This window comes from Saccoglossus kowalevskii, chromosome 17, assembly GCF_978046115.1.
Source record: "Saccoglossus kowalevskii chromosome 17, keSacKowa6.1, whole genome shotgun sequence".
Taxonomy (NCBI): domain Eukaryota; kingdom Metazoa; phylum Hemichordata; class Enteropneusta; family Harrimaniidae; genus Saccoglossus; species Saccoglossus kowalevskii.
This window is the reverse complement of record NC_140657.1, coordinates 17418782-17562960: the sequence shown is the minus strand read 5'-3', so window position 1 is coordinate 17562960 and position 144179 is coordinate 17418782. Positions and strand designations below refer to the sequence as shown.

Sequence of the window (144179 nt, the reverse complement as noted above, 5' to 3'; positions counted from 1 at the left end):
GTTTCAGTGTATTTTGTTTTATTCGTCATCATCTAGGGGTTAACATACACTGTGATGTGTGTGTACCATGCATGGAAAACGTTTATTTTCTTGAGTTTGAATTTCTTAATCTCGATTTTTTGTTGAGTATATTGTAAACTTTGCATTCACTGCATGTAAACGAACTGCATGACGATTAGTGTCACAGTCCATTTACTGTGCCTAAATGTTTAATGTAAATGAATTCTAAATCGTGGTTACAGCTTTGAAAATTAAATTTGTGCGAACATTTAGGGCACAAGTTGGGAAACGAGACAGGCAATAGAACTTGTCTCGCAGCACAAAATGGCGAACTTGCCACTAAAACCTATAATATTGTGAATTTACTGATCCGTAACTAGAAGTGTCTACTCATGTTTCCGTTAACTAAAACAATATGGCCGCCTCCAGCAGGGGGAAAACATCATAACCACTCAACGCATGCGTAGTCCCAAACAATGAGGTCATGCATATTATTAACAAACTCCCCTTTTCTCTAAATAAAAGTTTGTGTGGAAGAGTCCAGTAAAATATTAATACAGGAATAATGTTCAAATAAAATGTTCAACCAAAAACTTTAACACGAAAGTCAACAACACCAAATAACTGTAAGAGTCTATTAATCAACAGCAACAACAATTAAAGTTATAGATGCAAGGCTCCCCTTTCTAGAGTTTCCAATAGCATTTGTGGCGAAGCACCTTTCTTCGTTAGGCAGTCAGCTAGTTGTTTCTGTCCATCTTGCCATATGACTTCTTGAATCTTGTTTGTTTTCGATCAATTCTTTGATACTGCTTATTTCCATTCTCAGTCGTTTTTCCTTGACCAGTTTTACTGATTTTAAAGCATCAAACAATGATTTGCAATCAGTTATACATATGATGGGTAATTTGGTACTCTCCATCTCTTCATACAATGTTGCAATATATATAGCATTATCTATGCCAGCTGCCATAGAGAGTGTTTCTCCTGCTAATGTGTTTCTCACTACCCTTCTGATTTTCTTTGAACTCCAACTTATTGGCGAACACATACCATCTTCCCCTACCAGGAAAATGATATGGCCACCCTGACTTCCTCCATCAGGTAAATTTCCCAAGGAGGCATCGCTGAATACCGCTAACTTAAGTTGTTCTCCTATTGGCTGAAATTTCAATGTGATGTTGTCACTTTTTGCTCGCAGTATCAGTTTATTTATCTCTGTAAGATTTCTCACCGTACTCCTCTTCATGTTGCTGGCCAATCTACAGGCATCAAATAATAAATCTGGCCGACTCTGATGTGCCACCCATTGTATTTGACCAAGCTTTGTTCTAAGACTATCTCTTTCATTGTCAGTTAATTCTGATTCTTTCTGACTTGATCGCATTTTGGAGATCTCTATTGACATCAAGCTATTAACATTCTGCTTGTTGCAGGTAAATATGATTTTCATCTGTTCTAAGTTCTATTCCCAGGTATTGGAAAGCATCAGAATTTTCTGTTCCAATGTTAAATTTGGCCCTAATTATGTCAATAACATCAGTTTCCAACTTGTCTGTACCACTCCATATAAAGTCATCTACGTGGCAAGCTAGAACTCCAATTAATGTGCCTTCATTGTCATTCCAGAAAAATACTGCAGGATCAACCTTGGACAACATAGCACCAGTTTCCATCATCACCTCCTTAACTTTGTAGTACCAGTGAAGTGATGCGTCACTGAGACCATATACACACTTCTGTAAGTGCCACACTGTCCCTTCACAGCTTCTTTGGGAGGTTTTATAAAAACATCCCTTTCTATCTTCTGGTCTTGCAAAAAGGCAGTTTTGATGTCCATGGATCTTGGCTTCCATCCCTTTTGTGCAGAAATAGCTAGTATTAATCTCAGAGATTCCTTCGCACAAGTAGGAGAATCTTTTTGTATCTCATTGACTTGTGCTTCTTCAAATCCTCGTGCAATCAATCTTGCTTTGGTCTTTAAACCATTTTCTGTCTCCTTGACAGTACACACCCATCTAGTTGACACACACTTCTGACCCATGTTAGGTACTTCCTTATATACTCCATTATCTCTCCAGTTATCCAATTCTACAATTTTGGCTGATTCAAATGAAATATTATCCATCACCAGTACTTCGTCCCCATTGTCAATACCCTGTTGTGGAATAATACCATCTTCAAGCAGCTGCAAGTTTTCTGTTTTACTCAAATCTACTGACTGTTGTATCCCTTGCAACTGTGTAGGCTCTGTATATTCTAAATTATACCAATTCTTATTACCGCCTGTAGCTTTACCAGCTCTACTTATTATTTTTGCATAAATCTGTTCACTGGTGTCCTTATGCTTGTAACTTATTCTGTTTCCAGGTCTTAGATTAATCATACCATGACTGTTAGCTGATTCACGGTAGTTTATTTCTCGTTTCTTTTCAGCCTGTATGTCACTAGCATGTTCACTGGTATCTTCATGAGTGCTATTTTCTATCTGATTTGTATTTTCTTCATGTTTCTTCTGTTCTTCATGTATGTCAGAAAACTTCTGTTTAGATTTGTCTGATTGTGCAACACATTGTGATATCATGTGTTTTCCTTTCTTCAGTCTACATTGGTGTACTCTTATTACAATTCCTCCATGTCGTACAAATATAACCTTACCGTCTTGGCCAATTACTGTGGCGGGTCCCTTCCATTCTTTACTGTCGGGTCTCTTGTAGTACACTTTGTCCCCTATTGTGCAGTCTTCTGTTGTAGGCCTGATATTTTTCCTCAAGGCTCTTCGTAATCTTTCCGAACATTCTGACTCGGTAAAAGCCCTCCTAGCTGCATACATTGACAGTATATGTTTAGCAACTGTTTTACTGGATGTTGTGCCTTCTAGTGCTGGTGGTTCATCCACTAATATTGAGGGCAGATTTGGGTTTTTCCCGTAAACTAATTGATACGCACTGTACCCATGTATATTACATAGCTGGGCACTGATGGCGAAAAACAGCCTAAGTGTTGTGTTCCAGTCTTGGTTTCTGTCACCCTTCAGTTTTGTTAGGATGTCTGTAAAGGACTGGTTGTGTCTTTCTAACAACCCGTTACTCCAAGGACTATATGCCGGTGTGGTTTTAAACTCAATGTTAAAAGTTTTCGCACATGTCTCTCACTTCTCCATTATTGAACTCCCCACCAATATCGCTAAAGAGTCTCTTAGGTGCTCCATATAATCCAATCCATACCTGAATAAATTTCTGAACAAACACTTCTGGCTTCTTACTGGTGATGATTACTCCAGCACTAAATCTGGTAAACTCGTCAATTATGTGTAAGTACCATAGGGATTTCTCTATTTCATGTAAATCAACAGCAACAGTTTCATTGAAATCTGACGCTAGTGGAAACCCCACAACTGGTCTTGGTGTCTGCTTGGAATACTTGAAGCAAGTCTCACAACTATCAATTATACGTTCCAATGATTTCTTAATATCAGGGTCTTGTGTTCCAGCACTTTCAATTAATTTGTATAAACGACTAGCCGAAGCATGGCCAAATTGTCTGTGTAATTTTATCAATATCTTCTCTCTGTCTTCTTTACTTGTATTCACATCTATTATTAATGCTTCATCTTCCTCTACTGTGTTATCAGTATGTCTGTTATTACACCTCTCTTCTTCTGTAATCAGTGTATGACTCTCTTGATTATTACTGGTACATGTATTATTGGGTTGTAAACTGATGCAGTAATGTCCGCTGGTTGTTAACTGTAATTCCACTGGTTTACCTAACATCTCTGCTTTATCATTCATCATATCTAACTTTGTTTCTGCTTTTTTAATGACGACTTACTTAGTAATAATGGAATGTCTACTCCTACCACTTCGGTATTAATATTACATGCTGTGTTGCCAATTTTTGCTGGTATCTTTGCATTCATTATGGCACTTATGCAAACCCCATCTCCAAATTTGAAAGATTTTTCACTCATTTGTTGCTCAACTGAATTTATTTGCGTTTCATCCAATTTTTCTAAGTAATTTTCAAACCACTTCCTACCACAAACTGTACGAGTGCATGCAGTATCGATAACTGCGCACCCATAAGCTTCAGTCATCAGTATATTACTCGTTGTCACATTTTCTTTGGTTAAATAGGTCAGATCACATGTCTCTGTATTCTCCGGTTCTCTTGTGTATTTGTCACTTCCCTCAGCTTGAGTGTAATTAACTTTAGCTACATGATCTTTGTGTTGACAGTCCCTTGCCCAGTGGTATGTTGATTGACATATAACACATCTGCTACGTCTTCCAAATTTATCTAGAGGATTAGTGCCTCTCTGGGGATTATTTTTAAATTTCTGACCTTGAAAATCTTGTACATGTCCTTTTCTTGTTGTGGATCTCTGATAGTTTTGGGTCATAAATGCTGATTCTTGTTTGATTTTGATGCCTTCCTCCATCTTGCCAAGTTGACTCCCTACATCGTCACCACATATACGTTTCAGTGCCTTTTTCATGTTTGCATAAGTCAGCTCACCGGCTGCTGTCATCACCATCTGTCTTTCTCTTCGTTCCAAGTCTGCTGCTCCCATTAATTTGAGTGATAATACGGTATCTGGATAAGTCATATTGTATTTCTTGCAAACTTGATATCTCCGTTCAAATTCTGCGACAAAGTCCGAGATGGACATGTCTGGCGATTTAATAAATCCTTCAAAGTTAAGATGTGCTTCATATGTTAGATCCATATTGCTCTTCGAAAATACCTCATCCAATGCATTAATCAATATAGTCATGCCGTTTTTGTCATGTAGTGTGCTGGAAATCTCTAGGGCTTTCGCCTTTGCTTGCCCGTTCAAAGTTAGCGCCACTGCAAGTGCCTGTTTTTCTTTCTTTATGTCCGTCACCAAACGCCACATCTCAAGTTCCGCTTTCCAGTCTTCATAGACCGTATCCTTCCCCAACACCGGGGGATTTTTATAATTAGTATTTGAAACCATTGCTCTGCTACCATGTGAATTTACTGATCCGTAACTAGAAGTGTCTACTCACGTTTCCGTTAACTAAAACAATATGGCCGCCTCCAGCAGGGGGAAAACATCATAACCACTCAACGCATGCGTAGTCCCAAACAATGAGGTCATGCATATTATTAACAATATCAGTAGACTCTCTTTAATTTATTTTCTAAAAAATCACGGGAATGTCGTGATATATTGACATGTGTCTAAAGATGGGTCACTGATACAACTTGATAGTTGGTCTGTCTAGGCGAGCTCACCATAAGACAGTCAGTCTTGAGGAGAGTCTGTGCAGAGTTGTTGATGTGGCGAATGTAAGATCCGTGGTACTCAAGATGAAGGTTTAAGAACACGAGAATTGAGCCATCATACATGGTGGAGAAACTGGGCATTGTGTTTAACACACATCACAACATTCTGTGCGGAGAACTGTGAAATGGCGAAGGAACGCCTGCATGTGTATTTTTCATATAGACGGCATCTCGATGGCAGAGGCAACTGCTTTACCTGGATGACACTGATACACAACGTTGACAAGATGAAGATTTTGGAACCCCTCAAAAAACTTGAATATCGAATAGGACTTTATGATCAGTGTGTAGAGAGCGAAGAAAGGGAAGATTCTATACAGAGACTTTAGCTGTTTGTGTGTTGTGTAGAGAAATAACTGACACTGTAACTGAAGGATGTTGACCTTTTTTTCAGAATCTCAGCTCTATTGTTTAGTATGTAACGTATTGCTTGCTTTTTATTGTCGATTGAACGTTTTTTTTTTGTGATATTGATTGTGTTTATGTAAGCGCCCATATCTTTGTTTTGAACTGATATTTAGTGACGTTGTGACGTCCTTTATAACAATTTAAGCATTTTTTAGTAAACAAAGTATTTGTAACACATTGTGAGTTTTTATTGTGTTTTAATGAGAATCGAATATGATGGGAAGAGTTATACCCTGCATGGTTCCAAACATTTTTAAGAGTTGTAGATGTATAGAGTTGTCAATGTTCAGAATTGTCTATGTTTACGTGTTGTTTTCGGAATACTTCTTACACATTGCGAGTTTGATTTATTGATTTGAGTTGCGAGCACCTTCGTAATGTTTTTGATATCATTTTGAAATAGAAGTAGTGCGCCCACATACATATTACTAGACGATCGCAAGCACTTGTTCATGATTAACAGGATTATTTGTAACTCGATAATGTTTTGTGCTCTCAGCTTTTTCACCTCATTTGTCAGAGGCAAAACGTGTTCTGATAGAGACTTCTTTTTCACGTTACAATTTCCATGCGGTTATTGTTTAGAATCAACAACTTGTGTTTAGGGTGGAGATTATAAACATATGTGACAGGATTTGATGAATCGTTTGTTTACTTATTGTTTTAGTAGCTGCGAGCTTTGCAAGGCTTTAACCGTGATATGCATCCCTGGTAATCACGTGATCGTGCCAACAACTGCAGCGACCGGCTGATTGCATGGTTGAATTGTTACACAAGGGGTGCAAAATGTACAATTTGTTTTTTCACATTTCAAGGTATCTACAATTGCGCTTTAATTTTTTTGTGTGTGCATGTTTTTACTTTAATTCCAAACTTTCCAATGGTTTATAAACAGCACTGAACTAGTTTATCCTTTTGTATATAACAAAATAGAAACTATCATCAACCCAGAGTGGTGTTATTGAATTTCACTGTATTCATCAATTTTAAGTCTTCAAACCAATCCCATCTATTACAGAATGGATCCCGAAACTCTTAGAGGGTTGTCAATAAAGATATCAGCATTGTCACCTCAGATGTGGCTGGCAGCAACCCTAAAACAAAAGTCAACGTAACAGTGAAAAACCACATTGGTGTAGATGCGGCAACTGCCTCGAAATGGAAAACCCAAATGAAAATGTTTGCTGCAAACAAACCTGTATGCCTGACTAAGGAAGAGTTGTTTGCACTCCATTGTCTCAACCAGAACAGTTTGGACATGGCAATTTTGAATACAGCTGAATGGCGATCCAGTCCTGCAAGATACGAAAACGCGAGCTACAGAAAGACAGCATATCGCAATTACATTCTTTGGCAATACGTTCATTTGGGAAGAGAATCTGAGTCATTCCATCTTGTTTAGTTTTACGAATAAGAACACTTTACCCATCACCAGATGAGCGTTATATGTGATACAAGGAATATTGGAAGTGAATCTTTGATATACAACAGTGCTCCAGGTGTGTAATTTTAATGAAAACTCATGACATGGATGGTAATTAAATACTGCAATAGAGCTGATATTTTTTTTTACTGTAAAATCTGTATTAGAAGCCACAGCTTCTAGTTAAATGATACAATGAAACGGAAGGGATGAGTCTTCTAATAGAGCATCTACACATACGAGAAATGGTGATTTTTTGGTTCTCCGTTGTTTAAAAAGAAAGGATGCGACTTTTAATACAGATTTTACGGTAATTCCTGCACAACTTTTGGCGGGAGTTACTAATACAGCAAATTTGATTATGACTTGTAGTGTCCTCCCAGACCAACATTTCTTTGGTAAAAGCACTTTTATAACAAGCTGCAGCAATTGTCATTGAAAATATACAGATTTATTACAGTGGGTACCGACATAATTGATCACAAAAACTGTATATCCATAAGAACATGAACACTCGTTTGCCAAACATTACGTGGTTTAGAGAGATGTTACATAGAAAAAAACGCTGTGGCCCAGAGTATTCATAGTGTCTTGGTAACAAAAATAAGCAACCTTGGAAATGACAGATCAGGTGATTTTCCGACCATGAAATTATATTTTTAAACGAATGAAAAACAAAGGCAGTAAATGAAGTTTGTCACATTTAAAAAATCCTGTGTGACATAAATATAGAACAAATCATTAAAATTAGCAATCCTGCAACCATTTTGTTTTTAACGACTATGGCACTAAAAAAAGGTTAATCAAGAATTCAAACTTTACAAACAAATATATTTACATTATAATAAAAGATGTAGCGGTAGAAAAACATTGTTGACTTGAAAAACAAAAACGAAAGAAAACGCAGCTTCTTTTAATTAAAGTTTGTATTCGGAGAAAAAACTGTTTGGACGGATACTCCTAATACAAAATAGATTCAGGTCCACTTAGTTTTCGTGAATGAGGGCCAAACTGGTCTTTGCTTACTGGCCTTTTCAAATGTTGGCCGAAGTCTAAATAAGCAAGTTGTAGCCGTGTTGCATAGACGTCATATTGAAATCCTATTCATTTTGGAGCATATCGCAGTAGGACGTTATGAACATTTTCAAGATTGCTGGTTACTCGGCCCTGGGCATAATACTTGAAATTTCCCAGCAGCATTCTATCAGTCATAAAATCCCTGAATAAAAATGGAAACATATTGGCATGTATTGCAATGTACATCTGAAAAACAAACAAAGACAATACATATGATGCAACTGCATCTCAGTAAGTTGTCCGACAATGGTAGGTTGAATATGAATGTAAACTTTAAATTTAAAATCTAATCTGTAAAATTCAATCGTTTATATTTCAGATCGAAATACATAAACAGGTGTCAACGAAACACAAATATTTTTTAAAAAATGAATGCATTTTTGTAAATGAATGCTAAAAATACCATGTTTTTTTAGCATGAAATTTAATCCGTATAAAACCTCACCTGACTCAAATTGCGTGACAAATTCTCGACTTGGTGCCAAACACAGTGAATGCTGTATATGCTGAAATTCTGGATCTTTTTGTGAAAGTAAATCAGCAATACAGACAAGTATTAACTCTTCCGTTATATGGATATAGAAAACTCAGATGTTGGCAAAAAGTTTTTTACATTTTTTTTTACTTTGCCTGGTAATTTTGTTTCAATGCGAGTATTGAATCAATGTTACAGTACTACCATACTAGTAATTAACATAGGATTCTGTTACCCATGTTAAGTCTGCATTCTCAAAAGTTATGATTGGCATAGAAAGCTCGAAGTCATACTCGTCTCGTTGAGGGCTTGTGCAAAGTTGGGTTAATGGCATAATAAAATTAAGTTAAAAAAACTTCTTGGAAAAGGGGGTAGTCAACAAATATTTGTTTGGGAAAATATCTCTTGTTGACAGAGGTTCGATTTGCCAATAAACTTCCATTGGTGTGTCTAGTCATCCACGCTCAATGGTCAATGATGTGTCGGTTACGCGTGTAGTAATTCTTCTAGCACACTTATTTAAAAGTGACGATAGATTCATTGATATTGAATTACGGTACTTCTCAATTTCATCAGTGCTTTCAAGCAGTCACGATTGGTCAAACTTGACTTGTGTTCGATAATTCTACTCTAGTACATCGTCATGTTTTCTACTTTTGAACGCAACTGTTTCATACTTCCTAGCAAGTGTCAATGAACACCGGAAATAGCAATCGTGCATAACAGATTCACAATAAAATTATTAGATTTGATTAGCCGAGGTGGGATTTCTTAAGCATTGTGGGCAAGCTCTCAAAGTAGCAACATATTTGACTTCGAATATGGCGTGATCAGTGAATTGCGTAAATAAATCAACACTTTCATGCTTGCTTGTTGTGCATCTCATAGAACAATAGCTGTGGAAATCGGAGACAAATGTAAATGTGCGGAAATAAAGCACCGGCGTTGCTATTTTGATCACGTGATCTGTGACGTAGGCCAGTCTTAAAGATATTTTACAAAAACGTGTCAAAAGGAATTGTTGGTAAATCTAAATGAAGCAATTCTTTGAATTTACTATGCGAGTTTAACGTGTGGTATTCTGATGTGACCAGCGCGAAATGATTTAGCGAGAATACAAATTGTCAGCTGCCCGTGTTTGGATACAATTCAATTTTTATTGATTCTGATTGCTCTCTGTATTTCCCAGGGAAAGTTACAGAATAATATCTCTGCTGTGCAAGAGAACGGACATTATAATCAAGGCGGTTATACAAAGTGCAGTAACGAGGACACTCATTACCGTTGATGGAGTAATCAAACTGTCTGGAACATCCAAACCTGCATGGAATACTGTGGGAGAAATTGGTGCAGAAAGTTACGCCTTTTTGTTTGTATATTAGCTGAAATGGCGTCTTCAAATGTGACGGTGTATGATGCTGATGTGAATAATGATATAGATGGTGTGAGACGTTCACTGGTAGAAGGACGACCAGTAGATGCTGCACGTGGTGGATATACAGCTATAGCAGAAGTGTTGATTTCAGCAAATGCCAATGTGAATGCTACCGATGATGCAAGCAGGCTTTGGATGTCACTTTCTGAGAGACCGCCGATTTTTGTTCCTTTTGAGAAGATCTACAGTTATTTGTATGCTCTTGGACATTTATGAGTATCTACAGAAGCATTAACCCTACAGAAGCATTAACTCTGGACTACTTCTAAAAGGATCTACGGACTATTACTAAAAGGGTGTTGATGTCTGGAGACATTCAAGTGAACCCGGAGCCTACCGCCAGTGAATCAAGTGTGAACATTTTTTTTTTGATCGAAACTTTTCATCCACGTCATAGGTCAATATATTTGTGAGACAGCATCATTAAAATGAGTTACTCAACATATCACTTCTTAAAATTCAGTACGACAGCTAAATATTTTGTTTTTCAAAATTGGTTTGAGAAAGCGATAACAGCAGAGAATGGTTGAATCCAATACGTTTCATTAATATACTTTCACAATCCTATTTATTAGACTTCGAAGCTTTTAAAATAAGTGATATCTACACAATGAGTGAAACCCAAAATAGATGCACAATTTTTGTAGTAGTTTTTTGCGTCTGTAAGGGTTTTTTCAAGAAATTTATCTCTACCATTCACCTGATTTCTCTGTGTGGAGTGTTTTTACAAACTCCAAATGGAGCAGTACGTACCGAGCATCAAATTAGTTTGTTGTCATGCTGGAAGGTTGAACTTACTAGAGCGCGTTATAACACTCTCCATCGTGTACTAGAAAACAGAATCCAGAATAGCAGCCGTAAGAGTTGTGCAAGTGAATCTTCTTGTTTGTATTTTGTAACCACTTTGGGCATTTTCTAGCCAGTGCTTACCGCTGTTTCCTCCAGGACGTGAACGTAATTTAGTCTAGCCGATATGCAAACGTACGAGATTAGCTTAAATTTCAGCCCGTGTTTGGTTTAGCCAGATGACATGGTTAGTGATACACATGCAAACTATAGTTTACATTAAAGACATCAGACTCTTCGTACTAGCAGTCTTAGATTAAACTGTTTTGTATTATAAGGTGTACAATTCTAAACTTTGCTGTTGTGAGAATTGTAAACTACACGAGGTCGATGTAAATTTATCATTACCAACAACTATACACATTGATCAGACCATTTAATTACGTTTCCCATGGTGTAAAACTGGGATTGTGGAGCCGTGAACCTTTGGTTGCATATTTGCCTCTTTAATATATTCACAAGATCGTATAGACAAATACAACTTCCACTTCCTGAGCTAAGGGTATGTGTATCAGTATGTCACGCTATACGGTGTACGTATATGTATTGAAAGATGGCAGAAAGTGTTATACTACCTGGTCATTAGAACAACCATGGACTCTTAGAACAGTTCGAAGACTACCTTATAAAGGTCTCTTTAAAAGAAAAGTGAGTATCACAAGTTTGCAAAATCTACTACAAAAATCCCTTTGTTAACCGGGTGTAACTCTCATGTTCGTGTAACAATGACTGTTGAATTCAAACAGGCATCCGGTATATTATTGAGCAGAATCTCATTTTACTACAAATAATGGATATGCGGACGTATACGCCAATACAATTCATACACTTATCATATTATCGATGTACAATAAATGTATATCCCGTCTGGGATTTTTGAAAACCTTCGGAATCAGCAAACAACGTATTGCAACTCTTATGGGGAAATAAAGACCACTTATCTAACAATTCAATCCGACCGCCGGGAAAAACATGGAATGCATGGCATATCTGTCGACAGTGAATGTGTCATGGACATCGACTATCACATGGCGAGTTATGCATTCGAATGTCCCTGTTATTGTAACATTGGAAACACTATTTGCTATTGTGATTATCTGAAAAACAACGAAATAATAACAGACGACATATTTCCTTTTCAACGTTCCGGACACATCTTTTAAATAACATTGATATTCATTTTAAATCGCAATGCGATGTGATTGCCAAAAGAATTAAATATGAACGACCAAGGATAAACGGAGTGTTCAGAAGGTTCTTCATAATTATTTGTCAATTGCTGAAACACATTATGGTAATATTAATTACAACTTTACAGTTTTGGCAAGGAAAACTCCTGAAACTCAGAACTGGGAAATTCTTGAAGCATTTTCGCGGCGAGGAAGAATTCAATATTAATCATGTGATCAACCGCCGGGGTGGGCACTGTAATAGAAGACAACGCTTGGTGAAAATCATCTTAATTGTCAGAACTGAATGTTCAACAATTGACGTCACTGTATTTCACCTTCCATGTCCAAAGGCAAAGGGGCAAAGGCATATCAGTTGCATACTTGTGTCAATGTTAAATTACGTTCTCTTAAATGCCGTACACTTCCATGTTATTTGGATTACTTCACATTAGAGTAGCAATTCTACTAGCATAGAGGACGTATATTGCTTTTTTCATTATCTGATAATTTGACAATTATATAACTATAAGATGGTCGATGTATCGTATCTAGTTTCTTATCTGGCCTATTTATTTATTTCAACTCCAAGGGTCTCCAATCAAGAATGGTAGCAACTTAAATCTGAGATGTAGACAAGAACTTTTTATTGTTTTCTTTGGAATGAGATGAAGTAATCTCTGCATTGCCAAGTCTTCTTGTGCAACAGAATATAACCTTATGGCATGCTATTTTAAATTTTTATTATGTTTTTTTATGCCAGATAATATTCTGGACATTTAATGTGTCACTGTTGTCTTTCCTGGCTTCCTTTTGCAGGTTAATGTTTAAACAATAAATTCAAATTGATAGATATCCTTCGAGTTTAATTGACCAGGGAACTTAACAGCGAATAAATTACAAAAGGTTGGTTGACATTCCTACAGCTTCGTAGATCGTTACTTGATTAAAAAGATTTCACGGAAACATTCATAAAGCTTTACACAGATTGGCTTCATAGTGCCCCACAAACGATGACTGTTGAATCACGTTTAACCAAACTGTTGACAATTGAGAATATATTATATTTTTAATATATTTAATTAATATTTTTGTTTTGACGAGACTCGCTAATTTAATTATATGGAATTGGTGAATGAATAATTGAGAAAAGGCTTTGATAGAACCATCATTCAAAAACAGCCTGCGTAAGATGCTTGACCCAAAGGAAACTCCGATTGTTGTGTTAAGAAAAATTAAGCAAGTAACAAGAATAACATTGTAAATTACATACTCATAATTGAATTGAAACCATTCCATTAAAAGGTGTTTGAAGACGTAAACGAAATGATAAAATATGTATCTCTACAGGCGCAAGAACGGTATCGGGGTTTACCAAGTCACAGAATCGTGAATATTAGTAAACATGGAGTTGTTTTGTAAAGGCAATAGACCCCTTTCATAAGTCGAGCGCCCTCAAACACTTCCTGTTTGAGAGAGAGGCCAGTAGGTATAGAAACTCCACTGTCTCTATAGACAGACACAGCAGCTGTCCAGAAAGTATTTTTTTTAAAGGTAAGAAACGCTGTAAATTTTGACTCAGTGTTAAGCTGAAAATTGACGTCTGCACCATGTGGTATAAGGTTTTCATGATTGGCTTGTGTGTGTTTTTTTGCCAAAAGTCGTATGGAAAAAAAAAACATTGACCACTGTCTGCCATCAAGTTAATCTGCAGAACAAATTTGGGGCAATATCAATGTTCTTTTTATACTGAAAAATACGTGCCTAAAACTGATATTTTGTATTTAATTTCTGTAAAATACTAGTAGTGGCTCAACAGCGGGACCACATCCTTTCAGCTAGCTGTTTTTACTACATTGTGCGGCTAGTTTATTATAAAGTCTCTGTTTCATCACCATTTGTTTTTGTAAAATAACAACTTATAACCCCTATGAAAATAATACAACATGTTTGTAAAATCAAACAGAATGACCGAAGTTAGATACTGGAGTTGTACAATTGCTTTAATACCCACGCCACTATTTAAAACAATGTGTATCCTGATAATATTCCTGTTTGTATAATAGTAGCACATCCCACAGTTAAATACATAATTTTATATTTCAGATGGTTCAGCACTGTTGTGTTCCATTGTATACATCTGGCTCCAGACGAAAACAAATGGACAGCAAATTACAAATTTTGTATTTCCATCTTACAAGGAATTAGGAGAGATGAGGGGAAAACCTTTGAAATAACACCACACCAGGGTTTGCTCGAGACATTTTAAAGATGTTCATGGACTACGGGTATCGATACATCTATCATGAAGCATTCAAGAAAACCACCTATACAAAGGAAACCATGGATCATGTGTCGACACGAAATGATGTACAAGACAGCCCTGAAATTTACAGTCAAGGTTCATGATCTGAAAACACAAATTGCAGATATGAAAATTAAAGATGAAAAAACTGTTAAACTACTGCGGGAGGATTTGAAATGTCAGTCATTGAATTATTTTGAAAAATCCCAGTTCAGTATTGACAATATCAAAACTGATGATGACTTTGTTTTTGTATACAGACAAGTAACATCTTTGAAGTTCAGAAAAAATACATACAATAGACATTTATCACGATGCAATTATTTATTTAAATCTCTTGAACATTCATAATTGTTACATAAACAACATTTTTCATGTTACTTTCTATTTAAAAGCAGGATGAAATGTTGTAAACATGCCGTAGTTGATTTATATCCTGAGTTGGCAAGTAATATTATCAATAATATTTCAATTCATCACAAGATTATGATAGTGCAATAAACTAATTCAGTGACCCGACAAGCTTCACTAAGTAGAATCCCCTAGGAGTCATGTTACAAAAGAAGAAACTTGAAACTGACCTAATCAAGTTTCAACACTTGAAAGTGTTTTATAATTATGTGTCGCCGGGAAATTATATTTGTATTCCCCAAATATACATGTTTGAAAGTCCAATTTATAATCAGATGTACACCTCATACTGCTCAATTCAATAAGAACTATCACTCTCAAATGCATTGCATCAAACCTTTTATTGTAATCAAGCTCACAAAAGTCCTAATATCAATTTGGACAAAAAAATACATTGTATTTCAAAGCTCAAATTTTATTCAGGTCTAATCTCATGTGGCTTTATAAGATTTATCACTCTCAAATACATTTCATCAAAACCATTCATATAATCAAAGCTCACATAAAATACGTGTTTCAAAGTCCAAATTTGAAAAAAAAATATCAAAACTTTGTGTAATTGAGCCTATGTAGGAGCACTTAACACTTTGGTAAACACCTATTCAAAATATAATCTGCAAATGGACACAAAATGTAAATAACTGGTTATTGGATGGACAGTATATAGCACAATAGAAACACAATGTTTCTGTTTCTACAGCTGTATTTAAGATAATTTTTCTTTGGTAGATTACTAAATAATTACTCAATTGACATACAAGTAATATGAATGAATTTAACCCTATTTAGTATTCTCAATCCATGAAGAGAGCTGGCAGTCTGACTTGCCTGCCATATTGTGTGGTTGGAAGAGCAGGTGCTACATCACCGTCATCAGAATCAGTAATGAAAGCAGTAGTGTGATTCATGACAGTGAGGCACTGACTAAATTTCATCATCAAGCATATTGGACTATTCAAAGCAAGAATTGTGTCTTGTAATCCAGCAGGGAAGTTGTAGTGAATGCCAATCACTCAGAGAATTCACAGCCTCCATATATTTGATATAAGGCTTGACTGGTGTAATCACTTTGATAGAACCCACTCATGTGTCACACGCATACAAAGTTTCTCCTTCAGCAGTTATGCCTGTTGTCTGAACAAACACAGCAGTTGCCCCAAAGCCATCTTTTGACACCAACTCCTCAGTTTGCCTTCCACAGACATCAACAATATTTTCTCCTAGATATTGTCATTGAAGTAAACTGAACCAGAATCTGCAACACGAACATAGCCACTAGTACATTCTTGTGTTCCAGTAGAGACTTTTCAACAGTCATAGTGTTGAAGACAACCATCAGCAGAGTTATCTGCAATATGAAGATTACCCTTACCAAACATGTCTACTTTTTATCTACTTTTCATCTATTTGTTCATCTTCTTGTGACAAGATTTCATCTATAATTTTGTGTTTTTCATCTACACGAGCACAAGAATGAAGATTAAAACATAATTCCACAACTGACCCCCCCATGCATGCATGGTAATTTAGTTATTCTAACACTTCTTATTGTAAGTATATTTTTTACATTACCAATATTCACAAGAGACCCCTTATACATATTGCTTCATTCATTAAGTAAAAAAAATTACTTCTAAGAGAAGGCAAAATATTTTTTTGCCCAAAAGTTTAGACGTTTATACTCGATTGTCTTTTTAAACATGCATGGGGTTAAGACGAGCAGACGGAAAAGTTTGAGAAAACATGCACGAGAAATACTAATAAAAAACGTATTCCTAGTATCTGGAACCAAAAAACACATAATTTCCTTATTGAAAAAAAACGTACATCTCAAACTTGTACGTGCTATATAGAACTTTTCTATTTATTTTATGCATGTGGCAAAATCACGGAATCAAACCATAGCGCGTAGAATGAAATATTTTTTTACCGAAACATCATACCAGTAGTTATGTCTTCTATCGTCTCAGCAACAGTTTTTACTAATCGTTGTAACATGTTACGACTTTATGTGGAGGAATGAAATTCGCACAAACACGACGTCAAAGTGCATGGGCTGTCTGTCCGACTTCGCGCGCGAAGTTGTATAGTCTCCGCGCGCACCGGGCCTCGATCGTCAGACGCACGTCGAAAGAGCTGTCACTTTTCACAGGTAAGATTACAATATATAAATATTAATTTTACCGAGCTAAATATGTTTCGCTTGTGCGAGTGTATGCTGGCCGTAGTCGCAAAGTCGATTTTGCGTATTTTATGACACAAACTTTGTAATCCAAGGTCACCTGCTGCTTGCATGTCATGGTGCGTTATCGATTCGATCAATTCTTCAAAAAATAATACTAAAATCTTGTTGAATATTGACCAATGATCAGTTTAATTTGCTCGATTTTGGTGAACAATTCAGTTGAATACAGTAAGAATAATGTTCTCAAACGATGTCTGAATTCACGTCGTCATAACGAAATTTACAAATTCAAGAACACAAAACAAATGACTGATAAACAGGAAGGTCAAATCCGGGAAATTATATTTGCTCCATAGTAATAAGTATGCATGAAAATGTTTTAAACAGAGTGAGTGCACATCCTTTTTAACATGTGCAGTAAGTCATAATCAACTTGTTTCTGTTTGAAACCCGAGGTCTGATGAAGTAAAATATGTATTGACTTGCAGTTTTGTTGGCTTTCAAGAGTTACCCATTTGATAAGCGGTGAGGCTGGGGAAATTTGTTTTTTTTCTTTTAAATACTTTATTCACATGCTTCTGACAACATTTCCCCTCGATTATGCAGATACCATGGACATTTTAGCACACCAATGCTTTTCATGGGAAAACATGAACATCACTGATTTATATTGATATGATATATAAACCTGTGAATAATTAATTCGCTGTTTTAATTAATATCATAATTTTAAAAATGTATACATGCATGTTCCATTCCTATAAAATTTCTGGGCAGCTAAGGAAGGGGGATACCTAATTTACATTGCAATTTGAATATTTCCTGTATGAATTTGAAAAATTTAATGTAGAGTTTTTTATGGTAGCGTTTCTTTCTTCTTTTTTTCAGGAAATGTAAAGAATGTCTACTCCAAAGCAAAGGCCACATTTGATATGCATCTGACAGTAAGGGAGAAAGTGCCCGTGAAAATTATGATATTTAACTGTCGTCGTGTCAACTTCTACATCATTGTTGCTAGAAGTATTGCTAAATGTATATACTAGGCCGGTAACTAGGGGTGCTGTCACTCAGATTTGTTCAATTTGTGACTATAGTGTTAAATCTCAAATTTTCTATTACAATGCAACTTGTTCAGATTGCGTACTTCTATCTCGTCACTCTGGGGGGGGGGGGTCACGCCAACTACTCCCGAGTCGCCAGATACTTTCATTTTAGGCGTTTTGGAAATTTCACAGCCGAGTCTACCGCCAGTTGAAATGGATGTGACGAATCTCGCGACGCCAAGCAAAAGTCACGTCGCAGCCAATCAATATCACGTCACCATTGTCACCATCGGAGGAGGATGGGTAAATGACATCACTAATCAGATGCAGCATACCACATCACCAATGCAGTTAACAGATGACGCATTTACACCACCGTCACCCATCATCACCCAAATGAATCGATACAGAAACCACCCATCCCCCACCGCAACAATCGACAGAGATCGGCGATTCCGAATAGCATTGAAATTACAATTGACAGACTGGGCAGTACTAAACGTTTTGTAGAAGAATCACTTTGTGATAGTTACATCGGTTTGGTCGATTATACCCCGATTGAGGTCATTGTGAAAAGTAAGAATAGAAATAAATTATATACATTTTCAGGTGTCAAACGTACTCTCACTTTGTCCGTGATAGACAACTACGTGGATTTTGTCAGAAGACACTGGGTAGATGTTGCCTGGAGCATAAATAAATCTTTACAGAAGATGAACTGTTAACATTCTGGTAAGCAACCCCTATTATCTACTCATCAAAGTTTAGTTACATTCATGAGTGGTGGAGAATTGGACGAAACATGACATTGAAACTTTGACACCTGGAACAAAGCTGACGAAATACAAAGAACAAAGTATTTCACTTGACACAAGATGGGGTTTACCAGTCTAAACGGCACAACCACATTGATGAATTGTATGCTCCTTTTCCGTTCGTGATATAAAACGTCAACGATTTGATATGTGCAGATAGGCACATTGTATATATACTATCTGGTCTAAAGTCGTGTACGATGTGCATCAACTTCGATCGCTGAAAACTGGGATGGGAGAGAATTATTTAGAATGCGATCCACATCAAGCGACTCACAAGTTCATATTAATGACCGACACCCAGCCGGGACATCGTAGAGCCGCCAACCTTGTTTTGCGTCAACCCCCGTTTCTAAGAAAATTGTTCGACGCGATGGAAGATTTGATCAAGGAAAATAAAACAGACTTGAAAAAAATGGAATATATGAACAGGTTGCAAAAGTAACAGCTTCCGTTATTCGAAACTGAGTATTCAACGTTCACAAAATTACATGACCAATCCAAAGTTGGGGAGTCTACCAATGGCAGGGTTTACATTTACGATATTAAATCGATCGGTATGAAGTATCGTTAGAAATAAAAGCTGGATATCAACTACACTCGCCCATTGATGTCAAGTCTCATTTAGATTGAGCTGGGAAGATTGGCATCAGCAGCAACGAACAGTACAATGGCTTCACATTCCCAATGTATGTTTGGTCTCAACCCCGGCGAGAGAGATTACATAAGCGACAATATTGGAGACAGTTTGTCACTGCGAGAAACTCGCATGGGCTAATTTCACACTTACAGATCATTTCTTCAATACGGAAACAATTCAATAAATTTTGGTAACCAAGACAACACGATTGCGACAGCTCATCATAATCTAGTATTCGCCATACCTATTCGAATCGGGTATAACTATCACGCATTCACAAGGGATAAGAACAGCAGGGAAATGCTCGCGTTCATGAATAGAAAGGAAAAACAACCTGGGCATGTCATACGAAAGAGCCTGGTAAGTTTCTCATCGACTTCATCAATAGAGGCAAAAAAGGAAAACAAAATATAATCCGACAGCTGTTATTTTCTGTTTATCCTAAAAAACGCCTCTTCGTGGAAAAATTGCGACATATACGATTTGATCGAAATGATCAAGTTTGAAGGTAACCGGAGAAAGCACGTGACTAAGGTGATAAATGGTGCCGGATGTTTGGTTATGACTTGCGGTTATCACGTGACAGGCGTGGCGGATACAGCAACAGCAGAAGTTCCATCGGTCACGTATTGCGGTTTTAACAACGTAGATAGTGCAGAATACCTGGGTAAAGTGCACTTAGAGGATATCCGAGAACTCCCATCGAGACGTCTCCAAGATATTAAATACGCTGTTACGAGGGGGGGGTTAGTAAACATTCTATGATTACTGCAAACTAAAGGGATAATTTCAATTCGCTTTCGCACCGTCTCTTAGAATATTCGCTGTACCAAATTAAAGGTCTGGACGATTGTAATAAACTGGATTTGATACAAATGCTTAATTTAATAATCTAACAAATCACAACCTGAAAACATGCCTGGAATAACGAAGGGTATCAATGCCTTGGAAACCCCCGGGTCATCACTTGAACCTTTCTGGAGAGCGATTGCCGACGCAATTCGTACGAGAAACACAGATGTGACGCCAGTCTACGAGATTGTCTGTAAATTGCCCATGACCTCGCTTACCGTAAATCGGTCGAAATGTTCTCATCCACGCTGATCTCCGTCCTCAGCAAAGCGTTAACTGTAGAAAGTGAAGATTTGGAAATCATCCGCAAGCTTGAATATAGAGCTAAACAATTTAACGCTGATCTAAGCAAGCTGCCCGCATCGATGACCTCTAAAGAAGCCCTCTAACTGTTTAACGTAACGAATACGGCTGTAAAAGTCAAAGATTTCGTGCACTTTATATCACATCTTAGATTACCAAAGAAATACGTAGACAAGATAAAAGAAAATCAAAATGTAATATATCAATGCGAAAGACTGGGGAGAAGTGCGATGAGGAGCGTCGATTGAAACTGGATGAACTCATTGAATTATGTAGTAAACACACGTTTGAATTAAAGAAGTTGCTGAGCAATATAATGATAATGTTAAAGTATTTGTGATAGTAAGTTTTTTTAGTGACTCACTCACAAAATGTTTTTTTTTAATTTATTTATCAGCTACCCACTAATTTTTTTTCTCTAGGTGGCAGGATATGATCGATGAGTTTGGTATCAATCAAATAATTTAATGGAGCGTACCGATGAAGTACAATGATTGAATCACGAATTATAATGATTTATTGTCGAACAATCGTTTTTTTGTTTTTTAAATTAAATACATAATGCTCGTAGGAGTAGTTAATCGTACCTCAGTGACAGCACCCTCACGGGCAAACATTAATTGTTGTTATACAATTAGTATGTTTTTATTGATCACACTTATTTAATCGTTACGTTACTAATGTTTGTTTTATTAAAGATAACAGATGATTCTATTTGTATCGCATGTTGTATTTTGAACGAGTGAAATCACAGATGTAGCACATGACGACTGTCCCCTTTTTTTCCATGAAATATATATAGAGATTGCGTCACAACTTCTGACGTTCCATCCTCTCTCAAGTTCGACTTTGTACATCAAAATCTGGTTTTCAAAAAATGTATGGAATCTGTTGCCCGTTTATCACTTGGGTGCCACAATATTACGCCGCATTCGTTACATCGTCAATCTAAGGACCTAAAACCAATCCTTTAGCAACCGTCGGTCGTACACTTGAAATATTTACGGGCATGTTGTTTCTCGTTGATTTTCAACATTTGACGATAACAATATGAAGAAAACCCTTCAGTTTCAACAATGGTGTACATGTCGCTTCTTGCATTTCAGTCCCTTTCGTGTTTGAAGCGCGCAACTGCATCTTGGTGACTATAAAATGAGCGAGTCCATTAATATAGCAATGCACGAATCGATGATTTTTCAAACTAATCTGAAATATCCATGGTCATATAAAGGGAGCCACCTCCTAATATTCTATTTAAGCTACATCACCCCCCCCCCCCCCATCCAATCTCAACTTCCTCCTTCACCCAAAATTCATGGGCGGTTATGCAATGTAACAGACCATCTATGTACCAAAAAATTATGAATTATGCTAATTAGGGAATTAATATGCACAGATTTTTTACCAAAAACTAATCAAAACCTGGCATTAGTTCAGAGCATCTATGTACCAAGTTTTATCAAAATCATATCCAATAAGTGGTTCTCTTGATATCAGTGGAACACACACTGCAAAGACTCCCAATTGTGTGCCTTGAACATGGGAGTCAACTAGTTGGCGGAAAGGTGAGCAAAGGATGCTGGGAACAAACAAAAAAATTGAACATTTCCCCCAATTTCCAAGAAAGTGAAACAGAAACTATTATTTTGATACTCTGTATTACTAGTTTGAAACTGTTGGCAATTAACATTTGTGCTGAACTAATTGGTTTACTGAATGTGAAAAGTTGGGGAGAATAAGAAGTCATTGCATTGCCTAACAATACAAATACATCGACAAACCCAGCCCAACTCCAGTCGCCTTCGGCCTCGTCAATAGGAGCGCCCCCTCTCTTACTGAAATTCTGGATCCGCCGGTGCACATGAACCAGATGGAAAAACAGTCAACTATTTCAAGTCAACAATCCCAACTCGCCGAGTGAGGGATTCAAACCCACAAAATTCAGTATTCAAGACAAACATGCTCACCCCCTACCACACAGTCTACCAGCATAATGAAGCAAGTGTGGGCCAAGTGCATAAGATTGGGGCCAATCATTGAGGAATTCTCAATGTAAAACTTAGACCCATGTCACAGCTTTAATATAATTAATCATTTACTGTGAAAAGTTATTACTGTACAAGTAAAAGTGTTTGTGTATTGTAGTAATTGTGTACTGATTACTTACGTACACCTTTGTTATTAATTACCACAAGGTAGTCTACAATACATTGGTATGACCAACGTTCAACTTTCAAACTTATGTCCATCTAGAACAATCTGTACAATTGTTGCATGCCAATAGATGTCTGTCAAATAACTATTCCCACCAATTGTTCATAATAAACTTACAGTGTCTGATGTTGCAGAAAACTTACTGTCGAGAGTCATCGGGCCTAATGTAATTGTGTTTCCTAGACGTTAGAACGCCGAAGAAGTTTGATGAGAAATGCAAACCATTTCACGCGGGGGACTTTATCCGAGAAACTTCCCCGTCTGCAGGTTTCTAGTTGATGTGAATAGTTCATAAATTATATTAGCATAAAGTATGCAAATTTATTCTAAATGACCCCTGAATGAGTTGGTTGTTCAAGTTATGAACAAAATGAACAGTCACTCCAACCAAAATAGCAAAGAAAACTATTAAATCGCCTAGAACCAAGGAAACAACGTGCATTGCCAAAACAAACTTCGCGTAAGTCGTGGGCGATCCTAGTAGCCAGTGACTCCTGACCCGTTTAACGATTGGCTACGATAAAATGATAGACATCTGCGAGACTATTCATTTGCATATAAAAGTACTCTGATCTGTTTAAAAATATTACCAATGAATCGCAGCACCGGACAGTCGGTCGTGCCTAACAAATATTAAACTTGTGTTCCCCTTTTAGTTTCTGGAAGTAAACCTGGAAAATAGATTTTTTTTTTACTTGTCACGAGTTCTACAAATTTCTCGCTGCCGATTACTAGCCTTCAATCTATTCAACTTGCACTACATTATAATTACCAAACCGCTGTAAATCGGTTCCCAGTCAGTGTGAAGTTATAAACCATTGTTTGAAGCACCTAATTGAGGGGCTATGATCATTCACACTGTTCAAACAAATGAGACATTAGTTGCCAAACATTAATGGTGCTACAACCCATTGCAAATATGAATTCCCATTGATACAGTTGATAGTATAGTTTTGTGATGATGCGGTGCGCTTTATATAAACCGTATTTGTTGTACGTTTGCCAAGCTCATTTACAGCAATTCCAGGCACTGATTTGACGCTGAAGTAGTGCTAGATATTGATAACTTACTACAATAGGTTACACACTTTGTTTTCACATTTACAGAAGTTGTTACAAATAATGCAGACAGCATGTCTGCAATTTGAAGCGCACCGGAAGAAAGCTCCGCCCATGAAAGTAGTTTTGAATTTCTCCTCCAATAAACGATCGAGACTTTAATTTGCCTCGTATGTTATTTCAGTGAGAGGTGCACATAAAGTGGTGGCCATGTAAAGAACGTTATTTTACAGAACCAGCTGACCGACTGATCATGACAGAATTATTGATCAAAGTGCATTATTCCTATTATGCCATGGAAATACCCGTTATTCAATTATTAATTCTCGACGATGAGAACCAAAAGGTTGATGTGCCACCAAATAATCGCTTTAAAAATCTTATCACTGGCATCACACGTCCGGGAGGGTTGCCGCCGTACACAAGTAGTTTTTGTCGAATTTCCTGTCCGTAAATGCGTGGTCGCAATGTTTTATAATATTTGACATAGTCTATAACGTTGTCAGTTTCCTGGCAGTATACTCTCGGTGGTAATAAACCGTTTGACGATATTATAAGCAGTTTGCTTTGAAACACCATTTCGATCTCCATTCTCAGCAAATGACAGTCCACGAAAATACAAATCGACAACTCTTGTTCTCACTTCAACTGTTTTTTTTTTGCTTCTCCATCGTGGTGCTTAAACAACTTGGACAAATGCCGATTTGTAGACACGCAATCGACACGATGACTGACCAAAAGTGAATGAAAGACAGACGCGCCTCAAAGTCTAGATGTACCTGACTTTGTAGCAAAAATAGAAAACATCGTGGGCAATATCTGTCAATCATTCCTCTGATTTGTAGCCGATGTTTATATTTCTAGTTACAACTTCTGTGAATTTAAAAACAAAGTGTGTAACCTATTGTAGTAAGTTATCAACATCTAGCACTACTTCAGCGTCAAATCAGTGCCTGGAATTGCTGTAAATTTGCAACGTGATGCAAATACTGGCTTTGTACAATACTCATAAAAAACATTTCTAAGGTCGATTTTTTGGATTACAATTCTGTCACATCCTGTGCATCGCAATTACATTATGCACTGGAGGATTGCTTGCTATACATCCTCCCATTTAGTCAGTTCAACTAAATGGGCACTATGAGACGTATTTCAAAAGTTTAATCTTCAGAGAAAAATGCAGATATGTTTGTATTTATGGTGCACGAGAATATTACTCTTATATGTAAACCAAACTACATAAAATGATACCATGTTTCTCTCTACGAGTCAGGGTGCAATATCCCAACTTTAGATTATCCAGCAAGATGGTATTAATGTTACAATCAGGGGTCAGGATGTATTTTTTATGTTTCAAACAATACAACTACCAAGCTATAAAGCTGTAACCTTTGACCGTTTTGCTCTTTGACTTCTCCAGCCTAACTCAAAGTGCACAACATGCAATAACCTCTTACTGCATTATTTTAATAGCAATTTGTCAGGTGAACTATATCAAAATGTCTGCAACCTCCTAATTGTGCCTCTAAAAGTGTCAACTCTGAAATTGGGTGTACTAAGTGTAGACAATAAGTCAACCAAGTAAATCATTGTGTTTTATTGAAGTGCTCAAATTTACGAAAAGATCTAGCACTACACCAACATCTGTACACTCAGATCGCCTTTACATTGAAATAGAAAATAACTGACATTTGTGTCCATAAAAATGTAGTTTAGTCAAGTTACTGTGATGAGACTAAACTCGGTGATACTATTGGACACTGCTAAACAAGACTTTCCAATTCAACATACTATATACAACTTTAGTAATTGTATGTTAGACGTATTGGAAGCCGTTGTAGCTACAATGAAGGTAACCGAGTCACGCAATTTTCATTTTTTTTTACTAGCATCTCATTTAAATGTGTTCTAAATTTCCGATCAGGTACGCAACCGATTGTTATTACAAAACCTTTTCCTGTGATCATGCACGAGTTAAAAAGAAATGTTGAATATATTAATCAGAATATTCATCTCTCCAAGTAACACTGCTCCTTGCACAATGTCGAATAGTTTAAAATGTCCACCCCGATCATCATACCTATCACAGAGTTAGTAATCACAGTGCACAGAAGTAAATATATCTGCGTATTTTATAGTGGGAGAGGGCGACTCCCAACCCAGCAGATACAAGTATGTATACACTACCAAGTCGTAAACTGGAGACCATCTCAGCAGCCCAATTAATGAAACTGAAAGCCCTCATAATCTCATTGTCCTGTTCTAACAATGTACAAAAGGAATACAGTGTCACACATTACTCCACACAAAAGTGTTTACGTGTGAAATTTACACGTACTCGAAGCAAATAAGTACGACTATAAGCATAAACTGAGTCTAGAAGTAGGGATATATGCAATGATAGTTAACAACCATGTTGTTCGTAGTATGCAATTCGTGTACTTTCTTCCACACTTTCAAAAAGTGTGCAGAAGAAAACTGGCACCAGTCAACTTTGCGTTGTTCGCAATCTAAGGCAAGCACAAACAAATCATAAGTTGTAATGCTAAATTGAATAAAAGGTTTTCATGCTGACAGTTTGTCTGAGCTACAAGTTAGTACGTGACGCTGATACAACCTCAAATGAAATGGTCAATACTTAACTGAAGCATCAGACAAAGACTAGAGGCATATTTCCCATCTCATTGTACAAGAAAAGCTAAACTATCCAAGAAAATCAAACTGATTTTTGCTACATTTGACAGTGCTCTTCAAAAAACTACCAACTCCACAGGTAGGACAAATTACGCGCATAAGGCGATTAGTTGTTCAAAAAACAGATACACAAAACCCTGAACTTGCTACAAGGCACTCTCGTACGCATGTTATTACGAGCCAAATACTAAAGTGAAAAATGTCAAAGCGTACATCTTATGTTTTCGTAGAACGTCTTTTTAAAACTGTTGTGCCTTCTTATCACATTGTGTGCTTGCCAATCGAATTCTGAAGATGGAATAAATTATATAAGGTATACACTCCGTGTTTCTTATGCATAAAAGCTTACAAACGGGTCGACCTTTTTTCTCAGTCCTGCACACTGGACCTCAAATCTATGAGCAGATATTATATTTCATGTATATACGACTTTAAACTAACATGAAATAAACTTTTTCCAATGAAAGCATGTTTGATAAAAACCAGCAGATTAACAACATTTGACCTCTAAGTGTCGTGCTTTAGAAAATGCATTCCAGTGGGACCAGTTTAATAGTTATGTTGCTGAAAACCAGATGTGTTAATACACTTTGCCAAATGAAGCCAAAAAAATAGTTCAAGACAATGACCTTTGTTGACAAATATTACGCGGTTTAGGAAACTCGTGCTTCAGATACATTTGTTTTAAATGTTCATGTACTCATAAAATGATACATATCATTAAAAACCACACTGGTGCACACGACAAATCTTAAATGAAGTTCGTGAAACTATATTGCTTAGCATACCAGCTGCACAGAGGTGTAACAGATAGCAATGCGAGCAAATGGCGAGTTGAGTCAAGCAACAAGGACGCAGAAGACAATGGCGAGCGAGTCACAATTTACTGTCATTTTCAGAAAGCAGCTACAACTGTACTCCAACACGCAGACGACAATAGTGAACTAGTTTCAAATTACTGTAACGTTTTTTCAGACAGAAAAGCTACAGCTGTAGCAGATAAACTAGCAAACACATCAGAAAATATGTGACATTAAAATACGGAGTTGAGTCTTTAGGTTGCCAGCATTTAGACGACAATAGTAAGCTGTCTAATTACTACATCGTCATTGCCAGACAGAAAGCAAATGTACCTTAGCAGTGTGGGAAAACAATATTTTACAAAAAATTGAGATGAGACGTTCGGCTGCCAGGACGCAGACGAAAATTGGTGATCTGCTATTTTCAGACTGAAAACAGCTGTACCGTAACAATGCGAAAAAAAACATTGAACTGAAAATGTTTAACAAAATACCGAGTTGAGTCAAGCGGACAGGGCGCAGACGACATCAACTTGCTACATAATTTTCAGAAAGCAGCTACAACCGTACCCGAGGCACGCAGACGATAATAGTTAGCTTTTTGAATTACTACAACGTAATTTTCAAACAAAGCAGCAGCTACAGATGTACCCAATAACAAAGCGAGAATAAAATGAACTGGAAATGTAACAAAATACTGCCAGGGCGACAATGGTAGTATTCACGGACAGAAGACCGAGCAATGTTTGAGAACACACACAGTGATTGTAATCCAACCCAAACTGACACGACACTCAGTCGAAGCAATGATTCACAAGTACAGAGCAACGCACTGTTAAACCTTCGCACGTCACACTAAACGATTGAAATCACGTTGCAGCTTCAAGTACCGGTTTTTCTAAACCAATCCGCCAGGTGAAGGTTACCGGATACAGTCATGTTTATATCGGTCTTACCATTTATCGTTCATACGTCAGCGTGCATAACTATAAATAAATAATACCTCCAACATGTAAACATTTATCAAAGCGTATAGGTATGTTAAATAGAAAAAAATACTGCTACATCTGAGAACTATTTTCTTTATATACAGCCTCGTTTTTGGTTAAACATTTGTTATTCAGACCCTGGTCGACTAATAATATCAAACACAAATAACGCGGAAAACAAGATTGAGAAATTCGAAAAAGCATCTGTGTGTGTTGTATACAATTTCTTTCAAATTGAATGTTAATTGTTCGCTGATATTTGTTTTTATTTGTTTACAAATTAGACTTTATGATGCCTTTGAATTATTCCGAGTACTCGAAGAGGTGTTCAGCAAGCCGATTGCAACTATACTCCGTGAGGTCGAACATTTCTGCTGTATATAATTTGCCTTTTTTAACTGATGGGTTAATTGATTTGAAAGGGTATATCAAACTAAAACGAATGCTTATCTACCATGTTGATGTTGTAATAAAATAATGTGTATTACATGTATTGGGACAGGGCAATTTAGCTGATTCGGCATATATATATATATATAGTCGTCAATCAGGAATAATTATTTGACCTGTTTTTAACATTTGGATATTGTTCGTGTCCGAAATATCTCACTGCCATATGTTTCGAGAGATTTGTGAACCTCCGCCTCTCTGCCTGGAGGTTGTAATTCATTTGTTAAATTTAGATATCATTCACTTGTTCTGCGATGTGATGTTCAGCCAACGTTCCAAATATAAACAGTATACAAGTAACCTGTAGAATGCTGTGTGGGTCATATTTTTATATTGATTTTTGTTGCATTTGCAGCAAATAGTTACCAAACAATGAGAAATCTATAGGATTGAATATTAGACCTCTCAGGTGGCTTCACATGCATAGTTCAAGACTGCCTAACCGGTGCTTACACCAGGTTTTAGTTACAGCACCTAGACGGTTTGTGGTTACAGCTTCATGTTCCGAGTAATCGCAAGAAATTGACATGACAATAGAAATTCATGAAATTCCTGGGATTGAAACATATATTTTGAAGTCACTGATGTAGGCAATGAAAAACTTCAAGTTGACATAAAGACGAGGTAGTTTATTTAATCAGTGCTCAACTAGATTATAATTAATTTGTTTATTTCAATTTCTCCTGAAGTCAAATAGAATACACTGGTGAAACACGGTAGTAACCGTGGGTGAAAGGATGTTTTGGGGTGTAGTTTACATTGTGTATGGAGTGGTAGGGTCGGGTGTAGTTTGTTCATTTCCAACTCTTATGAAGTCACGTAGAATTACACTTAATTTATTTTTGCTGACATGTTTTCAAGCATTACATGTGAATCCAATTTTCACTGTGCTGTGTCTCAATAGAGTATGAGGGAAATGGAATTTTCACTGAAATTTATTTCAGGGGAAAAATGTTTTTAGTGATAATGAAGTATTATGACAGAACCCCATACCCTCGCCGTGGCTTTCAATGCGTATGGAAGTTATTTTCACGAGTGATGCGGTGTATCCTGCTGCCGTACTTTCACGAGCGAAGCCACGGGGAGGGCGTGGGGTTCTGTTATTATTACATATGTCCCATATTTTATTATTTGATGTTAAAGAAAGAACGTGCAACAAACCGGGATAGAAATTTAGGTCGGGGAACCCAATTGCCCATTAATATGCTCCAAGACAGTACTGCGACCTAGCAACGCGTGTCAGTGTGGAACGCGTGTCACTGTACGTGTGAAAATAAAATACTCGTGGATTTTTAAGCGCGGTGGTCGTCGCGCAGCGCGTGTTCGAATTTCTTGTAAATAAACAATGTATTTTACACGCGTTGTATACGTCGCTATGAGTCCCATATCGAACAGGACGCGACACAACGACTGTCGCCCTTTAGTTGGGACCACGATAGAACCAGAACTTAAACTGGGCTACTACGATACACGGTTTATGTTGAAGTTAAAAGTTCCTCCACAGATGCCGTGCAACTGCGGTACTTCACTGACGGAATGACCTTCGTTGACATCGGTCGTCGCTGACTCGTGAGCTGCACATTACAACTTCGTTTGTGATGTTGCTTGCTGGTCGTGGATAGACTGAGTCTTGGTTACCGGTAAATGTTGCTCATTTGGCGTTGGTAATCTTTATTTGGAACTGAGTAACGCCGCAACGTCGCCAGCAGCAACCTCCTGGTATCTCGAAGTTGACAGTTGCGGCTCCATAGTAGTAATCGCTGATTTTACTGCGGGTGAATCTTCCGAGAGCCCTTTAAGATTTATAAAACTCAGTTTCCAGGTGGTCAACATACATTAAGTTCTCCCAATCCTAGTTTTCTATGTGATGTACATGTAACATGCCAAAAATGCTGGTGAATGATTTGAACCTGACAAAAATAGCAGACGGCAATGTGTTTACAAAATAAAAATAGTTCGGTAGCCAATGGAAATACCATGTTCATTTGCATATCGACCGTGAAAATATCGAAAACATTATTGCGTGGATGACATGCAAATTAGTTTTAATCAAAATAAGTAACTGCCTAAAATTACCATTACTGTTGTTCAAATTTAATTTCACTCGGCAAGTATATGTATGTACCCCAAGGGAAAAATATCGTACTTCTAAATATTGTTTATTTCGGCTATATTTCGAAAAATAGTACTCCTGAAGGGACTACTTTATTTGCGCTCTGACCTCATTTGCATTGCATTTGCATATTAATGCGAGATGTAGACACACCCTATTATAGTAAAAATATCTCTATATGCACAGTCCCTCTAGAGGGACTGTGTTATATCCTATAATAGGGTGTGTCTACATCGCGCATTAAAATCTGCATATAACATTAGCGAGTAACAAAGATTGTGATGAAAGAAAGAGTGGTATAAACAAATATCAGTGATTACTTGAAATAGATACCAGGAAGGGGGGGGGTAAAAGAAAAGTTATATAACATTTTATTATTCAATAATTTATTAAAATACATAAGTTTGCCCAACTCCCTGTGATACAACACCTCAGACATAGCTCATTGTACTCGGCTTGAGTGTAGGCACAAAGTTACTATTTGAATTTTTGATATCTTTTTTTCATTAATGAGAAAGTTGACCCCAAAGTTAGAGTAACTGTTCACCAGGAATGGCTTTTTAACTCTTCTGTGATTTTTTTTGGCTTGGCTGATTTTGTTCATACTTGACAAGCAGGTCGTACAATCACTAATTGGAAAAACAATCCTGACCCACCGCTACCATGCCAACAGCCAAAATCTGTTTTTTGAATACTCTCGCCTCAAATGTATTACCTCCTACCAGTTTTGTAACAGCAGTGGCCAAATGATCATGCCTTTTATTCTGGCTACGTTGCGCACTGGTAAGAGATCACCGGCGCCGACATTGTTACACTGTATCAACGTAATCCCAACGCAACTTTGAATAAACTGTAAATGCTGCCTCCAATCTAGAAAATACTATCGCAAAACGGTTAGAAATAATACATTTAACGGCTGAATACGTCCTAGCAATAAAATAAAGTGACTTTTAAAGACTGAATGTTATTTTGCGAACCTCGTATAAGGTGCCCGGTTTTAGTTATAAACCGACGTTAGCTTCACGACGTTCATGTCCTACCATGGTAACAGCCGAAAACATATTGCTTGTTTTTTACCGGCTTGTTTTCATTGGCAACCTAAGTATTTTTATTTTGTAAACAAATTTTCATCTGCTATTTTTATTCAGTTCAAATCGTTCAGCAACATCTTTGGCATATTAGGTGTACATCACATGGAATACTACGATTGAGCATCGTCCGACTGCACGGTGTTGTTCCGTTCGGACATTCCTCTCTCTACAACACCGTGCGGTAATACCATTCATAATCGTGTATGTCACGTGGTTGCGCCATAGAAAGTTTACCGACCAATAGAAAACTTTGTTACAAAGACTGCCAGAAAGCGCTCGGAGCTCTGCATTTCTGATATTTTCGGCTTCATTACTGCCGATATGTGTTGCAGTGATATCACGAGCTTTGGGGTATAACACCTACTCTTCTATAATAGTCAACAGTGGTGACAACACTATTACCACTATTATTATAAGTAAAGCTTGAATAGCTTTGGTCTGAATATCAGTGAGTTATGGATATTGTCACTGTATCGCCTCAACATCCAAGCCAACACAGCTTTAGCTGTGCTCAGCGACATTTATTCTCGGGTCAGGCATTTTCACCGCCTGGCAACCATCATGATGAAACAAAGACCAATAAATTCTCAGAAAACAGTATTTTGGGATGGTTGTTGTCACCCCCTACATATGCAAACTATTTAAATTTGAATCGATTGCGATTGAGAGAACTTGATGTATGGTGACTGAGTTTTATCATAGTACGAAGTACCAGGAGGCTTCTGCTGGCAACGGCGTTGCGGCGTTACCCAGTTCCAAATAAAGATTACCAACGCCAAATGAGCAACATTTTAACTGGTAATCAAGATTCGTTTAATCCATGACTAACAAGCAACATCGCAAGCGAAGTTGTAGCATGCAGAACTAGTAAGTCATCCCGTCAGTGGAGTATCGCAGTAGCACGGCATGTTTGCCTTCAGCATTGTATGCAAACGAATCACGTGGTGTGCTGTTCTCGTTCAAACCCGGGATTCGATCAATAGGGGAGTTTCAGTAAAAAAAAACATTACAAATCATGCAAGTTCAACATTTTCAAACCAATATACTAAAACAGAAATGCTCAGCGATGCAAAAAGGATAGATATTACTTTTCAGTATACACATCTCTGATTATACAATCCCTCACATATTCTACTCCCAATTATTCCTGCGTAAAATGGAATAGCTTCTTTCCATGTTGACATTCTCAGTAAAATCATGTGATAGGCTGTTACAATTGGCTGTTACATACTCTTTCGCCGGTCTGGAAAATGTATTTAATTGGCTCTCATTCAAGCGACAATGTATATTTCCCAGTGGGAGTGAACCTAGTTCGAATTTGCCATTAAAAAATAGGGGTCTTTTCAGCAAAAAACGAATAACCCTTGAGTGCCCACAATACACTGAATTTCAGAACAAATCTTGCATTAGTTACAGCAGCAGAATACCACAGAAATATCAGACGAAACATTAAAACACTATATATTGTATTTCGGCCTGAACCCTCTCTATTGCAATTCCAGGGATTACCCCCATATGTGCAACCATTTTCCACCTTCGTATCACCCAACCCTGAAAACAAATTCTTAATACCACGCTGAAGCAATTGGTAACAACATGGAAGCCAATATACAGTGTATACAAGAGAACTGGTGATGGTTGTAGAACCATAACTGCCTCAGCTCATAGAATGTTATGTAATACAGGGGAATGTGAAGGGAAATGTATTGTAGTGTTACTTCTGTGTAATTTACAATATATCTGCATTAACCTTCACTTTGAAGGACAATATGGGAGTTGACTTAAATGACTGGTAGAATCAAGGCTGGTCAAATTTTGCGAAAAAGTAGTTAGAATTTCCAGATACGCAATCGACACATTGTGGGATATCAAAATATGGATGATAAACAGCAAGTGATATTTCCAGAGATGTAGTTGGAATTGAAGCAAAGGAGTGACCTATTAATCCATGAAACATACTCACACATATCCGTACATATCCTGTCTTAGTGTGTGGACAAAGCTGTCATGCACACAATCGGAAAAATATGTTATTACTGTAAATTATTATTAACAATAAAAACTGAAATTAATAAGGAAAATATGTGATTTGCTGTACAGTTTCCAGAAAATTATTACAAGTCCCAGAAGTGCATACAGTCGTCAAAACGTACAGTTTGGTGACAGTTGGGAATGATACCAAGATTTAACAATTCCATGAGAACATCGCAATGTTCTTTTAACACATGAAACGGGTGTGCATTGGTCAAATTTTGTATAGTTTCAATAGGCATACAAGCACCTGTATATATTTTGACACTAAAACCCTCATTCACATTGTGCAAATACAAACAAGACATTAAACCTTCTTGATAGTAAAAAGTAAGTGTTGTATAAACCTGAATGAAAAGCCCGGAGTCATGGCGAATACTTCTAGCGAGCCACCCCTCTAAAAACGTCATTACTGTGCCAATGACATTGAACTTTGCTGTTCCATAAAGCAGCAGTTTCCATCTTCAAATAATCAAAATAACCTTGATACCCTGACGAGCATGTCTATTGTTTCACAACGACTGTCCCAAGGGATTTTCGTATTCTCAATTTCTCAAGATAAACGTCCCAGGATTGTGTTTTTTACTAGCATTTGGCAGCATTTCTTGGATTAATTTCCATTGCACAAAAAAGTAGCAAATACTGTTACTGAAGCACAGAATTTGCATGATTTTTTTCTCTCCAGCCATTCACGCAAACTGCAAACGAAGTCTTTTACCTCATCCATAGTTGCTGGCACTTTGCAACCGCCTTGATGGATGTATTGTGACGTATTTTGACCCTCGATTCTGACCTTGCATTCTGGTTACATTTACCGCCCTTTCATACCACTTCAGTTTCCTTTCATCATTTCATCCAGATTCCATGATATTTAATATTTAAAACCAACCTTCATTTCACAGTCACTCTAGTTTTTACTTTTCTAAAATTATTTTACTGATCAAAATACTCCCATCATGCAATCCCCCATAGTACTTCCGGAAACACAGAGGCGATGGCCAGCATATCTACAAATAAAATCGCTCTCAGGAGCTGAGGAATAAGCTGATGCCGGATACACATCATGAATCGAGTCTATGGTGAAATTACACGGGGCTAGTGAGCGTGGTTAAAAACAGAGGTGGGCTTGTCAAATAAACAGGGTTGCGTCATAATTAAAATAAATCTGAACATTCCGTTCATTCATTGGCACAATTATTAAATGTCGACGTGTATATTCTGTTTGCTACAGTGCCACCTGGCGGCGGTAATGGGTGTGCTTTACATTAGCTGAAAGGAAAGCAAGCACCCAGTTCAAACACGACTGCCGTCATACAATAGAGAATAAGTAAAGTTGTTAATCACTATTACAATTCTATGGCATCAATACATGACTATTCGGTACTACATCATGAATTCATCGTAGCTCAGCGGTTTCCTTTTAATGTTTCGTAGCATGGGAGACATACGCAACATCGCTAAGTAATGAGAATTAAACTCATTAAAAGTGTGAGCCTGTCAAAGACCTCACATATTTTTACATTTATCGCAGTGTCAATATATTTATCTAAACCTAAGACAATTTTCCCCTATTCACACTTTATTTTGGGCATAATTTTGTCCTTACAGGTGACCCCACCCTGTATAAGGTGTAACATTATTTGAACTTTTGAGTAGCGCACTATATGTATTTTGTCTTTTAAGGGTATTACGGCTATCTCACATTTGACACAGGACTAGGAATTTACTGATTTTTACCAACGTATTGGAAGTAGCCAATTTTTTGGTTAATTATTAAACTCAGTTGTAAGTGTGATCGTTAAAGTAGGGCGTATGGTTATGAGAGAAATCAACGTTCCCATGAAAACAAGTTTGTATACCCCTCCTCTTTATTTGATGAAGCCTTACAATTGCCAAAATGTGAACAAATTGTCGTGCTATTGAATTTTTCGTTTGTATTACTAGTTCGTCAAACACATCCTTAAATTGAAATATTGTTGAAACTATTTGTTGAATTGATCGACGTGAAATAACGGTGATATAAGAGTGAATTAGTCGAACCTGTGGGCATATATTATGGAAATGTTTAGAAATCTAGAAATAGGTAACACTCAATAAATCGCGTGTGAACCAATGACTGGTACGAACAATAGTTGGTTATTATGACACATTACTTGATTGATATTAACGAAAAGTAATACAATTAGTAACATAATTACAGTGCCAATATTTGAGTTCGTGTAAAAGCATGTTGTCGGTACGTATCGATGTCAAATACGTTCAAACTTGATGAACATAATATTGTAATATACAATCTGTTGTCAATATTTATTTCCCACTCCGTCACTCCAACAACGAACAGCTTTTATGAAAACTAGAAAGATCGTGAGGACGAAGAATGAAAAGTAACTGTAACGGCGAGATTGAACAATAAATACAATGTAATTGGAGCTAATACTAATGTTGTATAAATATATTGCTTGTTTACACGAAATTTGCTCAACCAAATCGAACAGAGGAACGTTTCAGAAATTTAAGTCCTTCAATATACTAAAAACAAAACATGAAACCCAAGTAACTGTGCGCTAGCGGAGCCATAGTCGTTACATAATGATATTAAAATCAGCCATTTACATGGTGGTCAAATTGTGTGTAAATAATCAATATATTTTACCCTCGTAGTATACGTCGCTATGTAACCAATACTGAACACGTCGTGGCGCGTCGATCACTGACATTTAAAACCTGCGGTTGAACATACTCTATAATAAAGATTAAGATCTATGTATGGAATTACATTGAACGCGATCAAAATAATATGAGGTTACTACGAGGACGCCTCAAAGTATGCACAAAGACAGTACAGCGCAAGTATCGACCGACTGTCTGAGTGCATACTTTGAGGTATCCTCGTAATAACCTTATTTTTATACATTTTTTTCTTCCAAGGATATATCCTGGGAATGCTGAAATCCAAAAAGATTATAACAGAATCAGCGAACTTCTTTGTGTGGAGTCCGGCCAAATCCTGGTGGCAGCCATGTTTGATTTTATTTTTAGAGGACGCTTACGCGCGTAATCATTCCATTTCCTTATATAGTAGGATGAAATACCCCGTAAAATACCGCAAAATTACGGCACGCTGTAACTTATGGCGTTACGGGGACAGATGCATAATAATATTAAATATTTTATGTATTATTGACGGAAGATTGTCAAACATATACATGTGTAAATATATTCTAAAATTCGAGACTGGCGAGATTAACAGTTAAGTATCAAACTGGGCTGCAAGGCATGTCAGTTATGTAACACGCCACTCATGTAGATAAACTTTTGTAAACAGCTTAGCCAAGAATTTGTGTTCTCATGAGAGTTCGCAGATTTTTACCTATTTCTAGCAGAGGAATTTTGTGTTTTTCATTTATCCAGTCGTTATTGCATTATTGCTGTACAATATCGGGCAATACAGGTTAATCAAATTTATGCCGGATTTATAAGTTTCAAAAAAGGGTGATTTCTTATGATAACTTTAGCCAATCATCGTTTGAGCTGTTCAAAGGATATGATATCTTGCCTATTAACTACAGAATTTCCTATTTTCTAGGTATCTATATGTACATGGCAACCAACGGCCTGATGCCTTTGTATTTGAGTAAGATGTTCAGTCATATCTTCTAAACTCATGAGTATATATTACACGTTTCTCTCTTCAAAAATAATTTATACATTTATAAATAAAAAAAATCTAGGGTTCAGGAGACGTTTCAGTACAGAGGGTAACGCTATAGCGTAATCTGCAAAATCATATTGAATATTCAGCCTCATTGTGCATATTTAAGAAAACATACACAAAATATATTGGTGACAAATTTGTAGATGTGGATAAATCGGAGATGTGTATGGAAATGTCCCCCTCATAATATATATCAACAAATGGTTTAGACGGTAGTTTTTGAGTGAGATAAGCCCACGTACCCGAACGCGTACAGTTATAAAATCCTTCTCATTTACTATGGGTTGGAATTTAAATATCAAAATATGTCTTGTACCTGGCTTTTGGAAAAAACACGCCTTCTGATGGATTTGACTCGGAACATATTGAAACGTCCTTGGCCTGACAACACCGCTCCATTTACCAAGTATCCGACATCGAACAATTAGTAACCTCTCTGACAAGGTCATTCAAAATGTCACGATGTCATATAACACGTTCGATTGGCTAATAGAATAATTCAGCATGCATTCACCCGCATGACGTCACTCCGTATAGAGAACAGTCAAGCAACCCCTGTACGGAATGGAACAGTATTAACAATGCCGCTTTAAAAGCAACGTGTTATTAGTTGTTACAGGGAATGGCAGCGATGGCAAGCGCTTCGGACTCTCGCAAAGAGGTATGTCAACCTGTTTTCGCATAACCACATATCATGATTGCTCAATTGGCGGTACCTTTACAAACATTGGCGTTGTTTTATGGTAATGTTATTTACCAATTATCATCATTTGAAAAGTGGAAAACAAACCATTCTAGCGTCTGTGTTATTTTAAGTATAAAGAAATTATACATCTGATACGGCCCATTGTGGCGCATCCGTATTGTGTGCTCTGTGGTAGCGCTCTAAGGCGTGCCTTCAGGATCACAAAACGTCAATACACGGTATTGTCAAACATCAATCTATCCGAGCTTTCGGTTCTTTTCTAATTCGCCAACTAACAATTGCCGAAGGGTTTCACGCGAATACAATGTCTAAATTAATAGGAATGGCCAACCGAGCGACGACCCTATCTTGGCGTTCACATGCCGGGTTTCAATCGACACGTTTTACTATATATACCGTTTTACTACTTATCAGTCAAGTTACGTAGTTCGAATATCGCTGCCAACTACGTGAGTGGAAAATTAGCAAAAAAAAAAGATAGTTTTGTTAAGCCGGACTAAAGAATTAACCAATTCACCACACTAATCTTTGAGCTCTATGTGGCCATTCTGAATAGCCCTGCTAACATCATGGTGGCTTCACTTAACAGCCCAGCACAGCATATTAGACGTACTTCAAGTTAGTAGTGTAGTGTAGCTATCGTGAGATTACACGAGCGGTACGAGAAAATAGTTTTAATTATCTCAACTATATTTTCATTTTCTATTTCATTATTGGCGTGTCAGTGACAAACGAACGGATTGTGGATTTGTTGCTTGACGAGCAAACCTTCACTAGCATTTTGAAAATTTGAGAATCTAATTAATTCCACTTTCCAGCATTTTTAGTTTTTAGTAGATATTGTGTTTTGGCGCTGAACAGACATTTGTTACGTTTAATAGACCTCACAATAGTAACACAATTGTTTCGTTTGCCCATTCAACAAAATAAACGCATGTGCACGCGTCATCGAAAGATTTGAACGCTTCATAGCACTAATTTGCAAACTTGGTTGGTCACGTGCTACCATATTTACTCAGTGTGTATACGAGATTTTCTGGAAATAAGGTGAAATTAAAAAAAATCAATTCAATTTGCGAAATTTTAAAACAAGTTGTGACGTGATCAGCTTTCATAAATATGTTGCAATATGTGTATTAAATTGATTTCAAATACGATGTTTCAAATGTAAACATTAAACGGTTCTCCAATAACAATGAAGTAGTCACTATAGAAATATCAAAATTGTATTAATGGAAACGATAATACTAGTACATATATTAATATTGCAGGCAATTACAAATAAACATTCAATTTCTGTGACAGGTTGTGCCTACGGTTGGATCGATTATATTAATTATGTTGTAAATATGGTTGTGTCAAGTGGACGTGCATTGTACAATTACATATGTACTTGCTAGGGAATCTTTAGTTTGTCAAGCTGTGGAGATTGGTGGTTCCGTTTTCTCCTCTTTCACCTCTAGTTTACTTAATATGTTAAAGGTGTTTATGCATGCATGTACGCACACGCACGCGATCACACACGTACACCAATCTTTGTGTCCGACAATTATGTAGGGGTTTCACCAAGCCGAACTGTTTGAAATCATCATGTGTATGATAATGTATCCAGAGTGTTACTGTAAAAGGTGTGAGTTGGAATTTTGCAGCTTTCACATACCGCTGTTATCGTATGTTGCATCGCATGTTTGTGTTAAATAGAAGGTGGAGCCTCCAACGTATGCCAAGTGACACCCTTTTGTATTTAGGTAAATTTAAATACACTCAGCCCTGTATACTGTCAATGCAACTGATTGTCGGTTTTTTTCAATTTTACCGTATACACCCGAAACACTCACTCGAAAGTGTAGGTTTGAGGTGAAGTCAGATCAAGTCTTGTAAAATGCACTCAGGATGGCGCCCTTGTGCACTAATTACAAAGACTGAGTTTTCATGTAGCGTTTCGTGGTGTGTGGTGCTTCATTGAAAAAATAATGTACGTTTTCTCTACAGAATGACGATGGTGTTCTGGGACATGCTGCGTTCCGGTCGTCATGGTTATATTCAAATAAAGGGTAAATATAAGCAAAAAATTTAAGCGTTGTGCAAGTCAGATGACTTGTGTTTCTACAATCTGGAGATGAGCATGAATAACATTTGTGCTGAGTGTGTATACATATATTTAATTAAATAACATTAATTTCATTTTTTGAATCATTTTTTTGGTACAGACTCTCGCCCACCGAGACTTCGGAGTATACTACTGCAAATACAAATGGTATCAAAACTCCTGAGAACGTTAACGTTGGCGGCGTAGCAAATTTAGACAAACAGTTAAAAAGCATTTCCGAATTGAGTCGTGAATTTGCACTGAGGACAACATCTCACGGTGTAGCTCGCATAGCAGAATCAACAAACAGATGTTCGAAATTATTATGGATTTCCGTAGTGTTTATTGCGTTTGGAGCATTCACCGGACAGTTGATAGCGCTAATCATTACGTTTTTAGAGTATCCAGTCATCATCAACATTGATGTTGTTTCCAGAAACACACTTCCGTTTCCTGCGGTGACCATATGCAATACTAACAAAGTACGCAAGTCAGCTGTGCTAGAGAGTCGGTACAATGCGTTATTGGATATCGACGACTTTAGAGAAAGGCGGGCATATTTGACGTATATGGGTAACTACCTGAATTAATTCGGTTTTGATCACAAATAAATAATTATGTACAGGGTTGAATTGAATTTATATTTTACACGTTTCGTTTTAGTACAGCGTGGTTCTAGCTTATTCATCTGCTTCCCGGCACTGCAATGAGAGGATATACCAGTTTCCACTCACTGCGAGATCTCGCGTTATGCGTGCAGTCAAACAGCATTGTAACACAAGCTGAGGCCCTCTATTGTCAATAAACTATTATTATAATTAAATGTATCTGAGGTGATGAACGTATTAGAATGTATCACTCCTTACACACATTTGTATTCGATATCTACAATAATTTTATGATGCACTTCTTTGTTCCAACTTTTATTCAAACAATTTTCTAGCTGTTACCTATCTCTGTGTTTGCTTATAACCGTGATAAAAAGATATAAGTTTTGTTTGGGCAACTCATGTCTGGTGCATTCATAATTTCGGCCATGCGTATTTTAAACCAATTATATGCCACGGTTGTTCCTCGATACAACTGCACGTCAATTTAAATGAATGGAATTATTTATTAGTTCACGTCTGGCTTTCCACAGGTCCTTGTATACCCGGCGATGTACCGTGTGACGTAGATGAAAACCAATGTGTTAAATCCTATATGAAATGTAATGGTATAAATGATTGCCCAAACGGAGGAGATGAAGCTGTTTGTAACTATGGTAACTGCATAAATTAGTACATGGGATCACCCCACTAACAATTCTAAATCATATTTCGTAAAGTAAGATATAGGAATAGTAAATTGTTGCTAAAGTGTTATTAAATACGTGTGTACGGTAATTATTAATGCTATAACCATGTTATTGAAATCTCTAAAATCTGTCAGCGTATTTATAAGATTTATTGTGAATGATTCCAAATAATGAAACTGAGCGTTGAACATAATCTCATTTAACATATATACTCTTCATTTCATTATTGCGTAATGCATGCACTAATGTCTGTCTATTATATAGGTGAATGCTTCGAAGGTGAATTTCAGTGTCCAAACGGTAAATGTATTCCTGCCAGTTCACAATGTGATTACAGAAATGACTGCGAAGACAACACTGATGAGGAAGACTGCTCATTCCGTATGTTTTACTCTATCTCGATAATAAGCGCATTATTGCTGCAATATATACATACCCCAGCTAGCGATGATGACAATAGCGATGGTGCGATTAACAGTTAATGTGTTCAACGTCACATTTGATTATTCATACACAACCCATACAAAAAGTAATTTAAATGGCAGTTGTTTGTTGTTCCCATAGCGTCGTGTGCTGATAATGAATTCACATGTACAAATCACCAGTGTATGTCTGTATCATTGGTATGCGATGGTAATGCAGACTGCTATGACGGAAGTGACGAGCTTATTGGTGAACATTGTCTTTATCCGGGTAGTAAGTATCAACGATTGTACGTGGTATGCATGTACAACCATCACACACTTAAATTTAAATATATTCTACTCATAAATCATGCAAATGCTCATCAATATTGACAGTGTAGAATATTTTTATACAACTCAGTCATCGAGATCTTTTGCGAGTTGTTGAAAAAATGAGCCATATGTTAAGTACAAATTGCTGTTGAATGTAGTTGCAATGAACACAGTTATGAAGCTTGTCCCATTCGTTGTCATTCCAACGTTATGGTATTAGTTAACATTAGGACATGAACTAGATCCTCTTCATCAAATCGTAAAATCCGTGTGCCATATGACTCGATAATAACTAGGAGGCATTCAGGAAGCACAAACCTCTGCCATGAATACAGATTACTACTATCTCTACCCTATTGTAGTATTACCTTTCCTTATAACAAAACAATATTATCATATTGACATAAAAGTCTAATTCTTTTTTGAAAATAACAAAACAAATTGTGTCTTGAATGATTTATCCACTCCCTATCTGGCTATAGTGAACAATTACTATAAGAAACTGGGTCCAGATTTCTTCTAAAATCAATCACTTTGTTTATGTCTGAATGATAACACTTTCTAAACAAATAATTCTTCATTAACCTTTTTCACTTGTCTGATATTTAAGAGCCATGGCAAAAACATCAATATCTCAGCCAACCTCTGCCCGGTTGGTAATTCTATTGCAATCCATAACCTTCTGAACTATAAATGAAGAATCATTCCCGTAATTATTGGCCCCATAGCAACAGGATCTGCATTTTTACCAATATCTAGTTGATTGGCTCAAATTGCTGAAAGTTTCGCGAGTAATTAGTAGGACGTTTTTCAGTTATGAATGAAATTCAATATCGAAATTTATGTTTCGATGGCAACAAGACATGCATATCCACCAAAGTTAATTGCTTTATTAGTTACTGTGTCAAAGGCCACTTTGAGACTTTCATAAGATTCAATTCATAACTTGAGCTATCAATATAAAAAATCATACCCGACATTGCTATTTTCATGAGAAATGACACAACATCTTTGTCAACTTGTAATCTTTTTTGGTTCTTGAAATCAAGTTGGGTGATCTAACTGTAATCTGCTAAGACATTTTAAATATGTTTATGTGATAGTATTGACGTGAATTGAAAATTATAAAACATATATTTTAATATGAACATGAATCGCGCTTACACTGTGTGCAGCACATTAGTACGATATCTGATTTATGTGACCCCCCCCCCCCAAGATCAACATTATTCTAGCATTATTTTTCATAATTTAGGTGTATGCAGCCCGGACTTCTTTCGCTGTACAAATGGGGAATGTATACATTACACGTTGAGGTGCGATCAGTACGCGGACTGCTCTGATTCTTCTGACGAATCGGAATGTCAACACAGTGAGTATGGGATTATTGTCTGTTTATTTACCCGTGATGACACACTATTTACTAGATTATCGACAGTCCTCGAGCCTAATGTAATTGTGTTTCCTAGACATTCGAACGCCGAAGGCGTTTGATGGGAAATGCAAACCATTTCACGCGAGGGACATTAGTCCCGAGAGACTTCCCCCGTCTGCAGGTTTCTAGTTGATATGAATGATTCATAGTTGATGATGACGTCACGAAATAAATTATATTAACATAAGTATGCAAATTTATTCTGAATGATCCTCTGAATGCATTGGTTGTTCACGTTGGTATGAACACAGTGAATACAGTCACTCCAACCAAAATAGCAAAGAAAACTATTAAATCGCCTAGAACCAAGGAAATAACGTGAATTGTTTGTGGCAGTCAAATAGAAAATATAGAAAACCGGAATAGACGGTTTCGCGGGATCAACAGAACTACGACATGCGAAGAAATCGAATTTGTTGTAGCAGAGACGATCGTTCTACAGCTTGTCAGTTCGTATGCGTGCAGAAAATACGGACTGAGAGCGTCGACTGCAAGAAATTTAAACAAACTAAGCGAGAGTTATTGGAAAGGTCGCAGGCATTTTCCTCTAAGAGAATGGCAACTGAAAATAGGGGATCCCTGGTTTCGTCGAAACGAGTTCGTTTTGACATGGCTTTACCTCCATGTTTTTAACAAGTCGAATGTCAACACGAGACGCTGAAGAACACATCTCTCCCCTCCCGGTAGTTTGCGATAGCGTCTCGCTGGTATTCTTTGCAAGAAATATCATGGTAGTTCTAACGTTCCAGCACTTTTACAATGCTTTCGTCAAAAACTCCTGTGGAAAGTGTCGCGATCGCGCGTAGTAAAGTCAAAACAAACTTCGCGTAAGTCGTAGGCAATCTTAGTAGCCAGCCATCCCTGAACCTTTCCACTATTGGCCACGATAAAATGACAGACATCTGCGCGACTATTCATTTTCATATGAAAGTACCCGGATCTGGTAAGAAATCTTACCAGTGAATTGCAGAACAGAACAGCCGGTCGTGCCTAACAGCACTCCATACTTCCTGTCCCGGCGCTCGCAATTTATTCACTCTTATTACTTTTATACACAATATTTATTAATAATAATAGATTAACATTAGGTACGACCGACTGTCGACAGTCTAACTATATAATTGTCTGCCTATATAGTATATTTGCTGAATAATGGTGAAATAGAATGTAAAACGATAATCTTTAAGACAAATCACCAACTCTGGCTCACTGCCAACCACTCATATTGTGCACCCCCATAAAAGCAATATCCATTATCGTTGAGTTTAACTTTCTTTCATATTTCAAAATATTACACTAAATAAACTGTTTGTTTTTAAGGTGTGTGTCCCGTAGGTTTTTTTCAATGTAGACTGTTTAGCCAATGCATTCCACAAGCTGCGGAATGTGACGGAAAAGATCACTGCTTAGACCATACAGATGAATACCCGTGCCCAGATAAGCCATTGCTGCGTAAGTTGTTTTTGCTATGTATGCAATTGTTATTCGATGAAAAAATAAAGCATTTCTCGGCCCGCTGATACGAGGCCCCGCGTAATGCGTGTAATTGAACATAAAGACAGAGCAGAAAAAGGTTTGGTCGATGTAGCGTCAAATTAAACAAGGGCGAATGGATTCGGGGATATTTCCATGCTGTACATATTGTATACACATTTCATGTAACGGCAATTCGATGACATATTTCCGTCTGAAAAATCAACGTTTATACACTAGACAATAAAGCAAAATTCAAGTTTAAGTACAAGTACACAACACTCGATTGTTATGGCAGACATTTGGTCTGGAAAATTCCCTATTGTACATGTTTGTTTCGTTTTGTACCTAATATTGTAACGTAATGAATTATTCATTTCTACATATGTCGTATACGTGTATACAGTCACACTTATCCTATGCCTTCCATCATTTGTTTTAATTGTTGATCTTATATTTCTTGTTTGCTTAGCCAATGGTTGCAATGCTGAGAATATGTTTGCATGTGATAGTGGAAGTTGCATTAATAATGACCAACGTTGTGATGGACACCCTCATTGTCTGGACAGTAGTGATGAGTTGGGATGTAACTCATGTACGTATGTGTATCTTAACCCTTTTTTTGCCACGTTTCCTTTTTTTAAATCCATTGACACTATGTTTATGACATGAATGCATACAACCACGACTGGTTACTGCCCTATTTGTATTTACCTTAATGATTACTGTTATTTTCATGACTGATTGTCTCGTTATTCTTCTAATAGCGAGCACATGTCCGAACGGCTATATGACATGTGATAGTGGATTATGCGTTGCTACGGAAAAATGGTGTGATGGATTTGACGACTGTATGTATGGGCTTTTAAGCGATCATTCAGATGAAGAAAACTGCCAAGATTGTAAGTAATGGAAAGAAATAGAAATTTGGATTCAATATTGACAGCTTATTGGTATGTTAAATCCGAAACAACAGTGTCGGATAGTTAAAACAACAACCACTTTGCATTATGGTCTCCACTACCTCGCGGTATATGACAAAAACGAACATGTTACTACTATATATACGTATAATTACAAAGTGATATTACTGCTATATATGCGTATGTGTTATTCTCTATCTCATATCTGTCAGTGATAGGACATTTAACAAAGTAGAACGCGCTTCATATAACTGTATTGCTGCGTTCCAGATTCTTGTCTGGAAGGATACTTCAAGTGTGCTGAGAACGGCCATTGTATTTCTATGCGTGATAGATGCGACTACAACCCGGATTGCTACGATGCAAGTGACGAGGAAGGTTGCGATTCCAGTGAGTTATATTTAGTCTACAAATAAGTGCATATAATGAATGAAATCAACCACTATAGTGAATGTACGTTTAAGATACATCACTGTCCAGTGTTAAGCGGAAGATAACTACAATTATAACATTTGTGAATATTTTAAGCGGAGTGTCGTCACTGCGCATGCTTCAGATGGCCACAGCGTGGCATTGTTTACAAACAATCGTTTACCCATGAGCCTTTGCGTTTTAAGCACGCGTTGTTATCGTCGGTTGGGACTCAATTCTCGCGCTTGCGCACGTGACGACCCCTCCGCTTTAATATACTATTGATGTCCATCATTTTAAGAGTGCTCGGACTGTTCAACTATCTATGGTTATTCCCGCATTTAGATGAATGTGGCACACATTATTTCCGGTGTGCAGATGGGCGTTGCCTTGAAATTGAGTACCGGTGTAATGGAGTGGAAGATTGTATAGACGACGAAGACAGCTGTGATACATGTGAGATTCTAAGTATTATAACTATTTATGTTAGTAATATATTTCATATGAAAAGTACATAAAATTGTTCGTTTTATGAAGAAAATTTCAATTTCGAATTATTCCGAAATTTACAAATGGTACTTTGTGTAGAGATGGTAAGTTCAAATCTACGTTACTTATATTACAAAGAGGTGTTTACATACCGAATTTAAAGTCCATAAATCAGTTGACATTGTGATAAATGAATGAATGAATTAGGCTGATGTTTATGGATCTACAGAAATACATGTGAATTCTATTTTGCATTGTTTTCATTTTTTATTGTACGTTAGCAAAACTCTTTCCAAAAATATGCATTTGAATAATATTTTTTTTCATTTCAGACAAATGTCCAGATGCTTATTTCACCTGCCTCAGTGGTCAATGTATTCCACTCACTGACCGATGTGATTACAATTTAGAGTGTAACGATGGTAGCGATGAAATTAACTGCACGAAAGGTCAGCTAGCATATCTTCCTGTGGAGGGTATTTAACAAGTGAACCTACAGCATAAGATTTATTAAACAAGCTTAGAAACTCTCATCTTTTTTTCTAAGGGAAATTACAACAATTATTTGCGTACGATTATGTTTAGGACCACCAATATATGTACGGGTTTGGAGATAAATAAAATAATTTTAAAATTACCCCTGGACTTTGGTGAACTCACGTATTCGTATAATTTGAATATAGGACACACATTGACGCGGCTTCATTACACCATCATACACAAGTATAACTCAAAGTTAATTGAATAGTTCTGGTTAAATGGAGTGTTATATAAAAATTATACCTGATATTTTAAAATATTATAATATACTTCCAAATAATTCTTTAAGAATTCACCAACATACTATAATGCTAGCGTAAATTGAGATGTCATATATGGCGACATAATTTCAATCTGCGTAGCCAATCAAATTACATATACGTAAAGGTATCGAAATTCATAACACTAAACAGACATGTAGGATAAATTGTATTGAATAATTTGTGTGTATATATAGTGTTAATTGTAGAGTTTTTTTGTAAAATTCGTCACCAATTGCCGGGATCGTACTGCCCCTGTGTTGTGAAATAAGTATATGATGTAGACTAGTTTATTGATTACAGTTCTACTCACTAGGTTTACAACCACATCCGATAATCCGCGATCACCAATGTTTACATTGACTCACACAATACGAAAATTAAAATCATGTTATTCACATATTTTTGATTTATGAAATATACATATACAATGTATACGGTTTTCCCCAACAGCTGAATGTCCTAATGGTTACTTCCAATGCCGGAGTGGTCAATGTGTGGACCTATCCAAGCGTTGTGACAGCGTGGCGGACTGTACTGATGCGATGGATGAATTCAATTGTACCGGTAAGGTGTCAAATGCACGGGAAAAAGGCAATGATTAAATAGTGAAATATGTTAAAATGAAATTGTCGGGATCGTACATCCCCTGTGTTGTAAAATAAGTACATGATGTAGACTAGTTTATTGATTTGAGTTCTACTCACTAGGCTTAGAACCACCTCCGATTATCTGCGAAGATAATCAGTTTAAGTGCATATCAGTTGAGAAGTGCATTAATTCGTCGCAAGTATGTAACAGAGTTGACAACTGTGGAGATAAAAGTGATGAGGTAGCATGTATGTATACTGTTGGTAAGTATTTTTTTAAATAAATCACAATTACATTTTTTCAGAATTTAAATTACTTTAATTCTGTTTTGTTTTGAAGAAAGTAATATAATCCTATACCTAGTGCCCTCTAGTGGTGGAACGCTACTTTACCGTCAAAATGACGTATATGGAGGCAGTGTCGTTCAATACGAAATGTGTTTGATTGTGTAGTCGTTTTCACTTAGAATAAAGTAAACATTCCTAAAACATGCGGACGACAAAAAATCAAAGTCACAGCTGATATATAATTGTATTAACAGATTTTGAATGCATAATTTCAGAGTGCAACATGAACGAGTTTAAATGTGACAATGACATCGATGATTTCTGCATTCCTAGAACATGGTTATGTGATCGTATCAACCAATGTGGCGATGGTAGTGACGAAAATGAATGTACATATGGTAAGTACAGTCCATGACTTGCAAACAAATCATAAAACGATTTACAATTTAAATATGTATAACCCTGTCCACATGGTATAGTGTATTTATGAATGCCTAATTCCAAATCATATTGTCGACACTTTGCAGACGTGGCGAACGTGTTTTCCGATTCTGATTGGAAGGCAAAATATAGTGATATCACAAATAGAGAAGATATATATCGCGAATTTACCCAGAATGTGTATTCCGCTAGAAACTTCGATTTTATTCCCAGCGAAGATCCTCCGTCTTGGGACCATTTTCTGCTAGCTAGTTCAACGCCAGATTTTACAGATCTCCAAGACGTCTTGAAACTTTCTTCTCCAGAGTTGAGTATCATGGGTCATCAAATTGATGATTTTATACTGCAATGCACTTACGACAAAAAGAAATGCAATTTGAGGTAAAATTAGTTTGTTCAATGTTGTAATCGTCCTGAATGTGTTGACAGTAACAAGGACAGTAGCAGCACATTTTCTTTGCATAAAAAATTCATAACTGATATCGAAATAGTGTTTTTCATTGAAACTGACCACTGACACTAACCATATCAGGGTACTATACATGAAATTATATTACGATCGACTCGTCTTCCGATGGTAAATTTAAGCGACGAAAACTCTCACGTTAGCATATACTTGTTTTAATTGCACATATATTATACAAACCTAAATAGACTTGCGAACACGATTATTTTAGAATGGGACAGGACATTAAAAACAGCATAACACCCTTACTATCGCATGTTGTAAACATGTGGCCCACATATAGTTAACTTAGCCTTTTAATGATATTGTCGATTTCGTGTATGTTTAAAGTATACATATATTTTGCTGGAATTCACATGCATATTTTTAGCGTGTTTCATGTCTATATAGTGTATACAGGCAGACAAATCATTTTGTTGAGCGCCTCACCATGGCATCAGCATCTGTGTGGCGAGCATACATTGAACGTCCCTAAAACTTGGGATTAATTGTTCGTTATAAGAATAGGCGAATAAGTGGAACCATGCATGACACAGGTATTATTGCGCAATACATTCGGGATATATAAATGCCACGATCACTTATAACGTGAATTGCCGCCTCAGCAGATATGAAATGACAAATAATTGTAATAATAACGATCATATTAGGGTTTCTTCATTTCTGTTTTTATAGTGAATTCTACGAGTTCCAACATGACAAGTATGGTAACTGCTTCACATTCAATCATGGCTTTGATACTAAAATAAGACAGGCTACCAAGTCAGGGGCTGATTATGGTAATTTGTTTTTCTCGTTATTGTTGTCGAAAACGTCCAACATCTGTATTATAAAATCGGTTAAAGCAGGAGGGTTGTCACCTGCGCACGCGTGGGAATTGAGTTCCAACACACGCTAAAAACGCAAATGGCCATCTGACGCATGCGCAGGTGACGACTCCCCGCTTTAAATGACTCAAAACATAATTGTTATTCGCTTATTTGAGGCGTATATTTTCTAATGAAATATCACTCGCATACTGCTTTACTACATGTTTCCTGTAATCGCAAACAGGTTTGAAGTTAACACTGTTCACAGAGCAGAATGAATACATTAGTTTGTTTGGGCAGCAATCCGGTGTACGAGTCGTGATACATAATCCAAGTACAAAACCATTCCCAGAAGACGAGGGCGTATATGTGAAACCCGGAGCAGTAACTGCTGTTTCTATCAAGCAGGTGAGTAAACTATAAAAGTCTTAACACTATACTAATTCGATAACCAGTTTCGTCATTTGCCATTTAATTTCGAAGTCTAAAAATACAGAATAACTTACAAACATTATAACATTAATGAGAGAAATATATTTGACCCTAGGCTTACAGTAGTGACCTCGCCGTGTTGTGAGCGGATTTTTTTATTTTTATGTGGTGCTCTAAATGAAAGAAAGGTGTCAAACAAATAATAGTAATTACTTACTTTCACTTTAAATAGTGATTAGTGTATTTATTTATTTTTTTATTATATTTCAATACATCATATACATATGCAAATTATTCGACGATGTAATATTATAAAATACCTTGGGCACTACAAAAACGCGTCTATTCAACGACGTGCATGCCTGATCTTATTAAGTCGCTTGTTACATGGAGTGTTTTATATTTTCGAGAATTTAGCAATTGTTTTTTTAAATAAATAAACGAATGTAGCCATAATATTATATAAGATATAAGCGTTTTCAAGATTTATTAAAAACATAATTACTAATAACTTGGGTACAACAAGATGCGAGACACCATATAGGTGTATGTTCGGTTCGATTTGTGGAATATATATTATTCTTTTTCAGAATGAATGGACACGCAAGGGACCTCCCTTTGGAAACTGTTCGACACATTTTCCCGAAAGTGATGTCAAATATAATTATTCATCATTGGTATGTTCCCATGTTGTATATATATTATTTATAACACTTATACATTGGTTGTGAGTTCCTTATCAACTAATCGACGATACATAAACGACGATAAACGCTAGTAATATTTCTGCTATACTAAGTTATGTGTTGGTGTTATATGATTCCCCTGTTATATCTGTCATTTGGCCATGGCGGATACTACTCACGATTTCAATCTTTTTAGCACTTGTTAATCAAAATGTTAATTTAAATTTTCAACCTCCATTATAATTGGAAGCTGCTTAGAACAGTGGTATACATTAACAACCGCATTGTTGTGATGATTAAATTTGCACATTCCTATGTATTTCAAATAATTAGTAAATGACACACTCAAGTATGAAATAGTTTTAGAACATATTTACCTATCATCCACAATTTACTGGACGTCAAGCATTGGTCACATACAATTACATGACCATATCAATAATAATTCAGCAACGTCACTATTGATATGCAAGTTGTATATCACTGTTTAAATTCGGACTTTAAAATGATCAATCAAACTCAGCTGGCACTCATCAGATCTTTTCACTTATTTCAGAAATTGTAGATGTCATATATATGAACATAAAAGTCATAGCAATTTAAAATATTCCACTATTTGAATTTTAAAACGAAGTTGTTGTGACTTTTATGATTTAATCTATCTACCCTTTTCAATAAAAAAATTGTGGTATCCTTTTACATTTATTCAAAGTACTAATTAGAATTTTTAATAAAAGATGTATTTAGCATTCACGTGACCACATTGTATCTAACGTAACATCGATTGCTAATTAGTGTAACCGTTTTCATAAAATATATAATATGATTTAAAACAATTTAAAATTAAAATTAAAACATTAATAAGTGCGAATTTTACTTTCTGGAATCCTTTTATACATCCTTAATATAATTCATGAATTTCAGGCATGTCAGAAACAGTGTCTACAAGATTATTTGTTTAGTAAATGCGGTTGTGTGGATACCTTGTCAGATGACAAACCACGATGTAGTGTACTCAATAAAACACAAGGTAAGTATGTCGATATACTACACCTATATGCTACATCTATATACCACGTTCTGTGAGTTTCCAGTAAATAAGTTTAAACTGATAATTGTTTGTTTCAGATGCCTGTAAACAGTTGATGAATTATTTCTATCGAGAAGCTATGTTGTCTTGTGACTGCCAATTGCCATGCCGGTAAGTCGCTATTTGTAACGTTATACTTAGTTTGCTTCTCATAAAAAGTTTTGTAGGAGACAGTGAAAAACGTGTCGATTTAAAAAAATAAAAATGTAAAGGTAAAAATGTGACTGTGTGAACGTATTACAATGAGATTAACAACATGAACTGCTTTTTGAACTTTCAGAGAATTCTCGTTTTCGAAGACGATTTCCCAAGCTCTGTGGCCATCCACCACCTATTTGGTAAGTATTGTAATATAGCACATCATTTAATACATTAATTAACTAGGCCGCTATCACTTAAAGTCATCTTGCCCCTTTCGTCTATGATTACTCAGTAAACAGGAAATTGATATGTTCATTACAGCAGCAATATTATTATACCTTCATGTTTATGCAATGTCGACTTCACTTTTAGTAACTGTTTTTTTTTTTTGCGTCCACAAAGACTTCTTTAGTCAATTGTGTGTTAATGAAATAGTCTTGATTTTTCAGCCCCATTTATTGAATAGTATCCACGCAACAAATCGTAAAACGTGGGTCATAAGAGATAAAGAATCAGCCAGGTAGGTAGCCTTGTAATCTAACAAATAAAACAGCAAAAGCAAATGAGTTATGAAATAGATGTGACTGTTTATTCACTTGGTGGAATATATATATATGGATATATATATAGTATGAATCGCCATTCTAAAGAAAAATGTCATTCAATCATCGGAAATGTGCTATATATACTATGAATTATAGATTAAATATCATTTAATTTTATTAGAAATTTGGATTTGATATTGGATTTTATTGCTGTAGACGTTCATTTAAAATAATGTGAACATGTGCATTTCTTTCTACAACTATATATATTTAATATGTAGGGAAGATTTGGTTCGTCTCGAAGTGTATTTTGAAGATCTGAATATACAATTGGTCAGTGAAGAGGAGGCTTACCCGGTAAGCATGTTTTGACCGCCCGACATTCGTTATGACAACAAATTACACTAACTCAAAATCACTTTGCTAAAAAGTGTTAAACAGAATAGACGTAATATATCTAGGCCACACTAGAGATACTTTCAATACATCATTTGTTTACGTGTTAAACACAAGTCATTCATCGTGATAATTTTGTTTTCAGTTGATAATTAAGAGACAGCGCTAAGAGATCGATGTCCAATTTATTTCATAATATCAGCAGAAATTTTACCTAATTTTCAGGAGTGCGGCAAAACCATGTTTTCTCACGTAAACGGATTTCATGATGAAATCAGTGTATGTGTGATATTTGTGATAAATAATATTTTAGAATATAAATATCTTCATAGTTTTAAACTTTGGACTCATTGAACAAAACTATTTTCTCCGATGAAAACTGTTCAACGCCACCCCTCTAAATTATAAGAATTATGTTTATCCGAAATCGATCTTTTGACGTTGTTCCAAATGATGCATGATACAATACACACAATATATGATTACATTTGAGTTTATTCTTTTTTATATTGCTATTGTTGCTACTATTTTATCTGATATTTAATAATTCAACGTTGCAGGTATCTCAGCTTCTCTCGGATACCGGTGGTTCACTGGGACTTTGGGTTGGTTTGTCATTCATCACGGTGATTGAATTTACAGAGTTTCTCTTCGCAATGTGTTCTACAACACGCGCACGCCATTCGCATAATCGAATCATGAGAAAATCAGTCCGTAGGAGTGGAGCAAATCCAGTGACGTCACCATAACTTACGTTGTCTAAATATTTTACGTGAATTACCAAGGGTTGAGCAAACATTCTAGTCACGTAAATGGAAACTCGTATAATTTTGAGTCAATCAGTGTTGCGTTTTATGTTGTGTGTTCAACTATATTAATGACTGCGTATGCCATAGATAACACTGTATTACATGTGTTATGTCACTAACATTTACATTACTTATACTTAAATATATATTATCGAAAGTTGGTGTAGGGATATAATAGAGTAGAGGGATTTGTATTGCATATTTGAGGACTATGTTCAACATATTACTATGCTTTCCATTTGGGTGATAATATTTTTATTGTACAACTATTCACTGTTTTCAGTATTGTTAGTCAAAAATATATAAATTTGAGTTTTCAGTCGTTGGCGTGTTTTTTTTCCTTCTATACAGTTTGAATAAAAGATTATTAAAACACGCCTAGAGCTTCTCGACCAATCTGAATGTTTTATTGCGGGACTTTATATACACTAAATGTCCTGTCTGACTGACTCTTTAACAAATGTCAATTTTCTTCTTTAAGTTGTAAATTGTCTGAGGTCATATATACGATGTATCACTTTAAAAGTTTTACTGTGTTAAGAAAAAAAATAAAAACTTGGGGTTCACACATCAGTCATTCTCTCAAACACCCTATTCATCGAGCTATACAGAACTCAACGTCAGTCATTGCTTTTTGAGCTATTTTTCGTGCTGGTCATTATAGGTTTATTATTATACTGAGACCTTGTGTTAATGACCGCATATTCCGGCAGGTCAACGCTCACGAACACCAGAACTGTATTAAAGTATTGCGTAACCAATGTTACAGGATATACTAGTTTACCATATTCCTTTTGAAAATAGAGGCATGTTTTCTTTCTAATTACGAATTTCGACCCTATACTGCTTATTTGTCACAAATACGTATCAAATGACAGTGTACTAATGTTTGTACAACTGTTAAACTGATAAAACACACGAAAAGTGAAATAACATACACAAAGTTATCAAACCATGTTAAATGATCACACAAGCTTAACAATGTGAGTATGCATTTTCTATGACTAGCTCAATTCTATCAACATATCATGCCACTTCAAATAGTTCATTATTAATAAATTCTCTGGACGTTAGTAACTCCTTAATTGAAAATAATTTGCAAAATGAAGGTTTTGTCAAGATTATGATTATACTGCCACACGATGATTGGCACAGTGATACAATTTATATATCGACAATGTTTCAGTGGTTTACTACTTTTTAGCTTGTTGCTATTGTTCCAGTACCGGAACTTTTTTTTGATCATTCACTAGGAAAGTACTCTCATTTAGTTACAAACAGTACCCGTTTACTAGTTTTTGTTTTCAACAATATCCATTTAGAAGGAGATGACAGTTTTTCACAACTATGTTGCTCACAAATTACGTAAGTGGAGGGCAACAAAGTTCCCTCACTATTTTAAAAACTGTTTTCAGCAGCAACACTTTGGATGTGAACCAAAGACTTTCAGATCGACGAGCTATGTGAATGTACGATCACTCTGTTAGAGGACCTGAGAAAGTGGTTTGAGGTGTTTATTTACATGAATCAGGTGCGGTTTATACGGATCGTTGGCTCATTGTCCTTCTATACAAACACATACACAGGTACATAACTTACGCACACAGCAGCTGCGGTGGGGTTTATGGGAAATTCACCCAAAATTGTTGAAAAAGACAGTACAAACTATAAAACTCGAAGTGTAGCATAGTAACATATTTGTATTCTGAGATTAACGTCAATAAATCATATTGTTCTGAGTGAAATATTTTTCAAAAACATTACGAATTATTTCTGTAAATCTCCTCATACTCGTTCGTTTTCTACCAGAAAACCGACATGCAATTACCGACGCTAAGCTTCACTGTTTACAAGAATATATCCACAACAGTGAGCTTTATAATTAAAAATCACCGTAAAATAGATCTATTCTACTAACAGTTTGGTTTATAAATTGAAAACCCACTCTAAAGCGAACGATTACCTGGTAGTTAGAGTACGACTAAGATTGTTGTAAAGCCGAGGTCTGGAAAGAAACTGGGCGCGCATGTTGCATTTTTTTCTTGTGAGTCTACCCGAGATTCGAACCAAACACGAACAGTAGCTCTAATGACTGAGATAAGAAGGTGATTGATCATGAAGGAATCAACGAGTGGCCCTTGATTACACATGTATATATCAGGTGCGCTGTGAAGATTCGGGTATTTTTTTTCTTATGTTTTCGATCATCGGTTCATATGCATAAAAAGACTGACATAACATACGCAAAATAATACGTAATGACAATCTTCAGTTCGGGTTTAAAAGATTCCGTGGCTTTCAGTACATGAAACGAAATTCTTGGGAAAAAATAGGAATGGTTTGATACTTAATATAACGGAAAGTCTAATCCATAATTTGCTAGAAAGACAAAATGTCGATAATCTTAGAATTTAACATTTTCCCGCCATTTTCAATCCAAAAATGGCTTCAAAGGTGTAATTTTGATTCTTTATGTATGTTTATATGAACAAAATTATACCCAGCAAATATGTGTCGAGTTATGGGTTTTTGCCACTGGTGTGCTTCAAGTATATATATAATGCTTTAATTTCTTAGGAATTTTAGTAATCTCGGTGCTTGTATCACAAAGTGAAAGATTCTAGTGATATTTTGGCTTAACCTGCTGCGCTATTTGTGGAAAAACTGGTAAAATCGAAGATAACAACTAGTAAGGATCGTATTCAGAGCTTTACGGGATAACTCACTTCGTTTTAAGTAAATTTCCAAGGCGCGACTCATTTAAAATTTCTTTATAGTCTTACGTTTACTATCAGAAAACCAACCCCTAAGCGTGCAGTTACCTCTGTACACCACAATGTAGATATTAGTTTAGCTTTGTTGGATCATTTATTTGATAAGAAAAGGAAATTACGTTGAAGCCCACAATGGAACGGGACGCTCAAACGTTATGTACCAACTTCGTGTGAATATATAATATTTTGAAACAAATAGTACGATTTAATATCCAGTTTTCACAAAAAATAGAAAGCTATTTCAATAGCTAGAAACTATCGTTACGAAAAAAAAACATCTAAAAACATAAAAGCTGTTTCAAAAGAAAATTTGGCAACGGGCGTTAGGCAGTGGATCTAAACGCTAGAATTAGACACGTTTATGTTCAGTATAAAATGTGTTCATTGAATCGTCGTCTATTCCTGTTAACAATAATACTGTCAATATCCAATAAACGCATTTTTATAAGGTTTTGATGTACTTATTTTAATAAAAAGGATAATTGTTTATCGATTTTATAATAACCGACCAAAATGATTTATTTGACAGGTTTAATTCAATACCTATTATTGATAACGTCTCTATTTTTATCAAATTGACTATTCTCAAGTTATTGAAAGATAGGTCGTTGCTTAGCACGTATTCTACATCAAAATTGATATCACATCATGCGTCGTACATTTATATAATAATAACACGTGTTTGTGAGACTGGGTCTCAACCAATCACAGCGTGTGTAACAACAGTAAGATGTGATAATATGAGGTTATTACGAGGATACCTCAATAGACAGTACAGCGGAAGTATCGACCGACGCGCAGCGGAGGTCGATGTGACATACTTGGAGTGCATACTTGGAGGTATCCCCGTAATAACCGTGTTATTATACATCTTTTCCTTCCAAGGATACATCATGGGAATGCCGAAATCCAAAATCTTTAGAACAGAATCAGCGAACTTCTTCGTGTGGAGTCCGGTCATACCCTGATGGCAGCCATATTTGTTTTTATTATTAGAGGACGCTAACGCGCGTAATCGTTCCATATTTGGAATTCGCATTTCCTAATTTGGTAGGATGAAAATACCCTGTAAAATACCGCAAAATTACGACACGCTGTAACTTATGGCGTTACGGTTAAATGAGTAAAATAATGCGTTCTATCACATAACATAACATATCATCGCATAACAAATTGTGGTTCGTTACACTGGTGCTGACCCGGCCGATATTGCTTTCAGGATTTTTATGGAACTTTAGCCATACAAAATATGCAGCGAACGTGTCAGAATGGATATTAAGTAAGATATTCCGTGTTGGTGTATAGAGTATTCTTTATATGAAGCAAAAATGTACATCCGAAAAAATACATACGTTCTGGCTCTATGCACTGCTTTGAATTGGGCATTATAAGTTTACCCGAGACGATCTCTATCGCTGTAGGTTGGTGTAGTGGAATTGCCACTGAGTTGATTCACAAGTCAAAACGTTTTGTAAGTCACCAAATCCGGTGACGTCACTAGGCACAAAAGCTGATTTTCTTTTGTCACACAGTGCAAGGCGGGACATGTTTTTTTTTAAATATCCTCAAGCAAGGATACATTTTTGATAAATAAGTGCGTTTTGCTTTAATCGACATTGTCAACGATGGAGCGCACACACACAGGCCAATATGTGAGTAGCTTTTCGTTGGTTCATATTATTTGAAAACGTTTGTTGTTTTTCATACCAGCATATACGAAGAATGAAAGACGTGTAAATGGTCCGTTGGTACATCTCGATATTTGTGTTGTGTTTGGTCTTATATTAAGTACGTTAGACATTGAGCGGATTACAGAGCATGTCGAAGACGAGTGTTAGTTATCTTTATCAAATGTTTGACTTGCCATAAAATATTTAGAATTTTAGTAATGTACCAGTATTCGTTACTAAAATCAAACCTTTGTTTGTGGACCGACTTATTATTCTACCATGTTTAATCAATGTCATTGCCAGCAGGTACTTGCATATAATACTATGTTACCCAGTGTGTGCTGTGTTGGCTTTCGTTGTAGAGACAACATAATGTAAGCATAACAAGACTGACTAACCCTGCATCTGTGATAAAAGGCGAATAGTATAACCGTGACCGTGAAAGCGACCAAATCTGGCCTCTTAGAACGCCGTTATTGAACGATTCATTAACTGGAATCTAAAAATAATTTTGATTTAAGACATTGAAATTATGAAATCGATCATTGTGATTTTGACAGACATATTTTAATAACAAAATTTACCTGCCACTTAACGCGGTAATTAAATTTTATACTCATTTTAAGACCAACGAATATAGTTAATCATGATACCTAAGTGTACATGTATGGTTTATTTGCGATTAAATACTTTTCTGAAAAAACATTCAATGTTTAACGAAATATTGAAAATTCACAAACTCCTTCCAATACAGAGCTTTGCATGGTACACACCAAGTGAGGTGGGAATTACATAGTTACATTGAAATTATATGGCTAGGGATAAATAATATTGCACTGTCAATTATTGAAATTAAGTGTTCTTATTGGTAGATCGGTGTCACGTGTTGCCCAGTTACCGGCATATTATTAAAACGACGCGTTCTAAATGATAGACCGGTGCTACGTGCGGTCCAGTTATCAAGCAAATCCGGGCAGTGTTTGAGGTCAATGCACAAACAGACGAACTACCTTGTATGTGATTCAACAATATTCTTTCAAGTAGGAAATCCTGTCTTGTGAATATTCTAAGCGTAACAGATATACTACACAATCGATGTATTTCCTTTTAGTGTACCAATATTTCATTATTTCGGCAATTCGTTGCATTACAATTGAAATACATTACTCCGCATTGTCAGTTACTATGTGAATGCGATTTCAGTAATTCGTGGATAATGATATCAGTATAGTTACAGTATATATACTATTAGTATTCATTAAATTAGAATCACCGTGTTACTAGTATTTCATAAAGGGCAAAAACGACTGGACAATTATGGTTAAAAGCCACACATTACAAATTGTGCGTTATAATCTCATTTACTGGAAAACGGTACACAGAGATTCAAAACAACAAAATAGAATATAACGCACCCAGTTTTATTCTGTATCACCTGTAGCTGTCATTGGTCAAAACAAGGTGCGTACTTGTCAAAAAGCACACGAAGTGACAATATCAGTGACACAAAAAAGTTGCATTTGTAAATAAAAACACTGAATGCATGGAATAGAAGTCACCGGTGACAAAAGTGAAAATGAAAGTGTGCGTAATGAATGAAATGTGTCACATATGATTGTTTTACAATACATATTGATAGTATACAATGATCGGAATACATCTAGCACGCCGCCTTTATTTGTTTAATCAAAGCTCAGTATTGTGTGTAGTACATTTATAACTTCCGTTTAAAACGAAAACGGAAATATTGATAAATAGTGTTTAATCAGAAAGACCGAAATTACATCCGACAGTAAACTGTCAAACTGTCTTTCGGACAAAGAACCTAAGGAATACATTCAAGCGAATTGCTAACAACTAAGCCACGACTAGTTTGACACCTAAGTTACTATTTGTATGTCAAAAATAGCATGAGAACAATGGAGGAAATTTGAATAATGAAATTTGCTGCACTCGTGTCGCAAGTTTGATATCCTGTTTGGCACAAATATGGGGCTGTATTGCTTTCGAGGAATGACAATAAATAAATTGCCAGAAGACATTGGTGAAGCACATTTCTGATCACACAGTAGTTTAGTTTAGGAGTATTTGAAATGATGTCTCAAATATATGCGACTTTATATCACATACTCCAGTAATATCGGGATTAATATAATTCTTAATATCATATCAAGGAACATTGTTGAGCTATTGAGAAATTTAGTGATTGTCTTCCATGATATGAAAAATCTTTGCTTGCATGGACTAATCAGATCACCTGTATTTTTATTAAATGATATGGAGATATAAAATTCGTGCGTTTTATTACGCTTAATTGTCATAGTATATGACATAAAGACAATTAAGACACACTGACACAAGGTTAATTACCTTTCCAGTCACAGGTATCCCACGAATGAGGCACATTGCTCATGTTATATTTCGTGTTTTTTTTTTTAGAGTGACGATGGCGTTCCTGGCCATGCTGCATTTAGATCTTCCTGGTTATATGAAAATAAAGGGCAAGTACCTCTCCATATTCGGAAATGAGTCATTAAATGCAATTAAATATAATAATGAATAATTATATTCATACATTAACAATATAAGACTGTAACTGAGAGTGCGAAATATTACGCATTGAAATCACATTGATATTATATTATATATATATAAAATATATAATAATATATATATATATAATTGCTAAGACGCGCGTCACTGTACCATGTATTTCTATGGGCTCTGCGCGAGCTGCTGTGGAACGCCGATCGAAGAGCCGGTGAAATTCGAAGCTAAATTTGAGAAAACAGTACAAACTCAACTTCTAAAAACTCAAATTTATATATGTTGCACACGTAGGGCTAATCTTGTTACACTGTTCAGGGGTGTCTAAACAACAATTCCAAAGTACCGTTTTTTGGGAGTTTTCGACCTTTGTTTCACCGTAATGGTTGCCAGGCAGTGAAAATGCCCGGATGTCCGCCCCCAAGAATATGGTATTTCTTGATTATGTCACGTGTCATGCTGCAGAAGAAACTATTCGCACAGTAAAATGTTATTTTTGTATTTATAGATTTATATCAATAAAAAATCAACCATCTACAAAAAATGTGACCCATGTTCCCTCCATCGCCAATAAGAGCGACAGAAGAGGACAATATTTCAACAAAGGATCAAACCTGAAAACAATATCTGATATAACTCGTGACTTCGCCATGAAAACAACATCACACGGCGTCGCCAGAATAGCGCAAGCAGGGACAAGGGGTTCAAAACTGTTATGGGCATGCGTGGTTGCTGCTGCTTTCTGTGCATTCACTGGTCAATTCGTGGCATTGGTCGTCAGGTATTTGGAATATCCAGTCAATATTAATATTGGCGTTGTTTCCAGAAACACACTTCCGTTTCCTGCGGTGACCATATGCAATACTAACAAAGTACGCAAGTCAGCTGTGCTAGAGAGTCGGTACAATGCATTATTGGATATCGATGACTTCGCTGAAAGACGAGGATACTTAACATATATAGGTACGTGGTTAACGCAATAAACTTTTTCTATCAATCGCGCCCTCTAGTGGTGCAAGTGAGTAGCACGAAAACGTTAAACGAGTAAACATTGATTTGATCTGTCGATTGTGTTTAGGAGATTTTTTCGATGACGAACGATTACACAACCAAACACAGTTCTAAATTAGAATGACTTCCTTATATAGATCAATTTGATGTCACAGAGGCACTACGGAACTAGAGTGCGCGTTTTACGGGGATGGTGTATTCTGTGTCGTGTGTGAATACTGTATTTAGTCAGTCGCAATTTATATTTTCAATAACATGTCATTTTGCTATTCTGTATAGGTCCATGTATGCCTGGCGATGTACCGTGTGATGTAGATGAAAACCAATGTGTAAAATCCTACATGAAATGTAATGGCGTCAATGATTGTGCAAATGGAGGCGATGAAGCTGACTGCGACTATGGTAACAATGAATAACGATAAGCGAAATACTTTACATGAGTAGTTGTATTGTTACTGGGGGCGTGTTTAGATGACATTTCCGCTTGCATCTTAATCTGTCAAAGCATTTGTGAATGTCCTATTCAAATGAGATTAAACTATTATTGGTATGTTTTCATTTGGTCGCATTGACGAAATGTAAATTGGAGAGATATAATATAGCCGCTGATTCTGTGAGATTTATTTTGGACTAATATAAATGAAGCATTAACAAAGCATGGTGTAGCTTAGTGGAGAACGTCTGTAATAGTAGGTGTCCATAGTCAGTATTAAGATGGTGAATGCCGGGGTCACGATTTGAAACTTACAATCAGGGCTCGGTAAATAATTATTCCAATCTGTTATTTTGTAGGTGAATGTTTTGAAGGTGAATTTCAGTGTCCAAACGGTAAATGTATTCCTGCCAGTTCACAATGTGATTACAGAAATGACTGTGAAGACAACACTGATGAGAAAGATTGTGTATTTCGTATGTAATATTGTAGTTATTTCACATTTTATTTACATATTAATATTCTATATCGAAGTCATTCTCGATTGAAGAAGTAGACACTGAATTGTGGATTTTTCCAAAATATTTTCTTATTTTTCGATATTTTGTAACAATAACCAGACAAAGCAAATTTAACGAATTGTTTGGATACAAGGCATTTAAAATCCAATTGTTAGGAATTTCAAACTAGATTAATAACGTACACAGTAATTATAATAGATCGTTAAATATTTTAACGATGCTATTTACAGCATTTAGAAATATTTACTTTGAAATTAATGTTTCAATATTGTGAAGCTAAAATGTTCCTTTACTTAACTCAGTGTGTAGTAAACTAAAATTGGTTTTAAAGTCTGATATGATTTGTTTAACAATACTTAAATTTCGTCACCATAGCGTCGTGTGCTGCTGATGAATTCACGTGTACAAATCATCAATGTATATCTCCATCTATATTATGCGATGGCATTGCTGACTGTTATGATGGCAGTGATGAGGTCATTAGCCAACATTGTCTCTATCCGAATAGTAAGTATTGATTGGTATTTATTCGTATTTATTCGTCTACGAGTTTGTTTGTACTCACTGTTTTTATCGTTTTTATTATTAATTACAGGTGTTTGTCCAGCGGACTACTTTCGTTGCATCAATGGCGAATGTATACATTACACATTAAGATGCAACATGTTTAACGAATGTTCTGATCACTCCGACGAAGCTGGCTGTGACACAAGTAAGTAATGTGTCTTTTTCTGAATTCACTCGCATTTGGGGTTTCAATCATTCATCGAATTTACATAACTCATCGCTCTCGCCAAGAACATATTTATGTTGAGTATCTAAAACAATTAAATCGAATTGCTGCTCAATAGGTGATTTTCCGTTCAACTGCGAGATCTCGCGAAATGCATGAAAGACGCGCGTCGAACGTCTGCCGCAATTATCGAACGATTTGATTTTGAACTCGAATTTCTTTATTTCGTGCCTCACATCGACCGGCCGATCTTCGACAGAGGAATATTGCTTTCGAATACCCTCACTTAATTGAAATTGTTTATCATCAAATGTGGACAGCACATTATTAAGCATGGAAATGTCCCCAAAATATTTTCGCGTTTGTCGAATCCCACGCGATGTTTGACACCACTACGACGCTATGACCTTTGTTTGTCCTGTTTTTATGTTCGATTTCACGCATAACGCGTGATTCTCGCAGTGAACGGAAAATGGTATATTAATATTTTGATAAAAGCGTAAGTGATATGACCTGTTATCAACCGGGACTTAAATGTATGTTGGTAGTTGCGTTGTATCAATGTCAACTTTTAACACTACGGATATATTATGAGTTATTGAAAAGTGTATGTTATAATTGTACTTATTCGTTTTTTTCAAGATGTCTGTCCTGAGAATTTCTATAGATGTCGTCTTTTAGGTCAATGTATCCCATCTGCTGCGTACTGTGATCATAAATCCCATTGTTTAGACCATACAGACGAATACCCGTGTTTAGATGCACCATTATTACGTAAGTTGATTTACTTTCCTGACTTTCTCCCTTCCATTAAATAAAGTCTTATTTAGCTTTATTAAATCCGAGACCGATTGTGAACCTTGTATATGGACAGAGAATGATCAATGATCTTTACTTCCCTTGTCTGCTTTTGTTAAAGCGGGGGAGTCGTCACCTGCGCATGCGCCAGATGGCCAAAGCGTGTCAATGTTTACAAACAAGCGTCCACCCATGAGCCTTTGCGTTTTTAGCGTGTGTTGTTATCATCGCTTGAGATTCCCGCACGTGCGCAGGTGACGACCCTCCCGCTTTAATCAATGCAAACATAAATACCCCAAACCTTCTCTTGACATATGAAGAATAAAGTTAGGTCTCAATATAAAGTTACAGCCTTTCAGCACATTGATGGCATAGGTAACATCTGAAAATAGCATGTTTGTAATTCCTGCACTATAAACGCTTATTGTAGTTAGTAAATTGGCTCATATAGTATGTATATAGTATTGAGAGTGAGTGCTATGCGAAAGTGTCCGTGATTATTCTCGCTCCTGCGATTGGTCAAAATATATTTGCTCTCATGCTTTTTGTTTACTCGTGCTATTTGACACTTTTCACATGACAAAATACAAATGTTGTTCATAGTTTGGTTAATGGTGATAGTTTAACGTAGACGCCTACTCATAATTCATGGGAGTAAGATAGTAATACACTATAAACATCTATGTACAATCACGGAGCTGCAGTTTCATATGTAATATGTAACAACATTATGTTGTATGATACAGTACAACATTTTGAAGGAATTGGTCAAATATTATTCACAATCACCTATTTTGGAACAGGTTCAACACAGTAGTCCATATCATGAGAATCTTTATATTTCAGGTTACTGATGTGATTTTTTATTTTTTTTGTTAGCTAATGGGTGTAATTCTGAAGCAAAGTTTTCATGTGATGATGGTGAATGTTTCTTTTTAGAGAAACGATGTGATGGAGTACCTGACTGTGAAGATGGCAGCGACGAATCGTGGTGTGATTCTAGTGAGTAACTTAAATTTGTTTATGTATGTTGTTGTTGTCCTTGTTGTTGTTGTTGTTTGATTCACAGGTACATTGAAAGAAGGCCGGGAGAATAATATAAACAAAGTAGTAGGCGGTTTCGCTGGTTCTTATTCAAACGCCTTGTTCAATTCGAAGCAAGAGAAACAGAAAAGAGCATGCCATGCATAGCTCAGCCCACGTGGTTATCGTTTCAGGCCTTCAATGAGTTTTACAATGAACGAGATCTGGTTCTAGAGACTTCAAAATGCCCGATTGTAGTTCATTTTAAAAACAATATTTGGATGAAGCACTGAAATTATTATTACTCGTTTTTGTAAATTCAGCAAAAACTGCTGAATTTACAAAAACGAGTAATAATAACTTCAGTGCTTCATCCAAATATTGTTTTTTAAAATGAACGACAAAACGACAAAAACTTTTCGATCGGAAAAAAAATTGTCATGTATATGTCAACTTTTATTTTTAATTTTACGACACTTTTCATGAATGTAAAACCATCATACTAAGTTATGTGAAAATAGTGCATTACAATTGAATTTAAATGTAAAAACTGGACATACATCAGACACTCAACATGTGTAATGTTATTACCAAGCCTAGGCCTACGTGTGTCCGGGAAAATTCTATTTTAGTGCATTTTTAGATAAAAATGGCAGGCAGTCGGGCATCTTTGATCGGATAAAATATATATAGACATGCATATGTTCCAGGTAATTTTAAAGTATGCATTAGGTATCAGGTCCGAATTTACAGAAACCAATCAGGACTTTTCGAACTGGGACTAACAAAAGGGTCGCGGATGGCCTTCCTGGGTCAAATTTACAAATCAATGTGGCGTGCATGGTCTCCCCTGACACGCAGTTTGTTAAAATATGGTCACGAACATGTCAAAATACCTGATTTTAGTGTATTTTTACAACACAAATTATCGTCAATTCTGAAACCATTGCATGCACATAGATGATAAATATGTGCAAAGTTTGGGGGAAATCGACCGAGGCATTTATGAGATACAGCTGGGAATGCACGCATGCATGCATGCACTCATGGAGACTAACCTATAATTATAAGTCCCCGTACCTTTTTTTTATTCGACAAAACATATATATTACAGACATAACACAAAATATTTAGAGAAACAACAAAATCGAACAAACGGAATCGAACACATGGACCACTTCTAATTTGCATTATGCTCTCATTATCACGAAAGCTCGTGTATGCCCAGATGGATTTACTGTCTGTAATAGTGGCCGGTGTATACCTACTGGGAAATGGTGTGATGGTCTATATGATTGTTATACATTATCACAAGAAGACTATTCTGATGAATTAAACTGTGAAAATTGTAAGTTTCTAGCGTGACGTAATTGAAAACTGTTATAGTAACTACGTATATATATTTCACTACGTTAATATAAATAATTACTATGATAATATAAACGAAATGTACATAGCCGGATTGCTAATATAAATAATGATATATCCTGAATATAATGATGTAATTGTCCCATAGATACCTGCTTGGATGGATATTTTAAGTGCGCTGATAACCGCAAATGTGTTGACATGGAAAGAAGGTGTGATAACCAAAACGATTGTTCCGATGGTAGTGACGAAGACAGTTGTGACTCGAGTGAGTAGGATAGAGTAACCTTAAATGTCGAGTTTAGAGCACGTTACTTGTAATTATTTATATACGGTAATGCGAATCACCAACTTTTGGTGAAAGTCACGGCCGAATTCCTAAAAAAAAAAACATCTGTTGAAACAAATTATCCAAAACAACAGACCCATTGAAGGACATGTCCAAGAAAAACCAACCTCCTAAAGTGGTTGAAACGTTTTTTTTGCGGTATTGGAAATCATGGTAAATATATCATTGCCATATATCACACATTGCTGGTAGATCGACAAAGCTTTGATTACTGAAAATGTCAACAAGGGTTCCACTGACAATTGCTCATTTTAACACATAAATTATAGGCCCCTTGGGTGCCTCGCATACCTTTTAGTAGGTTTTTACTAGTGACGTCAATTTGTGTTTTGTATATGCAATTGAATTTTGATTAATTTCAGACACATGTGGCCCACACCACTTCCGATGCCGAGATGGACAGTGTATTCAGGCACTATATCGTTGTGATGGTTTACTTCATTGCGTAGATGACGAGGATAACTGTGATATCAGTACGTTGACTATATTTGTTGTTCTTGTATCTATTATAATCGTTCATCGAATACAACAGAGGGCTTACTGGCAATTTCATGTACCCTGGCGACGCGCGTAATTCACACTATTTTGCTTTGTTATTTTAGCTTCATGCCTCATTTTTGTGAAAGTGCTTTCTTATTTCATGAATTACTGTGCAACATGTCATCTACATGCGCAGCCAATGTAGTATCCATGATAAGCGTTCCCATACTTTCCAAGCGGACTGTGTGCGCCTAATTTTGCAAGCACGCCGCCAACGACAGTAATCAGTAAAATATTTAAGAATGGCGTTCCCAGAAACACCCAGAGGGGTTCTCTGAATAAAATATGGTACGCAAGCTGAAGTAGAAAAAACGCGTAAAAGGGATGCTATTTAGTTATTTGACGTGTATACGCGTTTAGGATCGAATATTTAAAAATATATAAATAAAGTGTAAAACAAGGAATCTCATGTATTCATGTTACCTCAACTTGGAAACCACATGATTTTAGTACCTATATGTATGTAGGGTATCTACTTTAAGTTTCTGCACTTGGTAAGGGGTATAATTTTATAAAAATACTGTAAGTACGTGTTTAGATTTTTTTGAAAAGCTATACTTCAGCATGGGTACCAGGTCTGACTTGATACACGTGATCAGCGTTGCATAATACTGATACAAGTGTGGTTATATGCACAGTTTGTGTGCGTTCGTGTCTGAATATTGAATATGATTAATACCGAATAACGGATGTGTTTAGTGATACTGAACTAAACCCTTGATATCGACTCACTAACGTTACCGGTCTCTCAATATTTTCTTCTCACTAGACATATGTCCAGGCCTTTACTTCACGTGTGATTCTGGTCAATGTGTTTTACCCAGTGACAGATGTAATTTCAAAACACACTGCATTGATGGGAGTGATGAATCGAACTGGTTTTTCCTGTGATATATTATACATTCCAATTCTCAATTAGGACACGGTTACGGAGGCAACAGAACTACTATGCAAACTATTTCCCCATTCGCTTAGTTCAAGGTAGGAAAACAGGGGAAAACTAGTTGAAAATTTACTTGTGATTCTGACATTCTCTAAAATTTATTCAAGCTTGTGCGCTGACTAGTCTGGAATGTTGCATGATTTTCGAATTGTCTTAAATTTCTCCTGAAAGCGCACGATTTACCTCTACTATACTTAGTCTTTTTTATTTTTTGTGTATTTTATTGCGAATTTTAATGGAATGCCATGATTATTAAACCAACAGTTCAGTGTCCTATCAATAATTTCCAATGTACCAGTGGCCAGTGTATTGACTTGTATATGCAATGTGACAACAAAGTGGACTGCATGGACGCATCTGACGAATTCAACTGCACAGGTGAATACATATATACTAACAGCTGACATTGTAAAGGGTCGTGGCGATAATGAATTTCATTACCTCTGTATTTGAATCAATCCATCGTGCTATTATTGTGTTCTTCGTCTTTTGTTACAGTATACGGATTGAGAATGTCGATTTGTATGAGTATTTATGTGCAAAACGTAAGCCACGAAACCTAATCTTGGGGAGGTCTTTATATCCCAGAATAGCCTGAGCACGAGCCTGTGTACGACCCTGCGTACGAGGTGGTTTATCTGATCTGAAATCTGCTACACCGCCGATCGAAAATTATATATATTGAGAGAGTCTCGTATGTTAAATTGAATTTATAATTCATAATTGCCCTTTTTGAATTTTGTTGATAAGTATGAATGTTTAGTGTATTCATACGGCGACCAAGTGAATGCCAGGAGGTGTGGTCCTGGCTGGTCTGTGTCACCAGATGGCGGAAATATGTTGACGCCTCCTACTCAAAAATAAATCAAAGCAGCAAGTGCATATGTAGATAACACCACGGGGCGTCGGATATTTAGTAGGTAGCATAACGGGTCAGAGGGGAGTTGTTTTGGGCTACGCCCTCACAACACTCAGTCGTTCCGTTGTATTGCCTATACATAAAACCCCGCTTTGATGAAACATTCTGATTATACATTTTTTTTCTCTACTCACCAGGCTTAGAACCACCTCCAATAATCTGCGAAGACAATCAGTTTACTTGCGTATCAGTTGATAAGTGCATTAATTCGTCGCAAGTATGTAACAGAGTTGACGACTGCGGAGATAAGAGTGACGAGGTAGCATGTGTGTATTCTGTAGGTAAGTCGACAGTAAGCAAAGTAATTACTTACTAGTTCCTAATTCGTTATTATCATATGGATAAGTTCACTGCACATATTGTTCAGGAAGTTGCCTTATCAATTTGCCCAATTTTGTTTTAGATTGCGATATACACGAGTTCAAATGTGAGGGCGACAAAGAAGAATTCTGCTTACCCCGGATGTGGTTATGTGATCGTATAAACCAGTGTGGTGATGGTAGCGATGAGAAAGGGTGCGTGTATGGTAAGTATTATTTGTGCGCACGGTATCTACTGAGTACGTGAATGGTAAGTATTGGTTGTGCAATCAGGATTGCATAATACTTATACAAGTGTGGTCATAACAGGTTATTAAACAGTTTTCAGCGGATGGCATCTACTGAATACGTAAGTATTTGATGAATGCAGGGTAAGTTTTTGAAACCTGCATGCTAATATTGGACGCCTAGGCCTGTATTGGAAATATTTGATGCATGCATGGTGACCATTGAATGCCCACAGGTAGGTATTGGAAACCTGCACGGTAAGTATTTGAAACCTGCATGGTAAGTATTGGAAGCCTGCACTATAAGTGTTGCAAACCTGCATGCTATGTATTGTATGTCTCAGTGGTGTGTTTTGTATGCCTGCATGATAAGTATTGGATGCCTGCATGGTACGTTTTGGATACCTGCTTGGAAAATGTTGTATGTTTGCAAGGTAAGTGTTGGATACCTGCATGGTGAGTATTGGATAACTCCATGGTAAATATTGTTTGCCTGCATGGTAAGTAGTGTATGTCTGCACGGTAGGTATGCCTGCGTGGCAAGTATTGAACGCCTGGCTGTTAAGTATTAGAAATCTGCAAGGTAAGTATTGGTCGCTTGCATGGTAAGTATTGGATGTATGCATGGTAAGCATTGAATGCCCACACGTTAAGTATTGGAAACCTGCATGCCACGTAATAGACGCCTGCATGGTAAGTATTGGATGTCTACATGGTAAGTGTTGGAAACATACATGGTAAGTATTGGATGCCTGCATAGTAAGTGGTGCAAACCTGCATGGTGAGTTTTGTATGCCTGCACGGTAGGTATGCCTGCATGGTAAGTATTGGACGCCTGCCTGTTAAGTATTGAAAACCGGCACTGTAAGTATTGGACGTCTGCATGTTAAGCATAAGAAGCCTGCATGGTAAGTATTGGACGTCTGCCTGTTAAGTATTGAAAACCTGCACAGTAAATGTTTGAAACCTACATGGACGCCCGCATCGTAAATTTTAGATGCATGCTAATACATGAATAAGTAACGAACGCGTGAAAAGCATGTGATACACCGGTAACAAGTGCTGGATGCGTGCGGTGAGTACCTGGTATGTATATTTGGGTATGCATATGTACGTACCGGGTGTGTGCACGATAAGTGCCGGGGCTGTGTGTGGTAAGTGTTCTATGTGTATGATAAGTATAAGGGAAATCAACATTAAAATGAAACTTTAATGTGTGTATTAACTCTTATTATTAAAGCTGAGATATTATCTTATAATTCAGATGTGGAAGACGTGTTTTCCAATCCTGACTGGAAGGCAGACTATATTGATATTACCAACAGAGAAGATATTTATCGTGAATTTGCCCAGAATGTGTATTTAGCTAGAGACTTCGACTTTGTTCCCAGTGAAGATCCTCCGTCTTGGGACCATTTTCTCCTAGCTAGTTCAACGCCTGATTTTACAGATCTCCAAGACGTCTTGAAACTTTCGCCGAATGAATTAAGTATATTGGGTCATCAAATTGACGATTTCATACTTCAGTGTACATATGACCAGAAAAAGTGTAATTTTAGGTAATAAATGTTTTAATAAATATGTTTGTGAACAATATGTCATTATCGAATTGCGCCTCATGCAGGAATTGTACTCGAATGAATCATCGTGTGAGGGCGCCCTGGTAGAACCAGATTTATCTCACTCCACGCAACCATATAGCAGTTACGCACCCAGACGTCGTTAAAATGAGATTGTATGCGTTGTACATCAGTGATTATTGAATATGGCTTATACGCAACATTTTTATTCTAGTGACGTAAACATGGCGTAAATATGTGAACTAAATTGAAATATACAATGATGTTTAGTTTCACAGTCATTCGACATTTAGAATATAACATTTACTGACACACGTTCATAGATTAAAATAATGTTGACACTTGAATCTTTTACATCCATCTCACACACCCGTTTAGAGCATAGAAGCCCTTATAGAAAATGTTAATAGTGAATTGTGAGCAGGTTTTAATTTAAACTGAAGTGCCAGAGATGTATCAGACACTTTTTTAAAATGTCTCTCATTTACAGATGAAGTTTATAAACAGCGCCAAAACTACCAATGTTCGTTTCCTATCTATTATAATGATAAGCGTTCTAAACGGATAATTATTTTCAGAATTGAAAATTAACTGCAGCTCGATAAATATATTGTGTTTTTGTTTTCATAGTGATTTCTACGAATTTCAGCATGACAAGTATGGTAACTGCTTCACATTCAACCATGGCTTTGACAATGCAACAAGACAGGCTACCAAATCAGGCGCAGACTATGGTAATTGTTGACAACCATATACATTATTCTATACTCGACTTTGTAGCAGATAGCACCAAAACACAACCCTGTGTTGTCTATGATCCACTTACTGTTCAACTACGGTCCCTCTGACATGTTTCTCTGGTCTTTCTCTGTCAGTCCCACAAAAAACCTGAGCAGCTAAAATGCTTGAAAGTGTGTTTCAAACTGTTGAACTCCGGTTTTTTACAGAATGGTGCTTTCCTCGAGCCACTGTCCTTCAATTGTGGGACTGTGCTCGAACCATTACCCAAACTTTGGTTGTTTCAAATATATGCAAGTTTACAAACTCGTCTAACCCAATACTTATACTCGCAAACAGGTTTGAAGTTAACACTGTTCACAGAACAGAATGAATACATTAGTTTGTTTGGGCAGCAATCTGGTGTACGAGTCGTGATACATAATCCAAGCACAAAACCATTCCCAGAAGACGAGGGTGTATATGTGAAACCCGGTGCAGTAAATGCTATTGCGATTAGAAAGGTGTGTATATGGTTTGATTAGGTTGTAACGTGAGTGGTACTGGAATATTCGTACGTGTGTTGGAAAATGTATACTAGCGTCTGTATACGTTATCATGTCATAACAATCACTGAGACGCTTAAATCAAAGTGCTTCGTTGGAAAGACGGATATCTCCGAGTGTTGACAGGTATTCACAGCGCCTCATGGTTGTTAGCGGATTGGGGTTTCCGTGGGTTGAATAACGTATATTCACAGCACACTCCTGGTGTTGGCTGGCTGAGGATATTTTTAGCTCCGGAAATCACAAGTTGAAGTGTTCACTGGTTATCGTATTGCAGACTAATAAAGCGCTCATACTCAAACATTGTATAATAACTCTCAGGTTATCTATCAAGGGGTGGGTATATGTTCTTCTGTTGTCCATGTTTGAGATTTCCCCGACATTTTACCTAAGGAGTTGTTGCTTTCTAATCTCTAACTGGTTGGCTTTTCAGAACGAACGTACACGGAAGTCTTCTCCATTCGGTAAATGTGAATCTGACTCCCCTACAAGCGACGTTGATTACAGATATTCGTCGTTGGTATGTTCGAAATTCAAGTCTCTATAAAAAACTTATAATTGTGTCGTATTTGCAATTGGCATGCCTACCGATGGGTACATTATATGACATCGTAAACAGTTTGTTATTCGTCTGCTAAATATTTTTGTTACTGTTACAAAATGAACCATAGCCATCATTCGAAGGTCTTCAAATACATTGTGAAATACGATTACAATAACGTCTTATTTTTTTCAAATCGATATTGATATTATGAATTTGGCCTTTTACTGATTGGTCTCTTGTTAATATTTGGTAAAGATCTGTAGTTTTATTTTTTGTTTGTTTTATTATATTTGTTTGCATGGAGGTAGCATCCATAGCCACATAGTGTTCGCCATCGGGTTATTCCAAAATGCACATCCATCATGCTTCATTCACAATTCATATTTTCTAGGCATGTCAGAAACAGTGTCTACAAGATTATTTATTTAGTAAATGCAGTTGTGTGGATACGTTGTCAGTTGATAAACCACGATGTAGTGTACTCAATAAGACACAAGGTATGTATGTCGATATACTAGACGTATACACTATATCTATATACCACGATATGTGAGTTCAGGAAATAGGTGTGACAATTATTTGTTTCAGATGTCTGTAAACAATTGATGAATTATTTCTATCAATCAAATCTCCTCTCGTGTGACTGTCAAGTGCCATGCCGATAAGTCAGAATAACGTCTCATAAAACAATTTAGTTGGGTGAAAATAGATTACTGTGGTTGCTTCTTCTATTCTAAAGACACTAGACTGAGTTCTCGACTTAACATGCAAATACGTGTATTCATTTTCCAGAGAAGTGTCTTTTGCGAAAACGATATCACAAGCTCTTTGGCCGTCCACTGCATATCTGGTACGTATGCTACTTGGTGTACCTGTATATTTGCTATACAGTTTAGGTTTTCTGACACATACAGAAATACTCATAGCAGTCAAGCCAACATTATGAAATGTTTCTGTCACCACATAATGATAATCCGAAAACGGAGCTAGTACGTCCGTTGCCAGTTCTCTGACACTCAGTGACCGGTTCTTTTCAAACTTGGCACATGGATGCTACAAATGTTGTCTTAGCGATTCAAGTAACTTATATGCTGGTGTATCAAAGGTGTTGAGAGTGACGATAATATTATTACTGTATTCAAACAACTGTACCTGGACATGAACATTCAGGAGCGGCAGTATAGAACGTTATCCAAAGTTTGATACATATTGTCAATTTGATACATATATCGTCAATTTAAATCGATTTCTGCATATTTATCTGTTGTTGAAAAGGAATGTTTTAGGAATGCATTTACAAAATTTTGAGTATCAGCACATAGTATTCTCTGTGGACAGAGTTTGATAGACACCCACATATTGACCGTACTGACAGAGTATGTACACTTCGTGAAAATATTCCGCAGTACAACGAAGTAAGATCAAAATATCTACCCAAAATATACTATACTGTTCCATTCATTCATGTACAATTCAAATCACTGAAACACAACACAAGTTTGGTAGTTGTGTGACTGAGATTGTTTTTAACGTCATATTTCTAACTCGATACAGCCCCATCTACTGAATAGTATTCACGCTGCAAACCGTAAGACATGGGTTATAAAGGATAAAGAATCAGCAAGGTATTTGAATTACTTTATTTATTTATTTATTTATTTATTGTTGTTTGTGGTAGATTTCAAAAACCCAGAATTTCTTAATTTTTTAATATATTGTACTTCCAGGCAATACAAGAATATTGACTTTGAAAAAAATGGGGGTCACCAGGTTAATTTTCGAGAAAATCATGGTTGTATTTTAGTGGATAGCGGCCATTTTAGCAGTATTATAGTGCTTTTACCATAGGTTCTTATGGCAGAGATATTATGCCATATCTCAAATTGTAGGCTGGTGACATAGGCTGAAAAAATAATATATTGTTAATGATGGCCTACTTTTTGTTTTCCTGATTTTTTTCAAAAATCTGGGTTTTAAAAAGTGTTGAAAAATGCAATTTTTGTTTAACATTGCGCTCTATGGAATTGTTCTAAAAATAGCTATTTTTGAAAAAATGTAGTACAAGTTTCTCAAAATTTGTCACTGTAACACACAATAGAATGCTATTTTATGGTGCCATGGGACAATAGCTTAATGATTTTACATAATAAACCAATGAACATTGTCATGTGATTTATGACACAATTTCTCAACAAATATGAGTAGGCTTCTACCTTAACTCTCGGTGTTTACTAGTATCTCGTGATTTTACTTGTGCATGTGCTTAACTTACTCACTGTCACTGATGCATGCAGGGAAGACTTGGTACGTCTTGAAGTCTATTTTGAGGATCTGAACATCAACCTTGTTAGCGAAGAAGAGGGATATCCGGTAAATAAAGTGATTTTCCTAATTACTAGTATATCCCATGACCAAGGTATACGTCTTCAACAGCGCTAACATATTTCACGCTAAACGTAGCGATATGCACGCTTGACGTCATCAGTTTATGTGTAATTGAGCAGTACAAAATTCCAATGGCGCGCCAGCCGACGCGCGTAGACGTTACGTCTCACGGCATATGATTCATAAAGGAAGTTAAACTCACGACTTCTCTGACGTTTTGAAACTCGAAATTGGTCATGTGATTAGATGCCGTCTGATATCTTTATTTGATCTCAGAGCTCAGACTGTTTGATACTCATGGCGCCATGGGCTGTATTATCCACTAACCTTCGTCAATCGTGTCAATGTGCTCTATGATACTGACGTCATATTATTATTATTATTATAGTTGTATTTTTCTTGTTTGATGACAATCATATTATTTATGATGTAGATGCACATTGGTATCGTGTTAACTGTCAACGAAATTCAATCCGAAACTTGGGAAACGCTAACGGCATGTGATTGAATAAACGAGCGTATATATGTGAGTGTGCGCTGTCTAGCGTGGTTGTGAACGTGGTGGCGGCGGCCGTGTGTGTAATTATGAAACGAAATGACAAGTTGGGTGGAACAATCAAAAATATTCAGGTTTACAATATCAATTCTCTTCAAAATGTATCGACTTGCGATTGAAATCGTCGGTCTGCATGGACACGTAAGCACGAAATACCAATCATGGTATGGAATTTGCCAAAATGCGTAACACGTAATATTGACATTATTACACGCACCATGAAAGAACATGTGAAAAAGCCACGTGATATTTTCGATATTACACCCCCAATATCACAGCCCTTGCGCGCTATTTGAAACTACCACGGGTCAAAACAATGGTTTTATTTGCCTACTAAAAATATATTGTGTTCATATCGGTTGGAAATATGGTAAATTGGAATGTTTCCGCAATATACCGATGATTTCAGACATCCGTCAACTGCGTTTTACTGTCGAACGCCTGCGTAGACATCCCCGCTTCCATCTTAGCAACATACACTTCGTTTCTTCAACCGTTTCCGTTTGCTAATTTCTCGGCGTGAAATGTATTATACCACTGCCAGAATTACCTCAAAATTGAACAAAATATTGCCAATCTGTTGCTATGACCCGAAATATAGGGACGACTCTCTAAATGAATTATTCAAGAAGTTCAAGGAGCGGTGTATGCAAATGAGATCGGACGCTTTAATAATTATATTCGGACGTGCATACACAAATAACGAAAGTGATTTTACTTTATATTGAGGAAATAGTTGCGAGTCGGATAATAGAATATCAAAATTCGTGACCCACGATATCAGATTTATTAAACTCGTGTCGTGGGGCTTATGAGCAATCTGATGTCACAGGTCTCTCATTAGATATCTTCTGTGTCAATCTGATTAAAATCTGATGTAGTGTACGGGCTTTAATTATTTTGGCTATAAACTTATTTTAATTTTATTTTTTATTACTTTTGTTATTAATGCCCTTTTATTTCATTATTTTACTTTGATTTTGATTTTGTGATTTTTTTAAATTCCGCCCTACCTACATCTGACCCGATGCCTATGTAACGAGATTTCAACGAGACCCACTATCGACGATTTTAGTCAACGAATCACAGACCTCCTTCTATAGCGCACATGATGACGTCACCGGGCAGAGTCAGGTGGCAAACACACTCAAATAAAATGGCGGATTATACTGACGTTAGCGACTGTGAATAACACGGCTTTTCGGTAAGTTTATCATTGTCAAATGCAACGAAAGTCATTTTTATGTTAATATTGTGGCTCGAATGGTTCGACTTTAGATCGTTATTTCGCATAGTTATTCTAGGAGTGACGATTTTGTTTCCACCGGTTCAACCGAACACCAGTGTCTTTTTCCAGTTGCCTGCCCTGGAGACGGGTGATGTTTTGTTGACGATCGTGCCAAAATCGTCTACGGTATTGAATCTGTAAATATTCATCAACTTGTATCAACATTTTGTACATTATACAATAACTCTTTATTAAAGTAATTGAGCTGATTTGGACTGGAATAAAATATTTTTTATTTGGAACACATCGCAATTGATCAGGAAATACTTGTTTGCTCCAATTTTCTGCGTCGATGCCGTGGGCCGGTGACCGTTATACAATTTAAAATCAGTTTGCATTGTTTACTATAGCTGTTTACAGTGTTCTAATCATTACGATTTACTTATTTTTTTGCTTCCATTCTAGAAAATTATGATCAGTGATGTAAAATTGAAGCAATGACTGAATGAACGAACCTTGGCTGGCGAAGATGTATCTGGAAGTGTACACATTTGTCGGAAGTGAAAACAATATTCAATGTAATGACAAAAATTGTAAAATGCTGTGGAATTTCTTTTGCAAATAAAAATATACTAGCAATTTTCTATTAATGGTTTATTCAAGTGGGCAAAATATAATGTACAGAAAGATTGCCCGTATACACTGAAAAGTAAGCAACCGACAGCCTGTATAAAAGGGGGGGGCTGTGATTGGCTGTTACCTACGCGAGATTTGAACGGGACTTACATAGGCGTCGGATCAGATGTAGGTAGGGCGGAATTAAAAAACAATCTCAAAATCAAAGTAAAATAATAAAATAAAAGGACATTAATAACAAATATAATAAAAAATAATATTAAAATAAGTTTATAGCCAAAATAGTTAAAGCCCGTACACTACATCAGATTTTAATCAGATTGCTTCTGTGTAAACGTAGTATAAAAAGTTGCCTGAGTGTATGTATACGAGTATTATATCCTCTCTCCAACGCGTCAACGGTGGTTCCCCGATGAGGGCGCTATAACTGACATGCATCCTTAACGAATCCTTTAACCGTGTTTATATCGAGACAACCCACGATTTCACTGTCCAAACATGACTGTTGATTAACCAATTGCATGTTTGTCCTCATAGATTTATCAACTCTTGTCTGACACCGGTGGATCTCTTGGACTTTATGTTGGATTATCAATTATCACAGTCGTCGAGTTTGCAGAGTTCGTCATTATAATGTGTACTACGTCACATGCACGTCATCAGCACAAACTCGAAGTACGGCGGTCGATGCGCAAGAGTTTGAAAGTTACAACAGTGTCCTAGTACTGAAACACATACTGGATTATTGTCTGTGTCTGTGGAGGGCGTATTACTGTGTATGATATACTGAATATATATCGTCTTCGTCTTTGTTAAAGATAAACCGTGGCATGAATTATTCAACACGTGATGTAATAAAGGTTGTCAGACATTTACTGTATTACATATCGATTTATCTTTAAAGATATTCATAATTTTGTATAAATGTTTGCAAAGAAAAGGATGCTTAATACTGTGAGGAAGAATAATAAGAATGCGTTGGTGTGTACAGAATCGTAGAGTAATCTTCGGGTTATACGTGTTTACGATCGAACCTTTTCATTGCGTGTATCGTCGATCATATTTGATTGTGTGTGTTTGTGCATCATGTAAAATTAATGTATCATGTGATCGTTTAATTGTATGTGTGAATGCATCACTGTTTCTATATTAAATAATGTCCGTTCGTTATATATACCATATAGTCAAGTAATAATGTTTGTCAAGTGACCTCCATGAAAATATCGTTTTATTATTACACGATGTTCCGATTTTGTTTTTACTCAATACGTGTTTCATGAGCACGTGATCACATTTGAATACTGCATATATCATATCCATACCAGCGAGACTTGTCAACTGACGACGAATCCAATGGCCTGTGATGGCCGTTGAAGTACAGAGGAAACCCTTCGAATGTGTTCCAACCCAGAATATTTGGTCGTGGTTGTTGTGGTGGATGAGATAGGGTTGCGTTGTGTAGAAAAATAGACTTCTATGGGACAAAGTCAGAGTTCCGTGAGATTCACTTTATTACAACACGTCAGACTACATTGAAGTCAAAACCAGAACTACTGCCTCCAAAAATCTGGTAGCTAGGAGTATTTGCATAATGTTGTCAAAATAGAATACATAACTATGATTGGCTCAATTCAAAGTGGAAGATTCCACTATCTTAGCAACAAGTAATTAGTTTTAGTTACGAGTCAAGGGTTAGAGAAAGAGGCGGCAAGATCAACACCTAATATGGCAACATTAAATGATAAACAAGATACAATGTTATACTACACAAGTAAACAGTAGAAATCTAATCCATGTAAATAAATAAATTTTGAAATGTTGATTACAATGGAGCTCTCAGCGATATACTCCCAACGGCAGCGAAAGGTCTCATAAACAAGTCAATCAACTTTGAAAATTTAACATATGAATCATCAAGTTAGAATTTTTTTTTTCTTCAAAAAAATCAAGCGAACTGAGGGTGCTATTACTCACCCTTCTCAACACGGCATATATCAAGGTTGTCATAACAACAGTATAAAAGAGGGTACATGTATACACACATCAATATGGTATTTAATATCGATTTATGAGTTCTTGATATTAGATCAATGTTCATAACATATGATTCTTCGACTAGAGTCAGTGTCATTAATGTGATCTTGTGGTCTATATAGAGTTATATCAATTGTATACAATGAATGACAGAAACACGTATTTATGATAATTCTACAGTCTTTGCTTACAATTAGAATTATACAAGATTCTCATCTTGTAGTAAGTGAATTCGTTCAGCGGCCTGTATCGCAGCAGCCCTTTTCGATTTCAAGGGTCTTACTGTGTTCAAAGAGTATATTTCGTTGTCAGTGGCAACAGGCAAGTAATTGTCCGTTTCTTTAGTGATTAGAACAGGTAAGTTCTCAGGAGTTTCTGCATTCAGTTCAAGCGGGTATAGGCGAGGTACCGGTCGATTAGTCTTACCATGCTTGGTTTTTAATTCAACAACACGAACAATTCCATCAGCTCCAGGTAGAAGTTGGGTAACTCGTGCTAGCTGCCATGTCACACGTTTAGTAACATCTTCGTGTATCAAAATAATTTCTCCAACACAAATACGATTTGATGTGGTTCCCTTAATTTCGTACAAGTGTCGCTCAGTAAGGGAAGTCAGATATTCATTTACCCAGCGTTTGCGGAAACCATTCTGCAATGTAGAGAGGTACTGCACTCGATTGTTAGCAGTAATGTTATTCAGTTCGAAATTAGGATTAGGGTCACTGGCATTGATTTGAAGCAGACTTCGTAGTGGACGACCATTTAGGAGATGGGATGGCGTCAGGGGTGATAAATCATCAACACTTGGCGACAGATAAGTCAAAGGTCTGTCATTTACTGCAGATTCCACTTCGGATAATAAAGTTGATAATTCAATAAAACTTGCGTTAGCCTTCCCCAATACCTTGCGTATACACTTCTTTGTTATTGATATCATCCTTTCAAACAGTCCACCTGCCCAAGGCATGCGTTTCGGATTAAACCGCCATGTGATTTTGTTGATGGAGAGATGTTGTTGAACAGTTCGATCGTTCATCAATTTAGTTAGTTCATTTGCTGCTGCAATGAATGTTGATCCGTTATCAGATACCATGAAGCGAGGTGTAGAGCGGCGTACGGTAAAGCGACGCATTGCTAATAGGAACGACGTAGTAGAGAGATCAGTCAATAACTCAAGATGGATCGCACGTGTTGTACAACATGTAAACAAACAAACGTACGATTTGAGAACAGTTCCGTTGTATGGATTTTTAACAAATAAATGTCCGGTAAAATCCACACCACAAAATTCGAATGGCGCGGATTCCTTAACTCTGAATTCCGGTAGGGCAGTCTGAATTGGTCGCGGATATGGGAGACCGTCTACTTTCCTGCAAACAACACAATGTCGAAGCGTGTTGTTTACATGGCGACGTATCGCAGGGATCCAATATCGTTCGCGTATTTTTGTAGCTGTAGTAACGGGCCCACCATGTTGTAGTCGCGTATGAGCGTCGCGTATAATCAGCGTGGTATAGGGATGATTTCCGTTGAGTAGAATTGGATGTACTGTCCAAGGAGGTAGAGATAATTTTGAAGTCTTCCTCCGACACGTAGTATAGAGCAGTCATCAATATATAATCGTAATTGGTATTGTAATTGTTCGATCGTTTTTCGTTTATGCTGTAGCGACTGTAGTTCAGCTTCGTAATGTTTACGTTGTACAGATTTGACCCAGTGCGTTTCAGCGTTATTTATTTCTTCCGGTGAAGGCGATATAGTTTCTGGCGATGTTGAGCTGCGTTGATTTACGCGCGAATTTAGCTTCTCGGTGAAACGAAGTACGTATGCAGTGACGATCAGTAGTTGGGACAGACGGTTGAATTTAGAAATGTCAACTTAATATTTGCGATATCAGGATTTTCCCTGGTCGATTCGGATTCATTGGGGTTCGAAGTTTCCAAAGTGTTGACACAGTTTGGTACAATCGAATCTGTCCGGGTAATTTCGGGAGACGGAGTGTTCGGCACAGTAGAAGAATCAAGATGTCAATCAGTTTGAGTATTGTCCACGGAAATGTGATTCACGGAGACAGAGTCATTGATTTTGTCAATTTCGGTTTCACGAATACTCGGGTTTACGTCATGAGGGGTTTCGGTCACGGTTACAACTTGAATTGGATTGATTCGAGCGTTTCCCTGTCCTTTATACACGTTTTCGTTTCTGGGCACACAGACTTGAATATCAGCGGTACTTCCGGTTACACCTGCGTCTTCGATTTCACGATGTCTCGCTGATTTGCACGATGAATTTTCGGATACATCTTTAGCATCAAACAGTTTACATTCCGGCCATTTCTCTCAATCAGACAACCAGCTTGGTCCCGTCCACCATAGAGTAGATTGTTTTAAATCTTCTGGGGATAATCCACGGGTGCGAAGGTATGCCGGATTGGATTCAGTGGGTACATATCGAAATTCTTGATTATGTTTTAGAATTTCAGACACTCGATTACGCGTAAATAAGTCTGGATTGCCACGATTTTGTAACCAATAAAGAATTATTTGGTTATCTGACCACAAATAAAATTTAGTAATTTTGTATTTGTCATCGAATGATTCGGCGACGAACACACTTAGTCGTGTCCCCACAACTGCTCCCATTAATTCGAGACGGGGAAAGAGTAAAAGATTGGTTTTTAACGGGTGCCACCCTTGATTTTGACATCACGAGACAAGATTCGCCCGTTTCCGTAAGTATATACGCGGTTGCTCAATATGCACGCATGGAGGCATCAGAGAATACATGAAGCTCGACGTTATTTACAGCAGTAGTGAAATATTGTCGTGCGAATTATTCCATCATATATGGAAAGTAAATCAATAGGCAGTAAATCTTTAGCATGTTTCGTGTACGAATTTCAGCGAGTTTAAAGTTAGTGGGTAGAATGGGGTGATCAGGTTTCCATGGCAACTTTGCAGTGTAGCGTCCGTCTTCCGTAGTTAGAGAATGTTCAGTGTAAGTTTTGTATTGTTCATCAGAGCAGGGTTTTGGTATATTAGGTGCGATAGTATCCTTTATACCAATAGTTTCAAGATCCCAGTAGGTAGCAATTCGATTATCCATCTCAATGTCTGTAGATTTCACTGACGCGATGTGAAATGTATGTGCATTGTTATGGCGTGTGCGACGTCTATGTGTATATATTGGTCCGGATAATAAATATCCAAAAAGTGAAGACACGGCAACTGGATTACCTTGTCTTACGACACCAGTGATGTAATCCCAGTACCTGTCCACACCAATCAAAATATCAATATCCATAGTCAAGTCAGTAGAGGGAGGGTGTGCTAGAGGTAACCGTCGGATGTGGTGTAAATTTCGAATATCATACGTGACGTTGTTGTCAAGTCCTTCGGATATCACGTCAACCATAAGCAAGTCAATAGCGGATTTTGTACCATCTCGATGTTGGAGATGTACTGTGGTACGAGGTATGGTACGAAAGCCCGTCCGAGGATTCGAAAAAGATTTGAGATTAAGAGTTTCGACATAATTTGGACTCGCTCTCAAAGTTTGAGCGAACTTAGCAGAAATAAAAGACCTATCGCTACCTTCATCGAATAAGACGGTAGCGAGCTGAGATACACCGTCAACGGTAACGTTTATCTTAGCTGTTTTCAAAAGCACCCTTCGAGGTGGCGCTGGGTCATCGATTTGACCCGTATTTGACGTAGGTCCCTTAGAATCAAGAGCTGCATGAGCGAACATTATATTGGCAGTATTCGGACTGTCAGCGTGCACCGAAGTATGGTGTTTTCGTTTACAAATGCGACACGTGAAACGTGAATTACAAGCGCTCACCAAATGTCGGCCAAGACAATTTAAACAGCGTTTATTTTTGAAGATGCGAGCAGCACGCGTGCCGAACACGGTACAATCAGAAGAATAGTGCACTGCCTTGCAGTATGCACAGTAAGGGGTCTTGTCGGTCACAGTCCGCGCGGTAGGGAACGCGCCCGTCGGCTGAGTAGCTCACGACTGAGCCCGACTCGCGTGCGTATCGCTACTTTGACGTGTTTCAGTGTGTCGTTGTTCAGTAGGGTTATCAGAAGAACGAAATGTCGCAGTATTATGATTATTGTTTTGGCGAGAGTATGCATTATTTCGTGAAATAGTGTTTCCTCTGTAGTATGATTTGCGTTGAGTGTTCGTGTTGAAGGTAGATATAGAAGCGGGTTGGGGGGGGGTTAACTCACAGAAAGTAGTAGATTGTCCCAGTTCCCGAATTCGTATTTCTTTCAGCATCAATTCGCTCAGTCCTTGTAGGGTCCATATTTCGGTAGGGTTGGCACGCGACAGTTGTTGGTAGCTTATCAAGTAGTTGAGGAATTAGGAAGTCTTCATATCCTGAAGCAGGTTTTCCAAGTGATTCGAGTGATCTTACGGTTACTTCCAAATTGTCATGATAGTCTCGAAGTGATTGAGCAGTATTTTCGGGACGTTGTCTAGCAATAAGTGATCGCATGTGAGCTTGTATTATTTGATTAGTCTGTCCGTACCTTGATTCAAGTTGTTTGTAAGCAGCTCTGTAGTTTTCAGCAGATAGAATGTAGCCTTGTATTTGAGTGCTGGCTTCATCATCCAAAGCGGCCTTTAAGTATGCGAATTTCTGGACATCGGTGATATTAGGAATAGAGTCCACAGTATGTTTGAAATTGTCATCGAATTCACACCATTTCAGAGGGTCTCCATAGAATTTAGCAATCTCGAGTTTCGCTAGCTGTACTCCTCTGTGATGATCGGACGATGGGCGGGGTTGAACTGTAGAACTGGTTGTGGATTTGACTGTATCGATTCGTTTGCAGTCGTCGAGAAACTGGTTGATACGACTGATTCGCGCGTAGATTTCCACCTCATCTCTGTCAGAGTTAATAAATTCCTGGTGTGTGGAGTCGACCTCTGCACTTTGATAGTTTCAATGAATTCCTCTGATCGTTTATCTATCGCCCATTTGTTGGTGAGAATGTCAGTATGAATAGCCATCGTGTTCGCTGCCGATGCAGTACTGTATTGAATGACACCTTGTTCGGCGGGAATTAGAACTGATTCAAGGCGTAGTCTGGCCTTGTTTCTTGCTTCGATGTATCCCACAAGTTTAGGTTTGGCTACATTTTTAGGTGCCATATTGAAGTTTGAGAGTAGTTGAAGTATTGAGATGAAAATGTTAATTGAAGAATATTAATAAAAAAAGTTCAAACGATAAGTTGTAACTTGCTGATGAGTTTACTTGTAGAGGTTACCAATTTTCTGTAGAATGTTGTGAGTTCCGCAATTAAGTCCACATTCGATCCTGGTCTCGTCACCAAAATTATGTGGTGGATGAGATATGGTTGCGTTGTGTAGAAAAATAGACTTCTATGGGACAAAGTCAGAGTTCCGTGAGATTCACTTTATTACAACACGTCAGACTACATTGAAGTCAAAACCAGAACTACTCCCTCCAAAAATCTGGTAGCTTGGAGTATTTGCATAATGTTGTCAAAATAGAATACATAACTATGATTGGCTCAATTCAAAGTGGAAGATTCCACTATCATAGCAACAAGTAATTAGTCTTAGTTACGATGTCAAGGGTTATAGAAAGAGGCGGCAAGATCAACACCTAACATGGCAACATTAAATGATAAACAAGATACAATGTAATACAATGTTATACTACACAGGTAAATAGTAGAAATCTGAACCATGTAAATAAATAAATTTTGAAATGTTGATTACAATGGAGCTCGCAGCGATAGTTGTGATTTAAATGTGTCTACAATATACTTTATTCGTGTAAGTTTTTCAAAGTTAAAATGTGCAATTATTGCCTAAAATTCAGTTAATCTTTAGCTGTGACGTCACGGGGGCTAAGGCGTGCCAAATCTTCTCGCACTCACTGCTCGCACTAGAGGACTCGCCGCCAGTTGACACCGAGTGCCCCGTGACCCAGACGGTCCAGCTGTTGTATAACACGATTAGAATATACATACAACAATCATTAAAATGTGTCATAACTTACAGATTTCTAAAACAATGATAAACCAGATGCGTACAGTATACAGGGCATTTGGTTGTTAATTTGTGAGAGAACTGTTATATTTGCAGTATGCCACATTACTAGAAGCACGGTGGATTCGTTTTTGTTTACACGTGCTGATGTGACTTCTTGTAATATAATTCGCTAAGCAGAGTCACTGTTGCAGAAATCTCTTTCTATATGATCCATTGTCTCTCATCTGTTAGATGTAATCAACATCACCAAGAGTAATAACGACACTATGCTCGGTTTCTGTAGCGCTCTTGTTTTGGAGTGGTTGTATTTTTCTAGTTCTGAGAAAAAGAAACATTCGAACATAAGTTATAGTTATGAAGATGCGTTGTCGTTAAACGCGTTGAATGTAGTATGTCTTTGAAAGGCGGATGACAAAATGCAATTACCGCGTTAATGGGTCACGGTGGCCATAATTGTGTTCTTTGTTCGAAGACACAAAAGACTAACGTAGACTGCCACGTGAAGACGTACGTGTACCAGAAAGACAAATTTAATTACGTACCTACAATTCAACTTCTGATAACTGGCAACAGATAAAACGGAAACACACAAAACTAATACGACGACGACAATCGTGCTGAATATAACTGTTGATGCTACAAAAGATAGATACACATATAACAATTACAATAATACACTGTTTATACGCGCCCTCTGGTGTCGAAAGATTCTGCGGCGTATTGACTCACCAAATTCGAAAAGTTAGACATAATATTTCGTCATAAACATATATAATGAATTAGGAAGTGAGTTTGAAGATAACGTGTTACACACTACACTGAAATGGGTGAAGTCAATGTTTCTAACGTTCGGTTTCAAAGTTAATCACAAGTTATGAAAAGGGCAACACATGATGTGGAAACGCAATTGGCACATATCATTAAGTGTATTCACTTAATAAACTGATTATTTATTTATTTTCAATGAGACTTGTTTTAGAGCGATCACAGCGCAGTCTATTGGAACAACTCAATGATTGGTTTATTAAAAGGCATGTCAGTAAAGAAATTTGCATATACATGTACACAAAAATTAAATCCGGTCTTTTTCGCAAACACTGCAAGTAATTTCAGAAAGTGTCCGTTTATGCCCTCGTTTGTTCAATTCGCTTACAGACGAGTACATTGCCGACCCGATTCATTTCAATACCTTGTGTATGTTGCGAACAATTTACCACCCCCCCCCAAAAGAATACACTGTCTTCTTAAATGCCTTCACAAAGCGTCGTGCGCTGAATTATGGGTGTGTGGCTACTAGTATTCATATTGAGAGTGCTAATGGGCTGGTTGAATGCCTTCACGAAGTGTCGTGGACATTGCTATGAGTTTGGCTATCCAAATTCAGGGTGCCAACTTCCTCCTTGTTAAATACCTTCGCAAAGGTAGTGGAAATAACTATGGGGGTTTGGCTATTCAAATTCAGGAATCACTTATGCACGATAAATGCATCATTTTCACGATTTATTGTAAGACTGCCTGTTGACGTCATCAGCTAACACGTTTTATTTGCCTTTTGGTTTTGTCAACATTGAATTTATAGACGTAAGTCGTTACACTGCAGATTAATGGCAAGTTTACTCTGTATACATCGTGGATATACAAGGGAGTGATTGTGTGATTTATGTCTTATTTGGTGAATTAGACTACTCAAGAGTGTTCGTGGTAATACTCAATACCTTTTACTTACGCATTACCGATTATAAATACCACTTTCCTAACGTGTTTAAGGTGTACTAAAACAACGAATGCCTTATGTGACGCTTTATATGTTCTTTCGTGTTTTAAGAGTTCGGCAAGTCCTACGTTGTCTATGTTCGCCTTAGTATACCGTTTTATACCATAGTGTTGAATATGCGTATTCTGAATTGCCTTGCTCAATGGTGTAGCTATACGGTTATATGAACGCATGTTGGAAAAACCCAAACATCGTATCAAATAATAAAATATTCCAAATTTTGAAACGCCTCATGAGGTGATACTTTGAAGTCAAATTATTCAAATTGTCTTATTTGAATAATATAATATATGCTTGTTGTAGTGAAATACACAAAAATGCTAAATAATAGTAGAATTGCGTTGTTAACAGATTCAGCTTTGGCAGCTTCTCGAATTTTAAATTACTAGAATGTGTGTGCCATAGTTTAGAGCAAAATAACAGTGACAATATTACATGTTCTTGTCCATATTTTTAATTGTTTATGTATTATTTGGCAGTATGTCGAAGTTTGTTAAATTATTTTTTGTGAAAAATTGCCAAAACGTTTGCTCACAATTTTTGCATAGGTTTCCGTATACAACAGTAAAAACGTAAAAATAACACCGCTAAGTCATCTTCAATTTTGAATACATGAACAAGTACCTCAAAAGACAATAAATATATTTTTTCACCGTGTGCCCAGCACGGAAAATTTTAGTAGTGAAAAATTGTGTATCTTTTTCATGAGAAAATAAAAGTAAAATACAGGCTGCTTACTTGGTCAAATATATCGTGATCTGTCAAATCGTCACAGTAGATATATTATTCAATATCAAAATATTCAATATTCTGTTTTATAGAAAATAATTTCCGGGCGACGGAACCCCGATCTCATTTTACTCCCACTGACGGGTGGTTTAGTTGTGAAAATAGTCATAACCATTGTCCACGAAACTCTGCGCTTATTAATATGGCAGTCACAGCAACATCGGTCAGCGAGTACCAGGGTGGCAGCTAACAAATAATTGACCCAATTTATAGACTTCTTTTATCTTTGTACAAACACAATTTAACCTTTGGTTGCTAAATTATAACTCGTATATTGTGTCACACGCCTTATGAACTACATTATAGAGATCACTGCAGACATGGTGACATGACATGCGCGTACAGACCCTAAGGCGACGTAACCACTGACCGACACACTTCGCTGCCCTGTAGTCTACAGAGACAGTGGAAACTACAAACAGGCAAAGCGTCGATACGTGGACTGTGATACCTACCTGTTGAGGGAGTAGCTACATCGTCGACAGCACCAGGTACGTACGCTGTTGGTGTAATGTCTGAAAGAGGTGTCATATATATATATATAAGGTTTTCAATTGCACATTTGCGATCATACGAGGCACGCTCTGTCCATGCCCTATACCTAGTTGAAAGTTATATTACCGTGTAATTATATAGTTGATTATATATAAATGTGTGCATATACACAGTAACGCCACAGTAGCCATGTTTGTGTTGACAGGTCCCAATAACTGACTGTCTCACTGGTGTAGGACCATATCTGATTAAAAATATATACTATGCCACAACAAAAAACATACTGATATAATAATTTTAAACTGTTAAATGTGAGGCGTGTGAACGATTTTAGCATTCTTTTTAATAAAAGTGGAAGTGTGCGTTATTTAATAATCAGTCGTACGTACGTGTTGTGTAATAACCGCAGTGTAAGCGCAGGGCTACATATTATCTTTCACATTGTGCTCGACTTACATCAAAGTACTGAGTTGTTCCCCAACAGTGTATCAAAGTTCATCGCAAACTTGACAGATAGCGACAAAACTAATGATCTGATAAATAAATGACGCAATAGGGACTTGGTTATGGTTATTTGGTTATTTTTTTTTGTTCCTTGAGGATTGTTTGTGTGAATAATTGTTTGTCGCATTCGATTGCGCTCCTACGAGAATAGCTTAGTGCAATTAATCACTGTTGAGATCATTTGATATGACAATTTATTAACGCGACTGACATATGTACGAAATGATAAATGTATGAAAACACAAATACACAAGCTGCTTTAGAGACGCGATATTGATTTGAAGGGCTTTTCAAACTCACGCCATATAAATTAGTCAGCAGACATATCGATTCAGTCGTTCGGTAACGGCATGGCAAGGAACAGAGGTCGTCTCGTACACAGTGGTAACCATGGCGACTATCAACAATTATAGGAGGCGTGATAAGAAGTAGGTCCTGCTACGGGGGTGGTGCTTTTTGTCGATGTGGTCACAATCCGGTTTAAGTACGAGAGATCCGGTACACATATAAGTAGCCAAATTCGTGCGTTTATAATGTTAAGAATATTGCGTGCTGACAACACAGTTATGCGTAAAATGGCCCCTCGTAGGTGTAGCAGTTTTTTCAATGTTAATATTTATCTTTTTTGCTGAAATACAAACTGCTACTGTTTTCTCATTCATTCATGACGAGACTGACCATTTCTATCAGGTGTTCACACAAACTCGATGACCCATAGTGCTGCGGTATGTACTTTAAACACTATTGGTAAAATTACATATGATATATTGACAATAACAGTTAACTGTCACATCTGATTCTGCCTTGTCAAAACCTACAGGTGCGTTATGACAACAAAGTTTACAATACTAGTACCAATTTGGAGTGAAATTTTAGGAATGCCCCTTTTTTTAAGTTTCACACCTAACTTGTTTGCCACTGTTTGGTTGCAAAAACCATTAAGAAATTTTTAATGCATTGTCGACACACCATCACACGCTTAATCGGAGGTTGAGGCGAGTATTGCATTTACTACATTTATCACATTACATTAATTAAGTTAAATAGCCAGTGTCTTGTTTAGTACCTGGTTGCCATGAGGATGATGCATTGTATCCAGTCTGTTGTTGAATGGAAGATGTGACGGATAACGTACTGGACAGGACGGGAGGCCTAGAAGTGGAAGACGACCTAAACGGACCGGTAAATGTTGATTGGTGGAATATAGTACTGGAATTCACAGTGGGTGTGTTCACTGTTGATGCTGTAAACTCTGTGGATAGAAATATCTCATTAAAATCATGAATTCATTTTTCAAGTCGAAAGTTTGGTGTAGGAGAAGACGCTCACCGTTGATATCGACAGAGGCAATATTCGAACGTTCGCCATGGTTTCCAGCATCATCATCAGCAGCTATTGCAAAATAAACGGCCGGAGACTCGTCCAAATTCTTCAGTCGTATCACAATAGATTGGCGACTTCCTGAGGGTTCTGGTGCGGTCACTTCCGCACTATCCTCTACCAGATCACTCTCATTAATGTTTCTCGCAGACGGGAAGTCTTCAAATAACCTGGAGTAATTTGTGCTGATTTTTAGTACATACCTCGATGCTAAGGAGATATAAATACACTAAGTTTATTAAAACTTATATCTCGTGATTAAAACAAATTAGGCATTCCTATGTTATCAGGTGTCCCATTGAATAACAAAGCAATGAGCAATATGCCGCGGAGGTCGTTTCTGTCTTTAGTTTATGTTGAGTTCAGTGGTCTGCCCGGCAACTCTTCGACGGCAGTCGCATTTCACCGTGGAATGATAATGAAGAGTGCATGGTATAAATATCATTTCGTGGTTAAAAACTCATTAGTGTCTGCGATAACCATGTAATCATTTTCAAACGTCAATCGATTTTGAATATTTTGCTGCATCATTTTTTTGTGTCAACGGTTATGTCAATTTCAATAAAATTCATTAAAATCTATTTTAATACTGAGATGTAAACCATCTGTCACTTCTGTTCAGCGCATGGAATAATAAATATATGCACAACGTTAGGAGATGATAGTAATTGTTCTTTTGCTTTTCTGTATTTTTTTGTGAATCCCAGGAAAGCTTATTACCCTTTTCATTTTAGTTGCTGTTTATTAATTTCTTTGTCTGAATCGAACAGCTTCCTGATTAATTAATTACATTATGTATTGTTTAATAGCGTCATCTGTAACATACGCTTTAGATACATACCTGTTCCATTGTACAAATCGTCACCAGTTGCTGTCCAGGACAGTGAAACGTTGCCATGGCGACGTACTGCGTCGATTGTTGGGTAATCCGCGACTGTCGCTTTCAAATCTATAATTCGTGCCGGTGCAGTTACGTCACTGGTCATATGTTCTGATCTATTCTCCGGTGAATTCGGGGCACTGTGAGCGTCTTGTTTGTCTTTGTAATGAGTGTACATTTCTATTCGTTGCGTCAAATTAGATGGGTTCTGCACCGTGTATCTCCATATTCCAATCTATGAGTCAACGCAAATAAACTATAAACATATTGGATCTTCCTTTAATTGTACATGTATGTATTGGATATTGTCTTGAGTCCCGTAACCATCAATTGTTCATGGTATATGTGAGCCACTGTTATCGTGAAATAAGAGGTGTTTGGCAATTCACGGGCATTTAATCTTTTGGACGCAATTCTTTTTCCGTCAAAATTGCAGTTCAGCTTTTTGCAAATTGTTAAGAATTTTTCTATAAATTACCTAATGTGCATACTTTTCCATTGCTTACATGCCTTGATCAACTGTTTCAAAAAATATGGATAAATATATGTGGGTGTTTATGAGAAAAGTGACAACAACTGACGTTCAAGCGATTACGAGAATTCTGGACGCGAATGTGGTTTGGTATTGATCAGATACGCCATGCCATATGCTTACGGTATATAACCATGGACATAGCCGAACGATGATGTCGGCCTAATGGCACAGTCGTGGTACAAATATGAAATAGGAAAATTATATATTTATTCAACCAGCATTGTAAAATATACTAGTTAAACTTTGACCTATGCATAATCCGCCTTTCCACTCACAGAAAAGAATATATAATAGAATCCCCCAATACAAGTACATATAACAGGCTCGATATGAATTATCGGCAGTTTGGTTGTTGATTCGCCGTCTCTGTTTAATATGACGCAATGCAGTACTTACATCATCAATATTGCTGGTATCTATAACAACCATACAAGTCATTGTATTTATATAGTAGGTTGTAGATTGCGGTGTGATCGTAATGCCAGAAGGAGTGATAAGTCGTACAAACATCGGAAAGCAGCATTTCTGCCATCTGAATTCAAACACTGCAACCATTGTTTCAATCAATGACACATTGTCATGAATGCCTCCTCCATCTAGAGTGAAAATTACACCTGAATTCTGTGCAAATGTAAATAGATAGAGGCACAAATAGTACATGTGCCAACATTATTGATAAATAAGAAGAGTTAACTATAAGTATGATGAAAAATATATGTTAAAGGGCGGCGGTGGTCGCGCTGCGCATGTGCGACATTTGTGTTGATAAACATTGATTTTCCCACAATTCAATGCGCTCTTCTAATGGAAATCACAAGTTAGAGGGTTGAACTTGGCGCGACTTCCATTAATTACTACCGGTGACTCCTTTGATACCTTACAATCACCTAAAAAGTACATAATTAAAGCTTGGTAACATCTCAGTTCGTACTCGTTAATCTGTGCAACAGTCAAAGTCGCCATCTTTGTTTATATGAGACCCATATATCTTGCGCATGCGTGGTGCGACGACTACCGCCTTTAAAGCATAATCACAGGGCAAAATATCTCATACTCACCCATATGTTATGACAACTTTAAAATTCTTAGCACAATGAAGCGTGGATGGATAAAGCAAAATTCAGTGATAGGAAATAATATATGAATACAAATAAGTGAAACACAACTTCTGGATATATCATGTGTATGTGAAAAGATTACACTTCGATTTCAAACGATCAACCCTGTATTTATTCCAAGAGTAATATATGCACTGTATTGCACTGTAAAAAGAATGCTCATCACATTTGTTCAGCAACATTACAATGAATTATATTATTCTTTAACACGTGACATTGGCTGTTTAACCGGTGTGAAAATGTTAGATCTTATAACTTGTTTGTACCTTGTAACTGTCCATAGTTTCACTGCTTGCTTGCATTGCTTTGCTGGTTCTCTTAGTGAATTTTTCGTAAGGGTGAATTGTCCCACCTAGAAACAGACAAGTATGCATTGGTTTATTCTTAAATGAATAATTTGTGTAATATAATACAATTAAATCATCGAAATGTAGTTTCCATGTGATAATTGTAAAGAATAATGCAGTATAAGATATATCAGTTGAATGACGGGATTGAACGACTGCAGCGGAGTCTTTCTATCATTATATCATCTGACCCATGCCGACTGGTTTAATTTAATTTGCCGGTAATAACAAGCACGACGTGCGTGTTCATTTGGTTTAAAGTCGAAAAACAACAGTTAGATGGTTATGTTTCTGTGTACATTTCAATGCTGGTCAAGTGTTGTAATTATATATTATTTTTAACAGTTTATACTTGGGTGCCAATATATTTCTAATCGATCATAGCATAATCATTGCTTCTTTACAGTACCAGATTGTTTCACCAGTTGTTGTAGCCTCACTTCGTACCCTCCTGGCAGGGTTACCATGTCAACAATCACACCGTGTATCGTGACGTAACTGGCAATGTCAGATATGAACGGTGCCTCGTTCTCTTCTCCGTTCGATATGACGATGACTCTGCCGCCATCTTTGACCGCTGATTGGGACGCGATAAGCTACATTGAAACGCAACACACTCTTGTTATTTAAACCATATAGTTAATTTTAATTCTTATTTCCAATGTTAATTCAAATTCATGTGTATCATTTTTCAAGAGGCTGCATTTGTGAATTGTTTCCTCATAAAAGGCTAGCTGCAGTTCTGTAGCTCACTTGGTTTCGCTGTCGGTTATTTCGTTCGTCGTGGTGTTACCGCGAAACATTTTCCGCGGTTTTCGTCGTGAAATCGACCAATTTCGGGCTATCGTTCTCAGAATAATTGGTTAAATAGTTTCGGGACCCATCGACAGTAGAAAGGTAGAAACTTGGGGCGAAAATAATAAAAAAAACGGCTGTTTACGGCCCGACCTGAATTCAGTTCGGTAAAATATGGTAACTCACATAGGATGGAACTGTAGCTCCCTGGTTTCGCGTTAACACCACGACGAACGAAATAACCGACAGCGAAACCAAGTGAGCTACATAACTGCAGCTACATAAAAGGCTCGTATTTGTCGGCATTAACATTCGATGAGGTCACATAACTACAGCATAATGTGTATTCGTTGGGGTTGTTAAAAAATAATCCATGACGAGCTCTCTAACTGAAATGCTAGTGTGTAATACATGTTATATTATTGACCCCGTAGACAATCACAATATTTGTACATAATAATATACAATGTGTGAACCCTCAGTTATGTCATAACAACCAGACCGACACTGAAGCCGAGTGATTGCAACGGGCGATCAATAGACATTGCGATCGTGTGGGGTGCACAGTCCATTACTATTATGTACCGTCAACAAGTAGAAATGTTAATCGACCAGGTGTAATCATTATTCTACAAAACAAATAAACGCGCCTCTGATAACGCACCTGTGTTGCCAGTTGTAGAGCGCCCCCAATGCTCGAACCACCATAGGATTTCACAGGGATGCTGTCAACCAATAATTGACGTGTGTCCTTTCCCATCACGACCGTTAGTGGCGCTGCCTCTGTTGCGGTATCTGAGAAAGTGACAATGCCGATTTTTGTCGCGTTTGGAGCCCATGATAAGATATATTCAGTAGCGACGTCTCTTCCATGTCTTGACGCATTTCCAGGCTGAGAAAAAGCAATAGTAAAGAATGCAGAATATTAAAGCATGTATGTATCTAATTCTATAAAAACCGGGACCTTTATCCTTCCCATCTTAGGCAAAGTTAAGCCATAGCACGCAGATTCATTTGTTTACAAATTCAATGTTAATTTGAAAAATGCTTAACTAAGAGCAGACATTACAATAGTGCTTGTAGACGTGTCCAGTACTAACACCACTGTGTCGTCGCTATTGTTCCGTATCACTGTGAATTGAGGTGCCTTTTCCAAAGATGTTGGTGCATTCTTTCCTCCAGCAAAATCTTCTGATTGTCGCAAGACTTCCCAGACACTCCTTCGACCACACCGTGAGTTGTGTAGTGTCGGCGCCTCGTGGTTGTGCAAGCTGTTAACGTCTGACAAATTATCGCAAAAATAATCAATCTAGCACAGAATAGAAACAGAAATTATTATTGGCAGACGACAAATAAGGCGTGTTTTCATCTTGTATCATGCACTTAGACGGTTTCATTGGGCTTCCCGTTTGGTGGGGTGTGTGATTCGAAGATCAAATCGACAATTTTCGCCTAAAAACACACCCAATTGTGAACCAAGTATGATTTAGTATTCCCTATTAGAACAGAAAACGACCTGCGCTCCGATACGCCTTAAAACGCGGTGCATTGTGGGTCTTGCATTTAAAGGAAAGCAATCCTTGAATACACATGTACTGTAAAATACTTTATTTTCGCTTGGAACTAATTTTCGCTATTTTCGCTATTTTTGAATGAATGATTCAGTGAAAATAAAATCTAGCGAATATGTCTTTTTTTCTATTTTTTACATTGAATTCGTCAAAAAGCAGTGAAAATAAATTTTAAAAATACTCTGGGTCGAAATTCGAAAAATGTAGATTCCGAACAGCGGCTCGCTCCAAGACATCAATTGCATCCAGCCCGGCCTCCCCCGGCATATACTAAAAGATATCCTGATCAGAGTATCCGAATGGAATATTCATAATCTGAAAACCATTTCGATGTAAATACAAATCAACAACTTTCTAAGGCCAATAATGATTTTTATTATTGGTACGTACTCGTAAGTACATCCATCACATGACCTACTTACCCCTTCAAAGTCAAGAATGTACATAAGAGACGATGTGGCAGTTTGATTAGCATCAATTATGAACATACAACCGTCTTCGTATACGCCTGTATTTTCATCCACCTCACAATCTCGCCAATGATACGGATATACAGTGGTGTTATAATACCACGTCTCACCGGTGATGGCGCCGCTGCACTTTGTGACTTCGACGTTTCCCGTTTGATTTGAGAAATAAAATTGCGGGACGCCCTCTGCTGTCGGAGATTCTTCAAAAACTCCCCATCGATATTTGGCCCACTGTGTTGTTAAAAACCTTCCTATAATATAATATAGCAGACACTGTTATTCAATGTACGCCCTTTCCGGTTTCTCTTCAATTACACACTCGTAGCTGATTGACAGTGCCAACACCTGTTCCTTTCTGGTGTAAATCTAGCGTGAGTTTATGCCACAATTACATAACTATACGTTAGTATTATAACAGACATGAGAATGTCTACCATAATTAAGTTCGGGAATTAAGACCATCTTTTTTTCAGAAAACAAACTAATCACTCATTAAATATGAAACCAAATATACACCAGAAAGTATTCACAGATAGTTCCAAAAAGGGAATTTTTCCGCGGATACTAGCAGAAATCTGGTAAGATCAATAACACACGAGCGACTATAAAAAACAATCGACTCTTAATTATTACCTCTATTTCCATACACCATTTCGTATATGTCGTGTATTAGATATGTGGGAGTCAGGTGTATGTAGTCTCCCTGTCCACCACAGTCCCCGTTATGGTTAACGTATGGTAGGGAAGATATAGTGGGCAGCTCAACAACAATTGATGGATCCTCATATGTGACATCGGTTCGGACTTGATGCTCCGGTTTTGGTGTCCATGTATCTGGTACAATGATGTTTATTTCATGGAAATAAGCACGATTGTTGGTTGCCTTAAACAGAAAAGCTGACGTTTGCGTCAACGCAGCCTGGAACAAATAACATGCATCGTGCATTAGTGTTATGAGTTAGTTGAGTGACCGTGGTTTAAATCGCCACAGTTTGACGCGCCGTGACGTGTTGGATGTGGAACCCTAGCAAATTTAACATAATGTTGTTGTTGTTTTTTGAACAAATGTGGCTTATACGGACATTTTTGAATGCCCTTTCGCCAAATCCCATTTTACACCCTAAACAGTCCCAAATAAAAAGGAATTTGAAAGTTTTTAGCTTTGTAATCGCGATATTGACCTTGAAACTGATCACCTAGAAGGATCTCGCTTCTCTAATAATATTTTCGCTCAAGGGGTAATTCAGTGAAAATAAAATCCATCAAATATACAATTTCCACATATTCTATCATCAACCCATCAAACAGCAGTCAAAAATAAACTCCAAACAAAACAGCCGTCTTTTCAGCGCAAATTAATTGCAGCTAAAATAAAGTATTTTACAGTAGTGGTTGTATCGTTGTGTAGTGTTGGAGTATCATGACATATCCCACATAACAATGCACTCAGTCTACACGCGGTTAATTCACTCTCTGCTACTAGTACGCTACAGTTTTCTCCCGCTGTTCGCGCTGTTTTACTGAAAACCTGTAACTTACGATTATGACAAGCACCGACATCTGTTACTAAAGACCAGACAAGGTCAGTAATTATATTTCCATAAATGTATGAGAAAAATATGCTAACTAGAACTATGCAGAAAATTTGAAACCATTTTCTGATGTATGGCTGAATGAAAAGTTACATCAAATGAATAGACTCATTTGTTTTTTAAAAAGAGGGCGTAACCAAGCTTTTTTTCATGGTGATTCGGTGCCCAAGTTTTTATTTTACTTTTAAATCGTCTTACCCTGTGGTCTAACTTTACAAAATATCACACAAAAATACCATGGACGGAACAAAGATGGCGCTGCTTTCCATTGAATCACTCAGAAAGAAGTTAAATATGACAAACGTCTGGTGAAGTTTACAAGCATACAACCCAACATGTAATTGAATAGATTGAGACTTGCGTTGCCATGGAGATACTAACCAAGTATTATCAAGTTAGCTTTGAAAAGTTCACCCGCTAACATTTTAAATAGTTGTTATATTAAAACCAGTAAAGCGGACGCAATTCGGACTTGGCTGACAATTACTGAACCAAAAAAGAAAACTTTAGCAAGTAGATACTGCTTCGAGCTCGGTATATCTCTATTTTAGACGCGTGTCATTTTGTGAGGCGGTCTCGGTTATTTTGGTTGACACGCAGTACATGCGTTAATAAGAAGGTAGACATGTACAGGAACTGTGTGTCCAATACATTCCTTTCAGGACGAGTGAGAGCGTCGAAATACTGAAATCAAATGAAACGTTAAACAAACCAATTAACCAGTCAATGCTGGCTAGAAAAGGACGCGGCGATCTCTATGGATATCAGACGCGAAGCGAAATTAAGTGAATTTTAAATTTGGATGTATTCGATTTTTTTAATAACTGTATACTTGTTGGTGTCTGATAACACGCACATTTCACATATAGGGAGACAAACAACTGCGAGGTTTTAGTCATGAAATGTTTTATATTATAAAATAATTTATTTTCTAATTTTCACTGGTTCAGGGGCGCATTCAAGTTTCCAAGCCCCTTGCCATTCCAGTCAATATTTCGAATAATAGCAGTCACCGATGATTGGTCTGTTATCTGTACAGAGCCAATTCCTGGGCATTTTTGCTTAAAGTAGAAGTAATTTTAAAATCCAAAACAAACTCAAAATGATACACTTCAAAATAACTATATCATTGTTGCCATGACAATGATACATATGTAAACAGAGGATGATGGCCAACAGCGGTATGGCCCCTCCATCACACACTTCGCTCTAAATGCACCGTTAAGTTCTGTTCCTAGTATGTTTACCTATACTCGGTCGTACATTATCCGACATCGCACAACTGGAGTACTTGATCATAAGTACAGCACATCGGTCATTTGTTATAGTTTTTTTTTATGAAAGTTCCCTTTATGACACAGGGGTAATACATTATATTGACAGAACACGATCGGTGTATGCACTATGTATAATATATCATGTTAAACAAACAGAAGAAATTTTATTGTATGTTGAACATAACTTGAATGTACGTAGAACATAACTAGAATATATGTTGAACATAACTTGAATGTACGTTGAACGTAACTACATGTCACGTGTTCATTTACAACAGCGTACCATCCATTTCATAGTCATTGTCTGACCATTGAAGTATGTAAAGGTCAAGCTCTCCAAGTTGTCATCTATGCTGAATGCACTGCGATAATGTATAGGACATCTTTGTATAGGTCAGAACGTGAATGCACACGACGACGTTTAGTTTAGGGCGTTAAACCCAGCAAATTTAAATATGTTCTCCAGTGGACCTCAATGGACATACCACAATAGCACATGCACTGCAGTATGTAGTATGCAGTCACTATAGTCTTGGTCCGGACACATATAACGGAGTAAAATTTCAGAATATGTGAACCATGTATGTGTGTGTGTGTGTTATTGGACGTCGGACACGATATGTTCTGTGTCTTTTATTACTCAAATTTGCCAAAAATTATGTTAGTAACGACGCTCTTTACAGTTGAAATTACATCGAATTGAAATCAGTAAAATTGTCTCGCCGCGTCGTGTTCGATATAGGTCCCATGCGACGTGCACAGCGCGTGCAAAATGCAATGTTTCTTTACACGAAACTCGAATGCACGCTGCACGCCGAGAATTGCGCGTTTAACATACTCTACCTGTATACTGGGTATGAGTCGGTCATCCTCGGGGACATCTTGATGAATTGCCACCGTGAGTCCGCTATACGCATTATTATTTAGGGTCAGCAAGCCACTGGTAATTGGCAGACCAGTCACAGATATCAACAACAGAAAAAACTGCGTTATATAGTTCATATCCATCACGGCAATGGACATTGTGCGTCCTGTCAGTTGGTATTTGTAAATTCTCCGCGGAGACTTAGGAATGAGTTAGGTAAATCAATTCTGTTCGTAGTCACGAGGTTGAAGTGTATGGCGGTAGCAATATAACTGTAAATGTTATCATTTTTTTATCATTGCGATAAATGTGTTTGCTTGAAATATGACCAACGCAGTTTTTATGATCATAGTGTATACATTTTATTTTGTCAAATTGTCACATTTTTATTATCTATAAATGCACAGCACCATTTAGCAGCTCCTGGTGCGCCGCACAAACGTTCACAGGGTAAACAAACAACGCGCACATGCGTCGATTTGGCGACGGTGACGTCACTCAACTCCTCATCTCGCGATACTTCAAATGTCTGGATTCATTGCTTGATTCTTGACGTTTTAATATGCACCTAGCATTGGTGAGCTTAAGCATGGGTTTGACGTGATGGCAGTGACTATTACGATATATTGGACGATATATATTTGCAATATCACTAACATATATAGTGCAAGATGCAGTGTTCGTATCAGGCGGCGGCATGACATTTTGCATGGGACAAGATCTACCAACCTCGTGCCAAAGGCGCGACCTTACTAGTGGGTACGGGGGGGCATGCTCCCCTTAACAATTTTGAAATCTAGACCCTCTATTTCCTGCCTTTTGAGGGGCAAAATTTGCTGACACAAAGGATCCCAGCTTGATTTTGGTGGGGTAACGCCCCCAACATTTTTTATATTGTTCGCCGTGAGTCCACCATTGTCGGTCGGTCGATAGAGGGCGTATTTCATACATCTAAATATTGTGACGGAGTATCCTCGGGGGGGGGGGGGAGCTACGTCGCGGACGTTCTACGTTGCTAAGACGCGCACCACTGTACCACGTATTTCTATGGGCTTTGTGCGCGCTGCTGTGGAACGCCGGTGGAGCCGGTAAAAACTCGAGAAAACAACACAAACTCAACTTTGAAGTAATCCTGAACAACCAAATTCATATATGTTACACACGTAGGGCTAATCTTGTTACACTGTTCAGGGGACTCTCATCAACCATCGCAAAGTACCGTTCTCTGTGAGTTTTTGGTTTTTGTTTTCACCGCGAGGGTTGCCAGGCGGTGGTAAATGCCCGGATGTCCGCCCCCGAGGATATAATAAAATGATATCATATTGTCGGTTTATTGACAGTACCATCATAACAAAATATTGCATTGCCTCTGAGCGTGACAGAAATACTACGTCACAAACGCCGCGCTGCGGACAAGCGTTGAAGTAGCTCAAAAGTCAACTGTCAATTGGAAACATTAAGGATCAATCAATTACACAATTGCAAACATGTAATTATTTATACCAATTTAGTTAGACTTTCATTGTTACAACAAACTTAGGCCAGGCTAAGCCTCCTTTCAATATTAGCTTTACGTTCTTACAGACAAATCGTTTATTAACTTAGTCACGCACGCGCTCTGATGTCATCATTTGTGGCAACACATTTATTTAATAAACAGATATAATATCGGAAATCAATCCACTCAGGACGAGACAAACAATTCCGTTCTGTTTCACAATGTCAATATTAGTTCCTCGAGGCATGTTTCCGCTTTCTGAGAACAGTTTTATTTGGAGATCTAGTAGGGTTCGTGAAGTACAAAGCTTAGTGGCGACATCTAGGGTCTCATAATACAACAATCTTTTTAATTGCTATTCGTACAGGCACGCTATGGCTGAGTATTACCTGCAATCACGTCGTAATTGAGTTGTGTAAACTGTAGTCTAGAATCCAACATAATGCAGTAATGATGTTATGATCGCGTTCTCGTCACGGTTGTCATGGATTTCTTTTTCTTTACTTGTGATCCGTTCTGTCTGAAGGTAAAATGCCCTTGGCATGATAGCAGTCACGTGTTCGACTGGATGCTTCATATACAGCATGAATAGGTTTTAAAATACCCGGATGCGATATATACATTTCTCTTGAACACTTTGTGACATCGTATATATTGTATACCTACTATTAGTATCACAGAGAACGCGGATATACAACGCAGTCACATGGTACCGTGACGACGGGAATATTTCCATCTTTAAATAACGTGTATTCGTCATGTGAATTGGTATTAGTGCTTTGAATATGTCTTAAAAGGCAGTCCATTGGCTGGCTAGGCACGGATTATATCATCTGTATCGTTGTTTGTATTGATCGCTTCTTATACACACTTGGTAAGTGGGTCACACAGCTTTAATATTTATTGAAGAACAACTCTGCTGTTGTACGCTGGTTATCTTTTCTAACGGAGTGCGACCTTAAAAGTGTGTCTTCACTGTGTTAAGCGTGGGCAGTGCTGACGTTCAGAACAACATATAATAGAATTCAAAAGTCGGATTTTTTTCATGACAATTACGAACTTAGCAACTTCTGGATATCAGAGACGCGTGCAATGGTGACGTCATAGACGATGCTTTCACGCGCAAAGCTACGCGATTTAAGGCAATATTCGAAGTGCGATTGACATCATAGCACGAACTCGCTTTATCAATATCAACATATAACTCAAACACTTATACATGCTTCAGCAATATCAAATATTTCGTCTGGTAACCATCATCGGATTTCAAGTAGAATATCGTTGCCATGCCAACACGCGATTGTCCTATTCGCTGCGTCTGGTGCTGAATGGCCCAATTAGGTATGTTTTGATGGACTTGTCATAGTAATATTCGTATGCTATTGTATATAATACCTTCTAGTCGATATAATGTCATTGCTTTTCAGTGCTGAGGTCATGACCCTTAGTTTACTGTCTTACATCGGCTTACATCGTTCATTCCAGTTTTGCCGGTATGAATAACCTCACACTGTATAGCAGTAACTCAGAATGTGCAATGTTTTTCATATTTTTGTTGTTACAGTAGTTTTTTTTATGTATTTAACTTTGATGTGTCTGTTACATATTGCTATCTGTAAGACAATATCGTTATCACTGTGAATTGCGCGCCAAATAATCTGACATACGCTAGCATACATAAATAGTATACAACCGCGCGTGGTTTAAAAAAGACATCTTTTCCATACGATCTAGTGCGGGTACACCAATAGAGAATCACACACGAACGATACCAATATAGTGTCAAGGCTTCTGGACAAAATGTAGAATCGTTATATGAATCTGGTGAACTAGCATTTGATCTGATTATTTTTTCATATCTTACCGACTATATCATATCGTATACGTGTGGGTGAGTGGCATCTAATACCCATGAGTGGATGGCGCACTGGTAAAGGCTTCAGAAATGCTGGAAAAATATCGCTGTATGTAAAATCACTTTGTAGAGATTTCCACAAGATTCAAGTTATTGTAATTTAATAACTTTAACGTAATAGGGTTAGTGTATAGCAAAATAAGTATTATAATTAGAAACAAATCAATGGGGTAAATGTAATTTCCACCAACCAATCATCGTGCTTATCTCGTGTCAGCGGCATAAATCGAATGATTTGATTTGAACTTGAATTTTTTTTCATAGCTCAATGTCAAAATGTCGATCTTTTAGAGAAGGGAAATCTACGGTGTTGATATACACGTACGTCATCAAATGTGTATAGCACAATATTAGGCGTGGCAATATCCCCAAAATACTTTCACGTTTTCCCTAGAGATGTTTTGACGCCAACACGACGATGTGACCTTTGTTTGTCCTGTTTTATGTCCAATTTCACGCAAGACGCGGGATCTTGCAGTGAACGGAAAATGGTCAAATGTCAATACTAGTACGTTTGTTGAAAGTTCTTTGGTAACACGTCTCTATACGTTAAGATTTGTAATATCTGCATTCTTGTACATAGTCTACGTACTCTAGATGTAGATAGGGTTAAAGTTCACGCAGCTAATAATAAATATAAGCAACCCTAAAACTGTGGGATTTCTGTAGATACAACGGGTCTGTTGAGACAAGGTATTGTTGGTACCTATGCGCAGTTGGTCGTCACACCTGGCGATGTCATAGCAGGCTGCAGCTGGCAAGGCGCAATTTCGTTTAATTTTCTCTAAAATGCATTCAGAAGTAGTTGGCGGTCTGTTTTATTTGGTTGATTCAATTTCAACATATATATTCGCGGTATGTATTCCACAATCAACGTCAAGTTTAAGTTCGTCACCAGAGACAAATATTAGCAGAAACATCATACATAACAGCAGCGATACATGTAAATTCACACAATGCAAGTATAACCATCCTAACCCATGCATATAAGGCTAGAATATGCATTATACTAACGAGTTCTATAATAATATATTCCTTATTTACAGCAGATAAATTAATAACGCGACACTAAAGAGTAATCGCGCGCATGTGCAGATGCTCTGTTAACAAGTGTCGGGCCAGTTGAAGGCCAACGACACCATGATATCGCTATTCACTAATACGTACAACAATGATAGATAATGGAAGTTTATTTTATCTCTTTCCGCGATAAAACTTTAATTGAATACGGTTGTTTTGAACACTAAATTCCTCGGTGCAGATCATACCGTTCGGAGCGTTGCCCGTATGTATCCATCCAGTCTAACCACAGACATAGCGTTCGCCGCGCGGTAGACGTACTCGTACGGGGTACTCTCACCGCAAAACGGATCTCATACTCGTAACTACGGGATGTTTGGGTTGTGCGAATCGACTTGTATCTTTAACAATGTTTCTACTTTAAAGTACATGAACGTAAACACTCGATAAACTTGTCTGATTACACGGTATATCGCGTTATTTACATCTGAGACATGAATGGACCCGTGGTGAATTCGTGACAGGTAAGGCCCCGGCATAAGCTGTCAATATTTCAATACTAATTTCAAAACATACCCAATTGTGTGATGTTATTGAATGCTGGGTAAATTCAACTTGCGTCTGGACGGTGAAATGAGGATAGTCCATATTGAGTTCCGTTTTGTACGGTACCAATGCGGTCACGGTGTCGCGGGGGGGGCGCACACTGTGTTCTGCGCATGCACTAAGGTGCAACTTTTTTTTACTCATTTCTAACATGAGGGAAAGGTATGTGCATTAATCTTGTTCCAGCTGTTCAAGGTTCGACGATATTATCTCTATCCACAATGACCCGTGCAACCGTAACTACCATGGTAACACGTGGTTGCCATCTCGCATAATTTTTTGAAAATGAATATGATAATGTATTTTCAATTACCCGTGGTGTGTCACCTGCGTGTTGCCCGGTATAGCTATTCTCCAAGTGCATGGCCGTGACGTCTCGTTGGTTGATTGTGTGTGTGTATTATAAATCTCAATAAATTCCATCCTTGTCCCTCGTCACTACAGCTAAGAAGTCAACTGTAGGCGTCAATACGCCGATTTAAATGTTTTAATTTCTATACAAATATTTTGTTGTTGTGAATATACCGTATTTTACGCATCGGTGGTTGAGTTTTACGTCGCACCAGTGGTGTTGCCTTGTTCAGACCGCGATATGACATCGCGCGAGCCTTGCCGCCCGGCGCCCATCTTGTTACGGTGAAGCAATAGCGTTCGCATTTGGTGCGCCACTCATGCGTTACTCGGCAATTAAGTGATATTAACACGTTTGGTACATTTAATCAACACACAAATCTATATTTAGCGTCAAGTCTATGTTTCATATACAGGTATGTCCCTAAGTTAGTTAATTATATGCTCATGTGTATTATCAATGCGTTGCTAGGGGTAACATCAGCGAGATTCCTGGTGGATAGGCAGATATATGTATTAATATTTGTTGCAATTCTGAAGTAGTTGAAAACACGCACCTACATAGTCGGGAAGTTGCAAGAGAGACCGGATATGACGACAGAGGTCGCGTTTCTTAGTGTGTGATTGCTGTTAATATGTGTGAATTTCGTTAGCGGACGGGGTGGTTTCATATCTGTACTTGTGTGTGTTGAGTGATTTGGGCGATTCCAGTGAAATCACAGTGATTGTATCGCTTACAATGTCGCTGTGTTTCTTCTAAATTAATAATGTACTTCCTCTGGCAAGGCAAAATCATTCATTCACACTTTTACATTTCAAAGGTTCGATCTCAGCAGAGATCGAAGTATTGAACGAAGTAGGCTTCTAAGGGCGAAGTCAGGATTTTTTCCACAATAGTACTTCAAAATGGCAACCATCTTGAGAACAATCTGAGATAAATTGGCTATAGTTTGAAATTTGGACTTGTTTAAAGGGTGCTTGTGAACGTTTAATGTATTAAATTGCATCGATGTCAAAAAGTTTGGACTTGACTGTGAGCATGGCGAATAAGTACTGCGACCTGAAGTATATGCCTGCCTACAGACTTACACGTTTTCAACATAAAATGATTACCTCCCAGTCGTAACAGGGATAGAAAATACTACAAACTAGACAAGTTTTGAACAATCATTAATCTTTACTCTAATTTAGGGAAGCGACCGAATCCTACTAATACCAGATTTAGACTTGACAATTCTGATCGAAACGACCAGAGATTTAGAGAACGACTCGGAGATATGCGCTACCCCAATGCTTCTGATAGGTTGGTTATCTTCACATAGACACAATGAAGAGCCTATACCGATTAAGGGTTCGACCCTTTGAATTCATTGAGGTGGCTGGTAGACGTTTTAAAAACTATTACAAGTTTAAAAAATAGTTGCATGAACACAAATGTTGGTACATTCGAAAAAAATTAATTCTACAGACAAATGTTCACACTTTTCCAGCCACCCATATAATTTCAAATGGTTGCCTCTTTATGTGTGAAGTACAACTTGTCCCTTTCTCAACTTTGCACAACGTTGGCACAAGTATCTTAACTCCGACACCACAACACCTTCCAAATAAAATAAACCGAGCAGTTTATTTGTCAGCTTCTAATTCAACTTGCATATACATGTATTTGTGATTATTCGGGTTATTGTAGCTGCATGGGTAGGTATCATTTTACAAATGACACTTCACTGCGAAATATCTATTGAAAGTAAGCCTCAAAAACCCGATGGATTGGATTGGCGTAGGTTGAAGCATATTTTTATGTGCATTGAACAGTTTCCCAATACAAAATTAAATCATGACTGAATTGTTGAAGATGGTTCATAATAATCTTGCATTTGTTTGAACAGTTATCGAACATCGTTTTGTTAGTTACCATGGCTAAACTGTTTCAGAAATCCTCTTGTACATTAGCTTATATATTAATGTTCCGGGTTAATTATTTGTTATCGCGGAATGCAAATAATGGCCAAGCTGTTTACAGCAAATATTTGTTTTTAATTCACAGTGTAAAACATAACATTCCTATGTGCATTTTTATACAGACAAGGCTTTGGTTTTCAGGTAGGTAGTAGTATCGACATTGCCTTTAGTTGTTAAATCTGGGAATGCAGTAATTTAGAACAGAGGCGAAGCTTTGTGAATCCATACGCGCTGGGACATATATCAAAACTTTATTTAGCAAACGTTATTTCACGAAAGTTTAGTAAATGTATATACAGTATTGTTTCAATGTTTGGTGTGAATATCGTATACAAATTGTAAGTACGTTAAGAGTGGCATATTATATTGCAGATTGGTTTGAACTACTAGTATATATATATATTCGAGCACTTATAATCTCATCACCGCCTAATTGGAAGCGACACTGTCTTAATTTGTTCTTTGTTTTGATTTTAATGCGTTATTCTTATAATTGTGGACGTTGTTTGTAATATTGTTGCGTATTGTTTGTAGTGAATTTTTATGGACCTATTCGCCTGAAATAAAAGACTAATCAACAAAATTCGAACGCAAAATGGAATGAGAAGTCGAAACGATCGCCAACACAAGGTGCTGATAAATATTAAAAATTGAACGTTTGGTAAAACTAGTAGCACCCACAATGATATCTAAATATCAAATACTGATAATAACATGCGCGATGTTGTGCTGATATTTCACACCCTTGATACGGCCACGCCATGTAATCGAATAGTTCAAGTTGAAAAATCTACAACGGAGCGCCGGCGACAATAGACATTGCTACATTATTTACATTGTCAATATGGGGACGCGGAGCAGAGTGCGATATCGTCGATTGTATTGTGGGTAAAATGGCGTGACACACTGGCGAATATTTATTCGTCTCAGTAATGGGAATATAACTGACGAGAACAACATCGCATTCAGCTATGCACGGTTTAAAGCCAGACTTACATACATACATTAGCCACAGTAATTGCTTTAAAGCAAACCAGAATACTAGATTCTATACTCCTTTTACATATAAAAATCTTCATTTGTATTTGTGTCTGAAAAGAAAATCTGATTAGAATGCGAAAATAACGCTGACTGTGTGCAGTGATTTAAGTACGGCATATTCAGTATGAGAGTATTCAATTTAGTATTTGGTCATTAAAAATAAAATGCGTGTTGAGAAAAAAATAATTATTTAAAAAGATGATATCTCACGCGCGCCTTCTTTTGTATTTTACCTAGACATTCACTTTATTTCTTTTTTATCGTTACTATGAGTGAATACGACATTGCGTGTTTATTTCATCTTCATCTTCAATTTCAATATTTTACAGAATAATGTTTCTAATATGCAATTGAGTGGGTTAAATGCATTATTATATTAATTTTAGAATTTGTTTTGCCGCTGCAGTGCCTAGATGTGCAGGCTTTGCGAAAGCGCTCACGTGAAACGATTAATAACATGAATTGCGAATGACCTGGAACGGAATATACGTAATCGCCAGCTGTTCGTTTGTGTTATGCACCCGCTAATATTTTGGTTTATATTTTGCACCCTATTTTTGTGATTTTCATTTTTTCCCGGACAGCTGGTTGTTGTATATTGTATGCGAAATCAAATGCATTTTAAATATGACGTTGAGCGGTGCTTGCTAAGGCTCCTAATGACGTCATGCCAGTACGATTACGTCATATATTTGACTTTTGACCCTGATATTTTTATCATCATGTAGACACGCAATATTGAGACAGTATCAAATAACTTGAGCATAATTCTGTATTTCTTTCATTTTAATATTGCAGATTACGGTATTGGTATTTATGCAGTTCTTGGTGCAACAAATACAAGATGACGTCATATCACTGGCATTAATTATTGTACAGTTATGGACAGTATGGTCCGCAAAGACGTGGAGGCATACCACCGTCGTCAGCACATGCGCAGTTTGAAAGTCCAATACCGTACTGGTAAGGTTCATTCTGAACAACTGAAGCGAGAGATAGGGTACATCAATCGCGTGAAAAGATACAGACAACGCGAACTCGCTCAAGAGGAAGCGAAGTACCTCGATAAGTTGATTAAATTATTTCAGAAACAATGTGAAATTAGCATCGAAAGACATGAAAGGAAACAAACCGGGTCGATTGTATTTGAAAACAACAGTTCTTTGTATAAGTTGCAAGATGGATTGAGATCGAAAGAATCGATGGAAAGGAAAAAGGCAATGATTGCCGCTCAGATGAAAAGACCAACGACTGCGCCGCCATCGCATTCAAACGGTGGTTTTAGTAATGGCACATTGCCACCTCAAAAACCAAAAATTGCGTGGATTGAAGGGGCGTGGCGGGAAGTGGCTCCACCAAAGGTTACCTCTAGGGGAGTGAGGGGTGTCAAGTCGGCACCCATTTCGCGGAATGTAACTGCTCTCACTAACACTGTTTCCAAGCACAGTGATACAGATCCGGGGGTAAATGTTATTAAAAAACCTTCTTCAGCTAAAGTACTTGTCCAAACTGTAAATTGTGATGGTAAAACGGAAAAAATAAGGAGGCCTACAACAGCGTCGCAGAGTCGAACGCCTAGCAGCAATCCACTTTCGGTCAATCGGCCTAAGTCAACTCCACCAGCACTCACAAACGGATGCGAGGGCCGTAGAACAGAGAAACTCCCATCGACGTCATCCTCATCGTCGTCGAAAGAGTTAGACATACCGGGGGCTCGACGGATCTCCTGTCCCAATCATACTAGTACATCGAACACGTCCAAAATACGCCATAGACCGCACATCGCCAGCACCACAATACAGTATGAACACATACAAGCAAAAATGCTGCAAAGAATGCTGTATTCGACGCCTTGTCAGGATAGAAAAACCAAACTATTATACGCAAGAGTACAGTCGGCACCAGTCAGAAGATCATCTACCCCAGCACAATCTTCCCACGATAGAAGGGCCTCGACTCCTATATGAACATTCGCGATATAACTTTCGTATCGAAATACATCCACGCCGGCTAATAGTCACGGACGACACTTAATTGTGCCGAATTCTGGGTGATACAATAAATGTGTAATATCGAATCAATATATCGATGATGTATTGTTCATTGATAACAATTCTGAACTTGTTAATTTCATAAATATGTCTTCATTGAAATACCCTGGAAACACTTTAATATATGATACATATAAACTTGAAACTTGAAACCTCTTAATGTAAATAGTTTGAACACATTTTAGTTTCAATTTCTCATTATCTTTAATCATAGTTTTTAAAGAAAAGATTGCTCAGGCTGGACCTGAGTGACATTCAAATGTTCCGATTACATTAATCGTCTGCAAGTGTGCTGCGCCCTCGCTGACCCGACGTCCGCTTTACTAATGAATCCGTCGGTGAGGGCGCAGTAACTCCCGTCGACCCTCACAAGAACGTACAACAGTGATAAAGGGACTGTGGGCGTATCTATGACTATGCGATAAAAACAGCCAAACTTACAAGTGGCATTGGAATAGTTCACTTCGCTCGCTATTGCAAAAAGCCCGCCTTTTATTTTTTTGCCATCAAAAATCACGACAATCACAGTCCAGACGTTGGTTATTATTATGATGATCGGGAATTACCGAATGTTCAATCAGTGAAGTAACAACCACTACGTACAAAACAAGTGCATCCAATTTAACTGATATTACCAGTCCATGTAGACGTCTATCTTGCTGAAAGTTGTTTTCATTCTTCAAAAGACGTGGTACAATAAATATAATTATAATACCATGGTGAATTGTTTTTTATAGTCTAAAATACATTAAATGTGAATATAATAAAGAGTAGACGCCGGTTTTAAGTTTCATCTGCGTTGTTGTAGATACCATTATGTAGATATTGTTGCACAATTGTCATATCGCTCCATGTCATGTCGCTAGCCTCGGCAATGACATCATGTGTACACTTGCATTGTACTTTAAAAGTCAACGATTTTCGTATTTCAAACATACTATAAGTCCTTTTTAAAGTTCAGTTTAATAAATATTTATTCAATATTTCGGTCGCGGAGGACAGAATTTCATGTTGAGTGGAGCAGCATTCGTCATCATTTCCCCATAACAATTCTAAAAGGTATATGACATTTACTCACATTTCACTGTTCTGTCACAGTCAGTCGTGAGAGACGAGTCACCGACGTCTGAAGCTGAACATAGTATCTGGAATATATATCTCCATGGCGATAGTTTAATTACACAATTTTGGTCCTGATTGTCGTGATTGTACAGACTGACAGTATCGCTACAAATTGTGCATCAACGACAATTTTCCAATCAGTCAAGATAGTTGTCATGGCAACATAGCATTATTGATGCCCCAGTAATTTGAAATATGACCGAGTAATTCATTCCTAATGACACTATTCAAAGTTATTTATTATTGTCCAGCGGCGCGTTTTTTATTTTATTTTATTCTTATTTTTACGGTATTCACTTTGTAGATTCATTCATTCATTCATCGGATTTTTCTAAAAATGTACAGACCCTCAACTACATAGAAAATGTTCACTATATCATTCTGAGATTTACCCGTTAATATTCTTAATAACTTGATTGAATATGATTGATTGTGCCAAAAATTCAAATCGCCGAAAGTGCTTTCCTGGGCTGCTAGGGCGCTAACTGAAGATAAAACCAACCAAGATTTAAACCACGAAAACGATTATGATCGTATGATCGTATATATGCTACTAATTTTATTAACACCCAGGCTTCATAATACAACTCAAACTATTATGTTACTTGATATATTTGCAATGTCTTATGGGATAGAACTTCACCTGGATAAAAATGGTAAACATATAATCACGCTGCAAATTTAATAAATTATAATTAAGTGTGAATTTGTTGAGTCTCGTTAACACTGACTATTACTACGCTTCCCTAAACCCGAAGGTTCATATCAGTAACAATAAACTTTTTTCATCGCAGACATTTTTTGTTGTATGTGTGTTTTAAATATACTGAAAAACATGTCTTGGCATATTTTGAAATTGATTTGATATTATAATTGAACGCGGATTTATAAGATAACTTTCATCTTATACTGGTAAATATTTAAATTTGAATAAATGTCTGGGACTTGTTAGACACATATCTGATTTCCATTTGTACGCGTATTCACAGAATATTTCACGAAAATATATAATAAATGTCGGATGGCATGTGAAGTCATCGTGGACATATTATAGAAAACGTAAACCTACAAACAGAAGTGGAAATACAGAAAACGTGGCGGTATTATCGCAGTACGCATTGTTGTCGTTGAGGGCGTCAAAGAAGATTTTCATCTTCTAGCATGATCCGGCGGCTTATAAAAGCTCCTCATCTTTTAAAGATCGTTAGATGTCACGGGACAATTGTGGTAATGATGAGATGATATATTGAAACACAAATTTATTCGTAAAGATAAATGCCAATCTGGACAAATCATGTTACTTTATGAGCACATTTTCACGGGAAAACATGGACCAGTCAACAGTTTTTAAACGATGGTAAAACGATGTTTCAAAACAGTTTTGCTTTTCATGACACAGCAGTGGCGGCGGCACAAGAGGGCAGAGGGGCGATGCCCCCCCCCCTTGAAAAAAACGTTGGGGACGTCGCCTCCAAAATCTAGCTAAAACCTTTTTTTTTTTTATTTTTTTTTTATCAAAAAAGTACAATTTCCACCGTGACACAAAAACCATAGTAACTAAAAACGAGCCGAAACCCTTTGTGTCAGCAAAATTTGCACCTCAAAATGCAGGAAATAGCGTTTCAGAGGGTCTAGATTTCCAAATTGAGGGGGCGCATGCCCCGGACTCCCTAGTAAGGTCGCGCCTTCGGGGCAAGGTCGTGATGTCTTTCGAGGCGATATCGTGGGGTTGGCCTATAGTTTGCCAGGGTATCACATCATATTCGACATAGAGATCTAACACTCATATGGTATATAACATGACAAAATTAACGTACTTGTTAGTAGCGTATTATTGTTTAAAATTCCTATAAACCATAGTTCAGCGCCACCTTAACATATCTTTTTACCTGGAATGATCAAAATATATCTTATTATTGTCCATCATTTTTTCATTGTTCCAAATTATTTGATTTGTTTTCTCTTTCCGAATATCTAAACATTCATTGACAAAGTCACTCAATAATTTTGTAATCATAGGTGAAGATGAGATTCCCACTAACAGCTTTCTGTTGTTTACCCGAAACAACTTTCCTTGCATTTTCAATATCCATGTAATCCAATTTATCCTCTTTCATAATATACAAGTTTTGCACATTCCAATCCCATTAAAACCTGTAAATTATTTTATTAACTGACGTAACTGCTTTTTAATCGGCATTAATTTGAGAACAATATAGTGAACACTGTCTTTGTGTTCAGGGGTCTGTAACTGATAACACTTACTAGTAACCGTGCTTACACGTCGAGATACCAGATTCGATCCAAGGAATACAAATTAGTTCATTACAGCATAGACCCTCTACTGGAGGGTCTATGATTACAGATAGTCTATCTTAATTCATTCAAACGGTCAGCTGAGGTAACTCACCGCCGTCCACTGCTCTCGTACTTTTTTCATAAAAATTAGATGCGATCAGCCAACTTTGAAACTTGAATCGCTGCAGAATTTGGCACGATCACGTGATTACAGGGATGTGCCTTACGAAGTTACGACTAATAAATGCAATAAGTAAACAATCTATTTATCAAATTCCTGTAATATATGTTTATAATCTCGACCCTAAACATGCAAGTTGTTTGATATCAAACAAAAGTGCAACGGCATGTGAACTAACGCGAACGCTATGGTAATAATAATAATATATATATATATATATATATATATATATAGTATGTTTTTCTTATAGTTCTCTGCTTTATTGTATGAGTATATATGATTGTATTCTCACAATCTTGATCGCTTCTAGTAAATGCATTTAGACATCATGATAAATATAAAAAAAACAATTTGCAAAAAACATCAAAAGCAAACAATATTTGCGAAGGAATTCTGAACGCCAAGTATGATGGAATACGGATTCACCCGGAGATTCGCCCACATTCACAAATAAAATTAATTAAGACATTGCTATTTAAAAAATAACCCTTTTTGTGTTTATCTTATCATTGTGAAGAAGAAAAAAAAAGTTTTTGTGTTGTTTTCAACTTTTAATATTCACAAACTTCGTATGTGCGTGGACGTGATTGTCTGTTTGAAAACCACGCATACCGGTAATACACGTTTTCGTTTTGCATTACTTTTACCAGGGACTCGGATTCTCTGGACTCGGACGCTGTTTTGAAGAATGGCTATTGCAACTCCTTGGATTAAAATGAATCACCGTTAAAGCATCATAGAAAATGTATGCTTTTTGTGATGCATACCGTGATTTAATCATATAAAACGTCCTTTTCATGCGCTTTCGTTCTCATGGTACCAGGTATGATGCGGACTCGGAGTTGGCCTTTTCCGTCTTCTGGGGAGTATTGAACTGTAAGTGCAGAAACAATTCGTAGTAAAACATACGTTATATCATTGCTTTGTTAACCACGTTCACTATGGTTACATTTCTACCCCAGAAATTAGTCCCGATAGCGATGATACAGGGACGAATGATCATATAGTACGGACTACATGTACTTCTGTTCGTCTGCCACAGCAAGTGATACGACTGTCAATATTTTGAGCCAATGCGGGCAAGGTACGGACGTATAGTTCTTCGTTGATCCTTTACTCATGCGCAGTTGTGCTGTTCAAAATGGCGGATCCTGCCGGAGATTGGTGTACTATAGAAAGTGATCCAGGGGTTTTCACCGAATTGATCAAAGGATTCGGTGAGATACTTATAAAATGACTTTCACTGTGATATTGTCACTTATTCCACACCAATAATAGCTCTGTTCACACTGAATGTTTGTCACCATTATCACAAAACGCGTAACCAAAACACAACACACGTGGCCCGGCGTAGGCGTAGGGTCATTCCAGTTTTTATCCACAACCCCCCTACGGATGGATATTAAGGTTATGACACCCTATGGATTCAAATCCACCATTCAGGTGTCGGATTTTTGTTAACTAACACACCCCCTGGAAACTACTGATTTGACGTATACGGATGGGTATGTGAAAAAATTATACCCCTCGGATGCACACAAAAACAGAACCCCTCGGAAAAAAAGCAGTGTGACTTGCAAGTGGCCTACTTGGGTCTTCTAATTATAAAACAGAAATTGGTATGGTATGTTGCAAAGAGCAGTGCAGTTGGAAGGAGTCAATGATTTTTTTTTGGGGGGGGGGGGTCTGCACAACTAGAGTGATGTCATAATATGATGACGTCACCTAGAGGGATGTTTGTGTCCCACATTGCTTTGTGCACCTTTTAGTTGAATGACTTTTGTCATTGGTGTTGATTTTTTTTTTATTGTGATATGTCTCTAGTAATTGCAATGTAGAAGTACGTTCAACTGAATGGCCAGGTAATTTGCGGACTGATTCACAAATCATATGTATGAAGCAATATGGCGCTCAGTGTAAATGCAAAAATATACATCTAGAGTGCATATATATATATGTAGAGTGTAATAACATTTTTTTATTGCTCATAATTTGCAAGGTCTAATGACTATTGGTAAAACTTTAATACACAGGTTTACTGCTTTGGATTTAATGTCACAAAAACATTAATTTAAAGTTGTATATATTATGTTTTATATTTAGTTGAAAGCCCTTTGTAAATAGGTTAATTTGACCCCCTTAACCAAATCCAAAAACAAAATCCAGGACAACATCTATGGGTTTTGCCTGAAAAATGGTCAAGTTATTTAAGTTAGGAAAACAACTTAAATCCCATGATGCAACAGTGAGTAACTTACCAACATTGGCCTGTGGAGTCTGGCTGCACATTAAAAGCGTAAACTAATGAAAAGAAATGTTATAACACAGCGAAACTTAGCGAAAAAATTATTGTGATAACAGTAGAACCTGCCAGCAGTACAAAAGTTCATGCTAGTAGTTTATTTACAATGTTGAATTGAGACTCCCTAAGTTGTTGAAAACTCAAACCAACTGGTTTCAGGCCTTATAATGTATGCTGTATAGTAAAACATATTTCTGAAAAGAGGAAATGATAAATTTTCAACAAAAATTAAAACATAATACAACTTTAAAACCTAAATGTTCATATGATATGTCAAAAGTTTGATAATTATAATTGTGAACAGTCCTCAATACTTTTGCCCTGCAATATTGAACCATTTTGGTGTGACAAAAGACACAAGTTAACCAAATAATACATAATGTATGTATTTATGTATTGTCAACTTCAGCTAAGGGTAGGCATGGGTAGACACACTATGGACGCATGCGTAGATGACAACTCTCTTGCTTTAAATGTCAGTGCATGAACTCTGGAGGTCATTGCCCATCGTCGGATGTAATTCAAACTTGTGGTTATCAGTTGAAATGTACAAGAATAATGTAATCAAAATGCACTGCCCAGAGTTTATTATATTATATTATAGTAAAATTTAAACATTGCGCATGATATGGTATGTTATTGTATGGTTTAAATTGCATATTCACTTCATTTCGAATAAAATAATTCACAATAGGAACATCGATGAAGTATTTAAAATACTATCTACTAGACTACTATCTTTTTCAATGATTTAAATGCGCATATGTGTAAGTTTGCAAAATTATTACGAATGCAACATTATAGAATCGGTAATATTGAGATACTCACAGACCCAATACCCCTGGTCAGTACCCTAACAATAGTAAAAATAACTTGAGTTTGCGTAATTATTATGAAAGCAATTACAATGTTGAAATATTCAGAGCCGGTACAATATTGTAAACAAAATTGCGTAATTAGAAAAGCCAGTACAGAGTTGTGTACAAGTTGCGGAAATCATAACAATTTGACTAGAACGACACACAAGGCAAGAACAAAAGGGGTTGCTAAGGTAACGTGCCAAACTTCGGTCAACATACACTTGATGTCAGCATCGCAGCACAGCAAGTTTTGCAAAGAAGTACTTGAATTCAATTGCGCCCCAAAATGATGTCGCTGATCACTCAGTTGTCGCGGCGTATGTTGTACCAAATTTTGACTTCGGCTTTTTTTTCTAAGTGCATGCGACCTCTCACCAATGTATTAAAACACTTTGAATTTATACTTTGCGTGATTATATTTGGTCTACGCGGAACATTAAACTTTCTAAACATTATCTGAGACCATGCATGATGTATATTCACAAAATCATATTTTATATTATGTACGTCTTTCATTCCAAGGCTCAGGCAAATAAAACAAATGTTCTTCTGCCAACTATTATAGACTAGTTTCCAAGCTTTTGACTAAGGCAAATTTATTTAATTTTCTATTAGAAATTTTTGTGATTCTTGTAATTTCCCAGTCATTCATGGTCTTGACAATAAATGTGAATTGCCGTGCGAGCCTAGAGTTAGAATAAAGGGGATGAACGCGAAACTTTCTAATTATGCCAGCCAGTAAAATACAGAGATTTCAAATATTATAAATAAAATGTATACAAGTGTTGTAATGTCCGATGTAATAGCCACATGTCGAGTTGAGTTTTTTTTTAATTTATAATGTGAACTATTCCAGCTCATGGATGCCAATGAAATTTGAGAACAACTGAAATGTACAAGTCAGACTCTTTTAAATGAATGTATCAAGTATACACATGAATTATTTGCCCCAACACATTGGTTTATTTTTTATTCTAAGTTGCGACTGATATGTTTGTGTGGGCTTGATCGGCACAGTCGTAGAATAATAAATAGATTTTCTTGGGTTAAAACAGTTTGCGAGCAGGGGTACAGCCATGTATGACTGCATGCATTTTAAAAGGGCGTACACCCTCCCCCCAGGTCTCTTGGCTGACAGATTTTTTTTTACAAACCTACCCCTTGGAAGCTTAAAAATTACGACCGCATGGATATCATCTATGGGGAGTGTGCATGATATGAAAAAAAAAATATCAAAAATATGACCCCCCTCGGAATTAAATCATCTGTAGGGGTGTGGATATAGAAAAGAAAATAGTCAAAAAATGACACCTCTCGGAATTGGACCATCCATACTTTTTGTAGAAATATGACCCCTCGGATTTAACCCATCCGTAGGGGGGGGTGTGGACAAAAACTGGAATGACCCGTAACTTGTAACATCATGACATATATTGGGACCAACGTACACCGACCACACTTTGTTGGGGCCAATAAGGCCATAAGGTAACCGCTTGTTATGTTCGCGTTGCATGGGTATTTGTTGATTCATGATTTGATATGCCTACAATATTGCCACTGTGTGTATATGTCGCGATTCTTGGCTTGTCATGTCAACAACACACTTTTACTCCAAATGGAGATTATATCGAAATCGGGAGAATTCACCAGATTGGAGACTTCCCATAATTCAGTGAATTTGTGGTGATTTCAGGTTGCCAGGGACTACAAGTGGAAGAAATTTGGAGCCTGGATGAAGACAGCTTAATGAAATATCAGTAAGATTACGAGTACTCTTGATTTCACTAAAATTAATCTTTTTATACAAAATGTACAAAAAAACACTTTGTTGTTGTGAGTGGTTTCTCTAGTCTTTCAACCACCTTAAAGCGTTTCTTTTAAAGTGTCACATGTCTTGTTTTTTTTTTTAAAATGGTCTGCGAGCTAAAACTTGCCCTTGAACACAGTAATGCAAGCAAGTTCTTCAATAAAAATAACTTTAAAATGGTATGGAGTGGAAGGGGAGTCATAATTAAATAGGTCTTGGTTGCCTTAGAAAGTTAGGTCTGCAGTAACCAATTTAATTTCTTATTCTGACCAATATTATATGTTTCAATGAAGATAAATTTTACTCACACGTTAAGTTTTGCAAATTAAATAAAAAAAATAAAAATTATTTCCTGGTCTGATCTAGACATGGTTCTAATTGTAATTGTTGTGTAAATCTTTACAACACCATCATCTTGTATTTCAGCTGTTAAACCGCAGAAACCGACAAGCAAAATGAATATTTTTTATTTGATGTTATGTCTCTTAGAATTTTGAATGTTCAGCGGGCACGATTACGTTTGAATATTTCACAACCAAAGTTGCACCACACGTTTACAAAATAAAAGAAAATATTGCCTTTTTTCGATAGATGTATTTCAAACCAAAAACTAGTCTGTTGTAAATATGATATACTACAGACAATATTTGGTAATTGTTGTCCTAAATAATAGAAATAACTAGATGTTCCAAGCAATGGTTCTTTTTGTTGTAAAACTATTTGATACAGCATGAAAAAGTATGATTTGTTGCACGTATCCAGGCTCTTAAGTAATAGAATGCTACACACCAAGAGCTTTCACACATGTTTGCCGCAGTTGCCTGTTCCTGTATTCACTAGTATATTTGGTTATGTGGCAGAGCTCCAGAAGGAGTACCTACACTTTATGCAATTTTTTTTTAAATTATGCTAATTTATTCATGACGTAGCAGTTTCTGTGCTCATGAATATTAATTTGTGGGTCAATACATTTTAAAAGGGGCGATATATTATTTTTGGGGGAAGAGTTAGAAAGGGGGATTAGCAATCCTTAGGGGGTCAATACAAAAGAAGGGACCCATTTGGAGAGCAGCCATGCTCCTCGTGTCTGTTGTTGCACGTGACCTACAGCTGTCAACTGTGTTCGTTCTTCGACTGTGTTCGTTCTTCAACGACTTCGACTGGCTTCCATGTGGGGTAGTATTCTTGTGTTCTGTTTGACTTGAGTTTTTGAATCCGCTGTTTATGTTTTTAACGTCTTTCATGTCTTTTGTAGGAGTGTCCAATCCGTGATTCGAACTTGCGATCTTTGAGTTCCCAGCGCACTGTCTTGTCCTCTGTACCACGAGTGTCTTCACACAGGAGTTAGGATTTAAGTCCTATTCATAGGAGCACTGTCTTCACTAGCATTCAAAAATCTAACTAAACATACTGGATTCGATCCAGCGATCGCTCACATTGCTGACATAGTACAAATCAACTGAGCTATGTGGGTAGTCATGCAAATTAAATAATTTGTTGTCATATTTAGCTTTATTGCCAAATGGCGTTTGCGAGAAAAAGATGGGCAGGCAAGGGAATTGAACCCAGGTCCTCCTGATCACTATGCAGAGAACTGACCCACAAGACCACATTGGATTGACTGGATGTGTTTGCATTTGATAAGACTATATAGTGTGTATATATATAGAAATACAACATATTTCTATTATTGAGTTACAATTGTCCAAAAAATTGCCAATTTTGTGTTTTTACTTGTGTAAACTATATGCATGCCATAACCCGTTAGTGTACATCTTGCCAATTGGGTGTTTGCCATTTGCGTTGCCCATACCTGACCCGACCCTAACCCTAATGTCAAGACACATTCCTGTTAATAATTCCGTTGCCCATAACTGACCCGACCCTAACCCTAATGCCAAGACACGTTCTTGTTTATAATTGCTCAATAATGATACTCTGTTGTGCACTGTCTGCGGGTAAGTTGCATTGATGTCAACTGATTAAACAAGTCGCATTTAAGTAATTTCCACTATTAACAAGTGGTTAAATTGTGACAATAAATGTGTGGACAAATATTTGAGATTAATTTTGGTGTAGACAACTCTCGTTTAATTATTTTACACCATTACAAGTTGTTAAATTGAGAGAATAAATGTCTCAACAAATATTAAATACTTAGTTTGATGTAAACAACTCACGTTTGATTAATTCCCACAATTACAGGTTGTTAAATTGAAAGAATAAATGTGCGGACAAATATTTTAGACTTATTTTTGTGTAGACATCTCTCGTTTGATTAATTCCCACAATTACATGTTGTTAAATTGAGAAAATAAATGTGCGGACAAATATTTTAGACTTATTTTGGTGTAGACAGCTCTCGTTTAATTATTTTACACCATTCCAAGTTGTTAAATTGAGAGAATAAATGTATGGACAAATATTTTAGAATTATTTTGGTATAGACAACTCTCGTTTAATTATTTTACACCATTACAAGTTGTTAAATTGAGAGAATAAATGTATGGACAAATATTTTAGACTTATTTTGGTGTAGACAGCTCTCGTTTAATTATTTTACACCATTACAAGTTGTTAAATTGAGAGAATAAATATGCGGACAATTATTTTAGACTTATTTTGGTGTAGACAGCTCTCGTTTAATTATTTTACACCATTACAAGTTGTTAAATTGAGAGAATAAATATGCGGACAAATATTTTAGACTTATTTTGGTGTAGACAGCTCTCGTTTAATTATTTTACACCATTACAAGTTGTTAAATTGAGAGAATAAATGTGCGGACAAATATTTTAGACTTATTTTGGTGTAGACAACTCTCGTTTAATTATTTTACACCATTACAAGTTGTTAAATTGAGAGAATAAATGTATGGACAAGTATTTGAAACTTATTTTGGTGTAGACAACTCTCATTTGATTAATTCCAACAATTACAAGTTCTTAAATTGACAGAATGAATGTATGGACAAATATTGACCATTATATTTGTGAGTAAATACCTGTTGTTTAATTAATTTCCACCTCTACAAGGTTGAGAGAATAAATGTGTCGACAAATATTTGATACTTATTTAGGTGTAAGAACTCGTGTTTGACCAACTTCCACCATTGCAAGTTGTTAAAATAATGAAATAAATATACTGGTATCATTGGATATTTGATTTAATTGTGAAACTTTCTAACAAAATGTTAACTGCTGGCTTCGAACCCTCAATCAACAATTCCGCAGACACGGTATAAATTCAACAACACCACAGAAGATATTCGTCTGTTGCCTGAATTGTTTTCGTAATATAGGGAACGCCATCGACACTTTAACAAAACTTACCTTGACTTGGGTCTTGTTTATCTCTTGTCACAATCTGGAAACTGTTGAACAAATTGCGCGTCGTCCAGTTTAAGACGTTAGTTATTTTATTATTTATTCATTCAGTTTTGTATGGTGGAGTTTTGTGAGGTTTATTATTTTTTTGCGACGTTCTTTGTTTACTTGTTTACGGTTTGAGAGATTTCAGTTTATTTGATTTACGTTTTTACGGTAGCTCTGAGCGGGACTCGAACCCACTGTCTTTTCAAGCTAATTTTGTTTTATTTTGATGGCACGCTTGTGTACCACGCCACGACGTTGGTCGTTAAGTGGTGTTCATTTTTCTAACTACTCCAGTGTTCCGATGAGTTGAACGGAAAAGCCAAAACGATTGCTGGTTTCTGATTGCTTCGGTTCTGGTGAGTGTGTATCTAGTGTGATTCGAACCCATGTCGTTTGTATTGGGCGTTTTTTTATTTCCCATGTTAGCTACGCCGTAATATGCAACCACTTCCCCGTTTTATTGTGATTTTGAGTGTTTAATGATGTCTTCCTCACGCGTCACGCCATGACCCAGTTTCAACCACACGGCCATTTTGCAACACAGTTCGTGACCCTCGGCGTCACCCGACTGACTATATGAGCGTTCTCTTCAACTGTTAAGCTAGTAGGATTTATTACCGTTATTATCATTATATTGTCACGTGATTTGTTTTACCTTATGTGTAATGTCTTAAGTATCTTTATTGTAATTTGTATATACCAATTCGTATATACCGAGGAAACGACCCCGATTGAAGGTCATGTATTTTATGACGTCACCAATTCGTGTGTAGGTACTGCTTCTAGATCTGTGCCGGTTATGTTTATATATGTTTATACGTATTTCTTTGCATTGTCTTGTGTATTATAGACCAGTACATGGCCTTATATTCTTATTTAAATGGAGACCAGGTGAGGAACCAACAGGTGCTGTGGTGCAGGACAGCAGACTAGAGCAGATTTTTTTTGCAAAGCAGGTAATAAAGAGTCTCATGGTATTATTTACTCTAATGCATTAGTATTTGATTGACACTCAGGTTGCTAATAATTTAAACATTTTATACTGTAAAATTAATTTTCGCTGAAAAGATGTTTTGGCTGGTGGTATGGAGTTTATTTTCACTGAATTTTAATGATTTAAATGTAAAATAGGAAAAAAATATTTTCGCCATATTTTGTTTTCGTTGAACGTCCTCTTCAGCACATAGAGTGAAAATAAAGTATTTTACAGCTATGTTTTATTCATGAATGCACGGCTGTTGTGCATGTACATATAGTAAAAAATCTAGTTCTGGGGAAATTAAATCAAATTTTACAAAATAAATTAAATCTTTTTGTATTTTGTAGAAAAATATGTGTAACATTGTACCAATGAATGATGGTTATTAAGGGAGTTAAGGAACTGAACTATATTTTGTGTGAAATATCAGATGTTACTAAACAATTATGTGTGTATGTTTGTCACAATTTTGGCCATCCATTGTCCTGACAATAACTGGTTTTATTGAAATTTAATGAACAAATCATCTTTCACATTTATTTGGTAATTTGCAATTTTGTAATTTTCCTCAGACGGTTTAAAACTTGATACATGTGCATGTACATGTAGTAAAAAATGTCTATGTTATGGTTCTGTTCAAAGTTTATAAATAATTTAGGAACATTTATTATTAATTAGTTCCCGTTCGAATGAAGTTTGAAGACGGGGACTTATAATTCAGTCTTCGTCCGTCTGTCCATCCATGCGTCCGTCCGTCCGGAGTCATATTTCAGAATCTCTGTCACCTATGTATCATTTTCATTGATAATTAGCATGTCATAAATGGATACATGTACATGTTAATTCAATTTGCAATTTGATCAAATGTGGCCAACTGGTGGCCATCACAATTTTGGCCATCCATTGTCCTGACAATAACTGGTTGTATTCAAGTTAATAAACAAATCATCTTCAACATTTATTTGTTAATTTGCAATTTTTAATTTTGTAATTTTCCTCAGACGGTTTAAAACTTGATACATGTTGTCTTATGTCATGGTTCTGTTCAATGTTTGTAAATAATCTAGGTACATGTATTATTAATTAGCTAATAATGTATATATTTATTTTGCATCAGTGTCATCACATGATTATATCTGGGTACTGTAAAAATACTTTATTTTAGCTGGAATTAATTTCCGCTGAAAAGACTTTTTGGGTGTTTTGTATGGAATTTATTTGCACTGATTTTTGGAAAGTTGAATGTAAAATATAGGAAAAATAGTATATTCCCTGGATTTTATTTTCACCGAATCACTCCTTCAGCGAAAATTAATTCCAATCGAAAATAAAGAATTTGACAGTACTTGCTAGTGTATAGTGCTAGTCTGGATCCAATTGGTTCATTTTGAATATTAATTTTGAATATTTTAATTTTCAATTCTTATCAATCTACACACCAAGATACTACAACACTGCATTGATACATCAAACCTTTCACATAAAACAACAGTGTGATATTTTATGAATTTCACTTATATTCAATGCATTTATTACTTACAGGTAATTAATAATGCCTGTGCCACTCAAGCCATTCTTAGTATATTATTTAATTGTAGTCACTCCGATGTTAAACTAGGACCAACACTTACTGATTTTAAAGAGTTCTCACAAAGTTTTGACGCCACGGTAAGTTTACAGACAACTTGTTATAATTATGATCTATCTTTGTGGACCATACCTGTGCATTGACGCTTTAATGATTTTTTTGTGATGTAAAGTTTTCACAACTCAATTTGTTTGTTGACTTTGCTAGCATTTTAGGGTCATAATGTTGTTAATTCCATTTTTTACTAAAATAATCTCAGGAATGAATTTAATTATTTGAAAAAATATTGTGTAACATGTATGCATTTTTGATGCTCAAAAGTGACAGGAAAGTCTTCATGTGCAAGTAATTCTGGAAAAAAACAACAACAATGGTTTTTAATATGACTAATAAATAAAACAAACACTGCAGTGATCTTTTATCTGTTTATAAAAACAGTAGCACAAGTATTTGCCTTGGAGTCGCCATCCAGTGTTTTTTACACAATATGATGTCACCCTCTTCATATTTACCTTATTTCGTTGACTATTGAGTCTATTAGAACAATAATAACAACTATATACTGTAATATACTTTATTTTAGCTGGAATTAATTTTCGCTGAAAAGACTTTTTAGGTGTTTTGTGTGGAATTTATTTTCACTGATTTTTGTCCAGTTGAATGTAAAATATTGGAAAAAGGGTATATTAAATGGATTTTTTTTTCACTGAATCATTTCTTCAGCGAAAATTAATTCCAAGTGAAAATAAAGTATTTTACAGTATGTGACTGTTTTAGTAAAACTCCAAAAACTTGTCTGAATTGGAATATGTTATCCTCCATTTCTAATATGCGCACACTCTAGTGATGGAGCACTTCTTGTTTGTCAAAATGATGTGCAATGTATCGACCACTGTGTTTGACTGTATAGTAAAATCTCTAAAAAATATAGTCTTTGATGGATGACTTCAGATGGAAATGATATGGATGCTTTCAACAGCATGTCACCTTTTTCAATGTAACTTGTGCTTCATCACTAGAGGCAAAATTTATCAAAATGGATTCAATTTTATTGGCCAATTTTTGCAAAATATAGTACTTTTTAACCAAATGAATATTTTGAGTGAGTTGAGAATATTTTCCAAAATTATGAATTAGAGATAATAACCCTAAACATGACATAATATAAGGTTATTACGAGAATACGAAGTATGCACAAAGGCAGTACAGCGAGAGGTTGATGCAAACGGCTACTGTCTGAGTGCATACTTTGAGGTTTCCTCGTAATAACCTTATTATTATACATCTTGGGAACTATTATACACCATGGGAATGCCGAAATTCAAAATGTTTAGAACAGAATCAGCGAACTTCTTTGTGTGGAGTCCGGTCACAGCCTGGTGGCAGCCGTGTTTGTTTTTATTATTAGAGGATGCTTGCGCGTGTAATCATTACATATTTGGAATTTGCATTTCCTAATATGGTAGGATGAAAATACCTTGTAAAATACCGTAAAATTACAGCACGCTGTAACTTATGGTGTTACGGTGACATATGTATAATAATGACTATTATTTCCCCAGATGAAAGGACTCTCTTTAAGTAATTCGGAAACAATCAAACAGGTGCATAATAGTTTTTCAAGGTATGTATGTTATAATAATTTTAAGACTTGTTCATGCCAAAAACACATTGTGTATTTAAATGATTTAAATTAATAATTTAAATAATGTCAGGCATGTGTGTCTCTGCCTTATTCAGTAAGTAAAATATGACATAGAAAATACAATAAAAATATTTGAAATGGCTATTATATTTATTAATCTGTGTAAATTTGAATTCACAATGTAAGTGAATGGAAGCTAATATATCAGGTATGTAATATACATGTAGATATTCATGAATAGTTAAAAGCATGGAAGATTCCATTATACCTTAGTTTCTTGTGTGCAGCCATCAAACATATTTCTAACCAGTAGCACCACAGAGTGAAATGTAACAGAAATGTACATGGTTATCTTTGTATTCCAAATGCTCACTTCTCAAATGAGCAAGAACATTACCCCAACAACCTGTGATAAAAAAAATAACCATTTCTTTCACATAATCTCTGATTTGCATCAAGTGTTTTTGAAAAAAGGACTTTTGTCCTGTCTTGTGATCATCTCGTAATTTGTGTCACTTAAAATCACCAATCAGTGTGCCTCCCTTCTAATACAGGGAACCAATCAATTTACTTGTAGAAGCAAATGATCTGTGTTCTTGTTCTAAAGCAAGCTCTGATTGGTCATATGCTTTCATGACATAAGCAAATGATCTGTGTTCTTGTTCTAAAGCAAGCTCTGATTGGTCATATGCTTTCATGACATAAGCAAATGATCTGTGTTCTTGTTCTAAAACAAGCTCTGATTGGTCATATGCTTTCATGACATAAGCAAATGATCTGTGTTCTTGTTCTAAAACAAGCTCTGATTGGTCATATGCTTTCATGACATAAGCAAATGACCTGTGTTCTTGTTCTAAAACAAGCTCTGATTGGTCATATGCTTTCATGACATAAGCAAATGATCTGTGTTCTTGTTCTAAAACAAGCACTGATTGGTCATATGCTTTCATGACATAAGCAAATGATCTGTGTTCTTGTTCTAAAACAAGCTCTGATTGGTCATATGCTTTCATGACATAAGCAAATGATCTGTGTTCTTGTTCTAAAACAAGCTCTGATTGGTCATATGCTTTCATGACATTTATTCATGATTATTAAGTCATTGTTCTTTAATATCGGTTTTATCAACGTATGTTTGGAGTGAGCATGAAAAAACATTACTTTGACAGGGCGAGAATGACTTTCTGTGGCAAATGCGCAATATGTACGATCAAACAAAATAATGTCAGTCGAGATATCAGAACTTGAAATTGCACTCCCACGTTGTATGATCTGTAGAACTTACAGACTCCTGTAAGCATCATCAGGGCTTTGGATTTTTGTACGGTTTTTGAGAAATATTATCACAACAGGCTGTGTTTGATTGTATAGTAAAATCTCTGAAAAACAGTCTTTGATGGAAGACTTCAGATGAAAATGATATGGACGCTTTCAACAGCATGTCATCTATTTAAATCAAACTTGTTCTCTGATATACCTGTAAATGGTATGAGTGATTACACCAATTAAAATTAATGCAGGCTGTCTCTGATACTCCAGTATTTCAGGATTTGTTGCCAACTGATTTAATCATTTCTCATGGGGATAACAATAATCGGTGGTAGATATTTTGTATAATACAAAGTGGAAATGAAACTTTAATGTTGTGAAGAATATTTTGGAATTGATTTAATAGATGAATTTTATTGCAGGCAACAAATGTTTGAGTTTGACTCTAAACTGCCAGATAAAGATAATGACGTGTTCCATTTTGTTGGTTACCTTCCAATCAATGGCAGGCTGTATGAATTGGATGGATTGAAGGATGGACCAATAGATCTAGGTAAATATTCAGTCTGCCATGGTTCTTTTAATTCTATCTCACACTTCCTCATTGCTCATATAGTATGCACCTTCTAATGCAGTGTTGCTATGACAATTAATACTGACAGAAATTCATTGAATTGTTAATTTTGTTTGCAGGTAAATGTGATCAGAATGATTGGTTGAAAGTTGTCAAGCCTGTTATAGAACAAAGAATGCAAAGGTAAGCCTTTAGTTGCTGTATTACCACAGAAACCTGCAGTTGACATAGTCTCTGTTACAATGCAAAACCTGTAAGTTGATGTCTGATTGTCTAGCATACACCCTGACATGTCTTGTAAACTGAAATGAGATAAGTAGAATTTAAATTTCTTGAACAAGAAAAATCACTGAATTTGAGCAGTGAAAATATATGTGGCGTTCTTACATGGAGTCACAGTGACTTTCTTCTGGGATTAGTGTGATCAGTTGCAGTGTTCAATGTGTTCACACCAAATAATAATAAATTTTCCTGAATTTCAGTATAAATTGCGAAAACATGAAGCCTTTCAAGAAAAGTAAAAATTACACTATATACAAATATTTTGCATTGAAATGGAAAGTATTTTTCTGTCTCAGAAATCCAGTTAGCTAGTTATGCAATTATTAATTACAAGTGAATGCAACATCTCTGAATGACATGGTACATCAATGTTTTCTGCTTGCAGGTATAGTGCAGAAGAGATTCACTTCAATCTGATGGCTATTGTATCTGAGCGTAAGATGATTTATAACAGGGAGAAAGAAAAATTGGAAGCTAGATTATTAGCATTACAAGGACAGGTATGAAATCTACCGTGGAACGACCATGTGGTTAAATAAAATTGTGCCACAGCAAACAAATCAGTCTCGGCCAAATAAAATCTGGTATCTTTTTATAACAGAGATATTTATAATACAGCTAGGTTATCTGTGTAGCATTTTAGTCCCCGTTCGGATGCAGTCCGAAAACGGGAACTTATGTTTCGACCTCCCTGCATATGTGCGTGCATGTGTCCGGACCTGTATCTTAGAAATGCCTGAATTAATCACAATCAAACTTCACACATACATCATGCATGATGTGTATGTATAATATGTATAATACATATGCACCTTAATTTGTTTTACGATCTGATTCAAGATGGCCGAACGGCGGCCATTTTTGTTCTAAAAATCATCAAAATCAAACATTTCTTGGCTGTTTACAGACGGACTTTGTTCAAACTTGGTATATACATTGGACATTATAGGACCTTGTCATTGATGAATTAATAACAATACAATAGAACACATACAGAATTGCTGAAAAGGTTTATAGGATGTACAATAAATATAAAATTGTTGGGAAATTTGTTGTTAAAATTTTAGGGTGAAGTCATGGAAACTGATGATGCGTCATGTCAAAGTGAAAGTGATATTAAATCCGAAATAAGTCGGCTTAATCTGCTAATAAGCGATGAAGAGCAAAAGTTTCGGAAATACAAGGTAAGAGTCAAACTTGTGATTGTTTTTCTGGTGGCATCATTTGTTTTGTTATCAAAATTGAGATAATCAAAAAAGCAGGCGTTATTTTGTAAAGTTTGCATTTTCATAAAATCTGCATTTCTCAAATACCTTTACCATTAAAAATAAATAGTATTATACTGTTTGTGCGTGCAAAATACACAATTAAATTTCTGTTTTACATCACTATAGTGGTAACATGATAGGTAATTTGGTAAAAATATGAATAATTTCAAAGTTGTCACATTTGTGTGTGCTTGAAACATCCCTCTATTTTCTGTTCCAACCTCTTCTTTAAAAGTACGTTATTTTAGGAGAGGGGGCTTATAAATGAGAATCCATTTTAATTTGCGTCAGAGTCTGATTTTGAGCAGCATTTGGTTGGTTTAGTTATGAACATGGGCTTTTACACTACAGTAACAAACATCAATGTTGATTCATTTAGCAGTAATATACCGTTTTAGGCAGATATTTCACCATATCAGCTTCAGTTGATTCTGTGCTGTAGTCATCCATGTTACCATTTATGTATATTCAATTTGTGAAAAAACTAAAGCAACAGTCTCATGAGTGACTGGTTATAAAACACCACCCATCACCCCCACCCGATTCGGTATAGCAACCAGAAAACTTAAAATTTGTACGAGATATTCATTTAATGAATTTGTTTGGTTTAAGATTGAAAATATACGACGTAAACACAACTATCTGCCGTTAATCATGGAGATCATTCAGGTGCTGGCACGAGAAGGGAAACTCGTAGAATTAGTTGAAAAGGTGAGATTACTAATATTAATATCAATAAAATGACACATTATGTCTAATATACAGTACTGTCAAATATAACATACATGTCCTTCAATGGATGCAGTTCAGTGCGTTATCATTAGTTGATGATGGTTTTGAACATCAGCTGTTATTTATGTACATTGATTTGTTTTTTTGTTCCGTTGACCTTAATCTGACTGGTGGCCATTTTAGTCCAAAAAACATTTACCTGTGTCCTTAAACTTGTTCACCATCAGTTCCTTCTTTTCATCAAAAATTCACAAAATAGTCCCGTTTATAGTCTGCACTTTCCTTCAGAAGATTGGGACAAAAATAGTCAAATGTTTTGAGTAAAAAATGAAAACTGACTCAAATTTTGACTGTTGTCTCCAAAATTAGGGTTCATTTTGAGTAAAAAATGAAAACTGACTCAAATTTTGACTGTTGTCTCCAAAATTAGGGTTCATTTTGAGTAAAAAATGAAAACTGACTCAAATTTTGACTGTTGTCTCCAAAATTAGGGTTCATTTTGAGTAAAAAATGAAAACTGACTCAAATTTTGACTGTTTCCAAAATTAGGGTTCATTTTGAGTAAAAAATGAAAACTGACTCAAATTTTGACTGTTGTCTCCAAAATTAGGGTTCATTTTGAGTAAAAAATGAAAACTGACTCAAATTTTGACTGTTGTCTCCAAATTAGGGTTCATTTCCAAAAATATTGAAGAATATAAAAAAAAAATGCAGAAAAATTTGGGCAAGAAAGTTTGTAAAAAAACATCTTAGACATGTGCAAGTTAATTATTTGTTTGTTCTATTTTCTTGTGACCGACGCGTGGCCATCAAACACCAACATATGAAAATTTCATTGACATTTTCTCTGGCATACCTGTATGAACATATCACATGATGGTTTTGATGCATGTCAGTTTGCAATTCCATTCAAAATGGCTGACTGCACAGGTCTATGTTAGTCTTACCATTTCTCCAACATACTTTGACTCGCATAATGCACACAGTCACTAAAAATTTGTTTTTTATTCCAGGCCAAAGAGAAGGCTGTAGCCAAAAAAGCTGAAGAAGAAAAGAAAGAAAAAGAAAAAATGAAGTAGACTTAGCTTAACTAATAGTTTAACTGCAAAATTGACCCACTCTGTGCTTGCCAAAGGTCACTCTGGCATCCAGTCTGACCAATAACACTGGTTTTGTTTGTTTGCTTTGCCCCCTGTTGATTTCTCAACTGCCAAAAGACTATGGAATAATAAATGTTCTATGAAATTTTAACTTCGTAATTTTCAGCACTCTCAAAAAAATCTGTTGACTGCTCTCTACAGGTGGCTGTATCTACACGTATTGATTGCTTTCTTACATGCAAATGTATTTTTGGATCAACCAATTTTGTTAATACCAGCTGCTCGTCGATAAAAACATATTGGTGACTACCAGTACATCATAAAATGACATATCCATTAATTATGTTCTTTACTTTGTTCTTGACAGCTCTATATGTTTTCCATCCTTTCAGGCATTGACTTATTTCAAATTAAATGAAAAACGAATAACTTGTGAATCCTTGTTTGATCAAAACTTTTTAAGGTTTGACAATAAATCCTAATGTATGGTCGCTAAGCATTTTAGCGATTTAAAAATTAAGTGTGTATTGGGAAAAATTGTGTGACTCCTGACAAAAACATGCTAAAATTGTTGTTTTATGTGGCATTTTGAGAACCATATTGGATTATGATTTATGATACACGTTTTTGAAGCGCACATATCAGAAAAATGAAAATGTCTCGTATGTATGTTCGGTGAATGTCAGTACGTACCAAAACATTTGCTGCACATGCACATTTAGAGATTTCCATCAAACAAATATTTGCATATGAGCTTCAAGAACATCGTTTTTAGTTTGTGACAAACCATAATCAACATATTTGTCAACATGCTGCATTAAGTAGCAGTATTAAAAATTCAATGTTCTCATCCATATTATCTTTCACTGTATTGACATATCCTCTGCTTCAATATATTCCTTTTTTTCTCAACTCACAAATTTCGCGATTGAGGCAGTTAACAATGTTCTTTCAATATTCTCAATTCTCTGGGGCAAACATTCAAGAATTTTCTCTGTCTGGTAACCATCATGGTGGGGAAATTGTCAGGGAGCTGTACTTTGGGATAGTTGTTGAGACTTCCATAAACAGTACAACAAGAATACCTCTACATGTTTAACATGCATAAATTAGTTTGATCATGATTACTTCAGCTGTTTTCACCGGCTCTTTGTCTAGCGTTCCACAGCAGCTCGCAAAAAGCCCATAGAAATACATGGTACAGTGGCGCGTATTAGCAACATAGAATGTTTTGTGACGTAGCTTTGCCCCCCACAAATAGACCAGCAATATGAATGTTGTTCAATTTTATTGAATAATCTGCGAATTGAATCTGTGGCCATTAAATGTTTCTGGTAATTTATCTTGTGAAAAATTAAGTTAATATGCCCTTTAAATGATTGCATGGTACAAGTGAGGTCATGTGATTTCAGATTATTTACTTGGAACTGTGTAACTCGAATCATTAAATAATCATCATCTTTTGAAATAAACTCATTTTTATTATTTATGTATAGATTGAAATCATACCATGTATTAAAAATAATGGTCCAGTCTTTTTTTATTAAATTATAAATATTACAGTCGGGACATGAATTCCAATAATGTGTTACTCAAGGAAGCTTCTGTGGTTAACCGAAATGTTACAAGTAAATGGTATTTAGAAGTAACATTGTTATTAAACAATATTCAGTTAACACCCGTGATAAATTAGCCTTGGCACAAATGAAACAAAATGGAAAGGTGAGGTCCGTAATGATAACCGCACCAAAGCAAATGAGAAAAACAAACTGAGAACATATCGGCTAATCAAATCTTATTTAAAACTTGAGCCATATTTAGTTAAGCTAAAAAACTTTGAACTGCGTAGTATGCTTATCAAATTTCGTCTTAGTGACCATAGTCTCAAAATTTAAATGGGTCGCATGAAAAATTCCTTTAAACAGGGTTTGTGACGTGTGTAACAAAGGTATAATTGAGGATGAAATGCACTTTCTGGTGGAATGCAACAAATATGATTTGCGTATTGATCTTTTCAATAACGCTAAGGATATGATTCCAGCATTTGAAAATATACCTGCAGAGAAAAAGATAATGTAATTGTTACAGAATGAAAACATATTTATATATGTAGCTCATTTCATAAGTAAAAGCTTTGAAGTCAGGAAGCAGAATCTTACTTGAAATTTTAATGCCTGCTGTCAGTAATATTAACTTTTACTCTTTTTTTTCTCTGTTATGACAAATTTTACCTATTTTATATTATTTCAGTAATCGTACATTATTTAGTATTTTAGTGATTTTGCATTATTTAGTGATGGTATTTTGTTATCTAGCTTATTGTTTTTTTTCTTGTACCTTGTGACCATTTCCTATCCCTCCTGGTATTGTTTAAGAGTCAATAAGTAAATAAATAAATGCAACGTTCGAAGTGCGTGACCCTGGCGTGACCCAAAAAACTGTATGATCGCTCTGTTTAACAAGCTAGGATTTATTACCGTTGTCTACATTACATTTTCACGTGATTTGCTCCATCATATTGGTAACGTCTTGGATATCTTTTTGCAATTTCCATATACCATTTCGTATATAACAAACAAACAAACAGACGATTGAAAGTCAAGTATTTTGTGAAGTCACCAATGCGTGTGTAGATACGTCTACTGGAATTCAGCCGAACTGTTTTTTTTTTGGCATTTTTGCTGTTGCGTTATACGGTAAGGTGAGTCACTGGAAATACTACTGCTACGCATTAACCATGTTTGCATGTATAATGTATCTTTGATATGACCTTATCTGTAGTCGGACCCGGGGAATTAATGTTTCAATGAAACCATTAAAATCTACGTTTCACGCATTGACAAGAGGTCGTTATACCAACTGACGCGGTGACCTTCTCCTAGCTGTTCGAGGCATTCCTTACAGCTATACTTTGTTTTCGTAACAGCAGAAAGTTATATGACAGATGACGCATCGCATCGCCAAAACTACTCGAAGAAGCGAAATCTAATCAATGTCTGGAAAAATCTACATTCCAATGTACGCTGTATTAAGGTATTGCCCCGTTTATTGCCTGGAAGCCATCCGCTTGTCTGCGCCATTTGACCCCATCGTATCAGATAACCTTTTTTTCCAGTCATGCTGACAACGAGCATAAAATACCTCCTGAGATTATATAATGGATTGGAGTCAACTGTGTATTGACGCTGTGATTTGTGATACCCCCAAGAACTAACGCAGACTACAGAGGAATTGTGTCCCAGTCAACACTGATATATACCCTTAGAAATGCATAATATGCATTATCGCGAACTTTTAATATAAACTTTGAAATGGCCTCGTGGCAGACAATCAGAACTACGCCGTGCATCGATTCATTCAAAGCGTAACGGTCCTAGGGTCTGATGTGGGTAGATTAACCCCAATCTTGTTATGCCCATGTGCTTTTACATTGTCTTGACGACATAAGAGTTAATTGCTGTGCTATTATGTGGATGAATCGTGCTATTAATATTAAACAGCCAACGTGTGAATGGTTATTCAATCTTCACATGCTATTTAGTCGTAAATGTGTTACTCATTGCCACAGTCCCTGTATCTCCGTAGAGGGCCTGTGTCATTGCATATGTTAATATGTTACTTTGCAGTGAGGGTGATGCTTGTATCCGGCCTACGAAATGTCAGGATGTAATTTCGAAAAAAACACACATTTCTAATGTAGATGCAGTCCTCCAACTAAAATGAGTTGGCATTGTACTAAAAACAATGATGCATGTGATAAATAGTATTAATTTCGTTAACAGATAAATGGCAACTGTCAAAGTACAACAATGACGTTAAACATCATTAATTTAGGAAACTACCACTCTACTCAACGACAAACTTAGGCAGCGATTTGTGAAAATACATACACTGTGTTACGTGAGCAATACGACTTGTAATCTAAACCAGCCGACACACAATCCTACCAGTAGATCGCTATCCCATGTAGTAACAAATAAAGACATTATAAAATATCTTACAAATAATGAAAGCAAGAAAACAAAAAAGTGCATAGGTTTTAAAATTGAGAATAATACGAAACGCAATACAGTAACTATAATAGTCACGTGATGTCATATGACACTGTTGGATAGCACGTTCATGATATCAGTGAAGCGTTGTTATGATTTGAGAAGTTTTCAAATTCGCAGGAATTGAATTTTACATAGACCGAGTTTGTATATTTATTATCATAATCGATGGCTTGCAAATTTAAAGAACGGCTCCGTAATCCCCGGGTTCTGAATGGCCCGTCCATCGTTCGTCGTTTACTATTTAAACAAACCTAATGTATTACTTTGAATGCTAAAATTCACAAAAACGATTGCCTGTCTTGAAGGGTAAAATTGAAATAATACTTGAATAAATTCATTTATGTTTTTTTTTGATTACTTACAGAAAAAGAAAAAAATACATCCATTAATGACGGCTATACGTCTAACAAGATAACCAACAACATACCAAAAACGATCAATGCATTATTGGTTATAAACATCCACCAACGTACAGTTCACTATCGTCATCATAACTTGGTATTTACGAGATTACAATGCCGGGATCGCAAGTCAAAATTGCGTGTGGGACGGTGTGTTGCAGAACATAGGCTTTGTCGAACGCGTACAGCAGGCACAGTACGTAACGCATTCAATTCATATATCATGAGGTTTTAACAGATGGAGTACTTCACGCGAGTATAACATAATCAAGACAGTCTGCTAGACGCGTGACCTGACTAGATTTGCGGAACGAGGTCGTTTTACTTCTCACTTCTGTTTACTCGAACACCAGAGGGCAGTCGTGCATATAGGCTAATTATCTGTTCACACCAATAGTCTTTTGATATCTTGTTACTGCAAATGAATGGAACGTGGGTGGCCTACTTCTAAAAGAAGCAATGCGTAATCCGTGTGTGACATTGAAAAGATTATCGACCCTTGTTGGCTTCGTTGTTTTTGTCAGCGCTCTGTGTGGATTCTTACTGAGCGCTATCGATCCAGGCAGAGGAAGCAATACAAAGGCGTTCATATTGAAGAAGAGATACCCGCTACAAGGAAAGGAAGCCGTAGCGGTTACATTTAACAAGACACGGACTACTGGTAAGCAAAACGTATAGCGACTAAGACGCAGGTGAAGTAATTCCAGCATTATCCATGTAGTAACAAACCTCGGTATTAAACCCGACACACGCACTGATGAGGATTTCCGTCTCAGTTGTTATAATTCTGGTTGCAATTATAAATGTAGACACTATTTACTTTGCTTGCAATGCTCTTTTACACACATTGCCAATACAACGTGTCCATTGAAGACACAATATTCATGTATTACTTAACAAATATGATATTCTCATGTTTGTTTTGTGACAGATGTAGTTCTACACAATGTAATGGACCAGCCTACCAATGTCACCACGATGGTGACTAATGGTTTGGAAAAATCAATCATCCATCGACTGGTAAGTAGTGATACGAGCTCGTATTTAGACATTTGTTCTATTTGCTTTTAATTTGTCACTTAATTGTCCTGGTACAATTGTGGTTAACAACCTGCTCTATATTATATACACAACCAGTGCTTGCTTTTCTCGCAATCGCGGGAGATGGAGTACTTCAAGTTCGTATCCAAAATTGAGTAGGTTTGTCGTCTTTTTATTACAAAGTAACTTTTTGTCGGGTAAAAATCATAAGGAGTGTGTGCTCATCGTCGACTAAAGTGTCAATACCCTTTACATAATATACGCAGAGACCCGTTGTAATGAATTAGACATAGAAGCAAATAAACCAAAAAAGGCATTTTTTTCAATTATAATTTATTGTTTTACAAAGTCCTATTTCGAGTGCATCTGGTAACTACTGATCAAATTTCCCCGTACAAGGTTGCGTATTAGAGAGAGAGAGTCAGCACATATTTTCTTTATTTTTTAGTTTGAATACTTTTGGATGAAAGCTTGTCTGATCATTAAAGCGCAGTGGTCGTCCCGCAGCGCGTGTTCGAATTTCACGTAAAAAATGTGTATTTTACACGTCGGTACGAGTCCTATACCGAACAGGACGCGACGCGACGTACACCGACCTTTAAAGGGTGTTTTTGATCTACTGATGGTGTTCAAGAGGTCAAACATAATTCAATAAATTGTAATTTGCATATTTATTGAACTCCGCGCTAACTCCTAATTTACATAGCTATTGGATTGCCGATACCGGAAATTACTGTATTCTATAAATAGTGTAAAGTACTAGATGTGTAATAATCTGCCTCTATTATAAAAGAATAATAGGCTAATAATTATTATAGAATATTGGTTGTTCATTGTTATGATGAAAGAAATACTATGTTTGCTCACCTGCGCGAGAACTGAGTCCCGATGACGATAACTACGCACGTTAAAACGGAAAGACTCAGGGATATACGATTATTTGTAAACAACGACATGCTATGACCGTCTGTTTCATGCGTGGGTAACAACTCCCCACTTTGAAAACAAGTGTTTGCGATAAATCATATAATATTGGTACAATCAAAATACAGTATCAAACATAATATTTAACGTTCTCGAAAATAGTTTACATTGTTTTTAATTGTTCGAAATTTCCATGGTTACTACATTATGATGTATGACTCCAGTTAATGAAATATCGTATATTGTGTAGATACATACAGTCACAGTTAATTTACACCCAACGCAATATGTTTAGTTAGTAAATATAAACAATGAAACTTTGTGTAGTATAACAGTAAAACCCGTATGCACACATGTTTGTTTTTAAACTTTCCACGTCACGACGTTACAGAATTTACTTCTTTTTGTCAATATCAATTATCACACATAACAATATCTAGCGAATTTGGGAAAAGTGAAAATATTTTTAATTTAGTTTTGTTACGTCACATCTTTTCAATTTGAATTATATTTGAACAGCAACGAATTAATGAAAAACATTTAAATGAAAATCATTTGATTGTTAAAAAATCATTTAATATAATATTTATATGGACCGATATTTGTTACACGAAAGTATATGCAATTTGTTAATTGGTGAAACATCCATTTTTCAACGCGTTGCTGTGAAAAAATACAAAATTTTACGCAAAAACGCGTTCAATATTCAACAATATTTTTAGTTTGGCCATCAATTCGGCCATAATGTTTTTACACCCAAGCAATGCGCAAGCAATTGTTTTGGTGTATGTGCATCATGGTTCATTTACACATGTAAATTCAAAGAGCCATTGACGCTGCAGATCTCTTTACACCGATCTGACGCATATCGCATTTTACGGATATATTAAATAATTGATTCTTTACTAATAATGATAAATGAAACTGAGGAATATTTTACGAACACACATGGGCTGCTAGTTTCTGGTTCGGAAGGCGTTCTACGTGTGATTTTATTGCTGACGTTCTATTGAGGATGTTCTATTTCAAGGTAGTTGAAAATACGCGGGAAATTTCGAAATTCAAACACAAATTGTATTACAAATTATTATCTGATAGTTTCTGCTGCTCCAACAAATGAATTACGTGTGACATTAACATTTCACTCACTAAACAATATTCCACTAAAATACGTGATTAAAAAGCAACTCAAATTGTAAAAAGGAGTATCTAATTCCGTGTATAAACACTAGTGTTACATGGCGGCGGGCGCTATTTAAAAAAAAAAGAATCGGCCACTGGCGTCACATGACACAGGTCTTTATTGAGACAGCGCTTCTTGTGACGACACAACGGGGAAGAGGTCAACATACTGTAAAACAAGTATATGCTGTTTTGACGCAATGCACGAATTAACAGAAGCTTAATTTAGCTAAAATGTCAGTCTCACTGTGAGAATATATTTTATTCTAAATTAGTGACATCTTGAATTTAATAGCGACATTACAGATTATCTAAACTAGTCTGCTTGCTAAACAAATGTGAAAGTAATTTGTCTTCGATTATTGTGATATCTCAGGTGGTTGCTGAAGAAGAAAATTTGGTAGTCTATAATCGTGTGCCAAAGTGTGGTAGTCGTAGCGTCATTGCGATATTTAATGAGTTGGCGAAATTTTACCATTATGGCTACACCCATTCTACTGAATTTTGGAAACAACGTTTTAACGAACACGACGAGGTAAGTGTCCGACAGCGGTTGGCCATAGGCTAAATTTTAAGATAGAAGTTAATTTATGTTCGAAGGCCTGTATATAACACTTGTATTTGTAAGTAACATACAAGCAAGATACGAATGGTGGCGAAATATATGTAGCGCTCGCTATCGAAGAGCACACACCGTGATTTGAATGGTCAGCAGACAGCACGTGATTATCTCAGAAAATCGAGCTAATAGTTGACATCCAATTAATTCTCATTCCATTAAATACATTTCACGTCATTTATTCAATAATTGTGGATGCCCCAGATGCGGTAGCTTAAGATGAGCCAGATGTGTAAGATCTAGGTGAGTCAGTTGTGGAGGCTTTAGATGAGTTAGGTATGGAAGCTTTTAAATCAGTCAGATGTGGAGGTTTTAAATGAGACAGGTGTGAAAGTTTTAGATGAGTCGGGTGTGGAGGCTTTAGATGAGTCAGATGTGGAGGCTTTTGATGAGTCAGGCGTGGAGGCTTTAGATGAGTCAGGTGTGGAGGCTTCGGATGAGTCAGGCGTGGAGGCTTTAGATGAGTCAGGTGTGGAGGCTTCAGATGAGTCAGTTGTGGAGGCTTTGGATGAGTCAGGTATGGAGGCTTTAGATGAGCCAGGCGTGGAGGCTTTAGATGAGTCAAGTGTGAAGGCTTCAGATGAGTCAGGTGTGGAGGCTTTAGATGAGCCAAGTGTGGAGGCTTTAGATGATTCATTTGTGGAGGCTTCAGATGAGTCAGGCGTGGAGGCTTTAGATGAGTCAGGCGTGGAGGCTTTAGATGAATCAAATGTTGAGGCTTCAGATGAGTCAGGCGTGGAGGCTTCAGATGAGTCAGATGTGGAGGCTTTGAATGAATCAGGTGTGGAGGTTTAGATGAGTCAAGTATGGAGGCTTCAGATGAGTCAGATGTGGAGGCTTCAGGTGAGTCAGGTGTGGAGGCTTCAGGTGAATCAGGTGTGGAGGCTTTAGATGAGCCAAGTGTGGAGGCTTTAGATGATTCATTTGTGGGGACTTCAGATGAGTCAGGTGTGGAGGTTTTAGACGAGTCAGGCGTGGAGGCTTTAGATAAATCAAATGTTGAGGCTTCAGATGAGTCAGGCGTGGAGGATTCAGATGAGTCAGATGTGGAGGCTTTGAATGAGTCAGGTGTGGAGGCTTCAGGTGAGTCAAGTGTGGAGGCTTCAGATGAGTCAGATGTGGAGGCTTTGAATGAGTCAGGTGTGGAGGCTTCAGGTGAGTCAGGTGTGGAGGCTTTAGATGAGTCAGGCGTGAAGGCTTTAGATGAGTCAGATGTGGAGGCTTTGAATGAGTCAGGTGTGGAGGCTTTAGATGAGTCAAGTATGGAGGCTTCAGATGATTCAGATGTGGAGGCTTTAGATGAGTCAGATGTGGAGGCTTTAGATGAGTCAAGTGTGGAGGCTTCAGATGAGTCAGATGTGGAGGCTTCATGTGAGTCAGGCGTGGAGGCTTTGGATGAGTCAAGTGTTGAGGCTTTGGATGAGTCAGGTGTGGAGGCTTTAGATGAGTCAAGCGTGGAGGCTTTAAATGAGTCAGGTGTGGAGGCTTTAGATGCGTCAGGTGTGGAGGCTTTAAATGAGATATATAGATGTGGAGACTTTAGATGAGTCAGATGTGGAGGCTTTAGATGAGTCAGGCGTGAAGGTTTTAGATGAGCCGGGTGTAGAGGCTGCAGATGAGTCAGGTGTGGAGGCTTTGGAAGAGTCAGATGTGGAGGCTTGAGATGATCCAGGCGTGGAGGCTTTAGATTTGTATTTAAATTTATATAATCCTAGTTTAGTCGTCCCCTGGTCAGTAAATATAGGCCCGCTGATGCGTTACAGATACGTGGTCTAGTCGATATGAAAAAAATATGAAGTTATCAGTAATCTTAGCCCGTACTAGAGTGTATATAAGCTATTGCTGCTCTGCGAGAGATAACTTTGCTTGAAATTAAAAGGCACAATATAATACAGATCTGTAAGCTGTTATGGGTTTTGCTGGTTCAACCAATTTCTATTCTAACTGTAACCCATGTTCATTTAAAAGTAGACATGCTATTACACTAGTGCTGAACTATCTTTGTTAAATTTAATTGCAGGCCGCGTTGGTGGACAGAATATCAGCCCTTCCTAAACCCAGGGTATTTGACATGCATGTACACTTTCTGAATTTCTCAAAGTAAGTGAATTGATTAATTTAAGAGAAACGTCATTGAAGTTGCATTCCCACTTGGTATTACGTGCAGAAAGCCTTGCACTGGGTATTGAGAAATGATATAATCCAATAGTTTACCCACAAATCCTACTCATACAGAAACAATGTTTTGCATTTAAGGGCAATTTGCATGTGTGCATTTAGATCTCTGCCTGGCTTACTTTATTTTAGAAGTGCTTTAAAATTAAATTTTAAATTTCTGTTGGATATGATTTTTTATGAATTGTACGCAAA

General features: G+C 36.8%; 6 protein-coding genes, 1 long non-coding RNA gene and 1 pseudogene across 7 annotated transcripts in view; 5 read left to right on the top strand and 3 right to left on the bottom strand.

The window, feature by feature from the left end:
- The first annotated feature begins 38481 nt into the window (after nt 1-38481).
- LOC102805083 (uncharacterized) lies at nt 38482-55485 on the top strand. The gene is made up of 26 exons (XM_085491912.1): nt 38482-38520; nt 40558-40619; nt 40776-41227; nt 41796-41918; nt 42216-42332; nt 42516-42647; nt 43944-44060; nt 45444-45575; nt 46069-46191; nt 46364-46498; nt 46790-46909; nt 47276-47386; nt 47752-47868; nt 48673-48786; nt 48930-49073; nt 49373-49495; nt 49625-49919; nt 50680-50783; nt 51058-51221; nt 51836-51922; nt 52856-52961; nt 53060-53132; nt 53302-53359; nt 53612-53682; nt 53989-54064; nt 54664-55485. The coding sequence occupies exons 1-26, from the start codon at nt 38482-38484 to the stop codon at nt 54850-54852; spliced, it is 3384 nt and encodes a 1127-aa protein (XP_085348038.1). The 3' UTR covers nt 54853-55485.
- Nucleotides 55486-61802: 6317 nt separating this feature from the next.
- LOC146732695 (uncharacterized) lies at nt 61803-80180 on the top strand (annotated as a pseudogene).
- LOC144359362 (uncharacterized) lies at nt 78380-79314 on the top strand. The gene is made up of 2 exons (XR_013421999.2): nt 78380-78640; nt 79130-79314. It is a non-coding gene; the product is annotated as an uncharacterized LOC144359362 (long non-coding RNA).
- Nucleotides 80181-81533: 1353 nt separating the features above from the next.
- On the bottom strand, nt 81534-82466 carry LOC102804968 (uncharacterized). Its single transcript, XM_006817252.1, has one exon. The coding sequence runs from the start codon at nt 82464-82466 to the stop codon at nt 81534-81536; it is 933 nt and encodes a 310-aa protein (XP_006817315.1).
- A 1700-nt stretch (nt 82467-84166) lies between these two features.
- LOC144353209 (uncharacterized) lies at nt 84167-85084 on the bottom strand. The gene has a single exon (XM_078009798.1). It carries the CDS (start codon nt 85082-85084, stop codon nt 84167-84169), a length of 918 nt encoding a protein of 305 aa, XP_077865924.1.
- Nucleotides 85085-87597: 2513 nt separating this feature from the next.
- Nucleotides 87598-101905, bottom strand: LOC144353208 (calcium-activated chloride channel regulator 1-like). The gene is made up of 14 exons (XM_085491911.1): nt 101741-101905; nt 98662-98947; nt 97981-98279; nt 97057-97296; nt 96652-96879; nt 95602-95788; nt 95112-95197; nt 94124-94348; nt 93154-93427; nt 92262-92522; nt 91999-92184; nt 90389-90448; nt 87913-88006; nt 87598-87688 (listed from the first exon to the last, which is right to left on the bottom strand). The coding sequence occupies exons 1-14, from the start codon at nt 101903-101905 to the stop codon at nt 87598-87600; spliced, it is 2682 nt and encodes an 893-aa protein (XP_085348037.1).
- Nucleotides 101906-116933: 15028 nt separating this feature from the next.
- Nucleotides 116934-136288, top strand: LOC102804855 (ubiquitin carboxyl-terminal hydrolase isozyme L5-like). The gene is made up of 11 exons (XM_085492458.1): nt 116934-117024; nt 120663-120726; nt 125001-125106; nt 126672-126797; nt 128280-128341; nt 130054-130184; nt 130325-130388; nt 130873-130987; nt 131555-131671; nt 132368-132466; nt 133501-136288. Exons 1-11 carry the CDS (start codon nt 116949-116951, stop codon nt 133564-133566), a joined length of 1026 nt encoding a protein of 341 aa, XP_085348584.1. The 5' UTR covers nt 116934-116948; the 3' UTR covers nt 133567-136288.
- A 2214-nt stretch (nt 136289-138502) lies between these two features.
- Nucleotides 138503-144179, top strand: part of LOC144353205 (uronyl 2-sulfotransferase-like) — a 9741-nt gene continuing 4064 nt past the window's right edge. Inside the window, exons 1-4 of the mRNA XM_085491910.1 lie at nt 138503-138704; nt 138975-139063; nt 141567-141725; nt 143830-143909. Of these exons, the coding sequence (XP_085348036.1) occupies nt 138503-138704; nt 138975-139063; nt 141567-141725; nt 143830-143909 (530 nt within the window). The remainder of the gene's footprint in view (nt 138705-138974; nt 139064-141566; nt 141726-143829; nt 143910-144179) is intronic.

Coding starts and splice junctions, on each gene's coding strand:
- LOC102805083 (XM_085491912.1), top strand. CDS start 38,482: ATGGCAGCGATGGCAAGCGCTTCGGACTCTCGCAAAGAG. Junction 45,576..46,068: donor CCCAGATAAGCCATTGCTGC/GTAAGTTGTTTT, acceptor TTGTTTGCTTAG/CCAATGGTTGCAATGCTGAG. Junction 49,496..49,624: donor CGAAAATGAATGTACATATG/GTAAGTACAGTC, acceptor GACACTTTGCAG/ACGTGGCGAACGTGTTTTCC.
- LOC102804968 (XM_006817252.1), bottom strand. CDS start 82,466: ATGCGTCGCTTTACCGTACGCCGCTCTACACCTCGCTTCATGGTATCT.
- LOC102804855 (XM_085492458.1), top strand. CDS start 116,949: ATGGCGGATCCTGCCGGAGATTGGTGTACTATAGAAAGTGATCCAGGG. Junction 125,107..126,671: donor AGATTTTTTTTGCAAAGCAG/GTAATAAAGAGT, acceptor TATTACTTACAG/GTAATTAATAATGCCTGTGC. Junction 126,798..128,279: donor CACAAAGTTTTGACGCCACG/GTAAGTTTACAG, acceptor TTATTTCCCCAG/ATGAAAGGACTCTCTTTAAG.
- LOC144353209 (XM_078009798.1), bottom strand. CDS start 85,084: ATGTTCGCTCATGCAGCTCTTGATTCTAAGGGACCTACGTCAAATACG.
- LOC144353208 (XM_085491911.1), bottom strand. CDS start 101,905: ATGGATATGAACTATATAACGCAGTTTTTTCTGTTGTTGATATCTGTG. Junction 94,349..95,111: donor AAACTATGGACAGTTACAAG/GTACAAACAAGT, acceptor ACATTTGCACAG/AATTCAGGTGTAATTTTCAC. Junction 92,523..93,153: donor CGATTTGTACAATGGAACAG/GTATGTATCTAA, acceptor ATATCTCCTTAG/CATCGAGGTATGTACTAAAA.